General features: G+C 43.1%; 6 protein-coding genes across 9 annotated transcripts in view; 4 read left to right on the forward strand and 2 right to left on the reverse strand.

Annotated features, from left to right (window-relative positions):
* Window positions 1-3,240: 3,240 nt before the first annotated feature.
* On the reverse strand, window positions 3,241-14,626 carry LOC121542707 (SH2 domain-containing adapter protein E). The gene is made up of 6 exons (XM_041852207.2): window positions 13,466-14,626; window positions 11,329-11,455; window positions 10,051-10,299; window positions 9,499-9,823; window positions 5,902-6,021; window positions 3,241-4,931 (listed from the first exon to the last, which is right to left on the reverse strand). The coding sequence occupies exons 1-6, from the start codon at window positions 13,937-13,939 to the stop codon at window positions 4,739-4,741; spliced, it is 1,488 nt and encodes a 495-aa protein (XP_041708141.1). The 5' UTR covers window positions 13,940-14,626; the 3' UTR covers window positions 3,241-4,738.
* An 8,265-nt stretch (window positions 14,627-22,891) lies between these two features.
* LOC121542705 (cingulin-like) lies at window positions 22,892-47,762 on the forward strand. Its single transcript, XM_041852205.2, has 19 exons — window positions 22,892-23,525; window positions 23,650-23,714; window positions 23,815-23,884; window positions 35,322-35,417; window positions 36,093-36,214; window positions 36,468-36,579; window positions 36,695-36,907; window positions 37,340-37,488; window positions 38,613-38,733; window positions 38,821-39,033; window positions 40,758-40,979; window positions 41,076-41,324; window positions 41,964-42,134; window positions 42,451-42,702; window positions 42,928-43,011; window positions 43,105-43,223; window positions 43,510-43,618; window positions 43,868-44,031; window positions 47,024-47,762. Exons 1-19 carry the CDS (start codon window positions 23,073-23,075, stop codon window positions 47,163-47,165), a joined length of 3,126 nt encoding a protein of 1,041 aa, XP_041708139.2. The 5' UTR covers window positions 22,892-23,072; the 3' UTR covers window positions 47,166-47,762.
* A 7,961-nt stretch (window positions 47,763-55,723) lies between these two features.
* On the forward strand, window positions 55,724-106,402 carry LOC121542703 (tuftelin). Of its 3 annotated transcripts, none has more exons than XM_041852199.2 (12): window positions 55,724-56,171; window positions 66,020-66,097; window positions 73,433-73,528; window positions 73,663-73,749; window positions 73,900-73,962; window positions 74,441-74,527; window positions 76,447-76,557; window positions 76,672-76,895; window positions 77,485-77,590; window positions 103,770-103,853; window positions 104,062-104,156; window positions 105,268-106,402. In XM_041852199.2, the coding sequence occupies exons 1-12, from the start codon at window positions 56,109-56,111 to the stop codon at window positions 105,338-105,340; spliced, it is 1,167 nt and encodes a 388-aa protein (XP_041708133.1). In that variant the 5' UTR covers window positions 55,724-56,108; the 3' UTR covers window positions 105,341-106,402. The 3 variants fall into 3 exon arrangements, with proteins under 3 accessions (XP_041708133.1, XP_041708134.1, XP_041708132.1); XM_041852198.2 differs by having other exon boundaries at window positions 55,726-56,171; window positions 73,433-73,543; XM_041852200.2 differs by lacking the exon at window positions 74,441-74,527 and having other exon boundaries at window positions 55,725-56,171; window positions 73,433-73,543.
* A 1,574-nt stretch (window positions 106,403-107,976) lies between these two features.
* On the reverse strand, window positions 107,977-118,480 carry LOC121542704 (protein C1orf43 homolog). 2 transcript variants are annotated; one of them, XM_041852201.2, is made up of 7 exons: window positions 118,253-118,480; window positions 113,233-113,334; window positions 113,043-113,142; window positions 111,259-111,312; window positions 110,684-110,850; window positions 110,490-110,548; window positions 107,977-110,410 (listed from the first exon to the last, which is right to left on the reverse strand). In XM_041852201.2, the coding sequence occupies exons 1-7, from the start codon at window positions 118,313-118,315 to the stop codon at window positions 110,182-110,184; spliced, it is 774 nt and encodes a 257-aa protein (XP_041708135.1). In that variant the 5' UTR covers window positions 118,316-118,480; the 3' UTR covers window positions 107,977-110,181. The 2 variants fall into 2 exon arrangements, with proteins under 2 accessions (XP_041708135.1, XP_041708136.1); XM_041852202.2 differs by having other exon boundaries at window positions 107,977-110,392; window positions 118,253-118,478.
* An 8,867-nt stretch (window positions 118,481-127,347) lies between these two features.
* LOC121543778 (pro-interleukin-16-like) lies at window positions 127,348-131,740 on the forward strand. Its single transcript, XM_045208305.1, has 7 exons — window positions 127,348-127,858; window positions 128,782-129,292; window positions 129,479-129,674; window positions 129,847-129,945; window positions 130,110-130,359; window positions 130,565-130,681; window positions 131,139-131,740. Exons 1-7 carry the CDS (start codon window positions 127,348-127,350, stop codon window positions 131,294-131,296), a joined length of 1,842 nt encoding a protein of 613 aa, XP_045064240.1. The 3' UTR covers window positions 131,297-131,740.
* Window positions 131,741-133,644: 1,904 nt separating this feature from the next.
* Window positions 133,645-144,179, forward strand: part of LOC121542701 (aquaporin-10-like) — a 19,349-nt gene continuing 8,814 nt past the window's right edge. Inside the window, exon 1 of the mRNA XM_041852196.2 lies at window positions 133,645-134,379. Coding sequence (XP_041708130.1) covers window positions 134,119-134,379 — 261 coding nt within the window. The 5' untranslated portion in view covers window positions 133,645-134,118. The remainder of the gene's footprint in view (window positions 134,380-144,179) is intronic.

Consider the following 144,179-nt stretch of genomic DNA (forward strand, 5'->3'; position numbering starts at 1 on the left):
TTGCTTCAATATATCCACATCATTTTCCTTCCTCATGATGCCATCTATTTTGTGAAGTGCACCAGTCCCTCCTGCAGCAAAGCACCCCCACAGCATGATGCTTCCACCCCCGTGCTTCACGGTTGGGATGGTGTTCTTCGGCTTGCAAGCTACCCCCTTTTTCCTCCAAACATAACGATGGTCATTATGGCCAAACAGTTATATTTTTGTTTCATCAGACCAGAGGACATTTCTCCAATAAGTACGATCTATGTCCCCATGTGCAGTTGCAAACCGTAGTCTGGCTTTTTTATGGTGGTTTTGGAGCAGTGGCTTCTTCCTTGCTGAGCGGCCTTTCAGGTTATGTTGATATAGGACTCGTTTTACTGTGGATATAGATACTTTTGTACCTGTTTCCTCCAGCATCTTCACAATGTCCTTTGCTGTTGTTCTGGGATTGATTTGCACTTTTCGCACCAAAGTATGTTAATCTCTAGGAGACAGAACGTGCCTCCTTCCTGAGCGGTATGACAGCTGCGTGGTCCCATGGTGTTTATACTTGCGTACTATTGTTTGTACAGATGAACGTGGTACCTTCAGGCATTTGGAAATTGCTCCCAAGGATGAACCAGAGTTGTGGAGGTCTACACATTTTTTTCTGAGGTCTTGGCTGATTTCTTTTGATTTTCCCATGATGTCAAGCAAAGAGGCACTGAGTTTGAAGGTAGGCCTTGAAATACATCCACAGGTACACCTCCAATTGACTCAAATGATGTCAATTATTCTATCAGAAGCTTCTAAAGCCATGACATCATTTTCTGGAATTTTCCAATCTGTTTAAAGGCACAGTCAACTTAGTGTATGTAAACTTCTGACCCACTGGAATTGGGATACAGCGAATTATAAGTGAAATAATCTGTCTGTAAACAATTGTTGGAAAAATTACTTGTGTCATGCACAAAGTAGATGTCCTAACCGACTTGCCAAAACTATAGTTTGTTAACAAGAAATTTGTGGAGTGGTTGAAAAACGAGTTTTAATGACTCCAACCTAAGTGTATGTATACTTCCGATTTCAACTGTAATGTAGGTAGGGGTAAAGTGACTATGCATAAATAATAAACAGCGAGTAGCAGCAGCGTAAAAAAAAGGAGGGGCCAATGCAAATTGTCCGGGTAGCCATTTGATTAACTGTTCAACAGTCTTATGGCTTGGGGGCAGAAGCTGTTAAGGAGCCTTTTGGACCTAGACTTGGCGCTCCGGTACCGCTTGCCATGCGGTAGCAGAGAGAACAGTCTATGACTAGGGTGGCTGGAGTCTTTGACAATTTTGAGGGCCTTCCTCTGACACCGCGTGGTATAGAGGTCCTGGATGGCAGGAAGCTTGGCCCCAGTGATGCACTGGGCCGTACGCATTACCCTCTGTAGCACCTTGTGGTCGGATGCTGAGAAGTTGCCATATCAGGGAGTGATGCAACCAGTCTGGATGCTCTCGATGGTGCAGCTGTATAACTTTTTGAGGATCTGAGGACCCATGCCAAATCTTTTCAGTCTCCAGAGGGGGAATAGGTGTTGTCGTGCCCTCTTCACGACTGTCTTGGTGTGTTTGGACCATGATAGTTTGTTGGTGATGTGGACACCAAGGAACTTGAAGCTCTCGACCTGCTCCACTACAGCCTCGTCGATGTGAATGGGGGCGTACTCGGCTCTCCTTTTCCTGTTGTCCACGATCAACTCCTTTGTCTTGATCACGTTGAGGGAGAGGTTGTTTTCCTGGCACTACACTGCCAGGACCTCCTCCCTATAGGCTGTCTCATTGTTGTCATTGTGTCACACCCTGACATATGGGACTCTAGTATGTTGAGTCAGGGTGTGGAGTTCTACGTTGTATTTTCTATGTTCGCCTTCTAGGTTGTGTATTTCTATGTTTGGCCGGGTGTGATTCCCAATCAGAGGCAGCTGTCGCTCGTTGTCTCTGATTGGGGATCATACTTATGTAGCCTGTTGGCACTCATTAGTTGTGGGTTCTTGTTCCGTGTTAGAGGCTTGTATTGTGGTTAGCCTTCGGACTTCACGTTACGTTGTTTTGTTGTTTTTTTAGTGTGTTTTTCGTTGTAATAAACATGTATGCTTTTCACGCTGCGCCTTGGTCTGACCCGTCCTTAAACGAACGTGACACATTGATCAGGCCTACCACCGTTGTGTCGTCGGTAAACTTAATGATGATGTTGGAGTCGTGCTTGGCCACGCATTCGTGGGTGAACAGGGAGTACAGGAGGGGACTAAGCACACACCCAGGGTCCTTAGCTTAGTGATGAGCTTTGAGGGCACTATGGTGTTGAACGCTGAGCTGTAGTCAATGAATAGCATTCTCACGTAGGTGTTCATTTTGTCCAGGTGGGAAAGGGCAGTGTGGAGTGTAATAGAGATTGCGTCATCTGTGGATCTGCTGGGGCGGTATGCGAATTGGAGTGGGTCTAGGGTTTCTGGGATGATGGTGTTGATGTGAGCCATGACCAGCCTTTCAAAGCACTTCATGGCTACAGACGTGAGTGCTACGGGTCGGTAGTCATTTAGGCAGGTTACCTTGGCGTTCTTGGGCACAGGGACTATGGCGGTCTGCTTGAAACATGTAGGTATTACAGTTGGTCAGCGCATGCTCTGAGTACACGTCCTGGTAATCCGTCTGGCCCTGCGGCCTTGTGAATGTCGACCTGTTTAAAGGTCTTACTCACATCGGCTAAGGAGAGCGTGATCACAAAGTCGTCCGGAAGAGTTGGTGCTCTCATGCATGCTTCAGTGTTGCTTGCCTCGAAGCGCGCATAGAAGTCATTTAGTTAATCTGGTAGCCACATGTATGATGAAGCTTATTATTTTCAAAAGAAGATTGTTGTTTGTGGCTTTTTAAAAAGCCATGTGAATGAGAGTGGTTGTCTGTGTACAACTTTTGTATGCATGGTGTATACGTGAGGTGTGCATGTGCATTTGTGAGTGTGTGTTTCTCTCTCTGTGTGTGTTCCTGTGTAGTGTCTAATTGATTTACTACCCAGGTCAATGGCTATGCGGTTAAAGAGGAGATCAGCTCACACATCCTGTAGTTAGGTTCTCACTCTCATCACGAGGCAATCATCCCCCAAGTCATATGTTTTTCTGTTCTGATCTGTGTGTGTGTGTGTTTGTGTGTGTGTGCGCGCGTGTGTGTGTGCGTGTGTGTGTGTGTCGTAATTAGTCAATTGCCTTTTTCTAAAAAAAACAGAAGAATCTAAATGCACATTCACTTTATTCCAGTCAACATTACAGTATTTCACACATTGTACAACAAGCCTGGGTTATTACAGTAACAAGCCTGGGTTATTCCGGTAACAACCCTGGGTTATCACATTAACAAGCCTGGGTTATTATAGTAACCAGCCTGGGTTATTACAGTAACAAGCCTGAGTTATTACAGTAACAAGCCTGGGTTATTACAATAACAAGCCTTGGATATTACAGTAACAAGCTTGGGATATTACAGTAACAAGCCTGGGTTATTACAGAAACCATCACATGTCCAAATATATTCACATCAAAAACAAATCATACTGCTGTCTGACAGGCCCATACTGTATGTGTCTGATGATAATACAGGCAGCTATCAAATCAATGAGGCCTAATACTACCCAGTGCACGTGACACACACATGAACACACACACAGGTACTCAGGCTAACTAGCTGAACATTTGGTATTTGGTATTTATTAGGCTTCCCATTAGCCGCTGCAAAAGCATCAGCTACTCTTCCACATTACATAATACATAGTGCAGAACATTATTCCTGCCTGAAAGCTCCTCCCCCACACCTGAACCCTGTCCAATCAATAAAGCTGCTTTCTGTTGACAGACAGATAGCACCTGTAATGAGCCCGATCTTCAGGATTGATTGATTGGTAATAGATAGACGATAGATTGATCTATCTGCTGAATGAATGAATGCACTCCAATCAACTGTATTGATATGGGCTATAGCTGATAGTTGATAGGACATGTCAATACCCAGTAGTAGCCTACTATATATCTCACTGGAAGGGAACTCCTAATACTGCTAACATGCACCCTTCCCCCTTTAACCCTCCCTTAAATGAATCACTAATCTAACACGACTGGATCGGTGAGAGCTAATTGATGCTGCTGCATAGCTGTCATCAATCCAGTCATCTCAGATCAGTGATTACCTAAGGAAGAAAGAGGAAAAAATGTGTTTCATTCAGAATGAAGCAGGAAGAAGTCACAGACCATAAAAAACAATATATATATATAACTGTGATCACATAATGCCATTGGTTGCCATGTGCCAAATGATGAAATCAAATCTTTGGTGTTCTGATCCACATTCATAACAATACATATGATATCTCCATCTCTAGTTATTTGGTCATATCAGTGGGTGAGTTGAATATGACCCAGTTGTGCATGGTGTTTAATTCTGTTTTTATGTGAGTAGTTCTGAACAATGAGACAGAAGTACTGTGAAAAGAGGGATTGTTTTCATCTGTACTATAAATACAGTCACTGCGGTGTGTGTGTGTCTGTCTGTGTGTGTGTGTGTGTGTGTGTGTGTGTGTGTGTGTGTGTGTGTGTGTTTGTGCTATGCAGTGTGAGGGTTTGGCCACTAGGCTGTGCATGGGAGAAACTCAAGATGATACTGTACCTCTCAGGCCGTTTGGGTGAGACCCGTTACTCCTTTGCAGTGGTGTGTGTGTGTTCAGTGTGTGTTCAGTGTGTTCAGTGTGGCCTGGGTACAGGGTGTTGCAGGGTCATGTGTTCAGCTCCAGTGAAGGGCAGTCTGTGTGTACAGTAGTGGTTCACCACCTCTGGTATACTGTTGAACACACAGCTACTCTGGTCCAGGGTATAACCCAGACCCTTACTGCCCTTAGTCTGGGCCACGATGATATGGACACAACACTGACTGGTCCTGAGAGAGAGAGCGAGAGAGAGAGAGAGAGAGAGAGAGAGAGAGAGAGAGAGAGAGAGAGAGAGAGAGAGAGAGAGAGAGAGAGAGAGAGGGAGAGAGAGAGAGAGAGAGAGAGAGAGAGAGGGGGAGAGAGAGAGAGAGAGAGAGAGAGAGAGAAAATAGGGGGAGAGAGAGAGAGAGAGAGAGAGAGAGAGAGAGAGAGAGAGAGAGAGAGAGAGAGAGAGAGAGAGAGAGAGAAATAGGGGGAGAGAAAGAGAAAGAGAAAGAGAGAGAGAGAGAGAGAGAGAGAGAGAGAGAGAGAGAGAGAGAGAGAGAGAGAGAGAGAGAGAGAGAGAGAAATAGGGGGAGAGAAAGAGAAAGAGAAAGAGAGAGAGAGAGAGAGAGAGAGAGAGAGAGAGAGAGAGAGAGACTTGTGTGAGTGTAATATTTACTGTTCACTTTTTATTGTTTATTTCACTTTTGTTTACCCATTTCACTTGCTTTGGCAATGTAAACATATGTTTCCCATGCCAATAAAGCTCCTTGAATTGAGAGAGCGAGAGGAGGGGGGAGAGATAGAGAGGGAGTGAGGAGAGAGAGAGGGAGGGGTAGGAGGGGGAGAGAGAGAGAGAGAGAGAGAGAGAGAGAGGGGAGGGAGAGGGAGAGAGAGAGAGAGAGAGAGAGAGAGAGAGAGAGAGAGAGAGAGAGAGAGAGAGAGAGAGAGAGAGAGAGAGAGAGAGAGAGAGAGAGAGAGAGAGAGAGAGAGAGAGAGAGAGAGAAAAACAACCATATTACTTCAGTAACAGGGAGAGATGCAGTGCTATAGCTACATAACTAGAGGATACAGTAGGGATGTCTGGACTGTGGCAAAGGGTTAGGGGCTTAGTTATTCCAACACATGCTGCTCACCCTCCATGTATGTGGATGTGTAATGTGGTTCATGATGAGCGCTCACTGAAGAGTGATAAGTGTAACACACACACACACTCACTTGAGCGCGATGGAGTATTTGCTGGTCCCTGATTCGCTGTCTCTAACCAGGAAGCTGGCATCCCTACAGCGCTGGAGCTGAGCCTCTGCCTGCTGGCGGCTCACACTGCCATGGTACCAGCTAGAGGAGGGGGAGGGGGGTGAAGAGAGGGATGAGGGGAAAGAGAGAGAGAAACAAACATACAGTACATATAATCTTTAGAGCTCCATGAAGGTACTGCAGAGCTTCAGAGCAGTATATGGATGGGGATGAATGTCATATTGAAGGTTAGGGGGAGGAATATGGGGAGGGTTGGGGAGTTAGAGGACGGTAGGAGGGAGAGATAGAGAATGCTTGCTTAGCGAGTGCCACTTCCTCCTGACTCGGCTCACACTGAGGCTCGAACCCAGGACCTCTGCCTTGCTAGCACACATAACCGCTCTCCTGAAGCATCTTACCAGTCAGCGCCATCGAAAAGTTAAGTATTCGCTGGCGCAGGTGGGGACACTTCAGGCTGAGGACTAAGTACAGACTACAGCAATACACTATGACGATATACAGTCTACAGTGCCTTTAGAAAGTATTCACACCCTTTGACTTGTTCCACATTTTGTTGTGTTACAGCCTGAATTTAAAATTGATTAAATTTAGATTTTGTGTCACTGGCACAATACCCCATAATGTCAAAGTGGAATTTTGACAAATTAATAAAAAATGAAACACTGAAATGTCTTGAGTCAATAAGTATTCAACCCCTTTGTTATGGCAAGCCTAAATAAGTTCATGAGTAAAATGTGCTTAACAAGTCACATAAGAAGTTGCATGGACTCACTCTGTGTGCAATAATAGTGTTTTTTAATGACTACCTCATCTCTGTACCCCACACATACAATTATCTGTAAGGTCCCTCAGTAGAGCAGTGAGTTTCAAACACAGATTCAAACACAGAGCCCAGGGAGGTTTTCCAATGCACCTATTGGTAGATGGGTACAAATAAACACAGCAGACATTGGATATCCCTTTGAGCATGGTGAAGTTATTAATTACACTTTGGATGGTGTATCAATACACCCAGTCACTACAAAGATACAGGCGTCCTTCCTAACTCAGTTGCCGGAAAGGAAGGAAACCGCTCAGAGATTTCACCATGAGGCCAACGCTGACTTTAAAACAGTTACAGAGTTTAATGGCTGTGATAAGAGAAAACTGAGGATGGATCAACAACATTGTAGTTACTCCACAATACTAACCTGGCAAAGTGAAAAGAAGGAAGCCTGTACAGAATAAAATATTCCAAAACACAGTGGTGTAAGTACTTAAGTAAAAATACTTTAAAGTGCTACTTAAGTAGTTTTTTGGGGTATCTGTACTTTACTTTAATTTTTATATTCATGGCAACTTTTACTTTTACTTCACTACATTCCTAAAGAAAATTATGTACTTTTTACTCCATACATTTTCCCTGACACCCAAAAGTACTCGTTACATTTTGATAGGAAAATGGTCCAATTCACACACTTATCAAGAGAACATCCCTGGTCATCCCTACTGCCTCTGATCTGGAGGACTCACTAAACACAAATGCTTCGTTTGTAAATTATGTCTGAGTGTTGGAGTGTGCCCCTGGCTATCCGTCAATAAAAAAATATAAAAACATTGTGTGGTCTGGTTTGCTTAATATAAGGAATTTGAAATGATTTATACTTTTACTTTTACTTTGATACTGAAATACATTTTAGCAATTCCATTTACTTTTGATACTTAAGTATATTTAAAGCCAAATACTTTTAGACTTTTACTCAAGTAGTATTTTACTGGGTAACTTTCACTTTTACTTGGGTCATTTTTTATTAAGGTATCTTTACATTTACTCAAGTATGAAAATTGAGTACTTTTTCAACCACTGCCAAAACATGCATCCTGTTTGCAATAAGGCACTAAAGTAAAATTGCAACAAATGTGGCAAAGAAATTAACTTTATGTCCTGAATACAAAGTGTTATGTTTGGTGAAAATCCAACACAAGACATCACTGAGTACCACTTCATATTTTCAAGCATGGTGTTGGCGGCATCATGCTACACTACATGACCAAAAGTATGTGGACACCTGCCAGTCGAACATCTCATTCCAAAATCGTGGGCATTAATAAGGAGTTGGTGCCCCCTTTGCTGCTATAACAGCCTCCACTCTTCTGGGAAGGCTTCCCACTAGATGTTGGGACATTGCTGCGGGGACTTGCTTCCATTAAGTCACAAGAGCATTAATGAGGTTGGGCACTGATGTTGGGCGATTAGGCCTGGCTCGCAGTCGGCGTTCCAATTCATTCCAAAGGGGTTAGATGGTGTTGAGGTCAGGGCTCTGTGCAGGTCAGTCAAGTTCTTCCACACAGATCTCAACAAACCATTTCTGTATGGACCTCGCTTTGGGCACAGGGGCATTGTCATGCTGAAACAGGAAAGGGCCTTCCCCAAACTGTTGCCACAAAGTTGGAAGCACAGAATCGTCTAGAATGTCATTGTATGCTGTAGCATTAAGATTTCCCTTCACTGGAACTAAGGGGCCTAGCCAGAAGCATGAAAAACAGTCCCAGACCATTATTCCTCCAACTCAAAACATTAAGGTTGGCACTATGCATTCTGGCAGGTAGCGTTCTCCTGGCATCCGCCAATCCCAGATTCGTCCGTCGGACTGCCAGATGGTGAAGCGTGATTCGTCACTCCAGAGAACGCGTTTCCACTGCTCCAGAGTCCACAAACCGTTCTCGTGCTGATGTTGCTTCCAGAGGCAGTTTGGAGCTCAGTAGTGAGTGTTGCAAACGAGGACAGGCGATTTTTACACGTTACGTGCTTCAGCACTTCAGCTTGCATTTCGTACCACTTCGCAGCTGAGCCGTTGTTGCTCCTAGACGTTTCCACTTCACAATAACAGCACTTACAGTTGACCGGGGCAGCTGTAGCAGGGCAGAAATTTTACTAACTGACTTTTTGGAAAGGTGGCATCCTATGACTAGCCGGTTACCACCCGGTTACTCAACCCTACACCTTAGAGGCTGCTGCCCTATGTACATACTGTAGACATAGAAGGAATCACTGGTCACTTTAATGATGGAACACTAGTCACTTTAATAATGTTTACATACTGCTTTACTCATTTCATTTGTATATACTGTATTCTATCCTACTGTATAGATTCTATCCTCGTCCTAATATTTATATATGTCTTAATTGCATTCTTTACTTTTAGATTTGTGTGTATTGTTGTGAATTGTTAGATACTACTGCACTGTTGGAGCTAGGAACACAAGCATTTCGCTACACCCGCAATAACATCTGCTAAATATGTGTATGTGACCAATACAATTTGATTTGATTTGATGACGGTGCCACGTTGAAAGTCACTGAGCTCTTCAGTAAGGCCATTCTACTGCCAATGTTTGTCTGCATGGAGATTGCATGGCTTTGATGCTCAAATGTATACACCTGTGAGTAACAGGTGTGACTGAAATAGCCAAATCCAGTCATTTGAATGGGTGTCCACATACTTTTGTATATATAGTGTATCTCAATCTCCCCCCCCCCCATCCAGCCCCTCCCTTCTCCTTCTCCTCTTCCCTTACCTCTGTTTCTCCATGGGCAGGGTGGGGTCCACTTTGCCTGTCTCCGCCTTGGGTGTGGAGGTGGGGGAGGGAGGAGAGGAGGATGGGGAAAGTTTGGGAGTGGGAGAAGAGTGAGAGGTGGGAGAGGGGGGAGAGGAATGAGAGAGAGGCGAGGGAGGAGAGAGTTTGAGAATGGGGGAGGTAGGGGAGGAGGGAGAGGGGACGAGGACTTTCTTGTTCCAGGTCTTCTGTCTGAGGGTCTGCTGATGACTGAGAGTCTGCTGTCTGCTGGGTGGAGGAGCTTCCTCTTTAGGGGGCGAACTGCTCATTCCCTTCTTAAACTGGACTGAAGAGAGAGAGCGAGAGGAGAGAGAGAGAGAGAGAGAGAGAGAGAGAGAGAGAGAGAGAGAGAGAGAGAGAGAGAGAGAGAGAGAGAGAGAGAGAGAGAGAGAGAGAGAGAGAGAGAGAACTGTGTATTTTTGTGTATCATTGTTGTATCCAATATGTTCCCTCTCCTTCCCTCCCTCTACCTCCCTCCTTTTACCTCCCTCCCTCTGGAAAACATATATCTACCTGTCAGTGCTCTGACAATGTCCTCCTTCCTCCACTCCCAGGGTAGTTCATACTCTCCAGGGGGGCGAGGGTCTGACTCCGGCCGTGTCACAGGGATCCACACCCCTCCTGCCTCCCCCTCCGTCTCTAGCAGCCCCTCATAGGGAGTGTCGTAGATGTGGGGGGGTGTGGGCTTACCCCCTTCTCCATCTCCCTTGGGGAGCAGCACACACACCTTCAGCAGGTCCTTGGAGCCCCGCCTACGAATACCTACAAAGTCATAAGAACAATAACATAGTCACATGTTGATATCAAACCCTCAACTCAGCCATTGCAATATTACTGCTGATGTGACATAATTGTGATCCATTGTTCAGTTCTACAATCTTAGAAAAAAAATATGCTATCTGGAACCTAAAAGGGTTCTTTGGCTGTCCCCATAGGAAAACCCTTTGAAGAACCATTTTTGGTCCCAGGTAGAACCTTTTACACAGGGGGTTCTACATGGAACCCAAAATAGTTCTGCCTGGGACCAAGAAGGGTTCTACCTGGAACCAAAAAGGGTTATCCTATGGGTACAGCAGAAGAAACCTTTTGGAAGCCTTTTTTCTGAGAGTCTAACACACAACTTCGTAGCTTGTGATGTGGTCTGTGGAGGCCAGTCTGTGGAGGCCAGGCCGTCAGGTAGCCTGTGTGTCTGGGCTATTGTGTGACTAAACAATGGAGCTACGGGAAGAAAGGTCAACACAGTGCCTGATTGGCTGACAGAACGGACCTCTTCCTGAATTCTGGGAAGTGATTGGGTGAGACCAGGAGGAGGGGGGGGTCTTTTGGTTCTTTTCACACAAAAGTAAAGTAAAATGTAATGTAAAATGGAAGGGGTGGGGGGGAACAACTGGTGGCAACTTCCTTTCCAGAGAATGGGGTAAAGGAAACAGAGGCAGGAGACAGGAAGTCCAAGAGGAAGCTGCACCCATTGTCGCAGCACAACACCATTCCCATAGCAACCGCCCGTAGGGAAGGAAGTCAGGGGAGAGAGAGCGGAGGGTCTCGTTCTAGTCCGATCCTTTAAAAACCTTTTAGAGCAGTAGTCTACAACCTTGACTCTGGAGAGCTGCAGGGAGTGCAGGCTTTTGTTCCAGCCCAGCACTAACTCCAGCCCTGATTCCACTAATCAAGATCTCAATGATTAGTTGATTAACTGAGCCAGTGTGTATCAGCGCTGCGCTGGAACAAAAGCCTGGACTCCCTGTAGCTCTCCAGGACAAGATCTGACCCCTGACCTTTGACTTGACTGACCTGTGATGATGACCTGGGCGTCATAGGGCTCCATGTATCCATCGTTCTCTCCCTCCCTCTCCGCCTCCCTCTGCTCCCTCGTTTTCTCTGCGTCAAACGGGTCAGCATAGTCCTCCAGAATAATCAGCTACACAGCGGGAGAGAAGGTTTTTTTAAATGTATTTTTATTTAACCTTTATTTAACAAGGCAAGTCAGTTAAGAAAAAATTATTATTTACAATGACGGCCTACCCCAGCCAAACCCGGACGACGCTGGGCAAATTGTGTGCCGCCCTATGGGACTCCTAATCACGGCCAGATTGTGATACAGGGTCTGTAGTGATGCCTCTAGCACTGAGATGCAGTGCCTTAGACCGCTGCGCCACTCTACCTAACCTTCACAGTATTATACTGTAGGCCTTCTGCCAGAGTAACTGCAATAACCTATGTAATTACACTGTAACAGTCTAGTTGGTATGGAAACGTCTCCTTTACGATCTGGGAATGTTTCTTGGGGAATCTCCCCTGCTCTGTGCTCTGTGTGTGTCTTCCCTCCCATGGCTCTGTGTGTGTCTGAGTGTTTACGTGTCTGTCTGACTGCCTGTATGATCTTTATGAAAGTGGATCCAAAGCGATCTGAGCTACCTGTGGGAGAGCTACAGTCACAACAGTGTTAGGTGATATTATGCCTCAGACAAAGCCTTCACTGGGGGCAGAAATAGAGGAGGAGAAAGAGGTATAGTGTGTGTGTGTGTGTGTGTGTGTGTGTGTGTGTGTGAGTGCGTGCGTGTGTGTGTGTGTGACAGCAGTTAGGGGGAAAGGAAAGGAAGGGACACAGGAAGACAGACTGGGGGAATGAGGTTAGGTCTCATTGTGTGTTTTCTGTACGGCTGGTCCCGAGCGCTGTGGCATGAATGCAGCTGGTTCTAAAAGCACAGTGCATTGTGTGGTGAGGAAAGAAAGACAAGAGGGGGGAGGGAGGGGTAGAGACAAAGGCTGAGGTGGGAGAGAGATACTGATCACAACTCTCAGAGCTACAGTTCTTTCTTTATATCAGTGCACACATACATGTATGGAAGCTCGTTCCCTCCACCCAAAATAATAATAATCTGACTATGAGATAGTAAGTCATAATTATGAGATAGTAAGTAATTGTAATGAGATACTAAGTCATAATTATGAGATAGTAAGTCGTTATTATGAGACAATACGTCATAATCATGAGAGTAAGTCATAATAATGCGATACTAGGTCAGAATTCTGAGATAGTAAGTAATTATTAGGAGATACTAAGTCATAATTATGAGATAGTAAATCATTGTTATGAGATAGTTCATCATAATTATGAAATACGTTTAGGCAATCAGTATTACGTGAATCACACATTTTGTGTGTGTGTGTGTGCGCTTTTGTGTGTGTGTGAGAGAGAGCAAGAAAGAGAGAGAGAGAGAGAGAGGGAGAGAAACATGTCCATGAATTATAATCCACATAATAATTCACATTTCCTGTTGTTGCAGGATTATATATATTTTTTGTATTTATTAGGGATCCCCATTAGCTGCTACTCTTCCTGGGGTCCAAACATATTAAAGCACTTATATTACATATAAAACAAAAGATAAAACAGTACATCATATAACATTATTACACCTCTACATATCTACAATACAAAATGTTTAATAGCACCATACAACAATATCACTATGTGTGCGTATGCATGTGTCTGTACCTTTGTGTGTGTGTAAGATCCTACATCTGTATGTGAGAGTCCTTGTGTCTATGTATTTAAGAGTGGTTACATTTCTCCTGCCCCATTCCTCAGCTGTTTACCAAATAAAGTGGCGGGGAGTACGCTTTGTTCTTGTTTGAATCACAGATTTCCTTTTTAAAAGGGGTCGTGGCCTGCAGGACTTTTCAATGTCCATGATCCAGACTTATTATCTCATAATTATAAATATAATGAGCTTCCATATGCTTCCATACACATACCACAATAAACAACAGGATCAAATGTGAATTACAGTAAGCCTAATAACACTGTAGGGCTAATTATAGCATTATAGCATATATTGTTGCTGCCAAATGCCTTTTTCATTTTTGTTTGTTCGATCTAAGACTTTGTTGACAAAGATGTCAGTACCAAATCTGAGCCACTCACCATCGCTGATTTGATGTCCGCCTTCCCCCTCTCGTTTTCGAATCCCACCTGTTCACTTGTACCGCTGTTTTTGGGGCCCTTGTCCTGTTTGTCCACCTTGATCATCCTGCTGATGTACGCATGCGCCAAACTGGATGTCCTGGTGGGCCGATGCTCCTCAGATGCCCCCGTCTCGAGCTTGGAATTCTTCCTACTCTTCCCAGGGATGAGACTGTCCCAGATCTTACCGTCCTTAAACGAGTTCCCGCCAGTACCCGAGCCGTTCCGACCCAGTTCGATGGCCGAGTTTTTCCGGTTTCTCCCGGTCAGTATAGAGCCCATCCCTCCAGCACTTTCCTTGACCCGGTTCCCCTTCAGACTGGTCCCCGGGGTTAGCCCGTGTCTGGGTCGTGTTTGAGGGCCGGATTCGGAGGCTGAGCGGACGCGTTCGGTCCCGTTCTTCAGATTGATGGGGAAACTGAACCACTTTGCCATGGCTGGTTACGATCAATGACCGTTTTTTTCTTTCTAGCTTTGGCTTTAAACTTATCCTAATATAACACACTCACTTAGGTCTACGTAGTCTTACTTTTTATAAGTCATCCGCAATCGAGACACAGAGAATAGTTGGTAAGCCTACATAAAACTTTCCAAGCACATTCATCCACGACCACATAGGCCTACGTTTACGCACGGCGCGCCTGGTATCTTATCCGATTTACCCCTTTTGTGATGTTAATTTCTTTCAACAAATTATTCATAATGATTTCTACAGCATAAATTTGGTAGTAAATGTTCTCATAGAATTTCAACCCCAAACTTCACCCCATCTGTCGCTTGACCCACTTCTCTTTGTCGTTCCACGGTGCGTAAAGTTACCTCTCCTTTCATCGACTTGAAACGCCTATAATATCTATTTCTGACAGTCGCTTTCTCTTTATCTCGAAGCTATCCCCGCAGTTTAAAGAGTAATCTTTGGAGAGCGTAGAATCGGAAGAACTGGAAGTTTTTCTTCGCACTCACTAATGATGATCCCATTCCCGGAGCGACTGATGTATAGAGCGGGCTGTCAAAGCTGAGTGCTGGAGAGAGAAGTGCGTGTGTGAGAGAAAGAGTTTGGTGGAGTTGGGAAATGGGTGTGGTGGTGGACTAGCCTACAGCAGAATGGTCAAAAAACGCCTATAACTATGCCTATAGTAGGCTATTATTCACTAACAGGGAGGAGACAGGGCAGCTTTGGCAACGCATTTCTCAATTGATGGTCATTCTTAGCCAACATGTTGTGAATTTAATCATTAATTTGAGATTTTTTTAAAATTAATTGTTTTCCTACATTTATTTAGTAGTCATCATAGCCATATTACAACATAGCCAATATTTATTAATCAACATAGCCAATATTAACCTACATTGTATGAAGGTGGTGTGTGCAACACAACAGGCTGCAATTAAACATTTCATCCAAAAATATGAACACAGCTTGAATTCACATGTATGGGCACCACAATGAGTGAGAACAAATATTTTTTCAAAACAAGAAAATATGTCATTTGTGGGGAGAATTTTTCATCGAGGGAAAGATTCTCATGCTTTCGTTGACATTTCATCGGTCGATTCAGGTTACTATAATAAACTGTCCCCTAGTCCTCTGTCCTAATTTCCAATAACCTGTCATAACTAGGCCATGTGTGCTAAAGGCGCCCTCTGCCGGGGATATGGTAGATCAAGTGGAACGGTTAGACTATTTGGTTGGTTTGGTATGGGACGCGTGGAATTTGAGGAGCGCAAACTGATTCATGCACAAGTTGTGATGCGTTTCGTTTGTTTGTTTCTGCATTAGCTTACCTCATTCTTAGCAGTTAAAAAATTGTATTATGACAATCACAGCACTAGGCATTTTCATTCACAAAGACTTCTCCCCTGGGTCAATTTATCACAGATTGACAGACCAGACTCACCAATATTCAAAGCGGGCGCTGTCTAGAGCACCGCCTACTGCTATGTGTTCAACCAATACCTGTATTCCCTCTAGCGGGGCTGGGCGGTTCGTTTGACATCGGTCACAAAGGTAACAGGTTGGAGCTGTATATAACGAACTGTCTGTCTCGAAAAATTGATATACGCTGCTTTTTCAGAAGTATTTTCAGCCTGATTTAAACCTTGTTTTTATTAACACCAAGTAAAACAACAGAAGAGGACTCGAAAATAAATTGATGAGTTGTACTACTTTGGCCAAATAGCAGGTATGTTTTGGATGTTGTTTAGTTCGCTCTAGTTAGCTAACGTGTATAGTTAGCAAGCTAGCTACCGAACTAACCCAGTCAGCTAGCTAGCTAGTTATGACAGTATTTTAGGGTTAACTTGCTCATTACAGACACATAGCTAACTAATACATTTGCCCGCTCCGTCTTTGATAACTTGCTATCTTGTTGGTGTCTAACCTAAGTTAACTTTTAATGATGGCAGAACGGTGCTGGATAACGTCACTCAGAATTTAAATGCGAAGGTCACGGAGCAGGTGTAACATTGCAATGCCTCATCTAGATCTCTCCCGTAGTGAAATTCTCATTTAAAACCATGTGTACAGTCAGTGTACCCATCTGTCAATGTCACACATTCTCTTTTTACATGTCAGTTATTTGACGCTTTCTCAGAGCTCAACTTCAACAACTTGTCTCACTGCCTCTCTTCTCCCAACAAGTTTCACTTCAGCTAGATGAAACTGTGACGCATACACTGAAGAATTCAATGTAGCGAGTGAACTCTGTTCAAAAGAGACCCAGCATATGTTATCTAAGCTATTTACCATTCTCTGTCATTTTATTGGCCAACATTCAGTGATTACTCATGGAGATGTGGCCTACAGAAAGTGGCAAGGGTGTTGTCTCATCTGATGCAAGATCACAGGTGTTAGGTGTTTGATAAGATGTTGATACGAATTAAAACTTTACATTGATGTCTATTCATTATTGTGGCTGTTAGCATGTATAATTGAACACAGCAGTGTATTGATGACCGATGGGAGAAAGCTCAGCCTGAGGGCCCTTTTTTACTGTTGCCACAGGCACAGTTACAGAGAGGGAGGGAGGAAGAGAGAGAGATGACTGTTTACAGATTGGTTGCTCTTAGAGCGAGCGGTGTCTGGTGTAAGTCAAGAATGTAATAAAGAGGCAGCATGGATGAATGAAGGGATGAATTGCCAATCACCAAGGAAACAGTCTTAACTGAAGGACTGTCTTGGGGACCCAAGTTGGTGTGGTATTTACATTTTCTAATGACACCAGCTAATGATAATAACACACATATACAGTACCAGTCAAAAGTTTGGACACACCTACTCATTCAAGGGTTTTTCTTCAGTTCAGAAGAGTTTGTGCATATATTATGACATTTTGTGACTCTTTTTTTGTGTTAGTTTTGGACTTTTTTCTTTTTGGCTGTTCGGCCACAGTTTTTCTCGAGGCAAGCCGAAGTCGGTAGCCGAAGTCGGTAGCCGAAGTCGGTAGCACCGTCCCTTACCTTTCTCTCTAAAGTACATAGTGTGATGCACTGGCTAAACAGAAGCCTGTTGGTCTTAACCTCAGACAAGTATCCACAGTCAATCTCTGATGCAGGTCCGGTCAGCTGCCTCATGTACTTCTCTCCAGAGAGAGACAGAGATTTGGAACCCAGGGGAGGGATAGAGAGGTTAGGGAGATGGAGAGGTTAGGGAGATGGAGAGGTTAGGGAGATGGAGAGGTTAGGGAGATGGTGAGAGGGGGAGGTTAGGGAGATGGTGAGAGGGAGAGGTTAGGGAGATGGTGAGAGGGAGAGGTTAGGGAGATGGTGAGAGGGGGAGGTTAGGGAGATGGTGAGAGGGAGAGGTTAGGGAGATGGTGAGAGGGAGAGGTTAGGGAGATGGTGAGAGGGAGAGGTTAGGAAGGTGAGAGGAGGTGGAGATGGTGAGGGAGAGGTTAGGGAGATGGTGAGAGGGAGAGGTTAGGGAGATGGTGAGAGGGAGAGGTTAGGGAGATGGTGAGAGGGAGATGGTGAGAGGGAGAGTTTAGGGAGATGGTGAGAGGTTAGAGAGATGGTGAGAGGTTAGGGAGATGGTGAGAGAGAGGTTAGAGAGAGGTTAGCGAGAGGGTCAGGTGCAGAACAGTGATAAAAGCGAGGCAAATAGACAGCCAGATGGAGGGAGGGAAAGATGGAGAGGGCGAGGGGGAAGAAGAGTGTTGCATTCCCAGAATTTCTGCCCTCATTTTCTGCACCACGTCGTTTGGACAATAGGATGGGCTCCCCCTCTGTCCCCTGACAGTCTCTCCTTACCCTGGCCCTCTCCTCTCCACTGTCCCCTTTCACTGCTTAGCAGCTGAACTGGCCTGTTGGAAGTGGCTTGACACACTGACACCCAGAAAGATTGGAAGAGAGAGAGAGGCATAGAAAGGGAGATGGAATGAGAGAGGGAAATGGTTGGGGTCCACTCCTGTGTTCCTGTTATGTTTGGTCCTATTCAATGCTCCCTGCTGAGACTGAGCCTCTGTGTCTCACACGCGCGCAAGCAAGCAGTGTTTCCCAATATTTTTCAGTACCAGGGACAGGCAAGCAATGCTCCTCCCTCCTTAGAGTTGCCAAGTGCCTAGATTAAACTGTAGAATGGAATAAATCAATGTGAGGAGGTCAACAACATACTCCCTAGGACCAGGGATTGAGAAACACTGCTTTAAACTCAGCCTCTAAAACTGATTATGGATGATTAGCCTATACATGCAGAAAGAAAGGTTGGCGTTGAAGATCCTTTGTGTCTGTTGACCTATATTTGAAATAAATAGCCTAGGCTTTCTGTTGCCCTCTGTCTGAAATACCTAACTTGTAGCTGTCTTTCTGTTGCCTCTGTATCAAATACCTAACTTGTAGCTGTCTTTCTGTTGCCTCTGTCTGAAAGACCTAACTTGTAGCTGTCTTTCTGTTGCCTCTGTCTGAAAGACCTAACTTGTAGCTGTCTTTCTGTTGCCTCTGTCTGAAAGACCTAACTTGTAGCTGTCTTTCTGTTGCCTCTGTCTGAAAGACCTAACTTGTAGCTGTCTTTCTGTTGCCTCTGTCTGAAAGACCTAACTTGTAGCTGTCTTTCTGTTGTACTCTGTCTGAAAGACCTAACTTGTAGCTGTCTTTGGCACCTCTTCACCACCACTTGCCACTTAGCCATTAGGAGGTGTGTGTGTGTGTGTGTGTGTGTGTGTGACTGTGTTTGTGTCACGGTCGTCTGCACTAATGTACAGTTACGGGGTGCTTTTTCATTGGCACACTTTGGATGGCTGTCTTAGGGCGAGGTATGCGCTAAGTGATGAGCTGAACTGTCTACACACACTAGAGTTGTAACGATTATGGAATTTGGGGTAACGATTAATTGTCATGCAAATGGTCATGGTTATTGTCATTTTTGTTGCAAAAATGTTGTGAGCTTATAATGCATCTGTAAAAATGAGTTAGGACATACTTAATGAATACCACACAGCTTTGGTGACAACCCTGTCTAAAAAACCAATGGAATTGACCACTTGGAACGTTTGGAAATGAACCTTCTCCTTCCGATTGTGCCATTCTGCTTGTAAAATTATTAAAAACTTTCCCACTTCATGTAAAAATAGAAAAACTGCTATTGAGTAAACAATCTACTTGAATATAAAGTTGAATCCCCTCTCTACTAAAATTAATGTATTAAGACGATTTATAACGATTATAATTTTTAGTTCGTTATTGTCCTTAATTGTCGGTTACATGATTATACGATAATTGTGCCAAGCCTCAAACACACACACACACCCACCCACCCACCCACCTAGTTGGATTGACAGATTAACTGCAACCTCCTTATTAATGTTGTCTTACTCATATGGCACACCACTCTGTTTCAAATAGTCTACCTCATCGCTGAGGGAGAGGTATGGTTAGGCTACCTCAACGCTGAGGGAGAGGTATGGTTAGGCTACCTCATCGCTGAGGGAGAGGTATGGTTAGGCTACCTCAACGCTGAGGGAGAGGTATGGTTAGGCTACCTCAACGCTGAGGGAGAGGTATGGTTAGGCTACCTCAACGCTGAGGGGGAGGTATGGTTAGGCTACCTCAACGCTGAGGGAGATGGTGTACTTAAACTCTCTCTCCCTCTCTCACTCTCTCCCTCTCCCTGAATAGGTTCAGAGAGCCAGGGCTTTGATTTATACTGGACGCCATATATAAACTGCACCCAAGATCTTCACTGACCCGCTTTACAACACCACTGATCACCTGTGAGCGTGTGTGCGTGCTTGTACACAATTAATTCCAGAGTGTGTATGAGGAGTGCAGGCATGTGTGGGGGCAGGGCTTCCTATCCACAGGAACAAGAGCATGACATTGGTGTTATCACCACCACGGCACACACTGATAAGAAAGGAGAAACTGTGTACTCTCTGTTTTTGTGTGTTTCAGTGAGAGAGAGAGGGAAGCAGTGGGAGAATGAAAGTTTGTCTGTGCGTGAAAGAGGGAGAGGAGGAGAGAGCGAGAGAGAGAACGAGTGGGACCGGGGTCAGTGCCTGTTGTTGTAGTTGGTTGGTTAGTGCAAAGGAGACATGTTAATGAGGCATGCAGTGTAATGACCTAGTGATGAGAGCTGACCATGTTAATGAGGCATGCAGTGTAATGACCTAGTGATGAGAGCTGACCATGTTAATGAGGCATGCAGTGTAATGACCTAGTGATGAGAGCTGACCATGTTAATGAGGCATGCAGTGTAATGACCTAGTGATAGAGCTGACCATGTTAATGAGGCATGCAGTGTAATGACCTAGTGATGAGAGCTGACCATGTTAATGAGGCATGCAGTGTAATGACCTAGTGATGAGAGCTGACCATGTTAATGAGGCATGCAGTGTAATGACCTAGTGATGAGAGCTGACCATGTTAATGAGGCATGCAGTGTAATGACCTAGTGATGAGAGCTGACCATGTTAATGAGGCATGCAGTGTAATGACCTAGTGATGAGAGCTGACCATGTTAATGAGGCATGCAGTGTAATGACCTAGTGATGAGAGCTGACCATGTTAATGAGGCATGCAGTGTAATGACCTAGTGATGAGAGCTGACCATGTTAATGAGGCATGCAGTGTAATGACCTAGTGATGAGAGCTGACCGTGTTAATGAGGCATGCAGTGTAATGACCTAGTGATGACAGCTGACCGTGTTAATGAGGCATGCAGTGTAATGACCTAGTGATGAGAGCTGACCATGTTAATGAGGCATGCAGTGTAATGACCTAGTGATGAGAGCTGACCATGTTAATGAGGCATGCAGTGTAATGACCTAGTGATGAGAGCTGACCATGTTAATGAGGCATGCAGTGTAATGACCTAGTGATGAGAGCTGACCATGTTAATGAGGCATGCAGTGTAATGACCTAGTGATGAGAGCTGACCATGTTAATGAGGCATGCAGTGTAATGACCTAGTGATGACAGCTGACCGTGTTAATGAGGCATGCAGTGTAATGACCTAGTGATGACAGCTGACCGTGTTAATGAGGCATGCAGTGTAATGACCTAGTGATGAGAGCTGACCATGTTAATGAGGCATGCAGTGTAATGACCTAGTGATGACAGCTGACTGTGTTAATGAGGCATGCAGTGTAATGACCTAGTGATGACAGCTGACCATGTTAATGAGGCATGCAGTGTAACGACCTAGTGATGACAGCTGACCGTGTTAATGAGGCATGCAGTGTAATGACTTAGTGATGACAGCTGACCGTGTTAATGAGGCATGCAGTGTAATGACCTAGTGATGACAGCTGACCATGTTAATGAGGCATGCAGTGTAATGACCTAGTGATGACAGCTGACTGTGTTAATGAGGCATGCAGTGTAATGACCTAGTGATGACAGCTGACCATGTTAATGAGGCATGCAGTGTAATGACCTAGTGATGAGAGCTGACCATGTTAATGAGGCATGCAGTGTAATGACCTAGTGATGAGAGCTGACCGTGTTAATGAGGCATGCAGTGGAATGACCTAGTGATGAGAGCTGACCATGTTAATGAGGCATGCAGTGGAATGACCTAGTGATGACAGCTGACCATGTTAATGAGGCATGCAGTGTAATGACCTAGTGATGAGAGCTGACCATGTTAATGAGGCATGCAGTGTAATGACCTAGTGATGAGAGCTGACCATGTTAATGAGGCATGCAGTGTAATGACCTAGTGATGAGAGCTGACCGTGTTAATGAGGCATGCAGTGGAATGACCTAGTGATGAGAGCTGACCATGTTAATGAGGCATGCAGTGTAATGACCTAGTGATGACAGCTGACCATGTTAATGAGGCATGCAGTGTAATGACCTAGTGATGACAGCTGACGTGGCACAGGTCACCATAGAGCAAGACAGAGAGGGAGGGGGGAACTCCTGAGACATTTCAACACATGAACAGTCAGACATCAACAGTCTAAAAACATCAGAGATGAAGATCAAGTGATAAAGGGGCATCGAGAGAGGGAGGGAGGGAGACTGAGTTGACGGAATGAGGGAAACGGAGGGAGGATCATTCACAAGGAGTGGCTTTGGATCATGTGTGATTACAGTTGAGTGATCTAATAAAGATCCTAGATTGAGGAAGGAGACTCACCTTTGCTGGGCTGGTTGGGCAGGGCTGGCCTAGGCAGGGATTTCGAAGGAAAAGAGGAAACTAAACCAAGTGGAAGTAAAGAGAGAGCGAGCGAGTACACTGGGAGAAGTGTGTGACACACACGTAAGGGGAGTCAGAGAGTGGGAAGTAGTGTGTGTGTTTCCAGGTTAATGAATAATGAAGGTCAATAAGAACAAAGTCTGTTCTAAAGCAACTCCACTGAGACTCATTCTCTCACACACCTTTTGTAACTTGCAAACACAATACAAACACACACAGTCCACTTTCTCTGTGTCTGCATGACATTCATACCAGTCAGATATTCAGTTTACATACTTTCCCGGGAGAGCAAACAATAAATGACTGCTGTCACATTCACTTCTTTAAAGTATGAGACTTGGAATAGCTGTACTGATATTGTCTCTTCCCCTCTTGCTGTCTCCCCTCCTCCTCTGCCCCCGTCCCCGCTCTCGCTCCCTCTCTCTCTCCCTCCCCAGTATGAGTACTCCGTCGTCAGGTCGTAAGAGCCCCGTTGACTACGGGGTTCAGATCCGCTTCATCAGTGACTCTGGAGGGGGGATCCCCTCAACCCAGCCCAGACCCAAGCCCCCCTCCACTTCGAAGTACGGGGTGGCTGTCAGGGTCCAGGGCATCGCCGGACAGCCCTATGTGGTTCTGAAGGACGGGGGCCCGAAGGGAGATTCGTACGGGGTGCAGCTCCGTACCCACTACCCCCGGGTTGCAGCAGTCTGCCCGCAGGAGAGACAGAGAGGAGGGAGGGGGCAGGGAGGAGCGGGAGAGGGGGGAGGAGGAGGGCAGGGAGGGGCGCTACGCAGGGCACAGTCACATGGTTCATTACTGGAGAGTGAGGGGGGAGGAGGATTTGGGAGACCACCAGGGGATGGGAGGTCTGGTAGCTATGGGAACCTGGATGGAGGGATTGGGGTCGCGGAAGAGAGAACGGATGGAGGAGGGGTGAGGGAGGGGGGTATGGAGAGGAATGTAATGTGTGGGTCGTATCAGTCCGGGATCAATGGGTCACTGGGGAGGGGAGGGGGGAGTCAGTTTGCCCTTGACCTCCATCCTTCCCAAACAGTGCAGCCCCACCTGACCACGGAAAACCCCCACCCCCAGACCCCCCCTTACCCAGCACAGCCCCACCGCCAGAACCCTGTCAACAGACTGATCAGCAGGTTTGACGGCAGCAGCAGTACCAGAGGACAACAGAGGGGGCGCTCTCCTGTAGCAGAGGACCCTAGAGACACCGCCTCTCCTTCCCACGCCCCCAACCCCTACTCCTCCCCTCCCTCCTCCACTCACTGCAGCCTGGGGCAGGGCCAAGGCTCCGTCGGCAAGGCAACGGTCAAACCAGCCAATCCGTGGGCTCCGCCAGGGAGGTTTGTCGCTGTGGAGACGCCGTCAGCCAATCGGACAGACCCTCTGGTAAGAGACTGGACAAGAGGGGAGAGCGGTTACTAACTAGTACACTATCAGTACCTCCAGTAAAGTTTAAAAACGTACTAACACTGAGCTCTGTCTAAAGGTGACCCCTGACCTTCTGCTTCAGAGTTCAGAGGTCACCAGTGAGGAGGAGCAGGTCATGCAGACCATCTACAGCATCCTCAGAGAAGGGTACAGCATTTATCTTACTGTGTCATTCACCATTACTTCAGGCCAGTTATCAACATCCTTCTGACCGTGTGTGTTTGACCTGTTGTTCTTCACCCCTCAGGACTAGTGAGAGTGACTCGATCATCAGACACAAAGTCAGGGTGATTTTCCAGAAGATCCAGGGACTCAAGGTACTTTAATATACATCTCTATACACCTGAGTAGTACTGGACTCAAGAATTCATACCCTTTGACTTATTCTACATTTGTGACCACAGGCTCGATTCAGTCCTATGTAGCAAAATTTGAAATAGTGTTTTTTACATTGGATAAAAGTAGAGACTCAGAGCTAGAAAATGGTATGTCATACACTACAGATGAGGAACAATGGGAAAGTAATTCTGCTTTGAAAGTTGATAAACTTCCTCAATTTTGAGAAAATGACCCTTGAATGTTTTGGTACACCTACTGGAGAGCTCTTCTTTGTCTACACCCATTCAGCACTTTCACACCCTCTTAAGCTTTAGCCCCACCCATCTCTTTAAGGATTCACATGTGAGGCCATGTACTTAACAACCAAAGATTTCAAGACTAAAGGCTGGTTTATACTACGGGTGTGTTCATAAATTTAATCTGGAGTGTGCTCTGAGCGTTCGTAAACTGAGCGTTGTCAGATTGTCCGTTCGTAAATTCAGAGCGTTTCGCTCTCGGAGCATTCAGAGCGCACACTGGAGTAGAGTTGATCCGAGCGTTCTGTCCTAACAACAGCAGTCAAGCACCCAAGCTAACTGGCTAACGTTGGCTAGCTTGCTAGCTACTTCCAGACACAAATGAGAGAACAGGTCACTGACCAGTTTACTCGCCCTAGCAGAGCTGGTTAGGCTGTTTTTATGTTATTCAGAGCGCTGGTGACTGCAACTGTGCTGCTGGCAACAATTTAATTACGCTTTTTTGCCAATGTTTACTGACACCGGCCATATTCAACGGCTGTTGAGCGTTCGTAAATTCGTCAGTTATTCTGCGCTCTGGCACACTCAGACGAGAGTGCTCTGAAATCGGAGTAGATAGCCAGAGCGAATTTACCAGCTACATCTATCGACAGTTGTCGCAGTGACATGAACATTCTATTGAAATGGTTACTTGCATAGTGGAGTCTTTTGTTTAGACATGTAGCTAGCTAACTAGTGAAACAATGAATCATAATCACAACTCATGAAGTTACTACCCTGCATGAATCTGCAGGTAGCTAACCAACCAGGTTCAATGTTACCTAGCTAACATTAGGCTATAACTAGCAATGCAAATGGCTCTGAGATACGAATAATATTACTACACAGATCATACACGTAACATTAGCTAGCGAGCCAGCCAGCTAACGTTAGCTAGCTAACAGTACAGTTTAACTTGAAATGAAAACGACTTTCTGACAAAATTAGAAACGTGTAATATCTGAAAATGTAGCTAGCTAGACTCTCTTACCCGTATACATGGTTGAACGCTTCTCCCTCTCTGTCACGGATGCCATGGTTGTCCTTAGTTTGAAGATGTAATCCAGAGACAGGTGTTTGATACCACAGCCTTCTGTGTGTTCTCTTTTTGACTCCGTCTGCATATTTGCAATCAAACGCCAGAATTTTCTCCATCTCCTTAGCTATCATACTCTAATTCCACTGATTTCAAAACTCAGTCCTCCAGAAATTGGAGTGCAACATTTATGAAGTTCTACTACGTGATATATTTTCAAAAAAGCTGCTTTAGAAAGGATTACCTACACATACCGGCCAGCTCACGTTATAGACAGAAGCGTGCTACATGGCAGACCAATCCGAACTCATTTCTCGGCATGTCCAGCCCTCTCATTATCTCAGCCAATTATGGCTAGCGGGAAGGTTGCTGTCTTTTTCCGTGGCTAAACCAACTAGGCTCGTAATCTAACCATTTTATTCATATTTACAGATGGCATACAAGTTTGTTATAATGGCACATGAAAGTTCACATTTCTGGCCAAAAACGCATTTTGATAAAAAATTACTTTACGTTCAAATGGCTCTCCTGTGTAGTGACGCGCGACATACGCCTAGTTTCCTCAAACGAGTCACATTTTGTTGTGTTACTTCCTGATTTCAAAATGGATTAATGCTGCAATATGTAACTTTTTGGGCGACCTGACCAAATTCACATAGAAATGTGAGCTATAGATCTGTCATCCTCATTGAAAGCAAGTCTAAGAATCTATTTATTGTGGCCATCGAGATGTTAGCTATTAAAATCAGATCCAACAATAATATCAGGGGATTAGAAATCCAGGGCTTAAAAACAAAGGTGTCATTGTATGCTGATGATTCATGTTTTCTTTTAAATCCACAACTAGAATCACTCCACAGCCTCATAGAGGATCTAGATACATTTTCTAACCTCTCTGGATTACAACCAAGTTATGACAAATGTACTATATTACGTATTGGATCAATAAAAAATACAATTTTTACATTGCCATGTAGTTTACCAATAAAATGGTCTGATGTGGATATACTCGGAATACATATCCCAAAGGAAATAAATGATCTCACTTCAATAAATTATAATAGAAAGTTAGCAAAAATAGATAAGATCTTGCTACCATGGAAAGGTGGGTGCCTGTCAATTTGTGGAAAAATCACCCTGATTAACTCTTTAGTATTATCCCAGTTTACCTATTTGCTTATGGTCTTGCCTACGCCTAGCGAACAGTTTCTTTAATTATATGAGAAAAAAATATTCCATTTTATTTGGAACGGCAAGCCAGACAAAATTAAACGGGCCTATTTATATAATGAATATGAATTCGGAGGACAGAAATTATTAAATATTAAAGCATTAGACCTATCACTAAAAGCTTCAGTCATACAAAAGTTATACTTAAATCCGAACTGGTTCTCAAGCAAATTAGTAAGATTGTCTCACCCAATGTTAAATTTCAATTTAATCCTCCAGAAACTCCAGAACAAATAATGCAACAAATATTGTGGTTAAACTCAAATATACTAATTGACAAAAAGCCTTTTTTTTTTGACAAAATGTTTATAAAATGTATAATCTTTGTAAATGATATCATCGGTAGGACTGGTGGGGTTATGTCGCACATGCAGCTAACAAAAACATATGGAAATGTCTGCTCTACCCAAAATTACAACCAAATAATTGCAGCCTTACCGCAAAAATGGAAGAGGAAAGTGGAAGGAGGAGAAAGTAAGGAACTTGTCTGTTGGCCTTGCATTAAAGAACATAATTGGTTAAGGAAAACTGTGATAAATAAAAAGGTATATCAGTTTCATTTTTAAGGACCAAAGGATTGACAGCCGTCCCATATAGATTGCAAAATAGTTGAGAAGAGATTTTTGACGTACCGATCCCATGGCATAGTGTTTATGAACTGATACGCAAAACGACACCGGATTCAAAACTTAGAATCTTTCCATTTAAATTTGTATATAAAATTCTTGCTACCAATAGAATGTTATTTACAGTGGGGGAAAAAGTATTTAGTCAGCCACCAATTGTGCAAGTTCTCCCACTTAAAAAGATGAGAGGCCTGTAATTTTCAGCATAGGTACACGTCAACTATGACAGACAAAATGAGATTTTTTTTCTCCAGAAAATCACATTGTAGGATTTTTAATGAATTTATTTGCAAATTATGGTGGAAAATAAGTATTTGGTCACCTACAAACAAGCAAGATTTCTGGCTCTCACAGACCTGTAACTTCTTCTTTAAGAGGCTCCTCTGTCCTCCACTCGTTACCTGTATTAATGGCACCTGTTTGAACTTGTTATTAGTATAAAAGACACCTGTCCACAACCTCAAACAGTCACACTCCAAACTCCACTATGGCCAAGACCAAAGAGCTGTCAAAGGACACCAGAAACAAAATTGTAGACCTGCATCAGGCTGGGAAGACTGAATCTGCAATAGGTAAGCAGCTTGGTTTGAAGAAATCAACTGTGGGAGCAATTATTAGGAAATGGAAGACATACAAGACCACTGATAATCTCCCTCGATCTGGGGCTCCACGCAAGATCTCACCCCGTGGGGTCAAAATGATCACAAGAACGGTGAGCAAAAATCCAAGAACCACACGGGGGGACCTAGTGAATGACCTGCAGAGAGCTGGGACCAAAGTAACAAAGCCTACCATCAGTAACACACTACGCCGCCAGGGACTCAAATCCTGCAGTGCCAGACGTGTCCCCCTGCTTAAGCCAGTACATGTCCAGGCCCGTCTGAAGTTTGCTAGAGTGCATTTGGATGATCCAGAAGAGGATTGGGAGAATGTCAGATGAAACAAAAATAGAACTTTTTGGTAAAAACTCAACTCGTCGTGTTTGGAGGACAAAGAATGCTGAGTTGCATCCAAAGAACACCATACCTACTGTGAAGCATGGGGGTGGAAACATCATGCTTTGGGGCTGTTTTTCTGCAAAGACTGTGAGAGACGGAATCTAAAACAAAAATCCAGAAAATCACATTATATGATTTTTAAGTAATTAATTTGCATTTTATTGCATGACATAAGTATTTGATCACCTACCAACCAGTAAGAATTCCGGCTCTCACAGACCTGTTCGTTTTTCTTTAAGGAGCCCTCCTGTTCTCCACTCATTACCTGTATTAACTGCACCTGTTTGAACTCGTTACCTGTATAAAAGACACCTGTCCACACACTCAATCAAACAGACTCCAACCTCTCCACAATGGCCAAGACCAGAGAGCTGTGTAAGGACATCAGGGATAAAATTGTAGACCTGCACAAGGCTGGGATGGGCTACAGGACAATAGGCAAGCAGCTTGGTTAGAAGGCAACAACTGTTGGCGCAATTATTAGAAAATGGAAGAAGTTCAAGATGACGGTCAATCACCCTCGGTCTGGGGCTCCATGCAAGATCTCACGTCGTGGGGCATCAATGATCATGAGGAAGGTGAGGGATCAGCCCAGAACTACACGGCAGGACCTGGTCAATGACCTGAAGAGAGCTGGGACCACAGTCTCAAAGAAAACCATTAGTAACACACTACGCCGTCATGGATTAAAATCCTGCAGCGCACGCAAGGTCCCCCTGCTCATGCCAGCGCATGTCCAGGCCCGTCTGAAGTTTGCCAATTACATCTGGATGATCCAGAGGAGGAATGGGAGAAGGTCATGTGGTCTGATGAGACAAAAATTGAGCTTTTTGGTCTAAACTCCACTCGCCGTGTTTGGAGGAAGAAGAAGGATGAGTACAACCCCAAGAACACCATCCCAAACGTGACGCATGGAGGTGGAAACATCATTCTTTGGGGATGCTTTTCTGCAAAGGGGACAGGACGACTGCACCGTATTGAGGGGAGGATGGATGGGGTCATGTATCGCGAGATCTTGGCCAACAACCTCCAACCTCCTTCCCTCAGTAAGAGCATTGAAGATGGGTCGTGGCTGGGTCTTCCAGCATGACAACAACCCGAAACACACAGCCAGGGCAACACACTCCGTAAGATGCATTTCAAGGTCCTGGAGTGGCCTAGCCAGTCTCCAGACCTGAACCCAATAGAAAATCTTTGGAGGGAGCTGAAAGTCTGTATTGCCCAGCGACAGCCCCGAAACCTGAAGGATCTGGAGAAGGTCTGTATGGAGGAGTGGGCCAAAATCCCTGCTGCAGTGTGTGCAAACCTGGTCAAGACCTACAGGAAACATATGATCTCTGTAATTGCAAACAAAGGTTTCTGTAGCAAATATTAAGTTCTGCTTTTCTGATGTATCAAATACTTATGTCATGCAATAAAATGCAAATTAATTACTTAAAAATCATACAATGTGATTTTCTGGATTTTTGTTTTAGATTCCGTCTCTCACAGTGTACCTATGATAAAAATGACAGACCTCGACATGCTTTGTATGTAGGAAAACCTGCAAAATCGGCAGTGTATCAAATACTTGTTCTCCCCAGTGTGTGTGTGTGTGTGTGTATATATTACATTTACATTTAACATTTAAGTCATTTAGCAGACGCGCTTATCCAGAGCGACTTACAGTTAGTGAGTGCATACATTATTTTTTTATTTTTCATACTGGCCCCCCGTGGGAATCAAACCCACAACCCTGGTGTTGCAAATGCCATGCTCTACCAACTGAGCTACATATGTGTGTGTGTGTGTTATATATATATATATATATATATATATATATATATATATATAACATGGGGGATTGGAAGTGATGCAGACAATTACATTGATGGAAGTTACAATCTATCTGCAATATTAAGCTGGTCTACCCCCAATAATATAAATAAAGTCTTAAGAAGCGGTAGATCTGTTCTATGTACGTCTTTTACTTTACTTGCGTCTTTTACTTTCGGTTTTGTACACCAGCTGAAAATGTGTATTTATTTGCAAAGATATTTCACAGCGGTTTAGATGGTACAATGATTCTCGACATTATACATTGCTTGTTTTGTCACAAACTGAAATTATGCAAACTATTAGAATATTAGCAAGCAGGAAATGGCGGAGCCATTTCTGCATATTGCAACTTTAAATATATATATTTTTCAAAACCATCTACACAATACCACCATAATCACTAGAAATCATTTTTTTAGATTGTTTAGCAAATGTATTGCAAATGAAATGCATAAATATCTAATTTACATAAGTATTCACACCACTTTGCAATGACACTCCAAATTGAGCTCCTGTGTATCCAATTTCCTTTGATCATCCTTGATGTCACTACAACTTGGAGCCCACCTGTGGCCAATTCAATTGTTTGGACATGATTTAGAAAGAAACATACCTGTCTATATATGGTCGTCTATATAGGGTCCTACAGTTGACAGTGCATGTCAGAGCAGAAACTATACCATGAAGTCCAAGGAACTGTCTCTCCGAAAATAGAATTGTGATGAGGCATATGTCTGGGGAAGGGTGTAAAACAATTTTTAGTGTTGAAAGCTTCCAAGAGCACAGTGGGCTCTATCATTGCGAAATAATATAAAAAATATGGAAGTACCCAGACTCTGCCTAGAGCTGGCCGTCCAACCAAACAGCAATCAGGCAAAAATTACTTTGGTCAGGGAGGTGACCAAGAACCCAATGACCACTCTGACAGAACTACAAGAGTTCCTTGGCTGAGATGGGAGAACCTGCCAGAAGGACAACAGTCACTACAGCACTTCACACCATTCTGAGCTTTATGGGAGTGGCCAGACGGAAGCCACTCCTAAGAAAAAAGGGACACCAGGAGCACACCTGGAGTTTGCAAAAAGGCATGTGAAAGACTGAGAGCATAAGGCAAAATATTATGTGGTCTGATGAGAAAAAAAGTTGATATCTTTGGCCTGAATGCAAAGCACTATGTCTGGAGAAAACCAGGCACAACTCATCACCCGTGTAACACCATTCATACCGTGAAGCATAGTGGTGGCAGCTTCAAATGAAATTGTATTTGTCACATACACGTGTTTAGCAGATGTTATTGCGGGTGTAGCGAAATGCATCATGCTATGGGGATGCTTTTCAGCGGCAGGGACTGGGAGACAGGTAAGGATAGAGGGAACAATGAATGGAGCCAAATACAAGCAAATTCTTGATGAGAACCTGCTTCAGAGTGCGAATGACCTTAGACTGGGGTGAAGATTTAAGCACACAGCCAAAGCAACGCTGGCATGGCTTCAGAACAAGAATGTGAAAGTCCTTGAGTGGCCCAGCCAAAGCCCAGACTTAAATCTCATTTGAAAATATGTGGAAGAACTTGAAGATTACTATTCACAGCCGCTCCCCCATCTAACTTAACAGAGTTTGAGAAAATCTGCAAGGAGGAATGGCTGAAAATCCACAGATCCAGATGTGCAAAGCTGAGGAGGTGTGATGTGTGGGGGTGCTTTGCTGTTGACATTGTCAGTGATTTATTTCGAATTCAAGGCACACCAAACCAGCATGGCTACCACAGCATTCTGCAGCGATACACCATCCCATCTGGTTTGCGCTTAGTGGGACTGTCATTTTGTTTTTCAACAGGACAATGACCCAACACACCTCCAGGCTGTGTAAGGGCTATTTGACCAAGAAGGAGAGTGATCGAGTGCTGCATCAGATGACCTGGCCTCAACAATCACCTAACCTCAACCCAATTGAGATGGTTTGGGATGAGTTGGACCGCAGAGTGATGGAAAAGCAGCCAACAAGTGCTAAGCATATGTGGGAACTCCTTCAAGACTGTTGGAAAAGCATTCCAGGTGAAGCTGGTTGAGAGAATGCCAAGAGTGTGCAAAGCTGTCAGGCAAAGGGTGGCTACTATATATATTTATTTTGATTTTAACACTTTTTTGGTTACTACATGATTCCATATGTGTTATTTCATAGTTTTGATGTCTTAACTATTATTATACAATGTAGAAAATAGTAAAAATAAAGAAAAACCCTGGAATGAGTAGCTGTGTCCAAACTCTTGACTGGTAGTGTATATCTACAGAAAAAAGGCAGATCCTGCTTCTGTTGCCTGTTTGGTTGATAGCCTACTGATTCCGTGAGCACCAAGCCTCACGCAGCAATTTCACAAATCCATCTGTGTTTAATCTTTGCTATGCTGTAATAAGGGCTTTACACTTTTCATTAGACCAGCCTCTGGTATTATTTATTTAGTGTTTACACTGTTCCAAATTGTCAGAAAAAAATGTTTGTTGTTATTATTATTATTATTATTATTATTATTATTATTATTATGATCATTATAATAATAAGTAATGTCATTATCATTACTAGGCTTAGTATAGTAGCCTTGTATAACCACCATCGAGCTGTAGGCCTAAGAGCGCATCCTGTTTAGTCTTAATACCGTAACTTACTTAGGCCTATATTTCAATACTTTATATAGGCTACTGTATCAATCATGTCATCACACAGCATACGAGTCATTCATGATGTGAAATGCAATCAAACATTTTAGATTGAAAATAAAATAACAAAGCGACCATTGAATAATTAGCGTAAACAATAAATAGGCGTAAACCGCTACATTTCGAGAAATTGCATTCACGAATGAATGCGACTGTTTTTAGTCTTTGCTGTAATAAAGGCTTGACAAAACTAAAAAACGACTTATTTTATTTAGTGTTTACATTGTTCCAAACGGGAACAAGGGTTGAGGGAATAGGGAATGTTTTTCCTAAACAAATTAGGGATTTCTGTAACAACTTTTCATTCAGAAATGGCTATAATTATGTTTCAGCTTAAGCAACACGGACAGCACTATACACACTGATGTTCTGTGGTGGTCGCTGCAGCAGGGAGGAGAGCTGAGACAACGGGTGCTAGTCACAAAGTCACTCACTTTTTTTTGCGCAGCAAGTCTGAGACAGTCGGCACAATCAAATCAATTGCGGTTGGAGTCCCTCTAATCATTTGTGTCTTAATTATTTCATCACACAGTTAGTTTAATGCATCAGACAACATCAGTGCATATAGTTGATTTGATTAAAAAACATAGGATTTGTCTATATATGGAAAAATACACATTTTCAACTTTCGGCCAATCGATTGGTCGAAAGAACAGACAACTCTTGGTCGACCAATATTATTTTTTTCCGGACAGCCGTACTCTGTACACCTCAACAGTACTCTAATATACATCTCTTTACACCTTAGTAGTACTCTAATATACATCTCTTTACACCTTAGTAGTACTCTAATGTACAGTGCCTAGCAAAAGTATTCATCCCCCTTGGCGTTTTTTTCCAATTTTGTTGCATTACAACCTGTAATTTAAATGGATTTTTATTTGGATTTCATGTAATGGACATACACAAAATAGTCCAAATTGGTGAAGTGAAATGAAGAAAATAATAACTTTTTTCAAAACATTCTAAAAAATAAATAACGGAAAAGTTGTGCGTGCATATGTATTCACTCTCTTTGCTATGAAGCCCCTAAATAAGATCTGGTGCATAATTAGTTAGATTGCACACAGGTGGACTTTATTTAAGTGTCACATGATCTGTCACATGATCTCAGTATATATACACCTGTTCTGAAAGGCCCCAGAGTCTGCAACACCATTAAGCAAGGGGCACCACCAAGCAAGCGGCACCATGAAGACCAAGGAGCTCTCCAAACAGGTCAGGGACAAAGTTGTGGAGAAGTACAGATCAGGGTTGGGTTATAGAAAAATATCTGAAACTTTGAACATCCATTATTAAAAAATTGAAAGAATATGGCACCACAACAAACCTGCCAAGAGAGGGCCGCCCACCAAAACTCACGGACCAGGCAAGGAGGGCATTAATCAGAGAGGCAACAAAGAGACCAAAGATAACCCTGAAGGAGCTGCAAAGCTCCACAGCGGAGACATATACTCCAGTCTATAGGACCACTTTAAGCCGTACACTCCACAGAGCTGGGCTTTACGGAAGAGTGGCCAGAAAAAAGCCATTGCTTAAAGAAAAAAATAAGCAAACACATTTGGTGTTCGCCAAAAGCGATGTGGGAGACTCCCCAAACATATGGAAGAAGGTACTCTGGTCAGATGAGACTAAAATTGAGTTTTTTGGCCATCAAGGAAAACACTGTCTGCGCAAACCCAACACCTCTCATCACCCCGAGAACACCATCGGCAGGGACTGGGAAACTGGATAGAATTAAAGGAATGATGGCGCTAAATACAGGGAAATTCTTGAGGGAAACCTGTTTCCGTCTTCCAGAGATTTGAGAATGGGACGGAGGTTCACCTTCCAGCAGGACAATGACCCTAAGCATACTGCTAAAGCAACACCCGAGTGGTTAAAGGGGAAACATTTTAAATGTCTTGGAATGGCCTAGTCAAAGCCCAGACCTCAATCCAATTGAGAATCTGTGGTATGACTTAAAGATTGCTGTACACCAGCGGAACCCATCCAACTTGAAGGAGCTGGAGCAGTTTTGCCTTGAAGAATGGGCAAAAATCCCAGTGGCTAGATGTGCCAAGCTTAAAAAGACATACCCAAAGAGACTTGCAGCTGTAATTGCTGCAAAAGGTGGATCTACAAAGTATTGACTTTGGGGGGGGGGGGCGGGGGGTGAATAGTTATGCACGCTTAAGTTTTCAGTTTTTTTGTCTTACTACTTGTTTGTTTCACCCCAAAAAATATTTTGCATATTCAAAGTGGTAGGCATGTTGTGTAAATCAAATGATACAAACCCCCCAAAAAATCTATTTTAATTCCAGGTTGTAAGGCAACAAAATAGAAAAAATGCCAAGGGGGGTGAATACTTTCGCAAGCCACTATACATATCAACAGTATTCTAATATACATCTCTATACACCTCAAGGTACTCTTATACACAGTGAGCTCCAAAAGTATTGGGACAATGTATTGGATCTGTACTCCAGCACTTTGGATTTGAAATTATACATATTGGGTGAATAGTTTAGAAATTACAGCATTTATAGTCCTCTAATATGCATGTCTATATACCTCAATAGTACTCTAATATACATCTCTATACACCTCAATAGTACTCTAATATACATCTCTATACACCTCCGTAGTACTGCTCATCCGCTTATTTCAGCTTGTCATTGGTGGTGCTAGCTGTCATTCTATGGGGTATCCACTAAAGTCACTCTCTCCTCCTCTCAGCCCGGTGAGAGCCCTGGTGAGGAGTGGAGGAGAGAAAAGAGGGATCTGGAGAGGAAGATGATGGAGCTACAGACCTCCCTACAGGAGGAGAGGAGGGTGAGTGGAGGAGAGGAGGAGAAAAAGAGAAAGGAGTGATAATTTGGGACGTGATGGAAAGAGTGGAGCGATGGTGTATGTTTGGCACCTAGGGAGCTCTCCCAGTGAGCTGTAATGAGAGAGCTGTTTCAACAGTACACACACCAGCTGAGCCCACCGTGTGTCTGTGTTTTCTGAGAGGCGCTGCTGTTTTGGTTTTTAGTGGGAGTCTAATCTGAATAAGTGCCATAAAAACCCTGTAAATGGGCCACAGATTATTTAAAACAGTTTAAACTAAAACCTGTTGGGTTAAAGGTGGACACACCCACACAGCATTCTGTCTGATAATGAGTCATTATGTGTTGGAATCAGCCCAGAGTTGGGCTGGTATTTAACTCTTAACACCCTATAATCACTTAATCATGGATGTGAATTCTACCGAGGAAACAAGCAAGCCTGTCTGACACTATTCTAAAGAACACCCAGACCCAGAAAGACCTGTACAGAACAAGCACAGTGGGAAAATATGTAGAGCACACGTTTCAATAGAGAATCATGCCTGTTCTACAAAACATTTCTAATGGTGTAATTCAAATACTACCTCTCTTTGTCACCTCCACACTGTCTGTCGTCTGATGTTGTTGCTATTTGTGGTTGTTGTCATGTAGCCTACAGTACAGGTCTGTGTGTGCATAGGGCTCTGTGGGCAGGTCTGATCCTGTGTTAAAGGCAGAGCTGGAGTCATGTCTGGATGAGAACATGCAGCTCCAGGAGACTCTGGACAGGAAGAAGACTGAACTACACCAGACACACTCAGAGTGAGTAACAGTGACCAGGACAAATGACCTGGGTAGAACGAAACAGTGAGTGGAACCAGGCAGGTTGAGACTGATTCCAGGCCGCTGGATCATAGCTAAAGGTCCCTGGTGGTTATAAAGTATGGCTTATTGAAAGGTTCTTTGTTAGTGTTGATGTAAAGAGCGTCAGATCTGTTTGTAAAATAGATTTTATCTCAATGAGAATAACCTGTATAAATAAAGGTTAAGTTAATAAATCAAGTGTCTCTGTCAGGCTGAGTCAGTTGCATATGGAGAGAGAGAGTGCTGAGTCCAGAGTCAGAGAGATGGAGGACCAACTGGTTGAACTGCAGGAGGAGCTGAGGAGAGAGGATGGCAACAAGACGGTAACACAACACACACACACACACACACACATTTGGGTGGTCTTGGTCTTGAGACACAAGATCTTTGTAATTGTCCTGTAGGAATGTGTTAACTGTGTGTGTTGTGTGTCTGCAGGACCTGGTGACGTGCCAAGCGTCTCTGTCTGAGGTGTCCATGTTGAAGCAGAAGCTGGAGGATTCTCTGAGACAGAGAGAGAGGGAGCTGACAGCCCTGAAGGGAGCTCTGAAGGACGAGGTGGCCACGCACGACAAAGAGATTGAGACGCTCCGAGAACAGTACAGCACTGACATGGAGAGACTGAGGAGTACCATGGAGCAGGTGTCACAGGTACACACACACACAAGGTTCAAAGTTTATTCACCACATCCACAGGATACAACAGGTTTAAAACAGTACAGTGAAATTCTTACTTGAGAGCTCTTTCCCAAGAAGAGCTCTTTCCCACACGCGCACGCTGAGGGAGCAGCAGAGCGTAAAGTGATTGAAACCCACTGGACTTGCTTCACACAAAGGAGCATTATAGCAGGAACAACAAGTGATTACACAAAGTTACGTTTGACTGTACAGACAAAGCCACAAGACAAACAGTAGGTCAGCTGATCTCACATTCTTACAGTGACACATCTTACTCCTCCTCTCTCCCCTCCCGCTCTCTCCCCTCCCGCTCTGCTCTCTCCCCTCCCGCTCTGCTCTCTCCCCTCCCGCTCTCTCCCCACACTCTCTCCTTCTCCCCGCTCCCCCCTCGCTCTCTCTCCCCAGTCTCAGGCAGGTATCGAGGCAGAGCGGTTGCGTGTGAATGCGTCAGTGCGTACTCTACAACAGCAGCTGGAAGACTGCAGGGACGAGAGTGGCCACTGGATGGAGCAGTTTCACAGTACTAGAGATGAACTACGGACCACCAAACAGGAGTGAGTACACGCACACAGGCTCTTCACTCTCTGTGTTAAACCACTTACGGCTGTGTTAAACCACTTACGGCTGTGTTAAACCACTTACGGCTGTGTTAAACTTTAGCCTACAATTTCCACATCCCCTTGTGGAAATCGAATTAAAATAATAAAAAAATCCCATCAATCCGTCCGTTTAAGCTAGAGATATGTGTATTTTTTGCATGGCCTGTGTCTCAATCCACCGCATCCGCTGATATCGCTATTCCATCTGCGGTGAAAAGTGGCAGAGCTAGAGCGGTGTTTGTTAGACCAGGAGACATCCCGAAAATTGGTCTTCTCACAAAAACTTCTGTAGTGTACGAACTATTGAAAGATGAGACGATCACGAAAGTGATGGTGTTTTGCTCTAGGACTCTCACAAGACTGGTCTGAAGTCAGTACATCCTCTTCTGCCAACTTCTGTCTGAAGCGTCCGAACGGTTTGGACTCCTCTGAAGGCCCCCGGTACCAGTTTAAAAAATGAATGGAAATATATATGGAGATAGTTTAGAGCCTAAAATAAGGGGATAAATACATTTAAAAAAAATCTCAGATATAGAACAGATACTTCAGAACAAACTTCCTTTTAGATTTTTTTTTTTTTACTATCTGTTGTTCCATGTAGTGAATCTGTTATTCAATGTGTTTCTATTGGCTAATAACAGTATTACGAAAATCCATCCAGAATTATTTTTGATACCTTAAGGGGTCTTCAAAATCAAATAGCTAAATAATCCTTGGTATGACCATCTTAAAACAACCCCCCCCCCCCTCTGGTTTAGACAGGGTTTTAATAGCTGTGGTCAATATCTGTGGTTAATAGCCGTGGTTTATAGCAGTGTAACTGTCTATAACTGTGTAGTTTGAGTGACATTGTAGTTAAACCAGCTTCAGTGTTTCTCTATTTGACTGACTGTTGACTGAAGAAATAGTGATATCATAGAATGACCTAATTTTAACAAAAAAAAAAAAAAAATTTGATCGACTTTGAACTGATATCAGCAATGGAGATTGAACTGTAGCGTCTGATTAGTGCTTATCAGTGACTTGATTTATAGATTTTGAAATGGATCTTGTAGTGGTTAAAATATTGTGTGTTGCAGGATACTGCAGGCTCGTCTGGAGAAAGAGGAGCTTGAGGAAGAGCTGAATGAACTACAGGAGAGAGTCAACACCATGAAACAGAAGATACCAGATCCCAGTCATACACACACACTCAACCAGGTACACACACACACACACACACTGATACTGACAAACACACACACTCAACAAGGTACACACTGACACTGTTCTCCACTGTCCTTTCAGGAGCTGCAGAGTTTGCGTGCCGATCTGCAGCAGGCCCAATCAGAGGCAGAGAAGAAAAGGGTGGAGCTCGATAAAAAGGTAATGGAGGTAATCTCCCTGAAGAAGGCCAACCAGGAGCAGGAGGCGGAGCTGAAGTATGAGATGGACAGGCTGAGGGACCAATCAAATCGAGCCAAAGAGGATCTGGCCAAGGCCCAGGAGAAAACCAAACGGGTGTGTGTTGTGTAGTACCATCTACAGTGAGGGGAAAAAAGTATTTGATCCCCTGCTGATTTTGTACGTTTGCCCACTGACAAAGAAATGATCAGTCTATAATTTTAATGGTCGGTTTATTTGAACAGTGAGAGACAGAATAACAACAACAAAATCCAGAAAAACGCATGTCAGAAATGTTATAAATTGATTTGCATTTTAATCAGGGAAATAAGTATTTGACCCCCTCTCAATCAGAAAGATTTCTGGCTCCCAGGTGTCTTTTATACAGTTAACGAGCTGAGATTAGGAGCACACTCTTAAAGGGAGTGCTCCTAATCTCAGTTTGTTACCTGTATAAAAGACACCTGTCCACAGAAGCAATCAATCAATCAGATTCCAAACTCCACTATGGCCAAGACCAAAGAGCTCTCCAAGGATGTCAGGGACAAGATTGTAGACCTACACAAGGCTGGAATGGGCTACAAGACCATCGCCAAGCAGCTTGGTGAGAAGGTGACAACAGTTGGTGCGATTATTCGCAAATGGAAGAAACACAAAATAACTGTCAATCTCCCTCGGCCTGGGGCTCCATGCAAGATCTCACCTCGTGGAGTTGCAATGATCATGAGAACGGTGAGGAATCAGCCCAGAACTACACGGGAGGATCTTGTCAATGATCTCAAGGCAGCTGGGACCATAGTCACCAAGAAAACAATTGGTAACACACTACGCCGTGAAGGACAGAAATCCTGCAGAGCCCGCAAGGTCCCCCTGCTCAAGAAAGCACATATACATGCCCGTCTGAAGTTTGCCAATGAACATCTGAATGATTCAGAGGAGAACTGGGTGAAAGTGTTGTGGTCAGATGAGACCAAAATGGAGCTCTATGGCATCAACTCAACTCGCCGTGTTTGGAGGAGGAGGAATGCTGCCTATGACCCCAAGAACACCATCCCCACAGTCAAACATGGAGGTGGAAACATTATGCTTTGGGGGTGTTTTTCTGCTAAGGGGACAGGACAACTTCACCGCATCAAAGGGACGATGGACGGGGCCATGTACCGTCCAATCTTGGGTGAGAACCTCCTTCCCTCAGCCAGGGCATTGAAAATGGGTCGTGGATGGGTATTCCAGCATGACAATGACCCAAAACACACGGCCAAGGCAACAAAGGAGTGGCTCAAGAAGAAGCACATTAAAGTCCTGGAGTGGCCTAGCCAGTCTCCAGACCTTAATCCCACAGAAAATCTGTGGAGGGAGCTGAAGGTTCGAGTTGCCAACGTCAGGCTCGAAACCTTAATGACTTGGAGAAGATCTGCAAAGAGGAGTGGGACAAAATCCCTCCTGAGATGTGTGCAAACCTGGTGGCCAACTACAAGAAACGTCTGACCTCTGTGATTGCCAACAAGGGTTTTGCCACCAAGTACTAAGTCATGTTTTGCAGAGGGGTCAAATACTTATTTCCCTCATTAAAATGCAAATCAATTTATAACATTTTTGACATGCGTTTTTCTGGATTATTTTGTTGTTATTCTGTCTCTCACTGTTCAAATAAACCTACCATTAAAATTATAGACTGATCATTTCTTTGTCAGTGTGCAAACGTACAAAATCAGCAGGGGATCAAATACTTTTTTTCCCTCACTGTATGTGACTGGGAAAGATGGCCACTTTCTCTCCCTTATGTTCACCATCTCCATCCTTCTCTCAATCACTCACCTCTCCTTTGTTTCTCTCCATAGCTCCCTGACCCGTCGGTAGTGTCTGGCCTGCAGTCAGAGCTGACTGATGCTCGTGGGGAGAGAGACCGACTGGGAGAGAAACTCTCCAGCACTGAGCAGGAGCTGCAGTCCAACACAGAGCGGCTGGCCAGAACCCAGACAGAACTAAACGCTCTCAGAGACTCACAGCAGGAGCAGGAGGAGGCTAACACACGCCTCCGAGAGAAACTCTCACGCCTGGAGGTGAGACCTACACACACAGTCTAACTCTTTCTCACAACTCTTTCTTAGTGGGTGTTAGTTGTGTTTTACAGTATGTAAATGTGCGTGTACCCCCAGGCCCAGCTGGCGTCCAGTGCGTCAGAGAGTTCGGAGGCAGAGCTGTCCCTCCAGGCGGAGTTGAGGGGGCTGAGGCAGGAGCTTGACGAGGCCAGGAGAGGAGCCTCTCGGCTGGGCCAGGACCACCGGCAGCTCAGCCTGCGTCTGGAGGAGAGGGAGAAGGAGAGGGACCAGCTCACACACACCAACACACAGCTGGAGGAACAGAGGAGACAGCAGGAGCGGTCCCTGGACAAACTCAATAAGGAGGTGGAGAGTGTCTACATGTTCTTCTGATGCTCTGTGTACTGCATTGAAGTTACAAATGTACAATGTGCAGATAAAAATCTATCTTTCTCTGTGTCGCTCTCTCTCTCTGTGTCGCTCTCTCTCTCTCTCTGTGTCGCTCTCTTTCTCTGTGTCGCTCTCTCTGTGACTCTCTCGTTCTGTCTCTTTCTGTCTCTCTCTTTCTCTGTGTCTCTCTCTTTTTCTGTGACTCTCTCGTTCTGTCTCTTTCTCTGTGTCTCTCTCTTTCTCTGTGTCTCTCTCTTTCTGTCTCTCTCTTTCTCTGTGTCTCTCTCTTTCTCTGTGTCTCTCTCTTTCTGTCTCTCTCTTTCTTTCTCTGTGTCTCTCTTTCTCTCTCTTTCTCTGTCTCTCTCTGTATCTCTCTCTCTCTGTGTCTCTGTGTCGCTCTCTTTCTCTGTGTCGCTCTCTCTCTGTGACTCTCTCCTTTATCTGTCTCTCTCTCTCTCTGTGTCTCTCTGTGTCTCTTTCTCTGTGTCTCTTTCTGTGTCTCTCTCTTTTTATGTGTCTCTCTTTCTCTGTGTCTCTCTCTCTCTCTCTGTGTGTCTCTCTTTCTCTCTGTGTCTCTTTCTGTCTCTCGTCCTCCCTCATTCTCTCTCCATGTAGTTTGAGTCTCTGTCCCAGTCGTCTGGTGAGGAGGTGCAGGTTCTCAGGGCCCAGCTGGAGGAACAGAGAGAGAGATCTCGCAGGGAGACACAGGAGGCCCAGAGGCAGGGCAACGACAGACTGGTAGAACTGGAGAGGAGCCAGACCTCCCTCAAGAGACTGGAGGAGGAGGTGAGAGGGAGGGGGTAAGAGAGGAGGGAGGGAGGAGGAGACTGAGGAGGAGGAGGAAAGGGTCTTCAGGAGGTAATGATATAGATCAGGGGCATTCAACTCTGACCCTACGAGGTCCAGAGCCTGCTGCTTTTCTGTTCTACCTGATAATGAATACCACCCACCTGATGTCCCAGGTCTAAATCAGTTCCTCATTAGAGGGGAACAATGAAAAAACGCAGTGGAACTGGCTTCGAGGTCCAGAGTTGAGTTTGAGGGGTGTAGGTGTTTCGTCTTGTTTGACGCTGATCCAGTGTGTGTGTGTGTCGTGCGCCAGGCGTCCCGTCAGAAGAAGGAGCTGCTCTCTGTGGTTGAGGAGAGAGACACTGCTCAGCTGGACAAGGAGCTGCTCACCAACCGCCTGCACCACCTAGAGGCTGAACTGGAGAACAGCAGGAGCAGCCTCACAGACAAGAGCAGGGAGCTCCGCAGCACAGAGGACAAGATGAAACGACTGGAGCTGGAGCTGGAGGAGGAGAAGGGATCTGTGGAGCTACTCACTGACAGAGTCAACAGGACCAGAGACCAGGTACACACGCGCGCACACACACACACAAAATAGAAATGTGTGTCTAGCAGCTTTCACCGGTCTGTTGGTTGAAAGAACCAGGCCCAGGCTAGGAAAATAATGTATTTATTAACTCTCTCTCTCTCTCTCTCTCTCTCTCTCTCTCTCTCTCTCTCTCTCTCTCTCTCTCTCTCTCTCGTCTCTCTCTCTCTCTCTCTTTCGTCTCCTCTCTCTGTGTGTGTGAAGATAGAGCAGCTGCGTTCAGAGCTGATGCAGGAGAGATCCTCCAGACAGGACCTGGAGCTGGACAAGAATGCCCTAGAAAGACATGTACGTTTAGTCTGTGTCTCCACTGAAATTGCCTTAATGTCTAAGAGTGATGATTGATTATGCTTCAATATCGCTCTCTCTTTCTCTCTCCAGATGAAGGAGTTGAAGACCAGAGTATCTGATATGGAGGGTCAGTCTCGTTCCTCAGTAGGAGTGGCTCAGCTGGAGAGTAAAGTTCACGAGTTGGAGGAACGCCTCCACAGCGAGGATAGGTACACAGCACACTACACATCCCACAATGCACCACACCCAGGTACTACAGACCCCACAATGCACCACAGAGTCCAGAATATGATATATATGGTTGGTACGGTGGTTTGCCATTAGTTAGAGAAGTGTAGCGCTGCGGTACCTCACTTCAAATTGAGATTCACATTATTGATGACAAGTGAAGCTTATGGTATGATATTATGAACTGGTCACACATCTGCACCCAGAATCACCTTGTTCATGTTTGTGCTAAAGATTTAAATGTGTGTGTGTGTGTGTCTGTCTTAGGGAGAAGAACTCCATGTTGTCGTCTCAGCGTCGCCTGGAGAAGAAACTGAAGGAGCTCAACTTTACCCTGGAGGAAGAGAGACAACAACACACAGAGCAGCGAGACCAGGTATGCATACACACACCAGTGGAGGCTGCTGAGGGGAGGACGGCTCATAATAATGGCCGGAACGGAGCAAATGGAATGACATCAAACACATGGAAACCATGTGTTTGATGTATTTGTTACCTTTCCCCTATTCCGCTCCAGTCATTACCACTAGCCCGTTCTCCCCAATTAAGGTGCCACCAACCTCCTGAGACACACACACACACACACACACACACACTCACCCTGACTGTGTCCTCTGTGTTGTAGCTGTCTCTGCGTGTGAAGGCTCTGAAGAGACAGGTGGATGAGGGGGAGACAGAGGTAGAGAGGATGGAGGGATTGAGGAGGAAGGCCCAGAGAGAGATGGAGGAACAGATGGAACTAAAGGAGGCCTTACAGGGCAGAGTCACCGCGCTGGAGACTGAGCTCAAGTAAGTCTGTGTGTGTTATTGTGTTTCCACGTCTCACACACTCTACCTGATCCACTTAGATGACTAAGTATCTCCTTTCTCCTAGATGTGGATCTTCTTATGGACCAGCCCAATTATCTCTCTTCTCCTCCACTCCTCCAGACCTCTTTCTGTTCCTCTCTTCTCCTCCACTCCCTCCAGACCTCTTTCTGTTCCTCTCTTCTCTTCCACTCCCTCCAGACCTCTTTCTGTTCCTCTATTCTCCTCCACTCCCTCCAGACCTCTTTCTGTTCCTCTCTTCTCTTCCACTCCTCCAGACCTCTTTCTGTTCCTCTCTTCTCTTCCACTCCTCCAGACCTCCTTCTGTTCCTCTCTTCTCTTCCACTCCTCCAGACCTCTTTCTGTTCCTCTCTTCTCTTCCACTCCTCCAGACCTCTTTCTGTTCCTCTCTTCTCTTCCACTCCCTCCAGACCTCTTTCTGTTCCTCTATTCTCCTCCACTCCCTCCAGACCTCTTTCTGTTCCTCTCTTCTCTTCCACTCCTCCAGACCTCTTTCTGTTCCTCTCTTCTCTTCCACTCCTCCAGACCTCTTTCTGTTCCTCTCTTCTCTTCCACTCCCTCCAGACCTCTTTCTGTTCCTCTATTCTCCTCCACTCCCTCCAGACCTCTTTCTGTTCCTCTCTTCTCTTCCACTCCTCCAGACCTCTTTCTGTTCCTCTCTTCTCTTCCACTCCTCCAGACCTCTTTCTGTTCCTCTCTTCTCCCGTCCAGACCTCTCTGTTCCTCTCTTCTCTTCCACTCCCTCCAGACCTCCTTCTGTTCCTCTCTTCTCTTCCACTCCTCCAGACCTCTTTCTGTTCCTCTCTTCTCTTCCACTCCTCCAGACCTCTTTCTGTTCCTCTCTTCTCCCTCCAGACCTCTCTGTTCCTCTCTTCTCCCTCCAGACCTCTTTCTGTTCCTCTCTTCTCCTCAACTCCCTCCAGACCTCATTGGTCATGAGTTCAGTATGCATGACATTTACTGGCAGCCTGTCCACTCCACACAGCCGTGTGTGTATCATTCTATGGATCACTGAGGTCCTCTCTGAGCCCTCAACAGAGATGATGCTATTACACACATGTCATTACAGAATAAAGAAGTCTGATTCAAACACACACACTTTGGCAGTCACACTCACCCAGGTGTGTAAAGGTGTCTCATTTAAACCCCACTCAACAGTGCTGTGGGAACACACACACACACTACCAGTCAAAAGTTTGGACACACCTACTCATTCAAGGGTTTTTCTTTATTTGTACTATTTTTTACATTGTAGAATAATAGTGAAGACATCAAAACTATGAAATAACACACATGGAATCATGTAGTAAACAAAAAAGTGTTAAACAAATCAAAGTATATTTTTATATTTGAGAATCTTCAAATAGCCACCCTTTGCCTTGATGACAGCTTTGCACACTCTTGGCATTCTCTCAACCAGCTTCATCTGGAATGCTTTTCCAACAGTCTTGAAGGAATTCCCACATATGCTGAGCACTTGTTGGCTGCTTTTCCTTCACTCTGCGGTCCGACTCATCCCAAACCATCTCAATTGGGTTGAGGTCAGGGGATTGTGGAGGCCAGGTCATCTGATGCAGCACTCCATCACTCTCCTTCTTTGTAAAATAGCCCTTACACAGCCTGGAGGTGTGTTGGGTCATTGTCCTGTTGAAAAACAAATGATAGTCCCACTAAGCCCAAACCAGATGGGATGGCATATCGCTGCAGAATGCTGTGGTAGCCATGCTGGTTAAGTGTGCCTTGAATTCTAAATAAATCACAGACAGTGTCACCAGCAAAGCACCCCCACACCATAACACCTCCTCCTCCATGCTTTACGGTGGGAAATACAAATGCGGAGATCATCCGTTCACCCACACTGCGTCTCACAAAGACACGGCGGTTGGAACCCAAAATCTCACATTTGGACTCCAGACCAAAGGACACATTTCCACCAGTCTAATGTCCATTGCTCGTGTTTCTTGGCCCAAGCAGGTCTCTTCTTATTATTGGTGTCCTTTAGTAGTGGTTTCTTTGCAGCAATTCGACCATGAAGGCCTGATTCACACAGTCCCCTCTGAACAGTTGATGTTGATATGTGTCTGTTACTTGATATGTGTCTGTTACTTGAACTCTGTGAAGCATTTATTTGGGCTGCAATTTCTGAGGCTGGTAACTCTAATGAACTTATCCTCTGCAGCAGAGTTAACTCTGGGTCTTCAATTCCTGTGGCGGTCCTCATGAGAGCCAGTTTCATCATAGCGCTTAATGGTTTTTGCGACTGCACTTGAAGAAACTTTAAAAGTTATGGAAATGTTCCGTATTGACTGACCTTCATGTCTTAAAGTAATGATGGACTGTTGTTTTTATTTGCTTATTTGAGCTGTTCTTGCCATAATATGGACAAATAGGGCTATCTTCTGTCACAACACAGCTGATTGGCTCAAACGCATTAAGAAGGAAAGAAATTCCACAAATTAACTTTTAAGAAGGCATACCTGTTAATTGAAATGCATTCCAGGTGACTACCTCATGAAGCTGGTTGAGAGAATGCCAAGAGTGTGCAAAGCTGTCATCAAGGCAAAGGGTGGTTATTTGAAGATAAAATATATTTAGATTTGTTTTTTTTTAAATTGGTTACTACATGTGTTATTTCATAGTTTTGATGTCTTCACTATTATTCTACAATGTAGAAAATAGTAAAATAAAGAAAAACCCTGGAATGAGTAGGTTTGTCCAAACTTTTGACTGGTACTGCACGTGCAGGTCAGCAGTGACAGGGGGGTAGAGACTGCTCTAGTAGGCAGAGGGCTCTCTCCCTGACAGATACTACAGGAAACTACACTGTCTACTGTAGAACTCAACTGTCTACTCCTACATGTTTGCCGAGACCCACCTACAGCCTCTGTTCTAGTGAACAATAGATGATGAAGGAAATATTTCTGAAGCTGATGATGATGGTGTTGTGTTTCAGGAGGAAGGTGCAGCAGGCACAGCGTCAGGCCCTGGACTCGTCGGCTCTGAGCTCTGAGGAAGAAGATGATGAAGGCCTGTACGACACCTCCAGCATCACCTCCATCCTCACTGGGAGCAACCTACACACCAGCTCCTGCTAGAGGGAGGGGGGGGGTAATGGTGGTGCTAGTGGTGGTGGTAGTAGTAGGATAAAAAGGGGGTATTCTGAGCACTATAGAGAAAAGGAAAAGGAGAAGGAGGGAAGAATGTAGGAGGATAGAGGGAAGGAGGGAGGGAGGGAGGTGGATTAAAGGGAGTATTTTAAGCACTACAGGGTTGTAGGGAGGGAGGGTAGTAGTGGGAGAGAGGGGGTTATTCTAAGCACTACAGATAGACATCTACACACAGGTACAGGACACTGGGACAGGTCTATGGACCTGCTATAAAAACACTGTCTGAAGGAGGGAGGGATCACAGGTTCAGGGAGAAGGAGAGGAGGATGACTCACTACACTGGACAGTAGACTCCTAGTGGTACTGAAGTGGAGGATTGTGGGGGTGAATAAGCTCAGATGCCCAGGAGGAATACAAGACAATATACATTTATACCGTAACAGAACACTAGCACATTCTCCCCTAGAGAAGAACAGGCAGTATGACTCACTGTCTAAAGCACTTACAATGACTTACAGGACTGACTGACTTACAGGACTGACTGACTGACTGACTTACAGGACTGACTGACTTACAGGACTGACTGACTGACTGACTTACAGGACTGACTGACTGACTGACTTACAGGACTGACTGACTTACAGGACTGACTGACTGACTGACTGACTGACTGACTGACTTACAGGACTGACTGACTGACTGACTGACTTACAGGACTGACTGACTGACTTACAGGACTGACTGACTGACTTACAGGACTGACTGACTGACTTACAGGACTGACTGACTTACAGGACTGACTGACTTACAGGACTGACTGACTTACAGGACTGGCTGACTTATAGGACTCGCTGACTTATAGGACTCGCTGACTTATAGGACTCGCTGACTTATAGGACTCGCTGACTTATAGGACTCGCTGACTTATAGGACTCGCTGACTTATAGGACTCGCTGACTTATAGGACTCGCTGACTTATAGGACTCACTGACTTACAGGACTGACTTATAGGACTCGCTGACTTATAGGACTCGCTGACTTATAGGACTCGCTGACTTATAGGACTCGCTGACTTATAGGACTCGCTGACTTATAGGACTCGCTGACTTATAGGACTCACTGACTTACAGGACTGACTTATAGGACTCGCTGACTTATAGGACTCGCTGACTTATAGGACTGACTGACTTACAGGACTGACTTATAGGACTCGCTGACTTATAGGACTCACTGACTTATAGGACTGACTGACTTTACAGGACTGACTGACTTACAGGACTCGCTGACTTATAGGACTCACTGACTTACAGGACTGTCTGACTTTATAGGACTGACTGACTTTACAGGACTGTCTGACTTTACAGGACTGACTGACTTACAGGACTGAACAGTAAAACACTATGGTACTCTTCAATATCAGCATTACTCTGTGGTACTCTATTGTATGCTACAATACTGTAATTACTATGGTGCTCTTTAATACGCAGAATTACACTGTGGTACTCTTCAATATTCTGTGGTACTGTTTAATACTGTAATTATTATGGTACTCTTCAATACTCTATTACTCTACTGAAAAGGAGTTTGGTCACACTGACTGAGTACTGATAGGACCAACCACACGGACATGTACTGTGAATATTTGACACTAGCTGGTTAATGTCTACTATCACTGGGTAAACACTGTTTAATCTGATCCTACTGGTGTCTTGTCACACTGACCTGATGCACAGCAACTGTGCAGCTGCAAACACTATTCCTTACATTCCTTAATGGATATCCGATATGCAAGTTAAGTTTTTAAAACCTGGTTGGAATAAATACTGACAAATATGAGAATGATGAACAAATGAGATCATTTGTCTAACAAATGAAATCAACAATATTCTACTGAATGTGATGTCAAAGTAATCATAGTTTTATAAACCAAATCTGACAGTTGATTCCTATTCTGCTGTATGTTCTACTACTTGACTGCCTGCCACTACAGATGCATGTATGGAGTTTGCTCTGATACCAATCCTCTCTCGCCATTTTTTCACACACTTTACACATTGTATCTGTAGCATCTGTGCACAACTTCTATGCAGTCCTTACAGTTCATACTCTGAGAAGCCTGTGAAGATCTTAGTCACTCGGCCTTAAAAGTTGTTTAAATGATTTTGTAATGGATAATTTTCAGTCTACTTATTGTTATTTCGGTGTACTCTGGATAGATTTTTGTAAATTATTTGTTTCTATTTAATTCGTTTTGGGGGAGATCTGAGATCTTGTATTTTCAATCAATGAACGTTACCATTGTAAATTAAATGATAGTTACCACTAAATTTAAATTGCTGCGATGTTCATATCTTCCAACTGTTCAGTTGGCTTGAAAGACTGTATACAGTATGGTACCCTGTTTCTTGTATGCTACAAATACTTACTGTTTCTATCTGTATGGCTTCTGTTGTAACTATGAGTATAGGGGATGGTACATGATCATTACTGATTAGTCATTTTATACTGTGAATTTGTACTTCACAATACCAATCTGTTTTCTATTGAATTAAATATTGCGCAGCAATCAAATTCATTGTCTTTCTGGCACAAGTTGAAACGACACCCAATAACCCGCCACTCTGTCAGCCTTCCATGGAATGGACTTTGTTTCACTGTGTTATTTTCTTTGGAAGGAGAGCCCTCTTTAGATGGAACGCAAATGGGCATAGTTATACATCATAAACCACATAGTTATGTACCTCCTTTAATCTTCCTTACTTTAGAACTGTTATGTTTTTCTTCCTCCACATCCGGCCTCATTCCAAAACTCTTTCTGTGGAAGAGCAGCCTGCTCAAACAGAAAGCATTGTGTCTTATCAAAGTGTTCTTATTGGGCGGTTGATTTAATTACAGTAATAATTGAGCCTTCTCTGGAAATCTATCCTTCACAAACAAAACATCAACGTCTATGTTTAGCTAGGTAACCCACCTTACTACACTACACTGGTAAACCACTTCATTGTTGTAATGGCTCTTCTGTTGCAATGGGTCATTACTCTGTCTCTGTTAGTGGGCTGTCTATAATCTCCTTGTCTTCAACATCCTGTAAAAAAACAAACATCTGACAGTCATTCCTCCTCTCTGTGGTTATCTCTTTGTCATTCACCTGTGTTAGCTATGTCAATCCCCCCCACCTACCTCCAGTCCCCTCACTGCCTCTTTTTGGATACCTCTACCTCCCACCACACACCCCACCCTTATTGTTTTTTATTAAAAACAGCCTTTCATGTGGGGAAATAGTTAAGATACAGTACAGTCCTGTTGATGTATTTCTAGAACCCACAGTACACTCCTGTGTGTTTCTCAATCAATATTGTCTGAACTTTTATCTCTTGTGGCAGAGAGGTGGTTTGATCCGGTTTCCCCTGTTCTGGGGAGGGACTGGGATGGGGGCCGGTCTCCCTAAAGGCTGTGCTCTCAACTGTATTATGTATGCCTTAGATTGTGTGTGGCATCCACTTATTTATGGAGGGGAAACGGGTCAATTAGCCTTTCACAATTAACCACTCAACTCTGCTAAAGCACTGCTGCTCACTGGGTACACACACACACGTTGCATACATAAACCCTGATGATGTGGTGAACATCAGTGGAGGCTGCTGAGGGGAGGATGACTCATAATAATGGCCGGAATGGAATGGTATCAAACATGGTTTTCATGTGTTTGTTACCATTCCGTTTACTCCGTTCCAGACATTATTATGAGCCGTCCTCCCCTCCGCAGCCTCCACTGGTGAACATCACAGTTCTCTGATTTGCAGATAAGGCCATGCAGGCGTGAAATGCAATTAGTGCACAGATAGAGGCAGCATTACTGCAGATGCCAAACTCTTTACCTTTCATAGTATTCAGTTGGAATTAGCTTTGTAATAAACTTGCCACACTTTGTTTTTGTGGTTTTCTGGACAAATGCCTGACTCCCACTGTTTTCTGTTCAGCTAGGTTGGCAATGAACACAGGAATTTACTAAAGCAATAAGGCCCGAGGGGGTGTGTTATATGGCCAATATACCATGGCTAAGGGCTGTTCCACGCACAACGCAACGCGGAGTGCCTGGATACAGCCCTTAGCCGTGGTATATTGGAAATATACCACAAACCCCTGATGTGCCTTATTGCTATTATAAACTGGTTACCAATGTAATTAGAGCAGTAAAAATAAATATTTTGTCATACGAATGGTATACGGTCTGATATACCACGGCTTTCAGCCAATCAGCATTCAGGGCTCGAACCACCCAGTTTATAATGTAAGTTAGTTTGATGGATGTCTTCTGTTCTGTGTATCACTCCCAACAGAACTACTGAAGCAAGAGCTACTGAGAAAGGAATGATTGGAATGTGTGAGAATGATAAGGACTGAACAGGAATATGCTAGCACTGTGATACAAACGTATCTGTGTTGTGCTGGCCCAACTTTGTTTTAAAGAGCCTGTTACATTTAAGTTGTGGGAAAGACTGTAGTGCAGTTAGTTTTAATGATCAGTGTTAGCTGAATAGGGTCAGTATGGAGAGGTATTCTTTTCTTTGTTGTTTAATCATAGATAGCCTATTATCCCACAACATTACAGCATATTGGTTTGTAGGGCGGCAGGTAACCTAGAGGTTAGAGCGTTGGGCCAGTAACTGAAAGGTCGCTGGTTCGAATACTCGAGCTGACAAGGTGAAAAATCTGTCTGTGCCCTTGAGCAAGGCACTTAACCCTAATTTGCTCCAGGGGCACTGTACTACTATGGCTGACCCTGTAAAACAACACATTTCACTGCACCTATCCAGTGTATGGGACAATAAAACATATTTTATATTTTTTTAAATAATTGCTTTGCTATTGAATATCCAGAGATAACAGACAAGAACTCCCTGTATATCTATACACATACTATTATTCAAGGACAGGAATGAGCTAGAATTACTATCTGTTATTGTAAGACTACACAAGGGCATTCTCTGTGTGAAGAATGGTTTTTGTTGTTTTCTCAGAAGTACTACATCGTTTGTGTGACTGAATATCAAGAGTTATGAAAGGAACTTATTTTGTTTTTGCATGTTATTGGGAATCCATTTCCTTTCCCAAACTCTTTACTTTAAGCTACTACATCCCAGTTCTATCTGTAATACATTTTCCATATGTTTCCACACTTTTGCAGTAATAATAATTTAGTTAACTTTTATAGTGCTAATTAATTTACGTTTGTGTTCTTTAGTATTTTGTACAAAGCACTTTGCAATAATATTTCCATACCAGTAGTCTGTTTGTACAGTACGCTATGTCCTGCCAGTATTCCAGTTTTTCCTGATAGCAAACCAGTCAATATTGACAGTACCGAGGAAGACTGGGCTGTCCACACCTGTGGTTATGGAATGCAATGTTTTCCATTGTGTAAGTGGGGTATGTTGTACCGTAACATTCTCCATAGGGGAATGTGACAACTTAGAGTTCCCTCCACAGGAATTCATATTCAGGTTTCTATATTCTCGTGACATAATGAAAATATTTCCACCACTACATTGGAATGGATTTTGAAAGATATAACTGGATAATCTGGGGAAAGTGTAAACTAGCTGTCATGTGTGAGTGGTTGGGATCAGATGGTGTTACTGTAGGCGTGAGAAAGAGGAGCAGAGGAGTGTATATCATCTGTTTCCAACTCAGTCAACCCACTGTGTTCAGCACAGCATGTATTCTACCCTACCAGAAGAACAGAAAGATTGGCCTATTCACCCTGTTATATTTCTCTGTCATTTTCCCCCTATCTGTGGCCATAAACTTGCCCATCAATCCTACTGTTCAATGTTTATAGGCAAGTATTTGGATTAGTAAATTATTGTTCTAAATTGACTGAAGTTTAACTGATTTTATCTGAGGTAGGTATCTCCCTGTTAGATGGCATGGATAGTGTGTTGTGTTCTATCTGCCCCCTAAATCTCTACATCAGCGGCAGTAGCCTACCAGTTAAGAGCGTTGGGCCAGTAACCAAAAGGTTGCATGTTCGAATCCCAGAGCTGACTAGTTGAACATTTGGTTGATGTGCCCTTGAGCAATGCACTTAACCCTAATTGCTCCTGTATGTCTCTCTGGATAACAGTGTCTGCTAAATCATGTACTATGTATAGTTGAGAGCAGCAGGTCTCCTGTTGGACTGAATGACAGTCTGGATGAGAGATATCTGACTCAGTACTGTATAGGACTATTGGGTAGGAACAGGGGGATGTATGGAGAACAGTGACTCAGGGTGACATATTCAGGGAGGTATACTGTCTGTCTGACTGTTCCCACTCCTGGTCATATCTGTGTGCTGCCTCGTCTGGGTCTGTACTCACTCTGAGACCCTAGCTGTCTGGGTCTACTCACTCTGAGACCCTAGCTGTCTGGGTCTGTACTCACTCTGAGACCCTAGCTGTCTGGGTCTGTACTCACTCTGAGACCCTAGCTGTCTGGGTCTGTACTCACTCTGAGACCCTAGCTGTCTGGGTCTGTACTCACTCTGAGACCCTAGCTGTCTGGGTCTGTACTCACTCTGAGACCCTAGCTGTCTGGGTCTACTCACTCTGAGACCCTAGCTGTCTGGGTCTACTCACTCTGAGACCCTAGCTGTCTGGGTCTACTCACTCTGAGACCCTAGTTGCCTGGGTCTGTACTCACTCTGAGACCCTAGCTGTCTGGGTCTGTACTCACTCTGAGACCCTAGCTGTCTGGGTCTGTACTCACTCTGAGACCCTAGCTGTCTGGGTCTGTACTCACTCTGAGACCCTAGCTTTCTGGGTCTGTACTCACTCTGAGACCCTCGCTGTCTGGGTCTGTACTCACTCTGAGACCCTAGCTGTCTGGGTCTGTACTCACTCTGAGACCCTAGCTGTCTGGGTCTGTACTCACTCTGAGACCCTAGCTGTCTGGGTCTGTACTCACTCTGAGACCCTAGCTGTCTGGGTCTGTACTCACTCTGAGACCCTAGCTGTCTGGGTCTGTACTCACTCTGAGACCCTAGCTGTCTGGGTCTGTACTCACTCTGAGACCCTAGCTGTCTGGGTCTGTACTCACTCTGAGACCCTAGCTGTCTGGGTCTGTACTCACTCTGAGACCCTAGCTGTCTGGGTCTGTACTCACTCTGAGACCCTAGCTGTCTGGGTCTGTACTCACTCTGAGACCCTAGCTGTCTGGGTCTGTACTCACTCTGAGACCCTAGCTGTCTGGGTCTGTACTCACTCTGAGACCCTAGCTGTCTGGGTCTGTACTCACTCTGAGACCCTAGCTGTCTGGGTCTGTACTCACTCTGAGACCCTAGCTGTCTGGGTCTGTACTCACTCTGAGACCCTAGCTGTCTGGGTCTACTCACTCTGAGACCCTAGCTGTCTGGGTCTACTCACTCTGAGACCCTAGCTGTCTGGGTCTACTCACTCTGAGACCCTAGTTGCCTGGGTCTGTACTCACTCTGAGACCCTAGCTGTCTGGGTCTGTACTCACTCTGAGACCCTAGCTGTCTGGGTCTGTACTCACTCTGAGACCCTAGCTGTCTGGGTCTGTACTCACTCTGAGACCCCTAGCTTTCTGGGTCTGTACTCACTCTGAGACCCTCGCTGTCTGGGTCTGTACTCACTCTGAGACCCTAGCTGTCTGGGTCTGTACTCACTCTGAGACCCTAGCTGTCTGGGTCTGTACTCACTCTGAGACCCTAGCTGTCTGGGTCTGTACTCACTCTGAGACCCTAGCTGTCTGGGTCTGTACTCACTCTGAGACCCTAGCTGTCTGGGTCTGTACTCACTCTGAGACCCTAGCTGTCTGGGTCTGTACTCACTCTGAGACCCTAGCTGTCTGGGTCTGTACTCACTCTGAGACCCTCGCTGTCTGGGTCTGTACTCACTCTGAGACCCTAGCTGTCTGGGTCTGTACTCACTCTGAGACCCTAGCTGTCTGGGTCGGTATGGTCACAGAACATGTCTGTCTGTCTGTGTGACGTAAACGTGTAATTAGTGTGTCCCAGGCATATGCCTGACAGCATGGTGGGTTTACGAGACTGATTTACTGTGTGTGTGTGTCTTTTGTGCTAGGTGTGTATCCGCATGTTTTGATGGATATGTGGGATCTCCTGACGCTGTACTGGGGACATTGAACCCCCTGCTCAGCGCACCCAAAGACCATTAATATATCTTGATCCAATTTGGGTTCTGTCTGTGTGCAGCCTGAGCTCCGGATCAGAACACTGAGCCCTGCATGCTGCTGCTTTGGACACACTGATGGAGCACTGTGTGTCTGTCTGTCTGTCTTTGTCTGGTTCAGTTTCCCTGTGTTTTTGTGGTCATGAGTAGCCTATTTGTCTGTTGAACAACTATATTTTTGTCCCTCAAACCTGAATGCAATACTCAAATAAATAAAAGCGTCATTTTCATAACAATTTGACTAATAGGTAATCGGCATGGTATGAGATTGAGTTTGATTGTTTTGCTACCTGACAGTCCGCGCTCCTCTGACTTTTACAGTTGTAGCGCGTAGCGCGCAGCGCGGGGGCGTGCGGAGAGCGATCGAGCTGGTCAGAGAAGGAAGAGGAAGTTCGATGGTAAACGTCCTGAGTGAACTATCTTCATTTATCCAACAGCTTTGCTGCCTGTGCGCTGAGGTCACGTCCACACATTCCCGGTCTTCAAAATATGTGACTTGAAGCGAGGGAGTGGAGGGAACGGACTAATGAAACATTATCGGCTGGTAGTAACGAGCAGCGTCGACTATTTTTAAAATCAACCGTGATCATCCGTCTGCGACGGCAAGAGTGCGACGAGGACGAAAAACAGTTTTCCTTGTTTGTTTAGAGAAAATAAGACTATATAAGCAACGTTGAACAACTCTTTCATATTTAAGCTATATAGTTATTTATTTATCTATCTTACCTGTGTGAAGATGAACGGGGTAACGCGGAGTCTGTGTACATTTGAGGACACCAGAGCTGACGAGAGAACAGCGGTAAGACAAAAACTGTTCAACTGAAAATGTTTTACTTCTCACTGCGTTCGGGATGGCTGGACAGTCTGGCAGGCAGGCAGATCGAGAGGTGCCGGCATGTATGTGTCAAAGGTTGTGTTATGCTATTCTGGAAATATTTTATTCTCATCACTATGTGGCTGCTTTATTTCCCCCACCTTTAACTTTTTTCCCTTTATTCATGCCAATCTGTTGGATATGCAAATATGTTTTACATTATAATCTGAGATCAATTACCTTATTTAATTTAACCGATAGCTCAATACCTTACTTTAGTGGTATCCTTTTGTGACCCAAAGTAAAAATAAGCAAGAAGAGATTAATTCCCTTCTGAGTATTGGTCTTAGATCCTCCTGACTGAACTCTTATCAGGCTTAGTAGCTTCCTCTGGTGTTAATGGGCTTTTTGTAGTAATTATAGTATTAACACACACACACATACCATATTAGCCCAGATAACATCTGTGATCTGGCCAGAGGGACCAGACTGCTGTCACAAGTGAGCATCTTCATGAAGGGTTTACAGTTGAGGCAGCCAGAAGACTAGCCTACAGTAAGACAGCTTCCTCTCAGTGTCCTCTCTCTATGCCAGGGGTGTCAACTCATTTTGCCCCGGGGGGCGCATTCGGTCTTCCTCGCAGTCTAAATTAGCAAAAAGTAGTAATCTATCGTTATCGGAAGTTTTGATGCTCCCCAACTGTCTAGCGTTCATTTCGGTGATCATAAGGCCTCCTGTAGAGCATGGCGCTTGCAACGCCAGGGTTGTGGGTTTGTTTCTCACTGGGGGCCAGTATGAAAAATGTATGCACTCACTAACTGTAAGTCACTCTGGATAAGAGCGTCTGCTAAATGACTTAAATGTAAAAATTAGCGAGCTGGCCACAGTCAATAAACTGTATGAATGTAGGTCCATTATTTGGTTTGTCATTTGAGTTCCGGATTGGTCCCCATCGCGGGTGGGATCCGGGCTCTGTGCCCACTAGGTATTGTCATCTATCATAATTGTAGTGATTTAGGGGGGAACACATCTGTGAGGGGCATTGAACCAGTAATCCTTTGGTTGCAGGGCAAGCACACTACATCCAGACTGAGAACCAGGCTTATACAACTTAAGAGTTCCCTTGTAAGGTCCTTTGAGCTCTGTGCCAGCTATACATTTACATCACCAGTCATTATCCCTGGTATAGAAGCTCTTAATCTCCTGTCTGTGGCTGGGGGAGGTTAATCATTGACCCTGTTAGACAAATGGCTCTGATCATGGTCTATCTGCAGCCTGACCATTGCCACGAAACATGACACGTTCGCCAGATAAACACAGTCTCCTGCAGAGCCATACAACAGCTATCAGCACTAGCATGACGTTGCCCCTTAAAATTGATCTACGGTCAGTTTTGCGTTTTCACCCCCTTCGGTCAAGGTTAGGACTTAAGAATGGTACACTGATCCTAGATCTGTGCTTGTAGGTAACCTCTACCAGGAGCAACAGCCTATAAGAACTTGACTTACCTATCAGCGTTGTATAAGGCTATACAATTGGTTTATAAGGTCAAGGTACACAGTCAAATGATGCAGCACAGGGCTAGATATATAACCTAGGCTTTGTTTGTGCTAGTCGGGTTTATCTTCTTTTATATTTGAACATAAACAACTATGGGTGTGGGAACGATGCAGCTCTCAAATTAGAATCACCCCCCTATAAACGTCGTCCTTATCAGATACAATGGAACAACAATCACTCTACACCCACACTTATCGTATCTGATCTGATATGGTTATTAAGGTCAGGGTGATACAGCAGCATGGATTAAATATAGGAGAATGTGTTGATTCTCTGGTATAGCCTTGTGAAAGACCTTTTAAAGTCAATTTAGGCTAACGGTTAGGAGAAGAGGAGGACTGCGAAATATAAGGAAAATAAATGTTCCCAAAGTTGCAACAGTGAAGTTTGTGTGTGTGCAGGTGTGTGGCCTCCAGCAGTAGGTGAACTATGCCTGGATAGAAGGAACACTGTTTGTGTGGGAGTGAGTATTGATATTACGCAGAACATTGACAGAACAGCCAGTACATTCCTCATGACTATCTATTAATTCACGCTCTCATTCATCCATCCATCCAGTCACCAGAGAGTTTTGATAACTCTCTCTTCTTCCGTCACTAGGCTTTTGTCAGCATTCCTATTTTTTTAATAATGCCTCATGATCCACTCGGATTCCTCATGTTTACTGAGCTCATCCCTCCTCATTTCCTCAGTATGGAGAGGGTGACATCACTGTCTGGAACTGTGCAAGACATGAACTTCTCACTCATCTATGAGGAGGAACCAGAAACTGTCTCATTCTCTGTCTTCCCACCACCAGGAACTAGTAGAAGAAGCATCAACTCACACTAAACAAGACAACCTCATTACATTTCCACACTATAGGAACCAGTAATAATAATAATAAATAATAATATGCCATTTAGCAGACGCTTTTATCCAAAGCGACTTACAGTCATGCGTGCATACATTTTTGTGTATGGGTGGTCCCGGGGATCGAACCCACTACCTTGGCGTTACAAGCGCCGTGCTCTACCAGCTGAGCTACAGAGGACCACAACAACCAGTAACTCAGACAGACAGACATACAGACAGTGTCCTCTATTCACTGTGGACATCCTGTCATGTCTTTATTAGAGACTTGAATCATGAGTGACCATGAATACCAATCAGTAAAAACAACTGTTCTATTTTTGCTTGCTTCCATGCAGGTCTTGTTGCTAGGAATGTATGTTGCTAGGCTAGAAAAGTACTATTCCCTCAGTAAAGGTGAATAGGGACATGCCTATAACTCATTTCACAGGAGTCTTATTTACCCGTGTGCAGGTCTTATTTACCTGTGTGCAGGTCTTATTTACCCGTGTCCAGGTCTTATTTACCCGTTTGCAGGTCTTATTTACCCGTGTGCAGGTCTTATTTACCTGTGTGAGGATCTTATTTACCTGTGTGCAGGTCTTATTTACCCGTGTGCAGGTCTTATTTACCCGTGTGCAGGTCTTATTTACCCGTGTGCAGGTCTTATTTACCCGTGTGAGGATCTTATTTACCCGTGTGCAGGTCTTATTTACCCGTGTGCAGGTCTTATTTACCCGTGTGAAGGTCTTATTTACCCGTGTGCAGGTCTTATTTACCCGTGTGCAGGTCTTATTTACCCGTGTGCAGGTCTTATTTACCCGTGTGCAGGTCTTACAGCTTCTCTTCAACTGGATTCCCTTTTGTCTTAGCTTTTACTCTAGACCATCTGTTCTATTCCCTTCTGACAGTAACACTGCACCAGTGATTGTATAGGAATGTCTAAGAGAATGTTTGTTCTCTGCTCACTCGTTTTCTCACATGTCTTTCACTCTACCTAACCCCTCGTTCCTCACCCCTCACTGCACTCACATGACACCTGAACTCAGGTATGGGAATCAGACCTGATGTGGTGCTGACTATAACATCGGTACTAGGTGATGTGGTACTGACTGGAACATAGGTACTAGGTGATGTGGTACTCACTGGAACATAGGTACTAGGTGATGTGGTACTGACTATAACATAGGTACTAGGTGATGTGGTACTGACTGGAACATAGATACTAGGTGATGTGGTACTGACTATAACATCGGTACTAGGTGATGTGGTACTGACTGGAACATAGGTACTAGGTGATGTGGTACTAACTGGAACATAGATACTAGGTGATGTGGTACTGACTATAACATAGGTACTAGGTGATGTGGTACTGACTATAACATAGGTACTAGGTGATGTGGTACTGACTGGAACATAGGTACTAGGTGATGTGGTACTGACTGGAACATAGGTACTAGGTGATGTGGTACTGACTATAACATAGGTACTAGGTGATGTGGTACTGACTGGAACATATATACTAGGTGATGTGGTACTGACTATAACATCGGTACTAGGTGATGTGGTTCTGACTGGAACATAGGTACTAGGTGATGTGGTACTGACTGGAACATAGATACTAGGTGATGTGGTACTGACTGGAACATAGGTACTAGGTGATGTGGTACTGACTGGAACATAGGTACTAGGTGATGTGGTACTGACTGGAACATAGATACTAGGTGATGTGGTACTGACTGGAACATAGATACTAGGTGATGTGGTACTGACTGGAACATAGGTACTAGGTGATGTGGTACTGACTGGAACATAGGTACTAGGTGATGTGGTACTGACTGGAACATAGATACTAGGTGATGTGGTACTGACTATAACAGGTACTAGGTGATGTGGTACTGACTGGAACATAGGTACTAGGTGATCTGGTACTGACTGGAGCATAGGTACTAGGTGATGTGGTACTGACTGGAACATAGGTACTAGGTGATGTGGTACTGACTGGAACATAGGTACTAGCTGATGTGGTACTGACTGGAACATAGGTACTAGGTGATGTGGTACTGACTATAACATAGGTACTAGGTGATGTGGTACTGACTGGAACATAGGTACTAGGTGATGTGGTACTGACTGGAACATAGGTACTAGGTGATGTGGTACTGATACCTGCTCCACTACCTCTGTTTTACAGGGCTCTCAGGTTCCGTTCATGACAGAGGAGGGACAGTACTGAACGCTGGGCTCTTACTGACATTTCTCTGTGTTGAATAGTTGATGTTGTTTATATGGTCTCTATTCCACTCTCCTAACAACTCGTGTTAGCAGGTAGTCTGCTGTTTCCAGTGTTATTCAGCCTCTATCACACAGCCAAACAACTACCAGGCCTCTATCACACAGCCAAACAACTACCAGGCCTCTATCACACAGCCAAACAACTATCAGGCCTCTATCACACAGCCAAACAACTACCAGGCCTTTATCACACAGCCAAACAACTACCAGGCCTTTATCACACAGCCAAACAACTACCAGGCCTCTATCACACAGCCAAACAACTACCAGGCCTCTATCACACAGCCAAACAACTACCAGGCCTCTATCTCACAGCCAAACAACTACCAGGCCTTTATCACACAGCCAAACAACTACCAGGCCTTTATCACACAGCCAAACAACTACCAGGCCTCTATCACACAGCCAAACAACTACCAGGCCTTTATCACACAGCCAAACAACTACCAGGCCTCTATCACACAGCCAAACAACTACCAGGCCTCTATCACACAGCCAAACAACTACCAGGCCTCTATCACACAGCCAAACAACTACCAGGCCTCTATCACACAGCCAAACAACTACCAGGCCTCTATCTCACAGCCAAACAACTACCAGGCCTCTATCACACAGCCAAACAACTACCAGGCCTCTATCACACAGCCAAACAACTACCAGGCCTCTATCACACAGCCAAACAACTACCAGGCCTCTATCACACAGCCAAACAACTACCAGGCCTCTATCTCACAGCCAAACAACTACCATTACATTTACATTTAAGTCATTTAGCAGACGCTCTTATCCAGAGCGACTTACAGTTAGTAATGTGCATATTTTTTTATTTTTTTATTTTTTTTAATACTGGCCCCCCATGGGAATCGAACCCACAACCCTGGCGTTGCAAACGCCATGCTCTACCAACTGAGCTACATCCCTGCCGGCCATTCCCTCCCCTAGCCTGGACGACGCTGGGCCAATTGTGCGCCGCCCCATGGGTCTCCTGGTCGCGGCCGGCTACGACAGAGCCTGGATTCGAACCAGGATCTCTAGTGGCACAGCTAGCACTGCAATGCAGTGCCTTAGACCACTGCGCCACTCGGGAGACAGGCCTCTATCACACAGCCAAACAACTACCAGGCCTCTATCACACAGCCAAACAACTACCAGGCCTCTATCTCACAGCCAAACAACTACCAGGCCTCTATCTCACAGCCAAACAACTACCAGGCCTCTATCTCTCCCTCTATTCCTCTTTTCTGCTTTGCCTGTCTCTCCCTCTCTCCTGCCGCCACAGTCACAAACAAACGCCTTGTCAAATCCTATGATCCCTTGTGGCTGTAGACCATGCTGAGCCTGGTTTCACATTACTGCTCTATTATAATGGTAGACTGTGTCTCTGGGCAGTAGACTGTGTCTCTGGGCAGTAGACTGGGTCAATGGGCAGTAGACTGGGTCTCTGAGCAATAGACTGACTCTGTTTTCCCTGTGGATGGCTGCCATTATCCTTGTTGTTTGTGATAGTGTACAGAGCAGGCCAAGGTGTGTCTGTTTGGTGGTGGATTAGGTGAACCTTTGTCTGCTTCTCTATGAGAGGCCAGGGAACCTGTCTCTAGGGACACATTACTATTCCTCTAACAGAACATTATATCTCTCTCTCTCGCTATGTCTCTGTCTCTCTCTGTCTCTCTCTGTCTCTCTCTGTCTCTCTCTCTCTCTCTCTCTCTGTCTCTCTCTCTCTCTCTCTCTCTCTCTCTCTCTCTCTCTCTCTCTCTCTCTCTCTCTCTCTCTCTCTCTCTCGCTGTCTCTCTCTCTCTCTCTCTCTCTCTCTCTCTCTCTCTCTCTGCTGGTCTTTGTCTCCCTCATAATTGTGTCTTTCTTTATAGTGCTGGATTAGTCATGCTGTCAGGTGTTTGTAAGAGGGCAATAGATAGGATTGAGAGATAGATGGAGGGAAAAAGGGTTTGTTTGTGCTCAGTTGGCAGCATGATAGAATTTAGGTTCCCCCTCTCTCCCTTTTTGACACTATCTTGCCTCTTTTCCCACTCCCTTGTCCTCTCCTCCCCTGCTCCATCTCTCCATTCCCTCTCTCCTTTCCTGCATATGTATTTGTTGAGTGTGTGTCCTGTACTGTCTGGGCAGGTAATCAGTGGTACCTGTGGCTGTCTGTCACACACCACCTCTCTAACAACATAATCATCATTATACCAACCCCATCGTTACGCAACACACATACCTGTTACTACCTCATTTCTACTGAGACACACAGGCCTGGTAGGTAGTGTGTACTGTATGTGCCAGATATGCCCGCTGGCGCTGCCAATGGCTACCAGACTGACTGAAACAACCACTACTACATACCATTTGGTTAGGTGTTGAATTCTTTCACGTAAGTATACCGAAAATCACCTACCCATTCTTAACACCTACTTTCCGAGGAATTACCAGGTGAATACTAATTGTAGTAATAGGATTGGAAAATAAAGTGCTACTTACAGTTGAAGTCGGAAGTTTACATACACTTAGGTTGGAGTCATTAAAACTCGTTTTTCAACCACTCCACAAATTTCTTGTTAACAAACTATAGTTTTGGCAAGTCGGTTAGGACATCTACTTTGTGCATGACACAAGTCATTTTTCCAACAATTGTTTACAGACAGATTATTTAACTGTATCACAATTCCAGTGGGTCAGAAGTTTACATACACTAAGTTGACTGTTCCTTTAAACAGCTTGGAAAATTCTAGAAAATTATGTCATGCTTTAGAAGCTTCTGATAGGCTAATTGACATCATTTGAGTCAATTGGAGGTGTACCTGTGGATGTATTTCAAGGCCTACCTTCAAACTCAGTGCCTCTTTGCTTGACATCATGGGAAAATCAAAAGAAATCAGCCAAAACCTCAGAAAAAATATTGTAGACCTCCACAAGTCTGGTTCATCCTTGGGAGCAATTTCCAAATGCCTGAAGGTACCACGTTCATCTGTACAAACAATAGTACGCAAGTATAAACACCATGGGACCACGCAGCCGTCATACCGCTCAGGAAGGAGACGCGTTCTGTCTCCTAGAGATGAAATCAATCCCAGAACAACAGCAAAGGACCTTGTGAAGATGCTGGAGGAAACAGGTACAAAAGTATTTATATCCACAGTAAAACGAGTCCTATATCGACATAACCTGAAAGGCCGCTCAGCAAGGAAGAAGCCACTGCTCCAAAACCGCCATAAAAAAGCCAGACTACGGTTTGCAACTGCACACGGGGACAAAGATCGTACTTTTTGGAGAAATGTCCTCTGGTCTGATGAAACAAAAAAAACTGTTTGGCCAGAATGACCATTGTTATGTTTGGAGGAAAAAGGGGGAGCTTGCAAGCCGAAGAACACCATCCCAACCGTGAAGCACGGGGGTGGCAGCATCATGCTGTGTGGGTGCTTTGCTGCAGGAGGGACTGGTGCACTTCACAAAATAGATGGCATCATGAGGAAGGAAAATTATGTGGATATATTGAAGCAACATCTCAAGACTTCAGTCAGGAAGTTAAAGCTTGGTCACAATGGGTCTTCCAAATGGACAATGACCCCAAGCATACTTCCAAAGTTGTGGCAAAATGGCTTAAGGACAACAAAGTCAAGGTATTGGAGTGGCCATCACAAAGCCCTGACCTCAATCCTATAGAAAATGTGTGGGCAGAACTGAAAAGGCGTGTGCGAGCAAGGAGGCCTACAAACCTGACTCAGTTACACCAGCTCTGTCAGGAGGAATGGGCCAAGATTCACCCAACTTATTGTGGGAAGTTTGTGGAAGGCTACCCGAAATGTTTAACTCAAGTTAAACAATTTAAAGGCAATGCTACCAAATACTAATTGAGTGTATGTAAACTTCCGACTTCAACTGTATATCTGTCCGGATGAGTTTTTGGCCAAAGTGTCATCAGGTCATTGTGATGGCTGTGTCAGTGTGAGTCAGTACTGAGGAATGAGACATTTAGTGGGTGGTTACTGGGTAATGGTTTAATAAAGGGCACCGATGAAAGGAGGCTTTGTGATGCACTACTTTGGCGTGCAAACATAATGTGGCAGTGTAGAGAGCGACAGAGAAAGTGAGAGAGAAGAGACATACCTCACATACTCTAACTCTCCTGTCCTTGTCTGACTGATGGCCTGACTGGATGGGTCAATACAACACAGTCAATATGCAACGAAACAGTAGCTAACCACACAGTGTTTCCGTGTGTTCAAACACTTTAAAACTCCAGAGTATTTGCTGTGTCTGTCTTGTGTCTCAGAGATAACTTGAGTTTAGACTTGAGGACACAGAGATGTACACAGAGGAGAATGAAGAGAACAAGATGTGTTGTTGGTTTCCAGTTAGTCTGTTTTAGAATCTCTATAACCCTGCTCCCTCATAGCCACATGCAGACACACAACCACACACATACACACACACACACACACACACACACACACAACCACACACACACACCCCTCTTGGCTGGAAATACGGGGGTTCCCTGTCCCGTGAGACACACAGCCAGACCTCACTGCCCACATAGTGACTCATGGAACAGTATTATGTGTGTGTGAAGAGAGGGAGAGTTTAGGTTTCTGTATATTACTATGTCTATGTTTGTGTCTATTTTCACCCTGACCCACCCTCCCACCCTTCCTGAGTTGCATTGTTTTGGAGCCAGATAGTTTAGTTTATGGTTACTGGGAGACTTGGTTACCATGGAAATGTTCCATCCCACTTCACTACAGTTTTTCTGCCCACTGTCTCCCAGAATTCTAATGGAGATTCCTACTGGTGCTGGCATCGAGCTCTAGTTCTGGGTCTTCCAAGTTGGAACTCCATTCAAATGGAACATTCTGTCTCTGAGCAACTTTATGCTTCTGTTTTTCCTCTCTCTCTAACAACTGGCTCCCTACACACTAGTTTACTGGGTACTGGCCTCCAGTCAGTCTCTCTCTCCCTCCCTCCTTCCTTCCCTCTCTCTCTCTCTCTCTCTGTCCTACACAGTATTACTCAGTTTCTCCTCCCTCTTTTTCTCCTTTCCTCCTTTTACAGTAGTACCCTCCTTTACCCCCATCCCTCCCTCTCTCCATCCCATAACAGGCTCTTTGTATCTGCTCTTCATTTAATCCTTTCTTCCTCTCGTTCGTCAGGAGGGGTGCAGGAGACTGAGGCTGACTCTCCACCAGCAGAACCAGGCAGGGAGGATCACCGAACAACCCAGGAGCAAGGTAAGAACCTAGAACCATGATCTAGAACCCTAACCTCTAAACCAGACCTAGATCCTCAACACACACCTAGCATTCTGTGTCTGCATTAGCCGACTACTACAATTACACCAGAGGGGATGGAAAGGAAGTCATGGAACACTTTCCCTGGATGGATAGAATTGTATCCTTATGCGTTCTATGTGGGAAAAAAGTAATAATAATAATAATAATAATAATAATATGCCATTTAGCAGACTTACAGTCATGTGTGCATACATTTTTACGTATGGGTGGTCCCGGGGATCGAACCCACTACCCTGGCGTTACAAGCGCCATGCTCTACCAATTGAGCTACAGAGGACCACATGCCAGAACAGAATTCTGAACCTTGTGTGTAACAAATGTCTGGGTAAATGGGAAATTGTCATGCCTTTCACTGTTACTGTAAATTAATATGAATGTTAAGCCCTTCTGAAATAGTTTAGGGTTTTTGTGGACCAGGGGATGGCTGGGTTCACTGTCCCTAACGCACTTTGATAGTGTGTTGAATCAGAAAGAGTAGAACACACACACACAGTTTCCATCAGTGAGTCTTATGCAACTGCTCTTAAAACAGTTCTTTAGACAGCATTGTTCGAGTGGAGAGAGACCACTGCCAAACGTACTAAACTTCTACAGTTTCTCTCTCTCTCTCTTTCACTTTCTCTCTCTCTTTCACTTTCTCTCTCTGCCCTACCTCTCTCTCTCTCTCTCTCTCCCTCTCTTTCTTTACCATTCCCACAGAAGTTTAGAGTTTATGGAATGGTGATGATCACCATAGCAATCAGGGCTAAATGTTAACGTCTACTGATTATGGGGGCTGTATACACACACACACACACAGGAACACTGCTCACACACACACACACACACACACAATAATCCTGTATTCACAGATAAATAGTTTCCAGAGTTTGTTCTTACATTTACATTTACCCCCTTGATGATGTGTTGTCGATACTAGCCTCTGCTTCAGAGGCGTCGTCCGACGGCGCAGACTCGGGGGAAGATGGGGATTTTGAGGAAGGGTCTGGCATTCCAATGGAACAGTCGGACCCCGTCCCTCATACTTTCAAGCCCCCCTTACCTTTGGAGAGCGAGAGGGCTTGTAGTCCCTATAGCGAAGGGGATACGAGATCTGAGAGATCAGAAGCTCTCTCTTTCGCTGCAGCCTCTCTGAGAGCGGATTTTCCGGGTCTCATTGAGAGAGCTGCTCAACGGCTGGCAATAGAGCTGCCCCCTCTTCCCTCCGCACCGGAGGTTGATATGATGGAGGGCGGTCCTTATTCCAGGCCAAGGAAGGCGGCAGAGCCAGTGGCTCCTGCCATGCCTTCTTTGGCTAGGTACGTTGGAGGCTCGTGGGAGGCACCTTTAGCGGCGCGTTCGCCTGTAAAAGCGTATCTCCCATTCACGAGAGTGGAAGGAAGGCTTCAGGGTCAGGGAATCCCCAGGTTAGAGAGCGCCATGGCGGCGTATCTCGTACCGGGTTCGAGCCCTTGGCCCTCTTCCAAGAAGGCCACGTTGCCATCCCAGAAGGACCGACTCACAGCGTCGCTGTTAGAGAAGTCTTTTGGGTTGGGAGCCCAAGCTGTAGCAGCAGCTAACAACATTGCCCTCTTGGCGGCCTCTCTGTCCCGTTTAACCACGGGTACGACAGAGATGGCACCGGAGGAGGGGGAGGCGTCCAGAATTTCTGGCGCCATACTCCACCTTACACAGGCGTCCGCAGTCTGCGCGGGGAGATCCATGGCCACTTCGGTGGTCGGGGAACGACACCTCTGGTTGTCTTTGACTTCCATGAAAGAGGCAGACAGGGACGTCTCTCTTGAACGCCCCCTCTCTGACGACGGCCTCTTTGGGGTCGCAGTCAAAGAGGCGACGGAGCGTTTTTTCGAAGTTGGAGGAGGAGAAGAAGCAGTTGGCCTAGCACCTGCCGTTGGCAGGACGACTCGGCCCCCTCCTCCCCAAAGGCCATCTACCTCCGCCCCTCTAAGTAGACCGGGGTCTACGACGAGGCGGCGTAATCGGCGTCATCCGGCGGCCACGAGCAGCAAGGGAGCGGGCTCGGCCCTCCCAGCTGCTACGGTAGCCCCACTACAGCCGGCGAGGGAGGTGACGAGGACGCCAACCTGGCCCTCCAAGGGAGGCAAGAGGAGGCGTACGTGACGGGACGTGGGGGAGAGGATGGAGGACGCATCGATGGTGTCGAACGCGCCCACTGTTCCCCCCCCACCCTTCGGTTGAAGGGACGGGTGCTGATGTAAATGCTTTTGTTGATGTGTTTAATAAAGAGTTGGCTCCACCTGACTTTGTCAAAAAAGAGCCTCTTTTCCATAATACGTCCGAGAGCGTTCAAATCTCACCCTCTCTTCCTTACCACTCTAAGAGCCGTTCAGCCCACCGAGGGTGCGTTGCTGAACAGGCACTAAGAGTAGGTATCCAGAAGACCTCAATCAGGTCGTCACATCACACTTCACGTATAAGAAGTGCTTTACATAGAAGGCAGCAGTCCCGGTCAGATTCTGACATGAGGACGCAGCCGCTATTTGGGGATGGCGCACTAGTACAGACTAAGGTCTCCACTAGTACGAGCCAGACCCATGCTGCGTTCACAGAGGGCCCGATTACCGCGGTCACCAAGGTGCCCAGAGTATCGGCGCCCCCAGGCATTGTAACACAGCAGCTATCTGGGGACGGCGCATTATCGCAGACCAAGGTCTCGGTTAATGCGATTCAGACCCATGCTACGTTCACGGAGGGCAGGATTACTAGCGTTATGGGTATAACCAAAGTATCAGCTCCCCTGACAGAACGAGCCAGTACTCACCACACTGAGCGTGAATCAAGCCCACCAGGGGGTGCAGAGTTGAACACACACAGAAGGTGAAAGTTAAGAAGGTATCAAGGCGCCGCCTTGTTTTACCTCATAGAGACCTCATACTACAGACTTCTAGGAGTACTGTAGTGAAGGGCTCTGATAGCGAATTGCAGTCACCTAAGATGACGCAATCGCTTGCTGGGGATGGTGCCCTGCCGCAGGCTGTGGCCTCGGTCAGTGCAATTCAGACCCGCGATGCGTTCAAGGAGGGCAGGAATACGAAGGTTACGGGTTTAACCGACGTCCCTACTCCTCTTTCTTTCTCAGAACGCATTTCCTCTCCCTTTCACGGGAGGCCCACCTTGGCTGTTCCACCACTTCAATGTTGGGGAACAGTGGCGGTAAGGACCATAGAGGAATACAGGTCCTTCCTACTGGATGCACCACAGCTTCGCGCCCAGCCACTTTCTCTGCATTGCTGGCAGTGGCGAAGAAGCTGCACCCTCTCACGCTGGCTAGAACAGACGTTGCAGAAGGGTTATGCTCTCCAATTCCACCGGACCCCACCCCCGTTCAGGGGAGTGGTGGAGACTGTGATGAAAACGCCAGACAAAGTGGCCGCTCTGATGACAGAGATTACGGAACTTTTGGCGAAGGAGGCGGTGACAGTAGTTCCCCGGGAGCAAAGGAACAAAGGGCTATATTCGCCTTATTTCCTAGTGCCCAAAAAGACGGGGGGAGTGAGGCCGATTTTGGATTTACGCATTCTCAACGGAGCATAACCAAACGGCCCTTCCGAATGCTAACGACAAAACGTCTGCTGGAATGTGTCCAGAGAGGGGACTTTTGTACGAGCATAGACCTAAAGGACGCGTACTTTCATGTGCCGGTTCAGCCGCGTCACAGGAAGTTTCTGCCGTTCGCCTTTCAAGGGGTGGCGTACGAATACACGAGGATGCCATTTGGGTACGCCCTGGCACCTCGCACATTTTCCAAGTGTGTGGAGGCGGCATTGGAACCGTTACGTCGTCAGGGAATACGGCTACTAGCCTACCTGGATGACCTACTGGTTCTCGCCCCGTCAGCAGAGCTGGCGATCACTCACACAACACAGACAGTGATGCATCTCACAAGTCTGGGGTTCGCTGTGAATTGGGAAAAGAGCGCGCCCTGGCCCACTCATCAGATTGTCTACCTGGGGATACAGCTAGACACTGTGAGGATGAGGGCTCGAATTTCGGACCCCGAAGGGTAGCCTTGTTGCTAGCCCTAAGGAAGTGTCGTCCGAATCACACGGTGACGGGGCGCTGTCGATCATGTCACTTTTGGGTCTCATGTCGTCAGCCCACTCTGTGGTTCCGCTGGGACTCCTGCACATGCGCAGGACGAGCGATGGTTCGCCCTAACTAAGACTAGACCCATTGCGTCAACGTCATCGGTTGGTGGTGGTTCCCCCTCTCGCTCAGTGCAGACCTAAACTATTGGAGAAACTCGCGGCGTTCTCACGCACGGAGTCCCGATAGGAAAGGTGTCCTCTCACATCCCAGTATTCACGGATGCGACCCTGACGGGATGGGGAGGGACATGTCAGACACAAGCGATAGGAGGTGTGTGGCCTCAATCAGGTCGTCACATCAACCTCCTGGAGTTGGAAACGGTTCGACTGGTTCTGACCCACTTGCGCCCTACCCTTCGGGGTCGCGATGTGCTGGTCTGGTCAGACAACCGGACCACAGTAGCCCACATAAATCGCCAGGGTGGAGTCAGGTCTCCTGCTCTCCATCGGGTGGCAGAGGAATTGTGGCTGTGGGCTCACGAGCACCTTCGCTCATTGAGAGCAGCACACATTCCGGGCTACTTGAACGTAGGAGCAGACCTCATGTCAAGAGGGGGTCCTCGAGACGACGAGTGGTGTCTGCATCCAGACATTGTTCTCCAGATTTGGGAACAATTCGGGAGAGCCGAGGTGGACCTATTCGCGTCACGCGTGAACGCGCAATGTCCTCTGTGGTTCTCTCTGAGTGAACAGGACGAACCGCCACTGGGAAGGGACGCCTTTGCGCACCAACCGTGGCCGAGAGTTCTCCTGTATGCATTCCCTCCGCTGTCCTGCATTCTCCCACTGCTAGCCAGGGTGAGGTCAGGGGGGCTGTCAGTGATACTGATAGCGCCCGATCGCCCGGGGGCTCCGTGGTTTGCGGAGATGAGTCAGATGTTGATTGCGCCACCTTGGCCAATTCCACATCGACGGGACGCGTTGTCTCAGGCGGCTGGCGCGATAGGGAAATGGCCCATAATCGGCCAACCACTGAAGGCCTGGCTGCTGAGAGGGACAGGCTAGAGCGCCGTGGGTTATCTGATGCAGTGATCAGGACCATACAGGGTTCACGTGCCAGTTCCACTTCTAAGATGTATGCCAGTAGATGGAACGTGTTTTCACGATGGTGTGTCACACAAGGTGTGGACCCCATGAGCTGTCAGGTGGAGAGTATTCTCTCTTTTCTGCAGCTCATGTTTGATAAGCAAAAATCGGCTGCCACGATTAGAGTGTTTGCAGCAGCGATTTCAGCTTGTCATGAGGGTTTTGGCAGAGACAATGTCTTTAGTCACCCTCTAGTAAAACGCTTCCTATTAGGAACGCGCGACTTAGGCCAACACCTAGAGTCACGCTTCCTCAGTGGGATTTGGCTTTGGTACTCGAAGCGCTATGTAAGTCGCCGTTCGAGCCATTGAATCAAATACCCCTCAAGATGCTGTCTATCAAGACAGCACTGTTGCTCGCTTTGACTACAGCTAAGCGGGTCAGTGATTTGTGTGCTCTTTCGACGAGACCTGACTGCCTGGCCATCAATGGTGACCTGAGCAGAGCAGTGTTACGTCCTAACCCGGCATTTGTGCCTAAGGTTATTAAGAGTTCATATAGGTCACAGACCGTGGAGCTGTGGGCTTTTTCTCCTCCTCCTCATAGAGAGAGGAGTGAGGAGAAGCTCCATCGCCTGTGCCCGGTACGCGCTTTGGCGTGTTACGTCGAGCGCACAGCAGCGATTAGGTCATCACCTCAGTTGTTTGTGTGTCACGGTGCGGCTGCACTAGGTAGACCACTTTCAAAACAGAGGCTGTCTCACTGGCTTTGTGAAGGCATTGAGACAGCTTATGAGGTAGCAGGGCGGCAATTGCCTCAGGGTATCAGAGCTCACTCCACTCGTGGAGTAGCGGCTCCTACTGCCCTTTTAGAGGAACAGGAGTAGAGGATATCTGTAGAGCAGCATCCTGGTCGACGCTCGTCTCCATTTATCCGTTTCTATCTCTTAGATATGTCTTCTAATTCTCTGGCTCGATCTGTACTCAGCGTGGCTGAAGGGAGATCTTGAGCAAGAAAGAGAGGAGAAGCAGGACTGTGGACACAGGTTTCCATCAGGTCCGCTTTGGTTAGGGAAGACGTGTTTTTGACAGATGTGTTTTCTAACTCTTTGGCTCGGTCTGTACTCAGCATAGCTGAAGGGAGATCTGGAGTTAGGAAGAGAGGGAAAAGCAGGACTATGGACAGGGTTTCCATCAGGTCCGCTTTGGATAAGAAAACATATTTTGTGGCATGAATCCTGACTGACAGGGTCAGTACAGTAGAGGCATGCGTTGATTAACAGAATGTGAGGTCATCTATCTGCTTGTTCAGTTAGTATGACTCATGTTTTTGTTCCTGCCCACTAATCTCTGGGATTCCATTGAGTGAGTGAGGCGGTCTACCGCGGGTTACAATGTAGAGTGACACTGGTGTCATTCCATTAGTGGTCGGTAGTGTTTTCACAGGATATTGAGGCACATCTATCTGCTAGTACAGATTAGTATGGCTTCTATTCTGGTGATCTGCCCACTAGTCATTGGCATTGCCATTGGACTAGGTGGGGCGGGTCTTTTAACCGATGACGCGGTATATTGTGACGCCCGTAGGGGTTTTTAGTTGCAGTACTGCGGGACTCGGTTGCAGCCATTGCTAGGCTTGACTTTCTCGCTTCGATGGGAAGTGTTAGGCTCGGCAGGGAGTACATTTTGGGAGCGCTACGCTCCGCCTTAAACTCACTAGGAGCAGAGCTCCCCTATGGGGCGGGAGCTCCACGATATAGAACGATTAGTTACCGGAGTGTAACTCCAGTTCTATGAGTGGAGCGGAGCCCCATAGGACCAAGGCCCTGCCGACCCTCTCTAGTCTCGCTGAAGAAAAATATCTCGGGAGGCTGATTGAGGGGAGGCACCCCCTCTTATAGGGACACCTGTACTCCTATTGGCTGTAGGTGTGTGCATAATTTTGTCTCAGGCTGCTGCTGCCTTACGGCAGAGGGTAAACCACTAGGAGCAGAGCTCCCCTATGGGGCTCCGCTCCACTCATAGAACTGGAGTTACACTCCGGTAACTAATCGTTCACATATGCTGGAGACTTGGAAATATGTTCACACTATTCCACAGTATCACAATCTAACTCCTCTCCCTCTCTGATTTTTCAGCCAATCGGACGAGCGTTTGCTCTGGTGCAGCCAGCCAGTGAGAGGCCTGCTCTGAAGCCTGAACCAATCAAACCCTCTGAGGAGAAGGCTGAAAAGGTTGAGATCATCAAGGTGGGTGGGGCTTCATTTTGATGGTTAAAGATAACCAGTTCAGGTGTGTAATGTGTAATGTGTGTGTAATGTGTGTGTAATGTGTAATGTGTGTGTAATGTGTGTGTAATGTGTTGCAGGTGTATCTGGAGGATCGTAGACAGGAGCAGCAGAGACACCAGCAGAGCCTCAAGATGTTGTCAGAGGAAGTCTCCCAGATACAGGAGGTAAGACACATACTCTCTCGCTCTCCCTCTCCCTCTCCCTCTCCCTCTCCCTCTCCCTCTCCCTCGCCCTCGCCCTCTCCCTCGCTCTCGCTCTCGCTCTACGTGTGAGTCTCTCAGTAACACAGATGTGTGTGTGTGTGTTTTGCTCAGGTGAGATACTGTCTGAAGACCCTGAGGGAACAGATGGCAACCAAGAACAAAGGACAACACAATGTATGTGCACACATTTATAATGTTTATGTGTACACGTGTTCTTATGGAACACATTTATAATGTTTATGTGTACACGTGTTCCTATGGAACACATTTATAATGTTTATGTGTACACGTGTTCTTATGGAACACATTTATAATGTTTATGTGTACACGTGTTCCTATGGAACACATTTATAATGTTTATGTGTACACGTGTTCTTATGGAACACATTTATAATGTTTATGTGTACATGGTTCTTATGGAACACATTTATAATGTTTATGTGTACATGTGTTCTTATGGAACACATTTATAATGTTTATGTACACGTGTTCTTATGGAACCAGTTGTTTAGTGTCATCATTCATTTTGATACCTAATGATGACATATGCAATATGTCCTATGTGTGTCACTTCTACCTAAATGTCTCATATCTCCTCGTTCTGTCCATCCCTCACTATTCCCTATCTTCCTTCATCCTTCTCTCCCTCCAGTTTCCTGCTAGTGGCTACAGAGTCAGCGCTCCCTCCAATCAGAACAGCTCTTCTTCCTCAAAGGGAGGGGCTAAAGATGATGGACAGGTGAGGGGCTTTTCACATGCCCTATACCCCCCACATGAACCTGTGTGTGTGTGTGTGTGTGTGTGTGTGTGTGTGTGTGTGTGTGTGTGTGTGTGTGTGTGTGTGTGTGTGTGTGTGTGTAAAATACCTATATATTTATTATTACATATCAGGTCTTAGACTGACCCAGTCCTGTTCGCAATGTGAGATCATCGGCATGGTTCACTGTGTGTGTGTTAGTGTGTCCATTTTAGTGTTTATGTGTGTATTCATAAATACAGAGAGGGAAAGAGTTGAGGGAGAGGGAGAGGTACACCCCCCAGGAGAGAGAGCAGGAAGGCCTGGTACAGTCTGTTCCTCCTCTCCTCTCCTGCTGTGTTATTTGGTGTGTTAGTGTTCTTCTCCCTCCATTGTTCTACATTCCACAGATGGCCATTTAATAGCTTTGGTTTGGTCTTGAGGCCAAACAGGTAATGGGCGGTCCCAAAGCTATTCATGTCAGGATTCAGGAACCTTTTCAAAAGAGTGAATAGGGCTAACTTTAGCAGTTTGTGTGCGTGCGGCGTGTGAATGATACATGAGGAGCAGTTGGTGTTACAGAAATATGAGTGGAAAACGTTCACCTTTGTTTGGCTTACTTCATCAAAATATCTCCCTTTGTAACCGCTGCTATGACACACAAGACACATAGAGACACACGCACACCTCACTCTCTCACTCTCTCACACTCCCTGTCAGTCATTGAAATGTAAAAATAGATTATTCTGTAATTATTTGCATTTTCCATTTCCTCATATTTTTCTCTCTCTCTCTCTCTCTGTTGTCATTAATATGATTCACCTGTGTAAACAAATGGCAGAGCCGCTCCCACTACAGTAGAATCAACGCTGAGAAACCAATACAATACTACACAACACTGTACTATACAACACAATACAATACAATACTACACAACACTGTACTATACAACACAATACAATACAATACTACACAACACTGTACTATACAACACAATACAATACAATACTACACAACACTGTACTATACAACACAATACAATACAATACTACACAACACTGTACTATACAATACAATACTACACAACACTGTACTATACAATACAATACAATACTACACAACACTGTACTATACAACACAATACAATACAATACTACACAACACTGTACTATACAACACAATACAATACAATACTACACAACACTGTACTATACAACACAATACAATACTACACAACACTGTACTATACAACACAATACAATACAATACTACACAACACTGTACTATACAACACAATACAATACTACACAACACTGTACTATACAACACAATACAATACAATACTACACAACACAACACTGTACTATACAACACAATACAATACAATACTACACAACACTGTACTATACAACACAATACAATACAATACTACACAACACTGTACTATACAACACAATACAATACAATACTACACAACACTGTACAATACAATACAGTACTGCACAATACTACACAACACAATACAATACAGTACTAGACAGTACTACACAATACTATACTTACGCGATAATGCCAGAGAAGCCGGTGTTTGGAGGATATATTGGCACAGGTGTTGGTAGGCCCGAGACGAACACTATACTATACAATACAGTACTGCACAATGCTTTACAATACAGTACTGCACAACAACACTATACAACAGAGTACTACCCTGAACCGGGGGAGTCAGGAGTTTACAGTACTATGATCAGTCAGTTGGCTGAATGAGTTTATGAACAGGATATTAGTGGATTCTTGGAGCTTCACTTAAATCAATGGAAACTGTGTTTATAAGGTTTTTCACAGTTTAACGGTTCCTTTATTCCCTCTTTCATCCTTTCATCCCTCCCTCCCCCTCCCTCTTTCTTTCTCTCTGTCCTCAGGAAGGGGAGGAAGAGGCGGAGAGGGCGAAGATGAGGGATGTCAGTAAGCGTCTGTACGCTCAGCTACAGGAGGCCGAGAAGAAACACCAGGAGGAGAGAGATAGACTGCAGGTAAAACACGCACACGCACACACACATAACACACACACACACACACACACACACACCAAAGTGCTGTACATTATGAAATGCTATAACCTAACTCTCTGTCCTTTTCCTGTCCAGGCTGAGGGTGTGGATCTGCGCCAGCGTCTGGGGGAGCAAAGGGAGAAGCTGGAGGAGGTGAAGGAGGGGAGTGAGAGGAAGGACCAGAGGATTGAGGAGCTCCAGAGGCTGCTGGGAGGTATGGCGCAGGAGAGCCAAGCCCTACGAGACACACTGAGGAACAGAGAGGAGGAACTCAGAGAACTACGCAAGATCAGAGAGGAGGGCAGGAACGAGGAGCAGAGGTGAGGAGGAGAATAAACATTTCACTGCACCTGCGATAACATCTGCAAATCTGTGTACGTGATTTGAGCACACACACACAGATCACACACATAAACATCAAGAAAAACACACACACACACAGATATCACACACAGAGCACACACACACAGAGCACACACACAGAGCACACACACACACACAGAGCGCACACACACAAACACCAAAACACACACACACACACACAGAGCACACACATAAACACCAAAACACACACACATAAACACCAAAACACACACACACACACAGAACACACACACACACACAGAGCACACACATAAACACCTCTGACATTGCTCATTCTGGTATTTCGTAATTTATTGTATTTTTTTTACTATTTTGATTATGTGTGTATTGTTATTGTATTATTAGAAATGACTGCCCTGTTGGAGATAGAAACACAAGCATTTCACTGCACCTGCGATAACATCTGCAAATCTGTGTACATGATTTGAGCACACACACACACACAAACACATAAACACAAACAAACATACACACACATATAGACAAGGAGTGTTCTCAGCCACTCACACTGTGTGTTCTTCTCAGGTCAGAGCAGTTGGAGAAGGAGCTGGCCATTCTGAAGGAGAAGATCCATCATCTAGATGACATGCTGAAGAGCCAGCAGAGGAAAGTCAGACACATGATCGAACAGGTGAGACGCACACACACACACACACGACTATAACGTGCTATAACAGGTCTATAACATGCTATAACAGGACTATAACATGCTATAACAGGTCTATAACATGCTATAACAGGACTATAACATGCTATAACGGGACTGTAACATGCTATAACAGGTCTATAACATGCTATAACAGGACTATAACATGCTATAACAGGTCTATAACATGCAATAACAGGACTATAACATGCTATAACAGGTCTATAACATGCTATAACAGGTCTATACCATGCTATAACATGCTATAACAGGACTATAACATGCTATAACAGGACTATAACATGCTATAACAGGACTATAACATGCTATAACAGGTATATAACAGGTCTATAACATGCTAGAACAGGTATATAACAGGTCTATAACATGCTAGAACAGGACTGTAACACGCTAGAACAGGACTATAACATGCTATAACAGGTCTATACCATGCTATAACATGCTATAACAGGACTGTAACATGCTATAACAGGACTGTAACATGCTATAACAGGACTATAACAGGACTATAACATGCTATAACAGGTCTATAACATGCTATAACAGGTCTATAACATGCTATAACAGGACTATAACATGCAATAACAGGACTATAACATGCTATAACAGGACTATAACATGCTATAACAGGACTATAACATGCTATAACAGGACTATAACATGCTATAACAGGACTATAACATGCTATAACAGGTCTATAACATGCTATAACAGGTCTATAACATGCTATAACAGGACTATAACATGCTATAACAGGACTATGTGGTCCTCTGTAGCTCAGCTGGTAGAGCACGGCGCTTGTAACGCCAAGGTAGTGGGTTCGATCCCCGGGACCACCCATACACAAAAATGTATGCACGCATGACTGTAAGTCGCTTTGGATAAAAGCGTCTGCTAAATGGCATATTATATTATTATATTATTATAACAGGTCTATAACATGCTATAACAGGTCTATACCATGCTATAACATGCTATAACAGGTCTATAACATGCTATAACAGGTCTATAACATGCTATAACAGGACTATAACATGCTATAACAATTCTATAACATGCAATAACAGGACTATAACATGCTATAACAGGTCTATAACATGCTATAACAGGTCTATACCATGCTATAACAGGTCTATAACATGCTATAACAGGTCTATAACATGCTAGAACAGGACTGTAACATGCTAGAACAGGACTATAACATGCTATAACAGGTCTATAACATGCTAGAACAGGACTGTAACATGCTATAACAGGTCTATAACATGCTATAACAGGACTATAACATGCTATAACAGGTCTATAACATGCAATAACAGGACTATAACATGCTATAACAGGTCTATAACATGCTATAACAGGTCTATACCATGCTATAACATGCTATAACAGGACTGTAACATGCAATAACAGGTCTATAACATGCTATAACAGGACTATAACATGCTATAACAGGACTATAACATGCTATAACAGGTCTATAACATGCTATAACAGGTCTATAACATGCTAGAACAGGACTGTAACATGCTATAACAGGTCTATAACATGCTATAACAGGACTATAACATGCTATAACAGGTCTATAACATGCAATAACAGGACTATAACATGCTATAACAGGTCTATAACATGATATAACAGGTCTATACCATGCTATAACATGCTATAACAGGACTGTAACATGCTATAACAGGTCTATAACAGGACTATAACATGCTATAACAGGTCTATAACATGCACAAACCGGTCTATAACATGCTAGAACATGCTAGAACAGGACTGTAACATGCTAGAACAGGACTATAACAGGTCTATACCATGCTATAACATGCTATAACAGGACTATAACATGCTATAACAGGGCTATAACATGCTATAACAGGTCTATAACATGCTATAACAGGTCTATAACATGCTATAACAGGACTATAACATGCAATAACAGGACTATAACATGCTATAACAGGACTATAACATGCTATAACAGGACTATAACATGCTATAACAGGACTATAGCATGCTATAACAGAACTATAACATGCTATAACAGGACTATAACATGCTATAACAGGTCTATAACATGCTATAACAGGTCTATAACATGCTATAACAGGACTATAACATGCTATAACAGGACTATAACATGCTATAACAGGACTATAACATGCTATAACAGAACTATAACATGCAATAACAGGACTATAACATGCTATAACAGGACTATAACATGCTATAACAGGACTATAGCATGCTATAACAGAACTATAACATGCAATAACAGGACTATAACATGCTATAACAGGTCTATAACATGCTATAACAGGTCTATAACATGCTATAACAGGTCTATAACATGCTATAACAGGACTATAACATGCTATAACAGGACTATGTGGTCCTCTGTAGCTCAGCTGGTAGAGCACGGCGCTTGTAACGCCAAGGTAGTGGGTTCGATCCCCGGGACCACCCATACACAAAAATGTATGCACGCATGACTGTAAGTCGCTTTGGATAAAAGCGTCTGCTAAATGGCATATTATATTATTATATTATTATAACAGGTCTATAACATGCTATAACAGGTCTATACCATGCTATAACATGCTATAACAGGTCTATAACATGCTATAACAGGTCTATAACATGCTATAACAGGACTATAACATGCTATAACAATTCTATAACATGCAATAACAGGACTATAACATGCTATAACAGGTCTATAACATGCTATAACAGGTCTATACCATGCTATAACAGGTCTATAACATGCTATAACAGGTCTATAACATGCTAGAACAGGACTGTAACATGTTAGAACAGGACTATAACATGCTATAACAGGTCTATAACATGCTAGAACAGGACTGTAACATGCTATAACAGGTCTATAACATGCTATAACAGGACTATAACATGCTATAACAGGTCTATAACATGCAATAACAGGACTATAACATGCTATAACAGGTCTATAACATGCTATAACAGGTCTATACCATGCTATAACATGCTATAACAGGACTGTAACATGCAATAACAGGTCTATAACATGCTATAACAGGACTATAACATGCTATAACAGGACTATAACATGCTATAACAGGTCTATAACATGCTATAACAGGTCTATAACATGCTAGAACAGGACTGTAACATGCTATAACAGGTCTATAACATGCTATAACAGGACTATAACATGCTATAACAGGTCTATAACATGCAATAACAGGACTATAACATGCTATAACAGGTCTATAACATGATATAACAGGTCTATACCATGCTATAACATGCTATAACAGGACTGTAACATGCTATAACAGGTCTATAACAGGACTATAACATGCTATAACAGGTCTATAACATGCACAAACCGGTCTATAACATGCTAGAACATGCTAGAACAGGACTGTAACATGCTAGAACAGGACTATAACAGGTCTATACCATGCTATAACATGCTATAACAGGACTATAACATGCTATAACAGGGCTATAACATGCTATAACAGGTCTATAACATGCTATAACAGGTCTATAACATGCTATAACAGGACTATAACATGCAATAACAGGACTATAACATGCTATAACAGGACTATAACATGCTATAACAGGACTATAACATGCTATAACAGGACTATAGCATGCTATAACAGAACTATAACATGCTATAACAGGACTATAACATGCTATAACAGGTCTATAACATGCTATAACAGGACTATAACATGCTATAACAGGTCTATAACATGCTATAACAGGTCTATAACATGCTATAACATGCTATAACAGGACTATAACCTGCTATAACAGGACAATGTGGTCCTCTGTAGCTCAGCTGGTAGAGCACGGCGCTTGTAACGCCAAGTTAGTGGGTTCGATCCCCGGGACCACCCATACACAAAAATGTATGCACGCATGACTGTAAGTCGCTTTGGATAAAAGCGTCTGCTAAATGGCATATTATATTATTATATTATTATAACATGCTATAACAGGTCTATAACAGGTCTATACCATGCTATAACATGGTATAACAGGTCTATAACAGGTCTATAACATGCTATAACAGGACTATAACATGCTATAACAGGACTATAACATGCTATAACATGTCTATAACAGGACTATAACTAGCTATAACAGGACTATAACATGCTATAACAGGTCTATAACAGGACTATAACTTGCTATAACAGGACTAGAACATGCTAGAACAGGACTATAACATGCTATAACAGGACTAAAACGTGCTATAACAGGTCTATAACATGCTATAATAGGACTATAACATGATTTAACAGGTCTTTAACATGCTATAACATGCTATAACAGGACTATAACATGCTATAACAGGACTATAACAAGCTATAACAGGTCTATAACATGCTATAACAGGACTAACATGCAATAACAGGACTATAACATGCTATAACAGGACTATAACATGCAATAACAGAACTATAACATGCTATAACAGGACTATAACATGCTATAACAGGTCTATAACATGCTATAACAGGACTATAACATGCAATAACAGGACTATAACATGCTATAACAGGTCTATAACAGGTCTATAACATGCAATAACATGCAATAACAGGACTAGAACGTGCTATAACAGGACTATAACATGCTATAACAGGACTGTAACATGCTATAGCAGGACTGTAACGTGCTATAACAGGATTATAACATGCTATAACAGGACTATAACATGCTATAACAGGTCTATAACATGCTATAACAGGTCTACACCATGCTATAACATGCTATAACAGGTCTATAACATGCTATAACGGACTATAACATGCTATAACAGAACTATAACATGCTATAACAGGACTATAACATGCTATAACAGAACTATAACATGCTATAACAGAACTATAACATGCTATAACAGGACTATAACATGCTATAACAGGTCTATAACATGCAATAACAGGACTATAACATGCTATAACAGGTCTATAACATGCTATAACAGGTCTATAACATGCTAGAACAGGACTGTAACATGCTAGAACAGGACTATAACATGCTATAACAGGTCTATACCATGCTATAACATGCTATAACAGGACTGTAACATGCTATAACAGGTCTATAACATGCTATAACAGGATTATAACATGCTATAACAGGACTATAACATGCAATAACAGGTCTATACCATGCTATAACATGCTATAACAGGACTGTAACATGCTATAACAGGTCTATAACATGCTATAACAGGACTATAACATGCTATAACAGGACTATAACATGCTATAACAGGTCTATAACATGCTAGAACAGGACTGTAACATGCTAGAACAGGACTATAACATGCTATAACAGGTCTATAACATGCTATAACAGGTCTATAACATGCTAGAACAGGACTGTAACATGCTATAACAGGTCTATAACATGCTATAACAGGACTATAACATGCTATAACAGGTCTATAACATGCAATAACAGGACTATAACATGCTATAACAGGTCTATAACATGCTATAACAGGTCTATACCATGCTATAACATGCTATAACTGGACTGTAACATGCAATAACAGGTCTATAACATGCTATAACAGGACTATAACATGCTATAACAGGACTATAACATGCTATAACAGGTCTATAACATGCTATAACAGGTCTATAACATGCTAGAACAGGACTGTAACATGCTATAACAGGTCTGTAACATGCTATAACAGGTCTATAACATGCTATAACAGGACTATAACATGCTATAACAGGTCTATAACATGCAATAACAGGACTATAACATGCTATAACAGGACTATAACATGATATAACAGGTCTATACCATGCTATAACATGCTATAACAGGACTGTAACATGCTATAACAGGTCTATAACAGGACTATAACATGCTATAACAGGTCTATAACATGCACAAACCGGTCTATAACATGCTAGAACATGCTAGAACAGGACTGTAACATGCTAGAACAGGACTATAACAGGTCTATACCATGCTATAACATGCTATAACAGGACTGTAACATGCAATAACAGGTCTATAACATGCTATAACAGGACTATAACATGCTATAACAGGACTATAACATGCTATAACAGGTCTATAACATGCTATAACAGGTCTATAACATGCTAGAACAGGACTGTAACATGCTATAACAGGTCTGTAACATGCTATAACAGGACTATAACATGCTATAACAGGTCTATAACATGCAATAACAGGACTATAACATGCTATAACAGGTCTATAACATGATATAACAGGTCTATACCATGCTATAACATGCTATAACAGGACTGTAACATGCTATAACAGGTCTATAACAGGACTATAACATGCTATAACAGGTCTATAACATGCACAAACCGGTCTATAACATGCTAGAACATGCTAGAACAGGACTGTAACATGCTAGAACAGGACTATAACAGGTCTATACCATGCTATAACATGCTATAACAGGACTGTAACATGCTATAACAGGTCTATAACATGCTATAACAGGACTATAACATGCTATAACAGGGCTATAACATGCTATAACAGGTCTATAACATGCTATAACAGGTCTATAACATGCTATAACAGGACTATAACATGCAATAACAGGACTATAACATGCTATAACAGGACTATAACATGCTATAACAGGACTATAACATGCTATAACAGGACTATAGCATGCTATAACAGAACTATAACATGCTATAACAGGACTATAACATGCTATAACAGGTCTATAACATGCTATAACAGGACTATAACATGCTATAACAGGTCTATAACATGCTATAACAGGTCTATAACATGCTATAACATGCTATAACAGGACTATAACATGCTATAACAGGACAATGTGGTCCTCTGTAGCTCAGCTGGTAGAGCACGGCGCTTGTAACGCCAAGTTAGTGGGTTCGATTCCCGGGACCACCCATACACAAAAATGTATGCACGCATGACTGTAAGTCGCTTTGGATAAAAGCGTCTGCTAAATGGCATATTATATTATTATATTATTATAACATGCTATAACAGGTCTATAACAGGTCTATACCATGCTATAACATGCTATAACAGGTCTATAACAGGTCTATAACATGCTATAACAGGACTATAACATGCTATAACAGGACTATAACATGCTATAACAGGTCTATAACAGGACTATAACTAGCTATAACAGGACTATAACATGCTATAACAGGTCTATAACAGGACTATAACTTGCTATAACAGGACTAGAACATGCTAGAACAGGACTATAACATGCTATAACAGGACTAAAACGTGCTATAACAGGTCTATAACATGATATAATAGGACTATAACATGATTTAACAGGTCTTTAACATGCTATAACATGCTATAACAGGACTATAACATGCTATAACAGGACTATAACAAGCTATAACAGGTCTATAACATGCTATAACAGGACTAACATGCAATAACAGGACTATAACATGCTATAACAGGACTATAACATGCTATAACAGAACTATAACATGCTATAACAGGACTATAACATGCAATAACAGAACTATAACATGCTATAACAGGACTATAACATGCTATAACAGGTCTATAACATGCTATAACAGGACTATAACATGCAATAACAGGACTATAACATGCTATAACAGGTCTATAACAGGTCTATAACATGCAATAACATGCAATAACAGGACTAGAACGTGCTATAACAGGACTATAACATGCTATAACATGCTATAACAGGACTGTAACATGCTATAACAGGACTGTAACGTGCTATAACAGGACTATAACATGCTATAACATGCTATAACAGGACTATAACATGCTATAACAGGACTATAACAAGCTATAACAGGTCTATAACATGCTATAACAGGACTAACATGCAATAACAGGACTATAACATGCTATAACAGGACTATAACAAGCTATAACAGGTCTATAACATGCTATAACAGGACTAACATGCAATAACAGGACTATAACATGCTATAACAGGACTATAACATGCTATAACAGAACTATAACATGCTATAACAGGACTATAACATGCAATAACAGAACTATAACATGCTATAACAGGACTATAACATGCTATAACAGGTCTATAACATGCTATAACAGGACTATAACATGCAATAACAGGACTATAACATGCTATAACAGGTCTATAACAGGTCTATAACATGCAATAACATGCAATAACAGGACTAGAACGTGCTATAACAGGACTATAACATGCTATAACATGCTATAACAGGACTGTAACATGCTATAACAGGACTGTAACGTGCTATAACAGGACTATAACATGCTATAACATGCTATAACAGGATTATAACATGCTATAACGGGACTATAACATGCTATAACAGGTCTATAACATGCTATAACAGGTCTACACCATGCTATAACATGCTATAACAGGTCTATAACATGCTATAACGGACTATAACATGCTATAACAGGACTATAACATGCTATAGCAGAACTATAACATGCTATAACAGGACTATAACATGCTATAACAGAACTATAACATGCTATAACAGGACTATAACATGCTATAACAGAACTATAACATGCTATAACAGGACTATAACATGCTATAACAGGTCTATAACATGCTATAACAGGACTATAACATGCAGTAACAGGACTATAACATGCTATAACAGGTCTATAACAGGTCTATAACATGCTATAACATGCAATAACAGGACTATAACATGCTATAACAGGACTATAACATGCTATAACAGGACTATAACATGCTATAACAGGACTGTAACATGCTATAACAGGACTGTAACATGCTATAACAGGACTGTAACGTGCTATAACAGGACTATAACATGCTCTAACATGCTATAACAGGATTATAACATGCTATAACAGGACTATAACATGCTATAACAGGTCTATAACATGCTATAACAGGTCTACACCATGCTATAACATGCTATAACAGGTCTATAACATGCTATAACGGACTATAACATGCTATAACAGGACTATAACATGCTATAACAGGTCTATAACATGCTATAACAGGACTATAACATGCTATAATAGGACTATAACATGATTTAACAGGTCTATAACTTGCTATATCATGCTATAACAGGACTATAACATGCTATAACAGGACTATAACATGCTATAACAGGTCTATAACATGCAATAACAGGACTATAACATGCTATAACAGGACTATAACATGCTATAACAGGACTGTAACGTGCTATAACAGGACTATAACATGCTCTAACATGCTATAACAGGATTATAACATGCTATAACAGGACTATAACATGCTATAACAGGTCTATAACATGCTATAACAGGTCTACACCATGCTATAACATGCTATAACAGGTCTATAACATGCTATAACAGGTCTATAACATGCTATAACAGGACTATAACATGCTATAACAGGACTATAACATGCTATAACAGGACTAGTGGCCTCTGTAGCTAGCTGGTAGAGCACGGCGCTTGTAACGCCAAGGTAGTGGGTTGAGGACCACCCATACACAAAAATGTATGCACGCATGACTGTAAGTCGCTTGGATAAAAGCGTCTGCTAAATGGCATATTATATTATTATATTATTATAACAGGTCTATAACATGCTATAACAGGTCTATACCATGCTATAACATGCTATAACAGGTCTATAACATGCTATAACAGGTCTATAACATGCTATAACAGGACTATAACATGCTATAACAATTCTATAACATGCAATAACAGGACTATAACATGCTATAACAGGTCTATAACATGCTATAACAGGTCTATACCATGCTATAACAGGTCTATAACATGCTATAACAGGTCTATAACATGCTAGAACAGGACTGTAACATGCTAGAACAGGACTATAACATGCTATAACAGGTCTATAACATGCTAGAACAGGACTGTAACATGCTATAACAGGTCTATAACATGCTATAACAGGACTATAACATGCTATAACAGGTCTATAACATGCAATAACAGGACTATAACATGCTATAACAGGTCTATAACATGCTATAACAGGTCTATACCATGCTATAACATGCTATAACAGGACTGTAACATGCAATAACAGGTCTATAACATGCTATAACAGGACTATAACATGCTATAACAGGACTATAACATGCTATAACAGGTCTATAACATGCTATAACAGGTCTATAACATGCTAGAACAGGACTGTAACATGCTATAACAGGTCTATAACATGCTATAACAGGACTATAACATGCTATAACAGGTCTATAACATGCAATAACAGGACTATAACATGCTATAACAGGTCTATAACATGATATAACAGGTCTATACCATGCTATAACATGCTATAACAGGACTGTAACATGCTATAACAGGTCTATAACAGGACTATAACATGCTATAACAGGTCTATAACATGCACAAACCGGTCTATAACATGCTAGAACATGCTAGAACAGGACTGTAACATGCTAGAACAGGACTATAACAGGTCTATACCATGCTATAACATGCTATAACAGGACTATAACATGCTATAACAGGGCTATAACATGCTATAACAGGTCTATAACATGCTATAACAGGTCTATAACATGCTATAACAGGACTATAACATGCAATAACAGGACTATAACATGCTATAACAGGACTATAACATGCTATAACAGGACTATAACATGCTATAACAGGACTATAGCATGCTATAACAGAACTATAACATGCTATAACAGGACTATAACATGCTATAACAGGTCTATAACATGCTATAACAGGACTATAACATGCTATAACAGGTCTATAACATGCTATAACAGGTCTATAACATGCTATAACATGCTATAACAGGACTATAACATGCTATAACAGGACAATGTGGTCCTCTGTAGCTCAGCTGGTAGAGCACGGCGCTTGTAACGCCAAGTTAGTGGGTTCGATCCCCGGGACCACCCATACACAAAAATGTATGCACGCATGACTGTAAGTCGCTTTGGATAAAAGCGTCTGCTAAATGGCATATTATATTATTATAACATGCTATAACAGGTCTATAACAGGTCTATACCATGCTATAACATGCTATAACAGGTCTATAACAGGTCTATAACATGCTATAACAGGACTATAACATGCTATAACAGGACTATAACATGCTATAACAGGTCTATAACAGGACTATAACTAGCTATAACAGGACTATAACATGCTATAACAGGTCTATAACAGGACTATAACTTGCTATAACAGGACTAGAACATGCTAGAACAGGACTATAACATGCTATAACAGGACTAAAACGTGCTATAACAGGTCTATAACATGCTATAATAGGACTATAACATGATTTAACAGGTCTTTAACATGCTATAACATGCTATAACAGGACTATAACATGCTATAACAGGACTATAACAAGCTATAACAGGTCTATAACATGCTATAACAGGACTAACATGCAATAACAGGACTATAACATGCTATAACAGGACTATAACATGCTATAACAGAACTATAACATGCTATAACAGGACTATAACATGCAATAACAGAACTATAACATGCTATAACAGGACTATAACATGCTATAACAGGTCTATAACATGCTATAACAGGACTATAACATGCAATAACAGGACTATAACATGCTATAACAGGTCTATAACAGGTCTATAACATGCAATAACATGCAATAACAGGACTAGAACGTGCTATAACAGGACTATAACATGCTATAACATGCTATAACAGGACTGTAACATGCTATAACAGGACTGTAACGTGCTATAACAGGATTATAACATGCTATAACAGGACTATAACATGCTATAACAGGTCTATAACATGCTATAACAGGTCTACACCATGCTATAACATGCTATAACAGGTCTATAACATGCTATAACGGACTATAACATGCTATAACAGAACTATAACATGCTATAACAGGACTATAACATGCTATAACAGAACTATAACATGCTATAACAGGACTATAACATGCTATAACAGGACTATAACATGCTATAACAGGTCTATAACATGCTAGAACAGGACTGTAACATGCTAGAACAGGACTATAACATGCTATAACAGGTCTATAACATGCTATAACAGGTCTATAACATGCTAGAACAGGACTGTAACATGCTATAACAGGTCTATAACATGCTATAACAGGACTATAACATGCTATAACAGGTCTATAACATGCAATAACAGGACTATAACATGCTATAACAGGTCTATAACATGCTATAACAGGTCTATACCATGCTATAACATGCTATAACAGGACTGTAACATGCAATAACAGGTCTATAACATGCTATAACAGGACTATAACATGCTATAACAGGACTATAACATGCTATAACAGGTCTATAACATGCTATAACAGGTCTATAACATGCTAGAACAGGACTGTAACATGCTATAACAGGTCTGTAACATGCTATAACAGGTCTATAACATGCTATAACAGGACTATAACATGCTATAACAGGTCTATAACATGCAATAACAGGACTATAACATGCTATAACAGGACTATAACATGATATAACAGGTCTATACCATGCTATAACATGCTATAACAGGACTGTAACATGCTATAACAGGTCTATAACAGGACTATAACATGCTATAACAGGTCTATAACATGCACAAACCGGTCTATAACATGCTAGAACATGCTAGAACAGGACTGTAACATGCTAGAACAGGACTATAATAGGTCTATACCATGCTATAACATGCTATAACAGGACTGTAACATGCAATAACAGGTCTATAACATGCTATAACAGGCTATAACAGGACTATAACATGCTATAACAGGTCTATAACATGCTATAACAGGTCTATAACATGCTAGAACAGGACTGTAACATGCTATAACAGGTATGTAACATGCTATAACAGGACTATAACATGCTATAACAGGTCTATAACATGCAATAACAGGACTATAACATGCTATAACAGGTCTATAACATGATATAACAGGTCTATACCATGCTATAACATGCTATAACAGGACTGTAACATGCTATAACAGGTCTATAACAGGACTATAACATGCTATAACAGGTCTATAACATGCACAAACCGGTCTATAACATGCTAGAACATGCTAGAACAGGACTGTAACATGCTAGAACAGGACTATAACAGGTCTATACCATGCTATAACATGCTATAACAGGACTATAACATGCTATAACAGGGCTATAACATGCTATAACAGGTCTATAACATGCTATAACAGGTCTATAACATGCTATAACAGGACTATAACATGCAATAACAGGACTATAACATGCTATAACAGGACTATAACATGCTATAACAGGACTATAACATGCTATAACAGGACTATAGCATGCTATAACAGAACTATAACATGCTATAACAGGACTATAACATGCTATAACAGGTCTATAACATGCTATAACAGGACTATAACATGCTATAACAGGTCTATAACATGCTATAACAGGTCTATAACATGCTATAACATGCTATAACAGGACTATAACCTGCTATAACAGGACAATGTGGTCCTCTGTAGCTCAGCTGGTAGAGCACGGCGCTTGTAACGCCAAGTTAGTGGGTTCGATCCCGGGACCACCCATACACAAAAATGTATGCACGCATGACTGTAAGTCGCTTTGGATAAAAGCGTCTGCTAAATGGCATATTATATTATTATATTATTATAACATGCTATAACAGGTCTATAACAGGTCTATACCATGCTATAACATGGTATAACAGGTCTATAACAGGTCTATAACATGCTATAACAGGACTATAACATGCTATAACAGGACTATAACATGCTATAACATGTCTATAACAGGACTATAACTAGCTATAACAGGACTATAACATGCTATAACAGGTCTATAACAGGACTATAACTTGCTATAACAGGACTAGAACATGCTAGAACAGGACTATAACATGCTATAACAGGACTAAAACGTGCTATAACAGGTCTATAACATGCTATAATAGGACTATAACATGATTTAACAGGTCTTTAACATGCTATAACATGCTATAACAGGACTATAACATGCTATAACAGGACTATAACAAGCTATAACAGGTCTATAACATGCTATAACAGGACTAACATGCAATAACAGGACTATAACATGCTATAACAGGACTATAACATGCAATAACAGAACTATAACATGCTATAACAGGACTATAACATGCTATAACAGGTCTATAACATGCTATAACAGGACTATAACATGCAATAACAGGACTATAACATGCTATAACAGGTCTATAACAGGTCTATAACATGCAATAACATGCAATAACAGGACTAGAACGTGCTATAACAGGACTATAACATGCTATAACAGGACTGTAACATGCTATAGCAGGACTGTAACGTGCTATAACAGGATTATAACATGCTATAACAGGACTATAACATGCTATAACAGGTCTATAACATGCTATAACAGGTCTACACCATGCTATAACATGCTATAACAGGTCTATAACATGCTATAACGGACTATAACATGCTATAACAGAACTATAACATGCTATAACAGGACTATAACATGCTATAACAGAACTATAACATGCTATAACAGAACTATAACATGCTATAACAGGACTATAACATGCTATAACAGGTCTATAACATGCAATAACAGGACTATAACATGCTATAACAGGTCTATAACATGCTATAACAGGTCTATAACATGCTAGAACAGGACTGTAACATGCTAGAACAGGACTATAACATGCTATAACAGGTCTATACCATGCTATAACATGCTATAACAGGACTGTAACATGCTATAACAGGTCTATAACATGCTATAACAGGATTATAACATGCTATAACAGGACTATAACATGCAATAACAGGTCTATACCATGCTATAACATGCTATAACAGGACTGTAACATGCTATAACAGGTCTATAACATGCTATAACAGGACTATAACATGCTATAACAGGACTATAACATGCTATAACAGGTCTATAACATGCTAGAACAGGACTGTAACATGCTAGAACAGGACTATAACATGCTATAACAGGTCTATAACATGCTATAACAGGTCTATAACATGCTAGAACAGGACTGTAACATGCTATAACAGGTCTATAACATGCTATAACAGGACTATAACATGCTATAACAGGTCTATAACATGCAATAACAGGACTATAACATGCTATAACAGGTCTATAACATGCTATAACAGGTCTATACCATGCTATAACATGCTATAACTGGACTGTAACATGCAATAACAGGTCTATAACATGCTATAACAGGACTATAACATGCTATAACAGGACTATAACATGCTATAACAGGTCTATAACATGCTATAACAGGTCTATAACATGCTAGAACAGGACTGTAACATGCTATAACAGGTCTGTAACATGCTATAACAGGTCTATAACATGCTATAACAGGACTATAACATGCTATAACAGGTCTATAACATGCAATAACAGGACTATAACATGCTATAACAGGACTATAACATGATATAACAGGTCTATACCATGCTATAACATGCTATAACAGGACTGTAACATGCTATAACAGGTCTATAACAGGACTATAACATGCTATAACAGGTCTATAACATGCACAAACCGGTCTATAACATGCTAGAACATGCTAGAACAGGACTGTAACATGCTAGAACAGGACTATAACAGGTCTATACCATGCTATAACATGCTATAACAGGACTGTAACATGCAATAACAGGTCTATAACATGCTATAACAGGACTATAACATGCTATAACAGGACTATAACATGCTATAACAGGTCTATAACATGCTATAACAGGTCTATAACATGCTAGAACAGGACTGTAACATGCTATAACAGGTCTGTAACATGCTATAACAGGACTATAACATGCTATAACAGGTCTATAACATGCAATAACAGGACTATAACATGCTATAACAGGTCTATAACATGATATAACAGGTCTATACCATGCTATAACATGCTATAACAGGACTGTAACATGCTATAACAGGTCTATAACAGGACTATAACATGCTATAACAGGTCTATAACATGCACAAACCGGTCTATAACATGCTAGAACATGCTAGAACAGGACTGTAACATGCTAGAACAGGACTATAACAGGTCTATACCATGCTATAACATGCTATAACAGGACTGTAACATGCTATAACAGGTCTATAACATGCTATAACAGGACTATAACATGCTATAACAGGGCTATAACATGCTATAACAGGTCTATAACATGCTATAACAGGTCTATAACATGCTATAACAGGACTATAACATGCAATAACAGGACTATAACATGCTATAACAGGACTATAACATGCTATAACAGGACTATAACATGCTATAACAGGACTATAGCATGCTATAACAGAACTATAACATGCTATAACAGGACTATAACATGCTATAACAGGTCTATAACATGCTATAACAGGACTATAACATGCTATAACAGGTCTATAACATGCTATAACAGGTCTATAACATGCTATAACATGCTATAACAGGACTATAACATGCTATAACAGGACAATGTGGTCCTCTGTAGCTCAGCTGGTAGAGCACGGCGCTTGTAACGCCAAGTTAGTGGGTTCGATTCCCGGGACCACCCATACACAAAAATGTATGCACGCATGACTGTAAGTCGCTTTGGATAAAAGCGTCTGCTAAATGGCATATTATATTATTATATTATTATAACATGCTATAACAGGTCTATAACAGGTCTATACCATGCTATAACAGGTCTATAACAGGTCTATAACATGCTATAACAGGACTATAACAGGACTATAACATGCTATAACAGGTCTATAACAGGACTATAACTAGCTATAACAGGACTATAACATGCTATAACAGGTCTATAACAGGACTATAACTTGCTATAACAGGACTAGAACATGCTAGAACAGGACTATAACATGCTATAACAGGACTAAAACGTGCTATAACAGGTCTATAACATGATATAATAGGACTATAACATGATTTAACAGGTCTTTAACATGCTATAACATGCTATAACAGGACTATAACATGCTATAACAGGACTATAACAAGCTATAACAGGTCTATAACATGCTATAACAGGACTAACATGCAATAACAGGACTATAACATGCTATAACAGGACTATAACATGCTATAACAGAACTATAACATGCTATAACAGGACTATAACATGCAATAACAGAACTATAACATGCTATAACAGGACTATAACATGCTATAACAGGTCTATAACATGCTATAACAGGACTATAACATGCAATAACAGGACTATAACATGCTATAACAGGTCTATAACAGGTCTATAACATGCAATAACATGCAATAACAGGACTAGAACGTGCTATAACAGGACTATAACATGCTATAACATGCTATAACAGGACTGTAACATGCTATAACAGGACTGTAACGTGCTATAACAGGACTATAACATGCTATAACATGCTATAACAGGACTATAACATGCTATAACAGGACTATAACAAGCTATAACAGGTCTATAACATGCTATAACAGGACTAACATGCAATAACAGGACTATAACATGCTATAACAGGACTATAACAAGCTATAACAGGTCTATAACATGCTATAACAGGACTAACATGCAATAACAGGACTATAACATGCTATAACAGGACTATAACATGCTATAACAGAACTATAACATGCTATAACAGGACTATAACATGCAATAACAGAACTATAACATGCTATAACAGGACTATAACATGCTATAACAGGTCTATAACATGCTATAACAGGACTATAACATGCAATAACAGGACTATAACATGCTATAACAGGTCTATAACAGGTCTATAACATGCAATAACATGCAATAACAGGACTAGAACGTGCTATAACAGGACTATAACATGCTATAACATGCTATAACAGGACTGTAACATGCTATAACAGGACTGTAACGTGCTATAACAGGACTATAACATGCTATAACATGCTATAACAGGATTATAACATGCTATAACGGGACTATAACATGCTATAACAGGTCTATAACATGCTATAACAGGTCTACACCATGCTATAACATGCTATAACGGTCTATAACATGCTATAACGGACTATAACATGCTATAGCAGAACTATAACATGCTATAACAGGACTATAACATGCTATAACAGAACTATAACATGCTATAACAGGACTATAACATGCTATAACAGAACTATAACATGCTATAACAGGACTATAACATGCTATAACAGGTCTATAACATGCTATAACAGGACTATAACATGCAGTAACAGGACTATAACATGCTATAACAGGTCTATAACAGGTCTATAACATGCTATAACATGCAATAACAGGACTATAACATGCTATAACAGGACTATAACATGCTATAACAGGACTATAACATGCTATAACAGGACTGTAACATGCTATAACAGGACTGTAACATGCTATAACAGGACTGTAACGTGCTATAACAGGACTATAACATGCTCTAACATGCTATAACAGGATTATAACATGCTATAACAGGACTATAACATGCTATAACAGGTCTATAACATGCTATAACAGGTCTACACCATGCTATAACATGCTATAACAGGTCTATAACATGCTATAACGGACTATAACATGCTATAACAGGACTATAACATGCTATAACAGGTCTATAACATGCTATAACAGGACTATAACATGCTATAATAGGACTATAACATGATTTAACAGGTCTATAACTTGCTATATCATGCTATAACAGGACTATAACATGCTATAACAGGACTATAACATGCTATAACAGGTCTATAACATGCAATAACAGGACTATAACATGCTATAACAGGACTATAACATGCTATAACAGGACTGTAACGTGCTATAACAGGACTATAACATGCTCTAACATGCTATAACAGGATTATAACATGCTATAACAGGACTATAACATGCTATAACAGGTCTATAACATGCTATAACAGGTCTACACCATGCTATAACATGCTATAACAGGTCTATAACATGCTATAACAGGTCTATAACATGCTATAACAGGACTATAACATGCTATAACAGGACTATAACATGCTATAACAGGACTATGTGGTCCTCTGTAGCTCAGCTGGTAGAGCACGGCGCTTGTAACGCCAAGGTAGTGGGTTCGATCCCCGGGACCACCCATACACAAAAATGTATGCACGCATGACTGTAAGTCGCTTTGGATAAAAGCGTCTGCTAAATGGCATATTATATTATTATATTATTATAACAGGTCTATAACATGCTATAACAGGTCTATACCATGCTATAACATGCTATAACAGGTCTATAACATGCTATAACAGGTCTATAACATGCTATAACAGGACTATAACATGCTATAACAATTCTATAACATGCAATAACAGGACTATAACATGCTATAACAGGTCTATAACATGCTATAACAGGTCTATACCATGCTATAACAGGTCTATAACATGCTATAACAGGTCTATAACATGCTAGAACAGGACTGTAACATGCTAGAACAGGACTATAACATGCTATAACAGGTCTATAACATGCTAGAACAGGACTGTAACATGCTATAACAGGTCTATAACATGCTATAACAGGACTATAACATGCTATAACAGGTCTATAACATGCAATAACAGGACTATAACATGCTATAACAGGTCTATAACATGCTATAACAGGTCTATACCATGCTATAACATGCTATAACAGGACTGTAACATGCAATAACAGGTCTATAACATGCTATAACAGGACTATAACATGCTATAACAGGACTATAACATGCTATAACAGGTCTATAACATGCTATAACAGGTCTATAACATGCTAGAACAGGACTGTAACATGCTATAACAGGTCTATAACATGCTATAACAGGACTATAACATGCTATAACAGGTCTATAACATGCAATAACAGGACTATAACATGCTATAACAGGTCTATAACATGATATAACAGGTCTATACCATGCTATAACATGCTATAACAGGACTGTAACATGCTATAACAGGTCTATAACAGGACTATAACATGCTATAACAGGTCTATAACATGCACAAACCGGTCTATAACATGCTAGAACATGCTAGAACAGGACTGTAACATGCTAGAACAGGACTATAACAGGTCTATACCATGCTATAACATGCTATAACAGGACTATAACATGCTATAACAGGGCTATAACATGCTATAACAGGTCTATAACATGCTATAACAGGTCTATAACATGCTATAACAGGACTATAACATGCAATAACAGGACTATAACATGCTATAACAGGACTATAACATGCTATAACAGGACTATAACATGCTATAACAGGACTATAGCATGCTATAACAGAACTATAACATGCTATAACAGGACTATAACATGCTATAACAGGTCTATAACATGCTATAACAGGACTATAACATGCTATAACAGGTCTATAACATGCTATAACAGGTCTATAACATGCTATAACATGCTATAACAGGACTATAACATGCTATAACAGGACAATGTGGTCCTCTGTAGCTCAGCTGGTAGAGCACGGCGCTTGTAACGCCAAGTTAGTGGGTTCGATCCCCGGGACCACCCATACACAAAAATGTATGCACGCATGACTGTAAGTCGCTTTGGATAAAAGCGTCTGCTAAATGGCATATTATATTATTATAACATGCTATAACAGGTCTATAACAGGTCTATACCATGCTATAACATGCTATAACAGGTCTATAACAGGTCTATAACATGCTATAACAGGACTATAACATGCTATAACAGGACTATAACATGCTATAACAGGTCTATAACAGGACTATAACTAGCTATAACAGGACTATAACATGCTATAACAGGTCTATAACAGGACTATAACTTGCTATAACAGGACTAGAACATGCTAGAACAGGACTATAACATGCTATAACAGGACTAAAACGTGCTATAACAGGTCTATAACATGCTATAATAGGACTATAACATGATTTAACAGGTCTTTAACATGCTATAACATGCTATAACAGGACTATAACATGCTATAACAGGACTATAACAAGCTATAACAGGTCTATAACATGCTATAACAGGACTAACATGCAATAACAGGACTATAACATGCTATAACAGGACTATAACATGCTATAACAGAACTATAACATGCTATAACAGGACTATAACATGCAATAACAGAACTATAACATGCTATAACAGGACTATAACATGCTATAACAGGTCTATAACATGCTATAACAGGACTATAACATGCAATAACAGGACTATAACATGCTATAACAGGTCTATAACAGGTCTATAACATGCAATAACATGCAATAACAGGACTAGAACGTGCTATAACAGGACTATAACATGCTATAACATGCTATAACAGGACTGTAACATGCTATAACAGGACTGTAACGTGCTATAACAGGATTATAACATGCTATAACAGGACTATAACATGCTATAACAGGTCTATAACATGCTATAACAGGTCTACACCATGCTATAACATGCTATAACAGGTCTATAACATGCTATAACGGACTATAACATGCTATAACAGAACTATAACATGCTATAACAGGACTATAACATGCTATAACAGAACTATAACATGCTATAACAGGACTATAACATGCTATAACAGGACTATAACATGCTATAACAGGTCTATAACATGCTAGAACAGGACTGTAACATGCTAGAACAGGACTATAACATGCTATAACAGGTCTATAACATGCTATAACAGGTCTATAACATGCTAGAACAGGACTGTAACATGCTATAACAGGTCTATAACATGCTATAACAGGACTATAACATGCTATAACAGGTCTATAACATGCAATAACAGGACTATAACATGCTATAACAGGTCTATAACATGCTATAACAGGTCTATACCATGCTATAACATGCTATAACAGGACTGTAACATGCAATAACAGGTCTATAACATGCTATAACAGGACTATAACATGCTATAACAGGACTATAACATGCTATAACAGGTCTATAACATGCTATAACAGGTCTATAACATGCTAGAACAGGACTGTAACATGCTATAACAGGTCTGTAACATGCTATAACAGGTCTATAACATGCTATAACAGGACTATAACATGCTATAACAGGTCTATAACATGCAATAACAGGACTATAACATGCTATAACAGGACTATAACATGATATAACAGGTCTATACCATGCTATAACATGCTATAACAGGACTGTAACATGCTATAACAGGTCTATAACAGGACTATAACATGCTATAACAGGTCTATAACATGCACAAACCGGTCTATAACATGCTAGAACATGCTAGAACAGGACTGTAACATGCTAGAACAGGACTATAATAGGTCTATACCATGCTATAACATGCTATAACAGGACTGTAACATGCAATAACAGGTCTATAACATGCTATAACAGGCTATAACAGGACTATAACATGCTATAACAGGTCTATAACATGCTATAACAGGTCTATAACATGCTAGAACAGGACTGTAACATGCTATAACAGGTATGTAACATGCTATAACAGGACTATAACATGCTATAACAGGTCTATAACATGCAATAACAGGACTATAACATGCTATAACAGGTCTATAACATGATATAACAGGTCTATACCATGCTATAACATGCTATAACAGGACTGTAACATGCTATAACAGGTCTATAACAGGACTATAACATGCTATAACAGGTCTATAACATGCACAAACCGGTCTATAACATGCTAGAACATGCTAGAACAGGACTGTAACATGCTAGAACAGGACTATAACAGGTCTATACCATGCTATAACATGCTATAACAGGACTGTAACATGCTATAACAGGTCTATAACATGCTATAACAGGACTATAACATGCTATAACAGGGCTATAACATGCTATAACAGGTCTATAACATGCTATAACAGGTCTATAACATGCTATAACAGGACTATAACATGCAATAACAGGACTATAACATGCTATAACAGGACTATAACATGCTATAACAGGACTATAACATGCTATAACAGGACTATAGCATGCTATAACAGAACTATAACATGCTATAACAGGACTATAACATGCTATAACAGGTCTATAACATGCTATAACAGGACTATAACATGCTATAACAGGTCTATAACATGCTATAACAGGTCTATAACATGCTATAACATGCTATAACAGGACTATAACATGCTATAACAGGACAATGTGGTCCTCTGTAGCTCAGCTGGTAGAGCACGGCGCTTGTAACGCCAAGTTAGTGGGTTCGATCCCGGGACCACCCATACACAAAAATGTATGCACGCATGACTGTAAGTCGCTTTGGATAAAAGCGTCTGCTAAATGGCATATTATATTATTATATTATTATAACATGCTATAACAGGTCTATAACAGGTCTATACCATGCTATAACATGCTATAACAGGTCTATAACAGGTCTATAACATGCTATAACAGGACTATAACATGCTATAACAGGACTATAACATGCTATAACAGGTCTATAACAGGACTATAACTAGCTATAACAGGACTATAACATGCTATAACAGGTCTATAACAGGACTATAACTTGCTATAACAGGACTAGAACATGCTAGAACAGGACTATAACATGCTATAACAGGACTAAAACGTGCTATAACAGGTCTATAACATGCTATAATAGGACTATAACATGATTTAACAGGTCTTTAACATGCTATAACATGCTATAACAGGACTATAACATGCTATAACAGGACTATAACAAGCTATAACAGGTCTATAACATGCTATAACAGGACTAACATGCAATAACAGGACTATAACATGCTATAACAGGACTATAACATGCTATAACAGAACTATAACATGCTATAACAGGACTATAACATGCAATAACAGAACTATAACATGCTATAACAGGACTATAACATGCTATAACAGGTCTATAACATGCTATAACAGGACTATAACATGCAATAACAGGACTATAACATGCTATAACAGGTCTATAACAGGTCTATAACATGCAATAACATGCAATAACAGGACTAGAACGTGCTATAACAGGACTATAACATGCTATAACATGCTATAACAGGACTGTAACATGCTATAACAGGACTGTAACGTGCTATAACAGGACTATAACATGCTATAACATGCTATAACAGGATTATAACATGCTATAACAGGACTATAACATGCTATAACAGGACTATAACAAGCTATAACAGGTCTATAACATGCTATAACAGGACTAACATGCAATAACATGACTATAACATGCTATAACAGGACTATAACATGCTATAACAGAACTATAACATGCTATAACAGGACTATAACATGCAATAACAGAACTATAACATGCTATAACAGGACTATAACATGCTATAACAGGTCTATAACATGCTATAACAGGACTATAACATGCAATAACAGGACTATAACATGCTATAACAGGTCTATAACAGGTCTATAACATGCAATAACATGCAATAACAGGACTAGAACGTGCTATAACAGGACTATAACATGCTATAACATGCTATAACAGGACTGTAACATGCTATAACAGGACTGTAACGTGCTATAACAGGACTATAACATGCTATAACATGCTATAACAGGATTATAACATGCTATAACGGGACTATAACATGCTATAACAGGTCTATAACATGCTATAACAGGTCTACACCATGCTATAACATGCTATAACAGGTCTATAACATGCTATAACGGACTATAACATGCTATAACAGGACTATAACATGCTATAGCAGAACTATAACATGCTATAACAGGACTATAACATGCTATAACAGAACTATAACATGCTATAACAGGACTATAACATGCTATAACAGAACTATAACATGCTATAACAGGACTATAACATGCTATAACAGGTCTATAACATGCTATAACAGGTCTATAACATGCTATAACAGGACTATAACATGCAATAACAGGACTATAACATGCTATAACAGGTCTATAACAGGTCTATAACATGCTATAACATGCAATAACAGGACTATAACATGCTATAACAGGACTATAACATGCTATAACAGGACTATAACATGCTATAACAGGACTGTAACATGCTATAACAGGACTGTAACATGCTATAACAGGACTGTAACGTGCTCTAACAGGACTATAACATGCTCTAACATGCTATAACAGGATTATAACATGCTATAACAGGACTATAACATGCTATAACAGGTCTATAACATGCTATAACAGGTCTACACCATGCTATAACATGCTATAACAGGTCTATAACATGCTATAACGGACTATAACATGCTATAACAGGACTATAACATGCTATAACATGTCTATAACATGCTATAACAGGACTATAACATGCTATAATAGGACTATAACATGATTTAACAGGTCTATAACTTGCTATATCATGCTATAACAGGACTATAACATGCTATAACAGGACTATAACATGCTATAACAGGTCTATAACATGCAATAACAGGACTATAACATGCTATAACAGGACTATAACATGCTATAACAGGACTGTAACGTGCTATAACAGGACTATAACATGCTCTAACATGCTATAACAGGATTATAACATGCTATAACAGGACTATAACATGCTATAACAGGTCTATAACATGCTATAACAGGTCTACACCATGCTATAACATGCTATAACAGGTCTATAACATGCTATAACGGACTATAACATGCTATAACAGGACTATAACATGCTATAACAGGTCTATAACATGCTATAACAGGACTATAACATGCTATAATAGGACTATAACATGATTTAACAGGTCTATAACATGCTATATCATGCTATAACAGGACTATAACATGCTATAACAGGACTATAACATGCTATAACAGGACTATAACATGCTATAACAGGTCTATAACATGCTATAACAGGACTATAACATGCTATAACAGGACTATAACATGCTATAACATGACTATAACATGTATGTGTGTGTCTACAGCTGCAGAACTCTCGTATGGTGATCCAGGAGAGGGACCGTGTCATCAGAGACCTGGAGGAGAAGGTGGCTTTCCTGGAGGCAGAGGTCAGTACCAACTAACCATACCTGGGATTTGTAGTCTTTTGTTCTCCAACTACTGTAGCTCTGAACTGTACTATATTATGCCTGCAACACAGAGTTGGGTTTGACTTCTTCTGACCTCTGACCCTGACCTCTGACCCTATGTGTGTATATGTGTGTGTGTGTGTGTGTGTGTGTGTGTGTGTGTGTGTGTGTGTGTGTGTGTGTTTAGAACCGGGAGATGCATGATCAGATGGACTACTTCCTGGGAGGTGAAAGGTCAAACTCGCACCTCTCATCAGACCGCAACGCCCATATTGTCTACAGGTAACTCACACACACAAACGCAGTAACGCAGGCAGACACACCCCCATCATAGACCTGTCATCAACTCAACACACACCTGACCTGTCATCAACTCAACACACACCTGACCTGTCATCAACTCACCACACACCTGACCTGTCATCAACTCAACACACACCTGACCTGTCATCAACTCAACACACACCTGACCTGTCATCAACTCACCACACACCTGACCTGTCATCAACTCAACACACACCTGACCTGTCATCAACTCACCACACACCTGACCTGTCATCAACTCACCACACACCTGACCTGTCATCAACTCAACACACACCTGACCTGTCATCAACTCACCACACACCTGACCTGTCATCAACTCACCACACACCTGACCTGTCATCAACTCAACACACACCTGACCTGTCATCAACTCAACACACACCTGACCTGTCATCAACTCACCACACATCTGACCTGTCATCAACTCACCACACAACTGACCTGTCATCAACTCACCACACACCTGACCTGTCATCAACTCCCCACACACCTGACCTGTCAAACTCACCACACCCCCATTATATACCTGTCATCAACTCACCACACCCCCATCATAGACATGTCATCAACTCACCACACACCTGACCTGTCATCAACTCACCACACACCTGACCTGTCATCAACTCACCACACACCTGACCTGTCATCAACTCACCACACACCTTACATGTCATCAACTCACCACACACCTGACCTGTCATCAACTCACCACACACCAGCCCCCTCATTCCCCTGACTGGCCTCACACAGCCCTCCACACACAAACCTGAACACACACAATCACTTCTGACCCCACCACATCCCCATAGTGTCCCTCAGCTGTTCACTAGCAATGTGTTTCCCAGTGTAAAACCTTGGCATCAATCTAATCTCTCTCTCTATCTCTCTCTACCTCTCTCTCTCTCTCGCTCTCTCTCTCTCTTTCTCTACCTCTCTCTTTCTCTACCTCTCTATCTCTCTCTCTCTCTCTCTACCTCTCTCTACCTCTCTCTCTACCTCTCTCTCTCTCTCTCTCTCTACCTCTCTCTACCCCCTCTCTCTCTCTCTCTCTCTCTCTCCTCCACAGTAAGCCATTGAAGCCCACCAACTCGTCCAACAAGCCTCTTCCCTTCATCAAAATCATTGAGACCAAGTCCTGAACTGGTGAAAGCGAGGGAGGGAGAGGAAGAGAGAGATGGAGGGAGAAGTGGCTAACCTAATGACACCGAACCTGCTAAGCTAAGCAACAACGGACTGAAATAGACCACAACCACAAAACTACCACACCAACATCTCAGTACACGTATGAAGTTTAAACTGAGGTGACCACAACATCACACATACATCAACTGACCACCAACCACGACCATCAACCACCCATGGCCACACTCCTTCGATAGGACACTATGCAATGTTTATGTGTGTGTGTGTGTGTGAGAGGAGGCTGGTGGGAGAAGCTGTAGGAGGATGGGCTCATTGTAATGTCTGGAATGGTATAAATGGAACAGTCAAAATGGTTTCCATATGTTTGCTGTGTTTGATACTGTTCCATTTATTCCTCCTATAGCCTGTCCTCCTATAGCTCCTCCCACCAGCCTCCTTGTGTGTGTGCACGGTTTTGGATTGTGTATGGACTTTGATGTAGATGGATATACTGTAAATACTGATAGAGCTGATTCACAATATAAGTATATTTATTCATAGCAGACAGATTATTCTTTCTAACCCAGTGTTATAATCTATTGTCATTTGTTGAAGTCAGTCTGAAGGACTTTAATACTGAGAGAGAGGAGGAGAGACAGTGTGATAGCAGTACCATGTGGTACTGATAACAGACAGAGTACTTTGGCCTCAGAGAGGAGGCAACCATGCCAGTTTGGGCCATAACAGAGAAATAAAATGTCAGACGAGATGCATGCATTTCAGTTACTTTAAGTTTCATCCACTATCACCAGCTTTGTACATAACTATATTTATTTGTGTGTTTGTTTACGTGGTATTCTTTGAATTTCCTGTAGTCTTTCTCTGTGTGATTTTATATCCTTCAGACGTGCAGCCAGTGTTTGGCCTGACACAGTGTGTGACAATCATCTTTATGTATTTATGTGAAAATAACACTTTCATTTTAGGGAAAACATTTTCAGTATACGTTTTAGTGTGTGTGTTAACAACATATATACAAGCTTTGTGTTTTAGTTATTTTAATAAATCTATGAAAATAATTGCATGTTTTTTGAGGGGGAACTAGTGAGTCAAATATTCTCATTCACATTTCTATATTACATTACAGCTACATTCATTATTATAATGTATTATTATGATTTACTACTATACATATGTACTTCATGCATAGTGAGGTACTGTAGTTTATGCATAGTGAGGTACTGTAGTTTATGCATAGTGAGGTACTGTAGTTTATGCATAGTGCGGTACTGTAGTTTATGCATAGTGAGGTACTGTAGTTTATGCATAGTGAAGTACTGTAGTTTATGCATAGTGAGGTACTGTAGTTTATGCATAGTGCGGTACTGTAGTTTATGCATAGTGCGGTACTGTAGTTTATGCATAGTGAAGTACTGTAGTTTATGCATAGTGCGGTACTGTAGTTTATGCATAGTGAGGTACTGTATTTTATGCATAGTGAAGTACTGTAGTTTATGCATAGTGCGGTACTGTAGTTTATGCATAGTGAGGTACTGTAGTTTATGCATAGTGAGGTACTGTAGTTTATGCATAGTGCGGTACTGTAGTTTATGCATAGTGCGGTACTGTAGTTTATGCATAGTGAGGTACTGTAGTTTATGCATAGTGCAGTACTGTAGTTTATGCATAGTGAAGTACTGTAGTTTATGCATAGTGAAGTACTGTAGTTTATGCATAGTGCGGTACTGTAGTTTATGCATAGTGCGGTACTGTAGTTTATGCATAGTGAAGTACTGTAGTTTATGCATAGTGAAGTACTGTAGTTTATGCATAGTGCGGTACTGTAGTTTATGCATAGTGAAGTACTGTAGTTTATGCATAGTGCGGTACTGTAGTTTATGCATAGTGAGGTACTGTAGTTTATGCATAGTGCGGTACTGTAGTTTATGCATAGTGCGGTACTGTAGTTTATGCATAGTGAAGTACTGTAGTTTATGCATAGTGAAGTACTGTAGTTTATGCATAGTGAAGTACTGTAGTTTATGCATAGTGAGGTACTGTAGTTTATGCATAGTGAGGTACTGTAGTTTATGCATAGTGAAGTACTGTAGTTTATGCATAGTGAGGTACTGTAGTTTATGCATAGTGAGGTACTGTAGTTTATGCATAGTGCGGTACTGTAGTTTATGCATAGTGAAGTACTGTAGTTTATGCATAGTGCGGTACTGTAGTTTATGCATAGTGAAGTACTGTAGTTTATGCATAGTGCGGTACTTTAGTTTATGCATAGTGAGGTACTGTAGTTTATGCATAGTGAAGTACTGTAGTTTATGCATAGTGCGGTACTGTAGTTTATGCATAGTGAGGTACTGTAGTTTATGCATAGTGAAGTACTGTAGTTTATGCATAGTGAAGTACTGTAGTTTATGCATAGTGAGGTACTGTAGTTTATGCATAGTGAATGTCCGCCCCCTGGTGGTGAGTCACATGATAGACAAATATGCTGGGAGAAAAGGCACATGTTGCCATAACACTAAGGCTATTAAAGAAATGACCAACTGATAATGTTCTGGGGGGATAAATGTAGCCTACACCACTAGAATTGAGTTGTATCTCAAATGTCCATGAAAACATTGCCATAAGACGTCATATCATCAGTCAATCTCTCTGGTCCAGTGGTACCACTTTAATGGAATGGCAGCTGCAGTATGTATTACAATGCACAGAGGATAGATCAGGGGAGTCCATTAAAACATAAAGCAACCTATTCAGCGTTATTATAAGGCTGTAGTAATGGCTGGAATGGAATAAATGGAATGGTATTTAACACAAACACCTGATTTTCCATGTGTTTGTTACCATTCCATCCATTATTATGAGCCGTCCTCTCCTCACCAGCCTCCTCTGGTCCCAATCATACATCAATCATACACACATAACCTACAACTCATTAGAAACACATGATTACATTAGAACACACTTCTAAAGCTGTTCACATTTGATTGGAGGAACATTGTGCTACAATCATACATCAATATTACTCAATCCATAAATCTCTAGCCTGGTCCCACATCTGTAGGTCCGTTAGATAACTCCAATCACAATTCATATGTGCTTGGGTACCATACCAGTCTGTTTCTGCTGTAAGAGAGAGTAGGGATTGGTTAAAGCAGAAACTGATTGGCACCCAGCCTATATAGCCAACTCACACCTCATTAAGAATATATCAGACTGGAACCCAGGCTATATAGCCAACTCACACCTTATTAAGAATATATCAGACTGGAACCCAGGCTATATAGCCAACTCACACCTCATTAAGAATATATCAGACTGGAACCCAGGCCATATAGCCAACTCACACCTCATTAAGAATATATCAGACTGGAACCCAGGCCATATAGCCAACTCACACCTCATTAAGAATATATCAGACTGGAACCCAGGCCATATAGCCAACTCACACCTCATTAAGAATATATCAGACTGGAACCCAGGCTATATAGCCAACTCACACCTCATTAAGAATATATCAGACTGGAACCCAGGCCATATAGCCAACTCACACCTCATTAAGAATATATCAGACTGGAACCCAGGCTATATAGCCAACTCACACCTCATTAAGAATATATCAGACTGGAACCCAGGCTATATAGCCAACTCACACCTCATTAAGAATATATTACGTTTTAAGTATTCATCCATACATACATGTAATAATTTAACTGTATTAAAATCATCAATTCAGGAAAAAGGGCACTTAATTAATTCATATAAAGCATTCATGTTATCTTTAAAAATGGAAAACTAAAAAATCGTTAAAAAACAAACATCATTCATTGTACACTCTAAAAAGTGTCATAATTTCTCTGCAGCAAATGGACAACAGTCAGACTGTGTAACATGTTAATTTCCTTGTAACAATAGCCCTAAACCAGAGCCATATATATATGTAAATACATGGCTCTGCCCTAAACAAGTGCTGGCAACAAGACAATAATACTGGACAGTAATACTGGAATAATCCAGAGATCTTCTCTCCTGGTCCTGCATAACAGGCTGTATTGTTCCAGCTCAACAGCGACTAACCGGATTCTACTAATCATCTTGATTGGAGGTGTGTTAGTGCTAGGCGGGAACAAAAGTCTGCACACCCTGTACTGTAGCTCTCCGGGGCCATAGTGAGCACCGCTGGTCTGCTGTAACATTAGTCCATCAATAGTGTAGTTAGCACTGAACACACTATAAAGAAGTCTACCCCAGGACCCAAACTCGGTCCTGGGGACCCCAAGGGGTGCACGTTTTTGTTTTTGCCCTAGCACTACACAGCTGATTCAAATAATCAAAGCTTGATGATTAGTTGATTATTTGAGTCAACTGTGTAGTGCTAGGGCTAAAACCAAAACGTGCCCCCCTTCGGGTCCCCAGGACCGAGTTTGGGAAACCCTGCATTCATGCATTCTGCATAGAAACTGCATGTAGCTTGTCTGGTCTCTTCTCTTTTTGCATAGCCCAACCTGCAACCCTACATGATTATCTACCTGCAAAGTCTGTGCAACAGTTCACAACGATGTTTAATATGAAATAAGCTTCAATATAGTGCACTATATATTCTGTGCGATGCATGATAGATCTGTCACCTCCACTATCTGTCACCTCCAGTATCTCTACTTATCACTACCTATCTACTTTGGAAATAGAGAAGGAAAAGTGAGTCCAGTACTCGCAACAAAACAGATTTAAAGTGGTAGCAGAGAAGTTGTTGTAGTTCTCAGGTTTTTTTCTAGGGAGTTGTAGTTCTCGGGGCTGTAGGGAGTTGTAGTTTCTCATGTTGTGCCATAGAAGATTGTAGTTCTCAGAATGTGCTCTCCAAGGTGTTGTATTTGTCTTTAAAGTTCTTGAGTTCCAGGAAGTGTTTTGGTCGTTTGGTGCGTTGCCCAGCTGACGGCAGGTATGTGACCTGGGAGGGGGGAGAGGAGGGGGGAGGCTCTGGGGTACTGGTCAGGTCTTTAGCTGCCAACTGGTGATGCTGGTCCAGACTGATGGAGCTGGACTGGCTCTTCACACTGGGGAGAGAGGAATAACTACTTGAGTCAAAGTTGAAAAACCTTCATTATAACACATGAGTAGTGCTTAGATAAATGGCAGTGTGTCTGTACTCACACAGAGGCCAGTTCGTTCAGGGCTTCCTTGTATTTGACTAACTCTGCTTTTCCAAACACCTTCAGACACAGAGAGACAGACAGGAGTCACACGCTGTAGACCCCTCAGTAAGGGGAAGACACACTGTCATGTGGAGACACACATCTTTCTCTCCCTCAGGTAAAATAAAGAGACACACACACAAACGCACTGACCCCGGTGCCGTGGCGAGCGTTGTGGTAGCCCTCCAGCAGTGTGTCTATGAGGGAACTGCGGCTGCTGCGGAACAGGGAATGGGAATTCCTCAGATCTAGAAGCCAGGCCCGGAATCTCCTCCCTGTCACAGCTGTGGGAGTCCCTCCCAACTCACTGAACGGAATATCTGACAGACGAGATGACAAGATGTATTATGATCAAATTGGAGTTATGGATCAAGAGGTCAAAGGTCACTGATTCAGAAGATAGTACAGTATGTGAAAAGGATGTGCAGCATTATAAACTGGGTGGTTCGAGCCCTTGGTACTGATTGGCTGAAAGCCGGGGTATACCACAGGTATGACAAAACATTGCCAATATACCACGGCTAAGGGCTGTATCCAGGCACTCTGCCCTGCGTGGTGCATAAGAACAGTCCTTAGACGTGGTATATTGGCCATATACCACACCCTTCGTGCCTTATTGCTTAAGTATACTGTAGTTACTACAAAATGCCCCAGCAGGGGGTGCTGCTGGACTGGGATGATGACAGTGAGATGTACAGGCCAGGGTGAAATAGCAGGAGAGGACTTACCAGAGTCTCTTATGGCATCTAGTGCCCTCATTCTGTACAGGTAGTCATAGCAACCTGCAAAACACACACATAGGTCATCTTTTTTAGTTCAGAGGGCTACTGTAGCTGTAGAATGAGTAGAAAAGACATCTACATGATGTGTGTGTGTGCAGATGTATCTGTATGTTCCTTCAGAAAGTATACAGACCCCTTGACTTTTCCACATTGTTAGGTCACAGCCTTATTCTAAATTGATTACATTGTTTTTTCCCCTCAATCTACACACAATACCCCATTATGACAAAGCAAAAACAGTTTCTGACATTTATGCTAATGTGTATATCTTTTTTTAACGGAAATATCACATTTACATAAGTACTCAGACCCTTTACTCAGCACTTTGTTGAAGTACCTTTGGCAGCGATTACAGCCTCAAGTCTTCTTGGGTATGACGCTACAAGCTTGGCACACCTGTTTTGTGGGAGTTTCTCCCATTCTTCTCTGCAGATCCTCTCAAGCTCTGTCAGGTTGGATGGGGAGCGTTGCTGCACAGCTATTTTCAGGTCTCTCTAGAGATGTTCGATAGGGTTCAAGTCTGGGCTCTGGCTGGGCCACTAAAGGACATTCAGAGACTTGTCCCGAAGCCACTCCTGCATTGTCTTGGCTGTGTGCTTAGGGTCGTTGTCCTGTTGGTAGGTGAACCTTGGACCCAGTCTGAGGTCCTGAGCGCTCTGGAGCTGGTTTTCATCAAGGATCTCTCTGTACTTTGCTCCGTTCATCTTTGCCTCGATCCTGACTAGTCTCCCAGTCCTTGCCGCTGAAAAACATCCCCACAGCATGATGCTGCCACCACCATGCTTCACTGTAGGGATGGTGCCAGGTTTCCTCCAGACGTTTGGCATTAAGGCCAAAGAGTTCAATCTTGGTTTCATCAGACCAGAGAATCTTGTTTCTCATGGTCTGAGAGTCTTTAGGTGCCTTTTGGCAAACTCCAAGCGGGCTGTCATGTGCCTTTTACTGAGGAGTGGCTTCCATCTGGCCACTCTACCATTAAGGCATAATTGGTGGAGTGCTGCAGAGATAGTTGTCCTTCTGGAAGGTTCTCCCATCTCCACAGAGGAACTCTAGATCTCTGTCAGAGTGACCATCGGGTTCTTGGTCACCTCCCTGACGAAGGGCCTTCTCCACCGATTGCTCAGTTTGGCCGGGCGGCCAGTTCTAGGAAGAGTCTTGGTGGTTCCAAACTTCTTCCATTTAAGAATGATGGAGGCCACTGTGTTCTTGAGGACCTTCAATGCTGCAGAAAGGATTTGGTACCCTTACCCAGATCTGTGCCTCGACACAATCCTGTCTCGGAGCTCTAAAGACAATTCCTTTGACCTCATGGCTTGGTTTTTGCTCTGACATGCACTGTCAACTGTGGGACCTTATATAGACAGGTGTGTGCCTTTCCAAATCATGTCCAATCAAATGAATTTACCACAGGTGGACTCCAATCAAGTTGTAGAAACATCTCAAGGATGATCAATGGAAACAGGATGCACCTGAGCTCAATTTAAGAGTCTCATAGCAAATGGTCTGAATACTTATGTAAAAAAGGTTTTTTGGATTTAATCAATTTGCAAAAAATTCTAAAAACCTGTTTTCGCTTTTTCATTACAGGATATTGTGTGTAGATTACTGAGGAAATTGTTTTATTTAATCAATTTTAGAATAAGGCTGTAACGTAACAAAATGTGGACAAAGTCAAGGGGTCTGAATACTTCCCGAAGGTGTGTGTGTGTGTGTGTGGGGGGTTCTCTCACCACCATTCTGTAGTCTGTCGTCATGTTCAGACAGCAGGCGTGGCTCAAACCGGATCTCCTGAACCTTGGACAGACAAGAGTCTATCTCCTGTCTCAGCTCCTAAAGGACACAGGAAGTAGAGAAAGCAATCACATGTATAGAAATGTCAGAGACTGAGTGTGTGTGTGTGTGTGTCTCTCCCTCTCTTACCTTTGGAGCGTTGTGGCCCAGGGGTACATGTGGTCCTCTACGAGACTTCATGGCGAAGCGCATGATCTGCCTCTTCACAAAGATGAACAGCAGCACAAACACCTGGAGACACAGAACACTGTACATTAGACACATCCACCTATCCAGAGGAGTATGTCCTAGAAGAGACATCAACCTATCCAGAGGAGTATGTCCTAGAAGAGACATCAACCTATCCAGAGGAGTATGTCCTAGAAGAGACATCAACCTATCCAGAGGAGTATGTCCTAGAAGAGACATCAACCTATCCAGAGGAGTATGTCCTAGAAGAGACATCAACCTATCCAGAGGAGTATGTCCTAGAAGAGACATCAACCTATCCAGAGGAGTATGTCCTAGAAGAGACATCAACCTATCCAGAGGAGTATGTCCTAGAAGAGACATCAACCTATCCAGAGGAGTATGTCCTAGAAGAGATATCAACCTATCCAGAGGAGTATGTCCTAGAAGAGACATCCACCTATCCAGAGGAGTATGTCCTAGAAGAGACATCAACCTAGGGAGGACACAATATAGAATTTGACATGGCAAGATATACAGTACCAGTCAAAAGTTTGGACACCTACTCATTCAAGGATTTTTCCTTATTTTTACATTGTAGAATAATAATGAAGACATCAAAACTATGACATAATACATATGGAATCATGTAGTAACCAAAAAAGTGTTAAACAAATTAAAATAGATTTTATATTTGAGATTCTTCAAATAGCCACCCTTTACCTTGATGACAGCTTTGCACACTCTTGGCACTCTCAACCAGCTTCACCTGGAATGCTTTTCCAACAGTCTTGAAGGAGTTCCTACATATGCTGAGCACTTGTTGGCTGCTTTTCCTTCACTCTGCCGTCCGACTCATCCCAAACCATCTCCATTGGGTTGAGGTCAGGGGACTGTGGAGGCCAGGTCATCTGATACAACACTCCATTACTCTCCTTCTTGGTAAAATAGCCCTTACACAGCCTGGAGGTGTGTTGGGTCATTGTCCTGTTGAAAAACAAATGATAGTCCCACTAAGCCCAAACAAGATGGGATGGCGTATCGCTGCAGAATGCTGTGGTAACCATGCTAGGTAAGTGTACCTTGAATTCTAAATAAATAACAGTGTCACCAGCAAAGCACCCCCACACCATAACACCTCCTCCTCCATGCTTTACGGTGGGAAAAACACATGCGGAGATCATCCGTTCACCCACACCACGTCTCACAAAGACACAGCGCTTGGAACCAAAAATCTCAAATTTGGGACTCCAAACCAAAGGACAGATTTCCACCGGTCTAATGTCCATTGCTCATATTTCTTGGCCCAAGCAAGTCTCTTCTTCTTACTGGTGTCCTTTAGTAGTGGTTTCTTTGCAGCAATTCAACCATGAAGGCCTGATTCACACAGTCCCCTCTGAACAGTTGATGTTGAGATGTGTCTGTGACTTGAACTCTGTGAAGCATTTAATTGGGCTGCAATTTCTGAGGCTGGTAACTCTAATGAACATATCCTCTGCAGCAGAGGTAACTCTGGGTCTTCCATTCCTGTGGCGGTCCTCATGAGAGCCAGTTTCATCATAGCGCTTGATGGTTTTTGCGACTGCACTTGAAGAAACTTTCAAAGTTCTTGAAATGTTCTGTATTGACTGACCTTCATGTCTTAAAGTAATGATGGACTGTCGTTTCTCTTTGCTTATTTGAGCTGTTCATGCCATAATATGGACTTGGTATTTTACCAAATAGGGCTATCTTCTGTATACCCCCCCCCCTACCTTATCACAACACAACTGATTGGCTCAAACGCATTAAGAAGGAAAGAAATTCCACAAATTACTTTTAAGAAGGCACACCTGTTAATTGAAATGCATTCCAGGTGACTACCTCATGAAGCTGGTTGAGAGAATGCCAAGAGTGCAAAAGCTGTCATCAAGGCAAAGGGTGGCTATTTGAAGAATCTCAAATATAAAATCTATTTTGATTTCTTTAACACTTTTTTTTGGTTACTAGATGATTCCATATGTGTTATTTCATAGTTTTGATGTCTTCAATATTATTCTACAATGTAAAAAATAGTAAAAATAAAGAAAAACCCTTGAATGAGTAGGTGTGTCCAAACTTTGGACTGGTAGTGTACAATGAAAAAATTAATAAACACAACATGTAAAGTGTTGGTCCCATGTTTCATGAGCTGAAAAAAAAGATCCCAAAAATATTATTTCTCGCAAATTGTGTGTACAACTTTGTTTACATCCCTGTTAGTGAACATTTCTCATTTGCCAAGATAATCAATCTACCTGACAGGTGTGGCATATCAAGAAGCTGATTAAACAACATTATCATTACACAGGTGCACCTTGTGCTGGGGACAATAAAAGGCCACTCTAAAATGTGCCGTTTTGTCACACAACACAATGCCACAGATGTCTCATGTTTTGAGGGAGTGTGCAATTGGCATGATGACTGCAGCAATATCCACCAGAGCTGTTGCCAGAGAATTGAATGTTAATTTCTCTACCATAAGACACGTCGTTTTAGAGAATTTGGCAATAAGTCCAACCGGCCTCACAACCGCAGACCATGTGTATGGCATCGTGTGGGCGAGCAGTTTGCTGATGTCAACGTTGTGAATAGAGTGCCCCATGGTGGCAGTGGGGTTATGGTACGGGCAGGCATAAGCTACGGACAATGAACACAATTGCATTTTGTCGATGGCAATTTGAATGCACAGAGATACCATGACGAGATCCTGAGGCCCATTGTCGTGCCATTCATCCACCGCCATCACCTCATGTTTCAGCATGATAATACACAGCCCCATGTCGCAAGGATCTGTACACAAATCCTGAAAGCTGAAAATGGCCTGCATACTCACCAGACATGTCACCCATTGAGCATGTTTGGATGCTCTGGATCAACATGCACGACAGCGTGTTTCAGTTCCCTCCAATATCCTGCAACTTCATACAGCCATTGAAGAAAAGTGGGACAACATTCCACAGGCCACAATCAACAGCCTTATCCACTCTATGCGAAGGGAGAAGTGTTGCGCTGCATGAGGCAAATGGTGGTCACACTAGATACGGACTGGTTTTCTGATCCACGCCCCTAACTTTTTTTAAAGGTATTTGTGACCAACAGATGCATATCTGTATTACCAGTCATGTGAAATCCATAGATTAGGTCCTATTGAATTTATTTAAATTTACTGATTTCCTTATATGAACTGTAACTCAGTAACATTTTGAAATTGTTGCGATAACATTTTTGTTCAGTATACATTGAAATAGCTTGCATGTCCTGTAACAGGGTGGAGGTGCCTCTATAAAGTAAATTACGGTAATCATGTGATTTGTAACTGTCATCTTATTGGTCCATTTGAATTAATAGTTTGTGTGTTTATGATTGGTTGCAGGTATGACTCTGGAGAATGCACTTCTACTTGGGGGTATTCATTAGTTGGATTCTATTGCAAAATGTTTTGCAATGGAAACCGTTTACTACAGGAACCAAACGGGGAGGGACCTACTTGAATCTGTCCAATAGAAACGCTAGTTTTCGTTGCAAAACAAAATATTTTGCAACTGTTTGAAGTAATGATTAGAGGGAAATCCAGGGACAGAGCTGCTGCTGTCTCCAAGTCCCACACCAGACCTAGCAGTGTGAAATTACCTTCATTAACATTTTACCAGTATTCTATTCAGTCTCTGTGATGTTAATTGTACATTTACTGTAAGTATCCTGACTGAGTACAACTTGGGTTTGGTAGCCGTGGAGGCTGCTGGGGGGTGGACGGCTCATAATAATGGCTGGAATAGAGTGTAATGGGTGAAATGGAATGAATGGAATGATATCAAACACATGAAAACAAAAAAACGTGCTAGATACCATTCACTCCATTCCAGCCATTAATATGAGCCGTCCACCCCCCAGCAGCCTCCACTGCTGGACTTGTATACTACCTTTCGTGCCATTCGAATCCTGCCAGCCCTACCCGTTTGTACTAACCTATTGTTTGTTAATCTCGGCAACCCAGAACCTAAAATCTCACGTAAACCCTGTCCAAAAGAGATACATTCTTAGTTAAAGGGATAGGTCACCCAAATTACAAAATTACATTTTGGTTTCCTTACCTTGTAAGCGGTCTATGGACAAGGTATGACCACAATCAATGCTTTAGTTAAGTTTCCCTGGCACTGTTTCCAAATGCATTTATGGCACAAATCCCATTTAGCATGTTCAAATCCTCTATAAGTGATTTTGATGAGCTTCAGAATCCATTTGAGATACTTTCGGATGATTTGGAGGTGATGAGCGAAAAATGCTAACGTTGGTCCCATGACTCGAATGGGATTTGTGCCACAAATGCTAAAAGGTTAACATTTGGAAACAAAACCAAAACAAGGGAAATAAAACCTAAGCATGGATTGCTGTCATACCTTGTCCATACGCTTTGAACACACCGACTGTGTCATTGCGGTTTGGTACACCAGAAGTACATTCATTTCCAATAGAACGCTGCGTTTGCCTTGTAGCAATGCAAAAGTTCAACATTCACCTTCTGCTACCATTTCTGTCAACCCGTTTACGCATACATTCGATAAATCCAACGTATGTACCACACAGAACGCACTGCAACTGCCTCTGCAACGCAATGCTGCAAGGCAAACTCAGCGTTCCATTGGAAATGAATGTACTTCTGGTGTACCAAAACCCAATGACGCAGTGTAATCTAGGTGAACTATCCCTTTAATAAAAGCTAGCTATATTTTACTGTGTTGTGTGCTTTACATTTAAGTACCCAGTTCACGTCTTCGTTGACTCTGTCCTATAACCTGTTTTTTGTTACAGTTTGACACTTGTGCTGTGCTTGCTTGTCTCCATAGCTAGCTAGCTAATTACATTACACAGGAGTCCTGAGAAACGCAACAGATATATCGTTTTGCCAAGCATTCTTTCTGTAAAGGAAAAACACGAGATCACATTCATATAAAATACTTACCAGACTTCCGTAGGCCATAACAAGCACTACGTTGACGCTGGAGAGAGGAGAATCGGACCTCATGTTGAAAGTCTTCGTCACAAGCTAAACTAGCGTAGAATCAACAGAACGCACTCATAGTTTCAGAAGGTACACGAGTGACTAACATTAATTAATTATAAAAAATCGGTTAATCCATTGGAAAATCTGTAACAACGAAGTGTTGACACTCCCCTATTGTTGACATCCGGGATTATCACGTGATCTATTCCCTGCCTTTCTGGTTTCGATGACGTGGCCTACAAAGGTCCCTTTACCGCCACCTGCTGTTCGACACCCCACGAAACACAGGCGCTCCTCTCCAATGAGTGAGTATCAACCTCTATGCATGGTCTCCAGTCTCTACGAACCTGTTAGTCGGTGAGAAACAAGACACATTTTACAATCTTCTCATGTGCCACGAACTGTTTCATGTCATTTGCAACTGTTAATCTGATAGGCCTGTAGTAGGCTTAATATTGCCTTTGTAAAGGATTTATGGTTATCTTATTCTCTGAAGCCTACGGGAAATACTAGGAATCTGTCAGTTCTCAATGAAGGCAATGTGAGTTGGTTGATGATTTACGATCCTATTTGTCCCAATAGACAGAGTAGCCATTCTTCTGGAGGAGACTGCAGTGGGAGGCTGAAAGGATGTCTAGAGTTGCAGATGTGAACATTGGGATCTTTCCCTCACACAGCCAGACCAGAGCTACTCTGTCCAATAGAGATCTTAATTTACATTTATATAGCACTCAAAAGCTGTCCATAGGTAGAAACAAAAACTCACCTCATCCACTACCAATGTGTAGCACCCATCTGCTTTCTCTGACTCTACAGTGTTTCCCCTATTGATTATTTATTGGTGGGGTGGAAAATCCCTCAAAGCAAAACCCCAGGCATCTGACACCAAAACATTACAGTTACGGCTAATGCTTTTGGGTAGTGGTCAACAGAGATGGTGCCTAGCCTATAAAATGGCATTTACAAACATTGAACTGTCAAGCAAGTCAACCCTTTATCTTAATTGGCATCTCCTGAAACGGAACTGTTTCTGCGTAAACATGATATTTCTCTATTTCTTCGTTTTTCTGTGATATATAGGGGACAAGTAAGTGTGCCTATGTGTTGTCATTGCATGGACTTTGGTAATTCATTATATAGATATAGGCTAATGTCACCATTCCATAGTCCATGATAGCTTGGGGAGACTTTGAGATTGGCTCATTTGGCTGACACTGTATCTGCACACAGCCACGAGCCATCTGTCTGTACACGGTCACAGTCTAGTCATCTAAAACCCAATCCACTTCCCTGCTTCCGTCATGCTACTGGCTGACTGCTACTGGCTGACTGCTACTGACTGACTGCTACTGACTGACTGTTACTGACTGACTGCTACTGACTGACTGTTACCGACTGACTGCTACCGGCTGACTGTTACCGGCTGACTGTTACCGGCTGACTGCTAACGAGACAGTGGTCATGAAGGAGAAATACTGCTAACGAGACAGTGGTCATGAAGGAGAAATACTGCTAACGAGACAGTGGTCATAAAGGAGGAATACTGCTAACGAGACAGTGGTCATAAAGGAGGAATACTGCTAACGAGACAGTGGTCATGAAGGAGAAATACTGCTAACGAGACAGTGGTCATAAAGGAGGAATACTGCTAACGAGACAGTGGTCATAAAGGAGGAATACTGCTAACGAGACAGTGGTCATAAAGGAGGAATACTGCTAACGAGACAGTGGTCATAAAGGAGAAATACTGCTAACGAGACAGTGGTCATAAAGGAGGAATACTGCTAACGAGACAGTGGTCATAAAGGAGGAATACTGCTAACGAGACAGTGGTCATAAAGGAGGAATACTGCTAACGAGACAGTGGTCATAAAGGAGGAATACTGCTAACGAGACAGTGGTCATAAAGGAGGAATACTGCTAACGAGACAGTGGTCATAAAGGAGGAATACTGCTAACGAGACAGTGGTCATGAAGGAAAGCAGACAAGGAAAGGATGCTGTTAGGGACACAGCACACTGTATATGTAAATTAAAGTGTGATACTGATGTCTCTACCAGTGGTGATGGTGGTGGTGTGACGCTTCTTTGTTCCCTCAGGAAGGAAGTCTCTCAGCTCATGCTTCAGACAACAGAGCGGAACAGCTACAAGTCACAGCAAACTAACACTGAGGTAAATGTTTTTTAAACCTAATTTTAACATTATTTTCAACCTTTTCATGTATTTCTTATAATGCAGATATTGTCCTTTCTGGATCTGCCCTGTTCCAGGTCATCAACATGACACTGAACACACTTAAAGATATATAATCATTATGTGGGAGTACCTTTTGACCTACTGACCTGTGCTATTGATAAGTTGATGTTATTTATCTCAGTCAGAGCCCTGAACTGGCCAACCCTCACGTTGCCCTAAGACTCCCTCTGTCTTACCTATCTTTTAGACATCTCCATAAAGGAATTCCCCTGGGGAAAAGGAGTGTTGAAAGTATAGGCTCATATGAGTTGTGTGGAGGTCTCCTAATGCAAGCCTTTGTTGATTCCCCATTACACAGGTAACCTGACTCAGCTTGGTCTCAGCTCATGTAATCTAACACTCTCACTCTGTACAGTTAGAGTTATACTCTACATCCTAGTGTTGTTTCACCTGGAAAGGTTACCTAGGGTGGGCTGAGAAGGGTTAGGCTCTCTCTCTCTCTTTCTCTCTCTCTCTTTCTATCCTTTCTTCTCACAGTTTCACATAATTATCAGAACCATATCCCTTCTTCCTCTGTCTGGTGTGATGTCACCGTAGGAGACAGAGAGATTGATTTTGATATGGCTGTTTGGTGGTTGTGTGTGTGTTGTAGATGTTGTACGGCGTCACATCTCATGTAGTGTAGTTGTAAATCTACTGACTGACTTCAGGGTCAACTGATCAATACAATATGGCAGCATGTGTTTGTACTGTATGTGTGTGTGTGGAGTGGGATGATACATACAGTGGGGAGAACAAGTATTTGATACACTGCCGATTTTGCAGGTTTTCCTACTTACAAAGCATGTAGAGGTCTGTCATTTTTATCATAGGTACACTTCAACTGTGAGAGACGGAATCTAAAACAAAAATCCAGAAAATCACATTGTATGATTTTTAAGTAATTAATATGCATTTTATTGCATGACATAAGTATTTGATACATCAGAAAAGCAGAACTTAATATTTGCTACAGAAACCTTTGTTTGCAATTACAGAGATCATACGTTTCCTGTAGGTCTTGACCAGGTTTGCACACACTGCAGCAGGGATTTTGGCCCACTCCTCCATACAGACCTTCTCCAGATCCTTCAGGTTTCGGAGCTGTCGCTGGGCAATACGGACTTTCAGCTCCCTCCAAAGATTTTCTATTGGGTTCAGGTCTGGAGACTGGCTAGGCCACTCCAGGACCTTGAGATGCTTCTTACGGAGCCACTCCTTAGTTGCCCTGGCTGTGTGTTTCGGGTCGTTGTCATGCTGGAAGACCCAGCCACGACCCATCTTCAATGCTCTTACTGAGGGAAGGAGGTTGTTGGCCAAGATACATGGCCCCATCCATCCTCCCCTCAATACGGTGCAGTCATCCTGTCCCCTTTGCAGAAAAGCATCCCCAAAGAATGATGTTTCCACCTCCATGCTTCACGGTTGGGATGGTGTTCTTGGGGTTGTACTCATCCTTCTTCTTCCTCCAAACATGGCGAGTGGAGTTTAGACCAAAAAGCTCTATTATTGTCTCATCAGACCACATGACCTTCTCCCATTCCTCCTCTGGATCATCCAGATGGTCATTGGCAAACTTCAGATGGGCCTGGACATGCGCTGGCTTGAGCAGGGGGACCTTGCGTGCGCTGCAGGATTTTAATCCATGACGGCGTAGTGTGTTACTAATGGTTTTCTTTGAGACTGTGGTCCCAGCTCTCTTCAGGTCATTGACCAGGTCCTGCCGTGTAGTTCTGGGCTGATCCCTCACCTTCCTCATGATCATTGATGCCCCACGAGGTGAGATCTTGCATGGAGCCCCAGACCGAGGGTGATTGACCGTCATCTTGAACTTCTTCCATTTTCTAATAATTGCGCCAACAGTTGTTGCCTTCTCACCAAGCTGCTTGCCTATTGTCCTGTAGCCCATCCCAGCCTTGTGCAGGTCTACAATTTTATCCCTGATGTCCTTACACAGCTCTCTGGTCTTGGCCATTGTGGAGAGGTTGGAGTCTGTTTGATTGAGTGTGTGGACAGGTGTCTTTTATACAGGTAACGAGTTCAAACAGGTGCAGTTAATACAGGTAATGAGTGGAGAACAGGAGGGCTTCTTAAAGAAAAACTAACAGGTCTGTGAGAGCCGGAATTCTTACTGGTTGGTAGGTGATCAAATACTTATGTCATGCAATAAAATGCAAATTAATTACTTAAAAATCATACAATGTGATTTTCTGGATTTTTGTTGTAGATTCCGTCTCTCACAGTTGAAGTGTATCTATGATAAAAATTACAGACCTCTACATGCTTTGTAAGTAGGAAAACCTGCAAAATCGGCAGTGTATCAAATACTTGTTCTCCCCACTGTATACTCGTGCATGTGTAAATACTGTATGTGGGTGTGTGTGGTCAGAAGGTGACACACTGAGCGAGTCTGGAATGCTGTCCTGTGTGCAAGAAGGAGGGAGAGAGAGAGAGAGAGAGAGAGAGAGACCAGTGGGGCAGGTTTGTGTGACTGTATAGATACATAATGCAAAGATGACAGAGGGAGAGAGGGAGCGTGGAGGAGGATGAGGATGAGGGTAACTGTACTCTCTCCCACTACTACCCCAAAACACAGCGTCTGATTGGATCAGCTTGGACTCCTAAGTTTCTCTGAAGGTAAGGTGTGTCTTTGTTTAATTTGGCTTTATAGTGAATGGGGCCATGTTGTTGCCAACGGATACGCAGGTGGGAGGCTTTGTGACCTGGGAGAACAGGTGTTTCTGTAAACTGACACTGGGACTTAGCCGAATCAAAAAAGAACTGGTACACACATAGAAAAACACACATTACCATCCGTATGGAATTCATTCACTCTCATGGATTTTGTCTTCTTGTTGATAGGTATTATTTTTTATTCATTTTTGGGATCTTCAAACTTTCTGATATTATGATATATCATAATATCTGTGACGTTTGCAGCTGTTTTCTTTTGGCTGTGATGTTGACAGTTATTCTGTTCACCGATATGACAGCAGTCTGTACCCATTAGACAGTTAGCTTTGCATAACGCCCCAGAGATGAGATATTTGACAGTGGGAGGTTATATGTCAATCCATAGGTGAATGACTGGATGACAAGTCAAGAACCCGTAACTGAAGGGATGCTTCACTCTAACTTCCTCTTGGAACTGGTTGTGAGTACTGTAGTAGATAGTGAGTAGAGTATCTTGTACTGAGTAGAACTCATAACTGAAGGGATGCTTCACTCTAACTTCCACTTGGAACTGGTTGTGAGTACTGTAGTAGATAGTGAGTAGAGTATCTTGCACTGAGTAGAATATCTTGTACACTCTTAAAAAAAAGTTGCTATCTAGAACCTAAAAGGGTTCTTCGGCTGTCCCCATAGGAGAACACTTTCTAAGAGTGTACTGAGTAGAGTATCTTGCACTGACAGTAGGGTATATTGTACTGAGTAGAGTATCTTGTACTGGCAGTAGGGTAACTTGTACTGACAGTAGGGTATCTTTTACTGACAGTAGGGTATATTTTACTGACAGTAGGGTATCTTTTACTGACAGTAGAGTATCTTGTACTGACCGTAGATATGAAATAGAATGAGATCAAAATCTAAGAGATTAGTAAATAAACTGGTGGTTCAGTATGTTAGAACATGCTGTTTGCAACACCAGAGTTGAGCATTTGATTCCCACACGGGCCACCATATACTGAGTGGCTTTGTATAGAAGTCCATGACCATGCTATTGTTCTAACAGCAGATCAACAGTAGCCTACGGTAGTGACCGTGTAGATATCAGTAGCTCCATCTGAAAGCAGTGCCCATACACACTGCATGGAAAACAGTTACACTCAGTTCCGCTTCTGTGACAATCTTATCTGATCACATTCAACTCTGTTTGACTGAACGCTTTGTGGAGCACTTTGAATCTCTGTCTGTGTTTGATTGTTTTAGTTGGCGAGAGAGTGCATGTGTGTGTGAGTATGCGAGAGAGACAGAGAAAGAAAAAGAGAGAGAAAGAAAGAGAGAAAGAAGGAAAGAGAGAGATTAGGTTGTATCTGTGTAATACATTGTTTCCTAGTGTCAGTGTGGATTGTTGTCTGATGGGTTTTTCCAGTTTGTTTTTAGGTTGAGCTGAGTGCGCCAGTCCAGTCGACCCAGGACATGTTTCTAGTGTAAACAGCTGAAAGGACATACGTGTTTAAGTGCCGTGTTTAGGTGGTGTGTGTGTGTGGTGTGCAGAGGGAAACTTCTATGTGAATGGACTCATTGAGTCAGTATGAGGGGAATGTATGGAAGGCAGAGGAGTTTCACTGATGAGGTAACCTCACTTCACTGAGATGGTGGTTGGATGGAGACTTACTATAGAGTTTAAGATATTTATTTTTCAACTTGATTGTTTTTAAATGTTTTTTTTTATTACACTTTCGTTTCTTTATATATATCTCTCTATTTTTCTCTCTTTTTCTCTCTCTTTCTATCTCTGTCTCCGTCTCTTTCTGTCATCTCATTTTTCTGTCTCCCTTTCTCTCTATTTCTGTCTCTCTGTCTCTCTTTCTCTCTATTTCTGTCTCTCTGTCTCTCTTTCTCTCTCTTTCTGTCTCTCTGTCTCTCTTTCTCTCTCTTTCTGTCTCTCTGTCTCTCTTTCTCTCTCTTTCTGTCTCTCTGTCTCTCTTTCTCTCTATTTCTGTCTCTCTGTCTCTCTTTCTCTCTCTTTCTGTCTCTCTGTCTCTCTTTCTCTCTCTTTCTGTCTCTCTGTCTCTCTTTCTCTCTCTTTCTGTCTCTCTGTCTCTTTCTGTCATCTCCTTTCCTGTCTCTCTTAGTCTCTCTCTCTCTCTGATGACTGTAATCTGGCTACTGTGTGCTACTAACTGCACTGTATCATTACATTTGACCATAGTGTCCAGAATACTGTTACCTCAGCATTCCTAACCATTTCAAAGATGGAATTTTTTTCTCAGTAAATGTAAGATTTAATGTTTTTCATATGTAAATATAACATAACATTTGACATATGATATGTTTCTTTATGTTTTCAGGGTTCTGAGGCTTGTGCGTGACCTCTCACCCAGGAAAACTTCACTGCCGAGGACCTCTGTTTGACTACTGGAGCCAACACCACAGAGACATAGAGAAGAATGGACAGAGAGGGAGGGAAGTAGAACTAACAATCATCTCTGAGTGTGTGGGAGACAGAAATGCAGAGAATCTTCATGGATGGAATCTCAAACCTGTAGATATACAAGTGAGTGGCTGTTGGTATCTGGAGACCCAAACATGAGAATATTGCAGTTCAACCACTCTTGACGTTTCTACTGGGGCAGAAAAACACCTTTCCTACCAGGCCTGTGCTGCTGTCAAAGGCTTCTGTAACGATTTTGACCAGTGCTTGAACTCTCCAAAAAGGATTACTGGTATTCTAAAACTATCACTTTTTACCATTTTTTACATTTACGTCATTTAGCAGACGCTCTTATCCAGAGCGACTTACAGGAGCAATTAGGGTTAAGTGCCTTGCTTAAGGGCACATCGACAGATTTTTCACCTAGTCGGCTCGGGGATTATAACCAGCGACCTTTCGGTTACTGGCACAACGCTCTTACCCACTAAGCTACCCACATACTACACTTGGAATAATTAAACTCGCACTGGACCCATTCCCCAGTGAGGAGAAACACACAACAGGCTCCACAATGGCCACCGAACAGTTGAGCCAGAATGGTGGTGTGAGGGACGTGATCCCAGAGGATGGCAGTGACAGGGGAAGAAACTATGGCGATGCGGGGATGTTGGCTGGAGCCCGGGGCAGGACAGAGTGGAGAAGACTAAACCTGCCTAAAAGGAGTAGGAGTTTAGACTGGAGAGGAGGGGAGGCTAGCCCTGGCGAGTGGCGCAGAACTGGGGTGCTGAGGTTTTCTGGGAACCTAGGGGGGTCCACACTTAAACGAGCAGAGAGTTTGGAGAGTAGGGGGGCAGGAGAGAGCAAATTGTTGTCCAGGGTTAAGGCCTTTAACTCAGCTGGACCAGGGGAGATGATGATCCCCGTTGGGGGGTCAGGGTGTTCCCCTGGTGAAGGGGTGTCCCCTGTGGGTCTAGGGTGTGTGGTTCTGGCTTTGGAGAGGGCCAGTGGGGGCCAGTCCCTCCCCACCAGGCTGAGGTCTAGTCCTGGTCCTGGGTCTGGAATCAGAGAACCAGCCAGTGGATCTGTTGGATCCTCCAGGGGTCAGAGTATCTGGGACCGTATACAGAAGCTCTATGGGACTACTGGACCTGATGAAGCTGCTAACAGAGATAAGGGTGTGAAGGACTCAAACAGAACCAAGCGTCTCTCAGCACCGGTAGGAGACTGGTCTCTGTTGGAGGGGGATTGGAGAGATACAGCAACCAATCGCAGGAAGTCTACCACAGACTCTGCCTTTGTCTCTGCCTCCCCCTTCCCCTCCCCGCTTTCCTCCCCCCTCAGTGGATTATCCAGGGGGGAGAGGAACGGCCTGCTCACACACACACCCCTGGTTGAACAGAACACCACACACACAACACACACACCCCTGGTTGAACATAATACCACACTCACCACACACACACGGCAGAGAGATCAGAGTAGTGTAGTCAAGGTGTCTGGTTTGAGTCCCTCAGTGTCTCCAGTGTCAGGGTGGACCAACCCCATACCCTCACACACACCCTCACACACACCCTTAGTGGAGGGATCATCAGTGTTCATGAGGGACCCCTCTCTATCCCCTCCATTAGGAGGAAAAAAGGAGAGAGGAAATAAGGGGGTGACAAACACTGTGGACGAAAAGAGTGGAAGTCGTGAAGACAGTGAAAAGGAGAGAGTAAGGATGGGGAACACGGCTCAGGAAAAAGAGAAACGGACTGATGTTGAAGGAAAAAGACACAAGAAAAAAGAGGCGGAGAAGCAAGGGAGAGAAAACGCTGAAGTCTCTCTCCCCCAGCACAGCCAATCAGTGACACGCACCAGGGATTCTCAGCCTATCACAACGCCCGGAGTAGGGGTCACCACGGGGTCAAACTCCCGTCTGACCAATCAGCTTAATGGGAAAACGGACACATATGACAGGAGCAAGACCCCTGCTAGAGGCATGGTCAGGGAAGTGAGCCTGTCAGAAGATGTGTTTGAAGCCAACACCCCAGAGAGGATACATTTACAGAACACTGAAAATACCAAGTTACCTGGGAAACTGGTAGCGCCCTCTGCAGCCAGTGTGAGGAATAAGATCCACCAGTTTGAAGCTCTGACACAGACATCTCAGGTCCCAGTGCCCAACTACCTGAAGCCCAGACGGGCTTTCTCTGTCCCGGAGCAGCTCAGTGAGGCTAGAGAGGCGGTCAGTAAGAGTGGGTCGGATAGACAGGTAGGGGGGGTGAGGGGAGTATGGGAGAGAGTGAGAGGAGGAGGAGAGGGAGGGATTGTAATAATGGACGGGGTGAGAGGACAAGGAGAAGGGGTAAGGAAGAGTGTGCCAGATAAAGCGCTTGGTGGAGGGAGAGGAGGGGAGGTAGTGAGAGAAGAGGGGGAAGAGAGGAAGGCAGATAGAGGGTGGGCGTTGAGGTCTATGTCAGTGGATGAGGTGGGGGTGAGGCTGGGGAGCAGGGAGAGAGGGGGAGTGGGGGAGAGAGGAGGAGTGGGTTATAGAGGGGGAGTAAGGGAGAGAGGGGGAGTAAGGGAGAGAGGGGGAGTGGAGGAGAGAGGGGGAGTGGAGAGAGGGGGAGTAGGGGAGAGAGAGGGAGTGGGGGAGATAGGAGGAGTGGGCTATAGAGGGGGAGTGGAGAGAGGGGGAGTAGGGGAGAGAGGGGGAGTGGGGGAGAATGCTGTTGGCTCTGGGACATTTTCCAACCTCAAGGGTAAACTAGACATCCCTCTGAATGACAAAACCACCAGAGACACTCTGAGAGACTTTTCAATTGATGAGCCAGACCTCCCCAAACACACAGTCACACCCCAGGACTGGAGTAGGAGAGGCACCAACACAAAGACTACTACAGTCACTGCCAAGGATACTTCATCCTCCCAGCTGTCTAACTGTAATAACAACTCCAATGAGGTTCTAGGGGCCCCTGACCAGTCTAGGAGGCTTCACAGTAGAGACTCACCTAACCTGCCATCTCCAGTGAGCGATGACGACAAGACACCCACCAACACCCCCCAGAACTCCCCCTTCCACCCCCAGAACTCCCCCTTCCACCCCCAGAACTCCCCCTTCCACCCCCAGAACTCCCCCTTCCAACCCCAGAACTCCCCCTTCCACCCCCAGAACTCCCCTTCCACCCCCAGAACTCCCCCTTCCACCCCCAGAACTCCCCCTTCCAACCCCAGAACTCCCCCTTCCACCCCCAGAACTCCCCCTTCCACCCCCAGAACACCTCCCCACACCTCCCAACTACTTCCCTGCAGCCGAAACACCAACAAGGTGTAGATTCAGGCCTGGCTGCCCTAAAGCACCCTCCAGTCTCTACACACACAGCCCAGGGTAGGGTCACTACTGACCCTGATATCCCAGTCTCACATTCTGGCCTGGGGAGGGATTCCCTGTCTCTCCCCCTGTCCCTTCCCCTCACCTCCTCCTCCTCCCCCAGCAGCCTCCCCCTCCTCCCCACTCTGGCTCGATGGAACTCAGAGGAGGGGGGGTGGAGTGATGAGGAGGATACTGATGATGAAGGTACGGAGAAGGACGAGGACTCCAACTACGACTCAGACTCTGCTGAATCCTCGGTGACCATCACCAGTACCATGAGCCAATCACATCGCAGGAGCTTCTCTCTCAGGTGGGTCACTTTTGTTTTCAACTTATGATGAAAATACTACACTAAACACAACAAGCACAATGTTTAAAAGTCAATTAAATTGTGGTTATTGTCAGGCTACCTGTTACATGATTCTGTATAATGTACTTGTTTTTATCTAATCATTCAAATGTGTGTTTATTCCCCCACTATGTCTCTCTCCCTCAGTCTGGCAGAGCTGTGTAACTTCGGAGAGGTAGACTATGATCCCCAGTCTTCCTCTGACAGTGAGGAGTGGCTGTCCAGCCGGTCAGCCAGCCTGTCGTCTGACGTGTCGGCCCTATCCTGTGTGTCTGTCCTGGGCAGTGATGAGCTGGACCGCCTGCTGGACGACGTAAAGGGCCTGGGGGACACAACCCTGCAGGTACTACAACTATCTTCACTACACCAGACTAAACAACCAGCTAAAACATTACATTAGAGTGTTATTACATTATAATTAGCATTAATAATAGCATCAGTATTTGTCAATGCTCAACTGCCATCTTGTGCTGTTGCTGTTCTATCCCCCTTCGCTATCTCTCCCCGCTCTATAGAATTATGAGGATGTCCAGGTGGTGGTTCTCCATAAGGAAGTTGGTGTGGGACTAGGCTTCACCATGGCAGGAGGAGTGGACCAGAACAAACCTGTCATTGTGAGTACTACTCAACCAGTACCAATGCTTCTGTGTTTCTGTGACCGACTCAGTTCGCCCACATAATTCAAGACCACATTAGTCCACTGATCTAAAGCCTAGGCATCATGGTTTTTCACTTCCTGGTCCATTCTGACCTCTGACCTCTGGTGTTTGACTTCCAGGTCCATAAGGTGTTCCCGGCGGGGGTGGCGGCTGAGGAGGGATCCATCCAGGAGGGAGACAAGGTCCTGTCAATCAATGGCACAGCGCTGTGTGGCTCTTCCCACAGCGAGGTGCTGAGGACACTAAGGAGGGCGCGGACTCAGGGGATGGGTGTGGTTGTCTTGAGGAGAGGGGGGGTAACAGACCCCTGTAAGGGAGGAACAGTGACAGACAGTCGGGGAGGGACACAGACAGAGCCTACTAACACAGGTGAGATGGATCAGTTGGTTGGAGCATTGTAGTAGCACTTAACTGTTACCACAGTTTATCTAAAGCAGAGCAACATTGATCAATGTTCCAAAGTCATTTCCACAGCTTCTCTCTTATCACCCTGAACCTGTTGTTTTGACAGAGAACGTAGACAAATGTGTGTGTGGGAGTCATTTTGACCGTGTGTGTGTGTCCTGTGTGTCAGGTCAGAGGGTGTGTGTGAGGCTGGAGAAGCGCAGCAGAGACCTGGGCTTCAGTCTGGAGGGAGGAGTGGGTTCCAGCCTGGGAGACAAACCCCTCACCGTACAGAAACTCTTCCTGGGTGAGAGGTCAACCTACCTACAAAATATAATAGTATTAATTAACGTTACTTGGTCATCTATTTTATTCCTTTTATGTTTCCACCTATTGATGAGATGACGTATTCGGTTTTCATGTTATAATCTTGTGTATATATTTAGTTTTCATGTATTTTCCAGTGGACCACAACGGAAATAAGTTAAACCTTTTTGTCATCCTTGATGATTTAAAAAATGCAATAATGCATTGTGTCCACATGTGGTTGTATTGTGTTTTTTTAAATGGTCAAATAAATGACATCAAATACATGTACTGTACATCACCACAAGCTGACCTTTGTATTGGGTACATTCAAATTAATGTCTATTTCGTCAGCCAAAACACGGGTCAAACTCCAAGCTCAGAACATTGGTTATGAGCTGTCTGATAAAGATATCAAGGTAAACATCAACTAACAATAAGCCCCTCTTCTCTTTCAGGTGGTCCAGTGAACCAGGTGTCTCCAGGGGACGAGGTGTTGGAGATCGAGGGTGTGAGCTTGGTGGGCCTGAGGAGACTGGAGGCCTGGACCTTGATCAGAACACTGCCCCCTGGGCCTGTGGATGTGGTACTACACCGTCCTCACAAACCACAGTGACAGGAATGAACATTGATATGCACCCTCAATATGCTTATAACAAAGCACTGAAGAATTGTACTCCTATGAGGTTGAAGTGAGGGTTGCCAATCTGATTTTGGGTCTGTGGTTCGGGTCAACTTCTACCTCAAGTGAGAGGGATGATATCTATCGCACCAGTCATACGATAACAAAGCACTGAAGAGATCAGTGCACATTGAGGAGAGGACCTGTATATAGGGTCAACCCGGGGTATGAAGAGGGAGAAAGAGATCAATACATAGGTCATTTATTTAATTTTGTAGAGATATGTTGTATGTTTCTTTAATACCTAGTCTGCTCATTGTTTTATATGATGAAATGTAAGGAGTTTTGTATATGGCTGTTGTAATATATATTGTGACTAGAAAGTTAATAACCGTCCTCCGTCTACTTGCTGTTAATAAATCCTACAATAACCCCATGGTTGAAAACGGTCCCTGTTTAAACGCAGTACATGGTGGCAGGTAGCCTAGCGGTTAAGAGCGTTGGGCCAGTAATCGACTAGTGAAAAATATGTTGATGTGCCCTTGAGCAAGGCACTTAACCCTAATTGCTCCTGTAACTCTCTCTGGATAAGAGCATCTGCTAAATTACTAAAATGTAAATGTATATTGTTTTACTTACAGGGGGCGCTAGAGGATCACATATTATCTGCGCGCCTACGTTGCCCACAAATATACTCGGTTCTCAGGGATAGGTGTGTGTGTGTGAGTGCATGTGTGCACGTGCAATGAGGCTCTTAGGTGTAGTTTATAGGCCTATATGTGTTTATGTAATGTCTCATGTCTCAGCGACACATCGCGTTTGATTGACACTGATTAATTAGCGACAGGTCAAGTCAGAATGACGCAACCTGTCAGAAGACACTGCTCTTGGTGGCATGGGTTCTCATTGGATGGGTCTCAGTCCCTGACGCCTGACCATGTGATAAGATAGCATTAGGCAATCGCCGATGTAATACTATTTCAAGGTTAGTTTTTTCTGCCCTTGACAAGAGAATAATGCCAAGCCATTGTTTACTGCTCCCCAATGCAATCTTTAGTGAGCTAGTGATACTTCATAACATTTCAACCATGCTGCGTTTCCTTAGGGCGGCAGGTAGCTTAGTGGTTAAGAGCGTTGTACCAGTAACCGAAAGGTCGCTGGTTCTAATCACCAAGCCGACTAGGTGAAAAATCTGTCGATGTGCCCTTGAGCAAGGCACTTAACCCTAATTGCTCCTGTAAGTTGCTCTGGATAAGAGCGTCTGCTAAATGACCAATTTATTTTAGTATCCGTCTGTGTGTTTGTTGCCTTCCCTGCGTCATTATCTCCTCATTATCGGTAGTGTCTTTTTATTATCCTGAGGGTTTCATCAGGGCCTGTTCAGGAGATGTGACATTTCATAACATTCAGATAGAAATGTATTTTCTAGAGCAGACACATGGGTCTCTGTCATGTAGAATACAGAGTTGTGCCAGCTCTAAGCACATTTCTACTTCTTTGCTTTACCTGAAATTGAAGGGCAGTTCACTTGCCTTCCTCAGTTATGTGTGCATTCCCTCTTTTATTTTTCTCTGTGGTTTATTAATTACAGTAGATTACTCAACGCTGTTACAAGAGAGGTCGATATAACCTCACTGACCAATCTTATCACTCCAGTGGAGTTGTTAACAAAGGCTTAATTAATGATTAGTTGCTTAGTTGGCACATGCCTACATTAGGTTTGCCCAAAGAACCAAAGGGCAGTGTGGTACGATTATAAAGTCCTTTTGAAATGTACTAAAACTGAAGAATCAGAACACACAAATGGGCATGTATGCACACACACACACACACACACACACATGCACACACATGCACACACACACACACGGCACCTTAGGAGATCATGTTTTAACAGATGCAAACCCCTCCGGAAGGTCACATGGTCCTTATCTAATTTCCTGTAGTATCTATAGGGTCGGGTGGGGTTTGTACACACAACATACAGATATTTTATAGGCCACCACTCTATTACACAACGCACACTCAATATTGAACCAGGCCTATGTATTATAATCAATACAAAGAATACCAGAGAAACAAGGGAAGACAGGCAGAGATGTTCTGCAATACTAAATTTTAAACCCAGATAAGTAAATCTCGGGTTAAAACTATTATGATGTTCTAATTATATTTATATTGGAACAAAACAGCTAAATGGATATGGCTAGCTAGTTAGCTTGCAAGCTAGCAATATGAATCTGAGATCCAACTTTTTTCTCAAATAACTTAGCTGGCTAATTGACTTCCTCAAGCATGGTAAGACAAAGCAGCTCAAATGTTTAATCACACCAAAAACACAGCAGATACTGTTTGTTTAGAAGAAGGATGACATTTAACTAGGATTTAAAACTAGGTTTAGTGCAGTTTAGAGTTCATGGTTATGGAGGCCAAAGTCTGATTGATGAGATTAGATCCAATACTTTAGTTAATGGACAGTCAGCCGTGTGTGTGAGTGTGTGTGTGTGTGTGTGTGTGTGGTTGACATGGATTTGATCAGGGGACAGGTCGGGCACTGATAAAGACGGTAACTAGCTAGTAAAGGAGTGCACAGGGAAAGACGATGATGGACATCAGGCGACGGACAGGTGAAGATGACAGCTGTTATTGATTAAATTACACTTTTTATTTTTGCCTTTGACAGAGTGTGAATACCACATTGACTCCAAGATTCTGCAGAAACCAGTTGATCTGCGTGGGCATCTGATCTGCACAGAGCATCATACACTCACATAATCTGTAGGCCGGCCAGGTGTAAGCTACAGGTTTAGGCACAGATGCGTATAGATGTCTCAGATGTGACAGGGGACAGACGGACAGAGGGACAGGTCCAGGCTAACAAACAGGTATTGGTGATGGAGGAGAGAGGGCAGGTATCAGACAGAGACCCCTGGCCAGTGGCCCCAGAGGTCAGAGAGATGGGGGTTAAGGGACCCAGCTTTAAGCCCCAAGTGGAGTGGGTGAAGCAGACACTGAGGATGACGAACCCCCTGGTTCGGGAGTGTTTGGGAGAGCTGATGGGAACCTTCGTTCTGCTGGTGAGTAGCCTACCTTCTATCTCAAGGCCATCAGACTGTTAAATAGCCATCACTAGCACATTAGAGGCTGCTGCTGCCTATTGAAATCACTGGCCACTTTAAGAAATGGAACACTAGTCACTTAAATAATGTTTACATATCTTGCACTACTCATCTCATATGTATATACTGTATTCTATTCTATAATATTCTACTGTATCTTAGTCCATGCCGCTCTGTCATTGCTTGTCCATATATGTATATATTCTTAAATCCCATTCCTTACTAGTTTTGTGTGGTTTGGGTATATGTTGTGAAATTGTTAGATATTACTTGCTAGATATTACTGCACTGTCGGAGCTAGAAGCACAAGCATTTCGCTATACCCGCTATAACATCTGCTAAACACGTGTATGTGATAAATAACATTTGATTTGATTTGAAAACATAAAGCACAGTATTTTTATAGATGGAAGATTTTTGAAGATAAAAAAATACAAATACAATATATATATATATATATATATATGTCACGCCCTGGCTCTGGGACTCTTATGTTGAGCCAGGGTGTGTAGTTTCTATGTGTTTGTGTTCTAGGTTCTTTATCTAGCTCTTGTGTTTCTGTGTTGGCCGGGGTGGTTCTCAATCAGAGGCAACGAGTATCAGCTGTTGCTTGTTGTCTCTGATTGGGTACCATACTTAGGCAGCCTGTTTGCCACAGTGTTTTGTGGGATCTTGTTCCGTGTTGGTTTTGTATTGTAACCAAGGACTTCACGTATCGTTTTGTTGTTTTGTTCGTGTGGTACTCTAATAAATAAGTATGTTCGCAAATCACGCTGCGCATTGGTCCACTGTGTTCGACGATCGTGACAATATATATATACACTGCTCAAAAAAATAAAGGGAACACTAAAATAACACATCCTAGATCTGAATGAATGAAATAATCTTATTAAATACTTTTTTCTTTACATAGTTGAATGTGCTGATAACAAAATCACACAAAAATTATCAATGGAAATCAAATTTATCAACCCATGGAGGTCTGGATTTGGAGTCACACTCAAAATTAAAGTGGAAAACCACACTACAGGCTGATCCAACTTTGATGTAATGTCCTTAAAACAAGTCAAAATGAGGCTCAGTAGTGTGTGTGGCCTCCACGTGCCTGTATGACCTCCCTACAACGCCTGGGCATGCTCCTGATGAGGTGGCGGATGGTCTCCTGAGGGATCTCCTCCCAGACCTGGACTAAAGCATCCGCCAACTCCTGGACAGTCTGTGGTGCAACGTGGCGTTGGTGGATGGAGCAAGACATGATGTCCCAGATGTGCTCAATTGGATTCAGGTCTGGGGAACGGGCAGGCCAGTCCATAGCATCAATGCCTTCCTCTTGCAGGAACTGCTGACACACTCCAGCCACATGAGGTCTAGCATTGTCTTGCATTAGGAGGAACCCAGGGCCAACCGCACCAGCATATGGTCTCACAAGGGGTCTGAGGATCTCATCTCGGTACCTAATCGCAGTCAGGCTACCTCTGGCGAGCACATGGAGGGCTGTGCGGCCCCCCAAAGAAATGCCACACCACACCATGACTGACCCACCGCCAAACTGGTCATGCTGGAGGATGTTGCAGGCAGCAGAACGTTCTCCACAGCGTCTCCAGACTCTGTCACGTCTGTCACATGTGCTCAGTGTGAACCTGCTTTCATCTGTGAAGAGCACAGGGCGCCAGTGGCGAATTTGCCAATCTTGGTGTTCTCTGGCAAATGCCAAACGTCCTGCACGGTGTTGGGCTGTAAGCACAACCCCCACCTGTGGACGTCGGGCCCTCATACCACCCTCATGGAATCTGTTTCTGACCGTTTGAGCAGACACATGCACATTTGTGGCCTGCTGGAGGTCATTTTGCAGGGCTCTGGCAGTGCTCCTCCTGCTCCTCCTTGCACAAAGGCGGCGGTAGCGGTCCTGCTGCTGGGTTGTTGCCCTCCTACGGCCTCCTCCACATCTCCTGATGCACTGGCCTGTCTCCTGGTAGCGCCTCCATGCTCTGGACACTACACTGACAGACACAACAAACCTTCTTGCCACAGCTCGCATTGATGTGCCTTCCTGGATGAGCTGCACTACCTGAACCACTTGTGTGGGTTGTAGACTCCGTCTCATGCTACCACTAGAGTGAAAGCACCGCCAGCATTCAAAAGTGACCAAAACATCAGCCAGGAAGCATAGGAATTGAGAAGTGGTCTGTGGTCACCACATGCAGAACCACTCCTTTATTGGGGGTGTCTTGCTAATTGCCTATAATTTCCACCTGTTGTCTATTCCATTTGCACAACAGCATGTTACATTTATTGTCAATCAGTGTTGCTTCCTAAGTGGACAGTTTGATTTCACAGAAGTGTGATTGACTTGGAGTTACATTGTGTTGTTTAAGTGTTCCCTTTATTGTTTTGAGCAGTGTATGTGTCATATAAACAGTACAATAAAATGCTTACTTGCAGGTTTCCTCTCGACATTGCAAATAAGAATGGAGATAAAACCTGTGTAAGCAGCAAGCAGTAAGTAGACAAATGTCCACCAGTCAACTCCACTTATTGCAACCATGTTCCCACATGCAGTAGTGTAAAGTACTTAAGTAAAAATAGTTTAAAGTGCTACTTAAGTAGTTTTTTGGGGATCTGTATTTTACTATTTTTGACCACTTTTACTTTTACTCCACTACATCCCTAAAGAAAATAATGTACTTTTTACTCCATACATTTTCTCTGACACCCAAAAGTACTCATTACATTTTGCATTCTTAGCAGGACAGGAAAATTGTCCAATTCATGCACGTATCAAGAGAACATCCCTGGTCATCCCTACTGCCTCTGATCTGGCGGACTCACTAAACACACATGCTTCGTTTGTAAATGATGTCTGAGTGTTGGAGTGTGCCCCTGGCTATCCGTTAAAAAATTATACTAGAAAATGGTGTCGTCTGTTTTGCTTTATATAAAGAATTTGAAATAATTTATACTTTTACTTTTTGTTTTAGAAATTACATATACTTTTGATACTTGAGTATATTTAAAACCAAATACTTTTAGACTGTTACTCAAGTAGTATTTTACTGGGGACTTTCACTTTTACTTGAGTCATTTTCTATTAAAACATCTTTACTTTTACTCAAATATGACAATTGGGTACTTCTTCCACCACTGCCTATGTGGAAATGTGAACATCTCTTTATCAGTAGCCTATTTACAGTAGCTTATGAAAAAGTTTTTTGGTACATTATTAAGTTGATAACTTGAAACTATAACCAGAGAGGTTTTAGCTGTATGGCATGATTTGATCACTTCTTAGGGTTACTAGCACCTATAAAAAAAAATCCATCTTTGTTCAACTCTGAGCAGTTGTTTTGGGCCAGGCAAGTTAGCCCTTGTCTTTTTGGAAATTGAACTCAAATCTTATTGCTGGCAATGTCATAAGAATCAAACATTGATAACTTGAAAGTCCTGATTTCTAGGGTATTTTTAAGATGTCAGGCTTGTTAAAATCCATTCATCCATTTTGGCACGGTGACTCACAACCCAAACCAGATGCAACTGGTTTCAAGTTGCCAAGAGACGTCATGTGATCTCTTACTGCTATCTAGTGGATGGACTGGGAATCAGACAGGGAATATACAAAATATACAAAACATTAAGAACACATTAAGAGCCTTTGAACAGGGTATGGTAGTAGGTGCCAGGCCCACCAGATTGTGTCAAGAACGGCAACGCTGCTGGGTTGTTCACGCTCAACAGTTTCCAGTGTGTATCAAGAATGGTTAACCACCCAAATGACATCCAGCCAACTTGACACAAGTGTGGGAGTCATTGGAGACAATATTGGCCAGCATCACTGTGGAATGCTTTCGACACCTTGTAGAGTCCATGCCCTGACAAATTGAGGCTGTTCTGAGGGCCAAAGGGTCGGGGTGCAACTAAATATTAGGAAGGTGCTCATAATGTTTGGTATACTTAGTGTATTTACAGTGCATTCAGAAAGTATTCAGACCCCTTTACTTTTTCCACATTTTGTTACATTACAGCCTTATTCTAAAATGGATTAAATTGTTTTTTCCCCCTCATCAATCTACACACAATACTCCATAATGACAAAGCAAAAACTGGTTTTTAGAAATTGTAGCAAATTTACTACAAATAAAAACCGGAAATATCACATTTACATAAGTATTCAGGGGGTTTCCTCAGTACTTTGTTGAAGCAGCTTTGGCAGCGATTACAGCCTTGAGTTTTCTTGGGTATGATGCTACAAGCTTGGCACACCTGTATTTGGGGAGTTTCTCCCATTCTTCTCTGCAGATCCTCTCAAGCTATGTCAGGTTGGATGGGGAGCGTCGCTGCACAGGTATTTTCAGGTCTCCTGTTCGATCAGGTTCAAGAACGTGCTCTGGCTGGGCCACTCAAGGACATTCAGAGACTTGTCCCGAAGTCACTCCTGCATTGTCTTGGCTGTGTGCGTAGGGTCGTTGTCCTGTTGGAAGGTGAACCTTTATGAGGGTAGTATACAATATTATACGTAATTTAGATAATGCCACCAGAGGTGGTCAGATTTGACTGTAGGAGCTGTAGTAAATGTGTCTTGATTGATATTGAAGTAATATAATAATCTCGTTAACACTCTTTACTGCTACTTTACTTTATAGACCTGTAAAGTTTTACAGGACAATGACTTATCTTAACAGAGACCAGCTCAGATAACCAGTCTTACAAGTCTGCGTATTGTGGCTTATTAAAGGCTATGGCTATCTAACAAATAGTAAGGAGAAGTCGTTTCCTAGAAGTAGATGGGTCGTTCCACGAAAAGAGTGCCTTTTGCGTCCCTTTGATATTTCAAGTCGAAATTGTGCACCCATATTGAATTTTAAAAGCCTGTTATATTGAATGAAGTGTCCTTTAATATAGGCCACATGGAGAATTCAATACAGTGGGGAAAAAAAGTATTTAGTCAGCCACCAATTGTGCAAGTTCTCCCACTTAAAAAGATGAGAGAGGCCTGTAATTTTCATCATAGGTACACGTCAACTATGACAGACAAAATGAGAATTATTTTTCCAGAGAATCACATTGTAGGATTTTTAATGAATTTATTTGCAAATTATGGTGGAAAATAAGTATTTGGTCAATAACAAAAGTTTCTCAATACTTTGTTATATACCCTTTGTTGGCAATGACACAGGTCAAACGTTTTCTGTAAGTCTTCACAAGGTTTTCACACACTGATGCTGGTATTTTGGCCCATTCCTCCATGCAGATCTCCTCTAGAGCAGTGATGTTTTGGGGCTGTCGCTGGGCAACACGGACTTTCAACTCCCTCCAAAGACTTTCTATGGGGTTGAGATCTGGAGACTAGCTAGGCCACTCCAGGACCTTGAAATGCTTCTTACGAAGCCACTCCTTCGTTGCCCGGGCGGTGTGTTTGGGATCATTGTCATGCTGAAAGACCCAGCCACGTTTCATCTTCAATGCCCTTGCTGATGGAAGGAGGTTTTCACTCAAAATCTCACGATACATGGCCCCATTCATTCTTTCCTTTACACGGATCAGTCATCCTGGTCCCTTTGCAGAAAAACAGCCCCAAAGCATGATGTTTCCACCCCTATGCTTCACAGTAGGTATGGTGTTCTTTGGATGCAACTCAGCATTCTTTGTCCTCCAAACACGACCAGTTGAGTTTTTACCAAAAAGTTCTATTTTGGTTTCATCTGACCATATGACATTCTCCCAATCCTCTTCTGGATCATCCAAATGCACTCTAGCAAACTTCAGACGGGCCTGGACATGTACTGGCTTAAGCAGGGGGACACGTCTGGCACTGCAGGATTTGAGTCCCTGGCGGCGTAGTGTGTTACTGATGGTAGGCTTTGTTACTTTGGTCCCAGCTCTCTGCAGGTCATTCACTAGGTCCCCCCGTGTGGTTCTGGGATCTTTGCTCACCGTTCTTGTGATCATTTTGACCCCACGGGGTGAGATCTTGCGTGGAGCCCCAGATCGAGGGAGATTATCAGTGGTCTTGTATGTCTTCCATTTCCTAATAATTGCTCCCACAGTTGATTTCTTCAAACCAAGCTGCTTACCTATTGCAGATTCAGTCTTCCCAGCCTGGTGCAGGTCTACAATTTTGTTTCTGGTGTCCTTTGACAGCTCTTTCGTCTTGGCCATAGTGGAGTTTGGAGTGTGACTGTTTGAGGTTGTGGACAGGTGTCTTTTATACTGATAACAAGTTCAAACAGGTGCCATTAATACAGGTAATGAGTGGAGGACAGAGGAGCCTCTTAAAGAAGAAGTCACAGGTCTGTGAGAGCCAGAAATCTTGCTTGTTTGTAGGTGACCAAATACTTATTTTCCACCATAATTTGCAAATAAATTCATAAAAAATCCTACAATGTGATTTTCTGGATTTTTTTCCCTCAATTTGTCTGTCAGAGTTGACGTGTACCTATGATGAAAATTACAGGCCTCTCTCATCTTTTTAAGTGGGAGAACTTGCACAATTGGTGGCTGACTAAATACTTTTTTTCTCCACTGTACATCCGATATTTTATCATGTAAATGTAATAAAGACATGTTATTTTGACATGTCCCTCCGTGCGCCTTCTGTGACTTCTAGGAAGATTTTAACCCACTTAACCAAAACGTTTCACCATAATTGTAAAACAAAGTCATATCTGAAGATTATCATTTATTTCATGTGATTAGTGAATCATTTACGTCTGTCCCAAATTTTAGGGTCAACCCTGTTACATGAACTGAACTCTCGTCTTAATATGGTGAAACTATTCCTTTTTAAACATTTCTTTTCTCCAAAGAAACATTTAACATCTGATAGTCAAATCATAGTGTAAAAGCAGGTGAGCTGGTTCGACAACTAAATGCAATTTTCTGGTGTTTTGTGATGGAAAACTGAGCGGGTCGAGCAGAACACGTTACCCATAGATAGACAGGCTAGAGTTTTTCTTACAATTTACATTTGTTTGTGAAGCTTGCATTCAATTGCTACTCCTTCTTGCACACAACAAGCTTCCATTCAGTGGATTCATGGCTAATTTAAGATGAAATCATCAACACTGTTACGGTCAACCCTGTTACTTTATTTGGCACTTACTAAAGTAATTTTTGTACTGAACCTTTTACTGCAGTGGGCTAAATCAGGGTCACACAGATTGATTCTTGGTAGTCTTAAACAAATCTACTTTGAATCAAAAGTATACACCTCACACACATGGTTATGGGCTTAAAAAAAAAGAAGACGTACCATGTCAGATAAAGAGTTGAGGGTGCTTTTGGTCATTGACTGCAGGAAAGGGCTACCCTCTAGAGATGGGAAAACATGTTTTTTTATTCAGTTGAACATGCACTCTTTATTACAGAATGTTACAATTTTGTGAAATCTAAAGGCTTTTTTGACCAAGTTACACTTCTCAAAAGACATTGAATTGGTGGAACGACCCAGACAGAGAGAAGAAGTAGGTGTATGGGTGCTTCAACTGCTTGTTGTTGCTGTGTGACTGTCAGTCCTCCTAGCCACGGCTGCAGTGTCTGTTCATTTCCCCTCTTTCTTTTACAGTATCTCTGTTGAGCTCCTCTATTTCCCCTCTCCTCCTTTCTTCCCCTCTATCACATTCCCTCTCACCCCCTTTACCTCTACTCTACACTAAAAAGAACAGGTTCCTGGAGTATCCTTCAGGGGTTCTTCAAATTGAAGCTGTGGGGGAACCCCTTTTAATGGATCCTCGAATAACCCTTTGAATAACCTTTTGGGGTTAATCTTTGAACTACACCCCCCTCCCCTATTATTATTATTATTATTATTATTAATAAGAATAATAATAATACACATGATAATGACAACAATAACACCATATTTTAGTTGTCAGTGTTTATTATGATTTTAGTGGCAAAGCAGAATAAAAAAATCTCCCAGCAGAGCCCCAAGTCCAATGGGTATATCCTTTGGCATGTTGATGTTAATGTGTTGATATTCTCTGGATCCATAGCCAGAATGATTTTGCAGTGCATGGTGATCGAAGATGTTTCCTGTTATATTCGTAAGAGGTTTTGGGAGGGTGAAGTCTGTGAATCCCAAAAATTGTAATTATACAGATGTTTAACAAAACATGCACACAACAGTATTCATACCTTGGTTTTTTATGGTAAACATGAATGAAAAAAACTGTTTTGATAATGGTTTTCATACACATACCTTGTCCATAATGTAGAGGCCTATGGGATATTCATTGAAGAGGTAAGGGAGGAGGATTGTACATATGATCTGCATAACTGTCACACCCTGGCCTTAGTTATCTTTGTTTTCATTAATAATTTAGTTAGGTCAGGGTGTGACATGGTGAAGTATGTGTTTTGGTTTGTCTAGGGGTTTGTAGGTTTAATGGGGTAATATCTTGTCTAGGTGTTTGTATGTTGATGGCTGCCTAGATTGGTTCTCAATTGGAGACAGCTGTGGTTTATTGTCTCTAATTGGGAGCCATATTTAAGGCAGCCATGGGCATCATGTGTTTGGGGGGTAATTGTCTATGTTGAACGTTTGTTGCTTGTCTGTGCACTTATGTTATTTAGCTTCACGGTTGTTTGTTGTTTTGTTAGTTTTGGATAGTGTTCGGTTTCGTGTTTTTCTCTCTTCCAAAATAAAGAGATGTATTTTGCACACGCTGCGCCTTGGTCCAATATCTCACAAGAAGACGATCGTGACAGAATTACCCACCAATCTAGGACCAAGCGGCGTGTCAAGCGGCAACAGGACCCACCTACACAGGATTCATGGACATGGGAGGAGATACTGGATGGAAAGGGTCCTTGGGCACAACCGGGAGAATATCGCCTCCCTCGTGAAGAGCTGGAGGCAGCTAAAGCCGAGAGGAGGCGATATGAGGAGGCAGCACGGAGGCAAGGCTGGAAGCCCGTGAGTACTACCCAAAAATTTATTGGGGGGGGCCTTAAAGGGAGTGTGGCGAAGTCAGGTAGGAGACCTGCGCCTACTCCCTGTACTTACCGTGGAGAGCGAGAGTACGGGCAGACACCGTGTTACGCAGTAGAGCGCATGGTGTCTCCTGTACGCGTGCATAGCCCGGTTCGGTACATTCCAGCTCCACGTATCGGCCGGGCTAGATTGAGCGTTGAGCCGGATGTCATGAAGCCGGCCCAACGCATCTGGCCACCAGTGCGTCTCCTCGGGCCGGCTTACATGGCACCAGCCTTACACATGGTGTCCCCGGTTCGCCTACATAGCCCGGTGCGGGTTATTCCACCTTCCCGTACTGGTCGGGCGACGGGGAGCATACAACCAGGTAAGGTTGGGCAGGCTCAGTGCTCAAGGGAGCCAGTAAGCCTGCACGGTCCGGTATTTCCGGCGCCACCTCCCCGCTCCAGCCCAGGACCACCAGTGCCTACACCACGCACCAAGCCTCCTGTGTGTCCCCAGAGTCCTGTGCGTCCTGTTGCTGCTCCCCGCACTAGCCCTGAGATGCGTGTCCTCAGCCCGGGACCACCAGTTCCGGCACCACGCACTAGGCCTTATGTGCGTCCCCAGGGTCCAGCATGCCCTGTTCCTTCTCCCCGCACTAGCCCTGAGATGCGTGTTCTCAGCCCGGTACCTCCAGTTCCGGCACCACGCACCAGGCCTATAGTGCGTCTCGGCCGGCCAGAGTCTGCCGTCTGCCCAACGGCGCCTGAACTGCCCGTCTGCCCAACGGCGCTTGAACTGCCCGTCTGCCCAACGGCGCCTGAACTGCCCGTCTGTACTGAGCCTG

The sequence above is a fragment of the Coregonus clupeaformis genome, chromosome 28 (genome assembly GCF_020615455.1).
Source record: "Coregonus clupeaformis isolate EN_2021a chromosome 28, ASM2061545v1, whole genome shotgun sequence".
Lineage (NCBI taxonomy): Eukaryota > Metazoa > Chordata > Actinopteri > Salmoniformes > Salmonidae > Coregonus > Coregonus clupeaformis.

What these genes read in the sequence shown, in the direction of transcription:
- LOC121542707 (XM_041852207.2), bottom strand. Translation starts at nt 13,939, where the DNA reads ATGGCAAAGTGGTTCAGTTTCCCCATCAATCTGAAGAACGGGACCGAA. An exon ending in CATTGTCAGAGCACTGACAG is followed by an intron (nt 9,824 to 10,050) that starts GTAGATATATGT and finishes CTCTCTCTTCAG; the next exon opens with TCCAGTTTAAGAAGGGAATG. An exon ending in CTGCCCATGGAGAAACAGAG is followed by an intron (nt 6,022 to 9,498) that starts GTAAGGGAAGAG and finishes CCCCTCCTCTAG; the next exon opens with CTGGTACCATGGCAGTGTGA.
- LOC121542705 (XM_041852205.2), top strand. Translation starts at nt 23,073, where the DNA reads ATGGAGAGGAATGTAATGTGTGGGTCGTATCAGTCCGGGATCAATGGG. An exon ending in CCATGGAGCAGGTGTCACAG is followed by an intron (nt 36,908 to 37,339) that starts GTACACACACAC and finishes CTCTCTCCCCAG; the next exon opens with TCTCAGGCAGGTATCGAGGC. An exon ending in CTACGGACCACCAAACAGGA is followed by an intron (nt 37,489 to 38,612) that starts GTGAGTACACGC and finishes TGTGTGTTGCAG; the next exon opens with GATACTGCAGGCTCGTCTGG.
- LOC121542703 (XM_041852198.2), top strand. Translation starts at nt 56,109, where the DNA reads ATGAACGGGGTAACGCGGAGTCTGTGTACATTTGAGGACACCAGAGCT. An exon ending in CCGAACAACCCAGGAGCAAG is followed by an intron (nt 66,098 to 73,432) that starts GTAAGAACCTAG and finishes CTGATTTTTCAG; the next exon opens with CCAATCGGACGAGCGTTTGC. An exon ending in AACGCCCATATTGTCTACAG is followed by an intron (nt 104,157 to 105,267) that starts GTAACTCACACA and finishes TCTCCTCCACAG; the next exon opens with TAAGCCATTGAAGCCCACCA.
- LOC121542704 (XM_041852201.2), bottom strand. Translation starts at nt 118,315, where the DNA reads ATGAGGTCCGATTCTCCTCTCTCCAGCGTCAACGTAGTGCTTGTTATG. An exon ending in TGGGCCACAACGCTCCAAAG is followed by an intron (nt 113,143 to 113,232) that starts GTAAGAGAGGGA and finishes TGTGTCCTTTAG; the next exon opens with GAGCTGAGACAGGAGATAGA. An exon ending in ACGCTCGCCACGGCACCGGG is followed by an intron (nt 110,549 to 110,683) that starts GTCAGTGCGTTT and finishes CTGTGTCTGAAG; the next exon opens with GTGTTTGGAAAAGCAGAGTT.
- LOC121543778 (XM_045208305.1), top strand. Translation starts at nt 127,348, where the DNA reads ATGGGGAACACGGCTCAGGAAAAAGAGAAACGGACTGATGTTGAAGGA. An exon ending in TGAGGCTAGAGAGGCGGTCA is followed by an intron (nt 127,859 to 128,781) that starts GTAAGAGTGGGT and finishes TTCCACCCCCAG; the next exon opens with AACTCCCCTTCCACCCCCAG. An exon ending in GACAGAGCCTACTAACACAG is followed by an intron (nt 130,360 to 130,564) that starts GTGAGATGGATC and finishes CCTGTGTGTCAG; the next exon opens with GTCAGAGGGTGTGTGTGAGG.